Source organism: Chironomus tepperi, unplaced genomic scaffold (assembly GCF_022539635.2).
Source record: "Chironomus tepperi strain 1889 unplaced genomic scaffold, CSIRO-AGI_Ctep_v1 contig_382, whole genome shotgun sequence".
Taxonomy (NCBI): domain Eukaryota; kingdom Metazoa; phylum Arthropoda; class Insecta; order Diptera; family Chironomidae; genus Chironomus; species Chironomus tepperi.
The window spans coordinates 86,934-208,829 of record NW_027226504.1 but is presented as its reverse complement, the minus strand read 5'-3'; the positions used below and the strand labels follow the sequence as shown (position 1 = coordinate 208,829).

The 121,896-nt window shown below is 31.5% G+C and overlaps 14 protein-coding genes and 1 long non-coding RNA gene across 19 annotated transcripts; 4 read left to right on the top strand and 11 right to left on the bottom strand.

The window, feature by feature from the left end:
- Positions 1-547: 547 nt before the first annotated feature.
- Positions 548-1,683, top strand: LOC139096286 (synaptic plasticity regulator PANTS). Its single transcript, XM_070647982.1, has 2 exons — positions 548-733; positions 949-1,683. Exons 1-2 carry the CDS (start codon positions 652-654, stop codon positions 1,320-1,322), a joined length of 456 nt encoding a protein of 151 aa, XP_070504083.1. The 5' UTR covers positions 548-651; the 3' UTR covers positions 1,323-1,683.
- On the bottom strand, positions 1,359-4,879 carry LOC139096285 (E3 ubiquitin-protein ligase RNF10). The gene is made up of 4 exons (XM_070647980.1): positions 4,446-4,879; positions 2,555-4,105; positions 2,084-2,331; positions 1,359-2,009 (listed from the first exon to the last, which is right to left on the bottom strand). Exons 1-4 carry the CDS (start codon positions 4,516-4,518, stop codon positions 1,650-1,652), a joined length of 2,232 nt encoding a protein of 743 aa, XP_070504081.1. The 5' UTR covers positions 4,519-4,879; the 3' UTR covers positions 1,359-1,649.
- Positions 4,880-4,968: 89 nt separating this feature from the next.
- Positions 4,969-17,554, top strand: LOC139096287 (E3 ubiquitin-protein ligase TRIM37-like). 3 transcript variants are annotated; one of them, XM_070647984.1, is made up of 6 exons: positions 4,971-5,310; positions 11,540-12,626; positions 13,893-15,064; positions 15,245-15,925; positions 16,064-16,155; positions 17,144-17,554. In XM_070647984.1, exons 1-6 carry the CDS (start codon positions 5,233-5,235, stop codon positions 17,172-17,174), a joined length of 3,141 nt encoding a protein of 1,046 aa, XP_070504085.1. In that variant the 5' UTR covers positions 4,971-5,232; the 3' UTR covers positions 17,175-17,554. The 3 variants fall into 3 exon arrangements, with proteins under 3 accessions (XP_070504086.1, XP_070504085.1, XP_070504084.1); XM_070647983.1 differs by having other exon boundaries at positions 13,893-15,082; XM_070647985.1 differs by lacking the exon at positions 15,245-15,925 and having other exon boundaries at positions 4,969-5,310.
- Positions 17,544-19,303, bottom strand: LOC139096288 (trichoplein keratin filament-binding protein). Its single transcript, XM_070647986.1, has 3 exons — positions 19,139-19,303; positions 18,876-19,079; positions 17,544-18,818 (listed from the first exon to the last, which is right to left on the bottom strand). Exons 1-3 carry the CDS (start codon positions 19,212-19,214, stop codon positions 17,692-17,694), a joined length of 1,407 nt encoding a protein of 468 aa, XP_070504087.1. The 5' UTR covers positions 19,215-19,303; the 3' UTR covers positions 17,544-17,691.
- Positions 19,304-19,831: 528 nt separating this feature from the next.
- Positions 19,832-64,072, top strand: LOC139096280 (uncharacterized). The gene is made up of 11 exons (XM_070647975.1): positions 19,832-20,123; positions 20,204-20,295; positions 21,553-21,907; positions 21,983-22,583; positions 48,656-48,873; positions 49,806-50,640; positions 57,466-57,725; positions 58,072-60,251; positions 60,720-60,809; positions 60,896-61,127; positions 61,191-64,072. Exons 1-11 carry the CDS (start codon positions 20,055-20,057, stop codon positions 61,551-61,553), a joined length of 5,295 nt encoding a protein of 1,764 aa, XP_070504076.1. The 5' UTR covers positions 19,832-20,054; the 3' UTR covers positions 61,554-64,072.
- Positions 26,032-28,284, bottom strand: LOC139096282 (uncharacterized). The gene is made up of 3 exons (XR_011544962.1): positions 28,050-28,284; positions 27,705-27,852; positions 26,032-27,632 (listed from the first exon to the last, which is right to left on the bottom strand). It is a non-coding gene; the product is annotated as an uncharacterized lncRNA (long non-coding RNA).
- On the bottom strand, positions 51,133-52,509 carry LOC139096281 (uncharacterized). Of its 2 annotated transcripts, none has more exons than XM_070647976.1 (3): positions 52,390-52,509; positions 51,616-52,080; positions 51,133-51,553 (listed from the first exon to the last, which is right to left on the bottom strand). In XM_070647976.1, the coding sequence occupies exons 2-3, from the start codon at positions 52,054-52,056 to the stop codon at positions 51,308-51,310; spliced, it is 687 nt and encodes a 228-aa protein (XP_070504077.1). In that variant the 5' UTR covers positions 52,057-52,080; positions 52,390-52,509; the 3' UTR covers positions 51,133-51,307. The 2 variants fall into 2 exon arrangements, with proteins under 2 accessions (XP_070504077.1, XP_070504078.1); XM_070647977.1 differs by lacking the exon at positions 52,390-52,509 and adding an exon at positions 52,371-52,389.
- A 2,175-nt stretch (positions 64,073-66,247) lies between the features above and the next one.
- Positions 66,248-68,131, bottom strand: LOC139096296 (RWD domain-containing protein 2A). The gene has a single exon (XM_070647996.1). It carries the CDS (start codon positions 67,163-67,165, stop codon positions 66,284-66,286), a length of 882 nt encoding a protein of 293 aa, XP_070504097.1. The 5' UTR covers positions 67,166-68,131; the 3' UTR covers positions 66,248-66,283.
- clos (closca) lies at positions 67,199-73,461 on the top strand (the record flags this gene model as incomplete). Its single annotated transcript, XM_070648001.1, has 5 exons — positions 67,199-68,110; positions 68,168-68,345; positions 68,404-71,108; positions 71,166-71,320; positions 71,576-73,461. Coding segments are annotated over 5 exons (5,763 nt in total), but the record flags the coding sequence as incomplete, so codon positions are not given.
- Positions 73,462-73,516: 55 nt separating this feature from the next.
- On the bottom strand, positions 73,517-74,688 carry LOC139096295 (lactosylceramide 4-alpha-galactosyltransferase-like). 2 transcript variants are annotated; one of them, XM_070647995.1, is made up of 3 exons: positions 74,212-74,363; positions 73,973-74,138; positions 73,517-73,911 (listed from the first exon to the last, which is right to left on the bottom strand). In XM_070647995.1, exons 1-3 carry the CDS (start codon positions 74,228-74,230, stop codon positions 73,557-73,559), a joined length of 540 nt encoding a protein of 179 aa, XP_070504096.1. In that variant the 5' UTR covers positions 74,231-74,363; the 3' UTR covers positions 73,517-73,556. The 2 variants fall into 2 exon arrangements, with proteins under 2 accessions (XP_070504096.1, XP_070504095.1); XM_070647994.1 differs by having other exon boundaries at positions 73,973-74,688.
- Positions 74,689-75,020: 332 nt separating this feature from the next.
- On the bottom strand, positions 75,021-78,111 carry LOC139096300 (BBSome complex member BBS2-like). Its single transcript, XM_070648000.1, has 6 exons — positions 77,989-78,111; positions 76,731-77,937; positions 76,500-76,679; positions 76,010-76,469; positions 75,797-75,945; positions 75,021-75,118 (listed from the first exon to the last, which is right to left on the bottom strand). The coding sequence occupies exons 1-6, from the start codon at positions 78,106-78,108 to the stop codon at positions 75,021-75,023; spliced, it is 2,214 nt and encodes a 737-aa protein (XP_070504101.1). The 5' UTR covers positions 78,109-78,111.
- Positions 78,112-78,493: 382 nt separating this feature from the next.
- On the bottom strand, positions 78,494-88,481 carry LOC139096306 (thioester-containing protein 1 allele R1-like). Its single transcript, XM_070648005.1, is given in 12 exon segments — positions 78,494-78,883; positions 78,942-79,095; positions 79,151-79,585; positions 79,587-80,418; positions 80,478-81,140; positions 81,454-81,664; positions 83,267-83,549; positions 83,630-83,891; positions 83,964-84,058; positions 84,122-85,114; positions 85,551-85,743; positions 88,282-88,481. Coding segments are annotated over 12 exon segments (4,419 nt in total). The 5' UTR covers positions 88,347-88,481; the 3' UTR covers positions 78,494-78,650.
- A 370-nt stretch (positions 88,482-88,851) lies between these two features.
- Positions 88,852-90,597, bottom strand: LOC139096292 (lactosylceramide 4-alpha-galactosyltransferase-like). The gene is made up of 3 exons (XM_070647990.1): positions 90,307-90,597; positions 89,616-90,024; positions 88,852-89,557 (listed from the first exon to the last, which is right to left on the bottom strand). Exons 1-3 carry the CDS (start codon positions 90,551-90,553, stop codon positions 89,203-89,205), a joined length of 1,011 nt encoding a protein of 336 aa, XP_070504091.1. The 5' UTR covers positions 90,554-90,597; the 3' UTR covers positions 88,852-89,202.
- A 4,162-nt stretch (positions 90,598-94,759) lies between these two features.
- LOC139096299 (alpha-1,4-N-acetylglucosaminyltransferase-like) lies at positions 94,760-98,692 on the bottom strand. Its single transcript, XM_070647999.1, has 4 exons — positions 98,644-98,692; positions 95,147-95,546; positions 94,946-95,058; positions 94,760-94,800 (listed from the first exon to the last, which is right to left on the bottom strand). Exons 1-4 carry the CDS (start codon positions 98,690-98,692, stop codon positions 94,760-94,762), a joined length of 603 nt encoding a protein of 200 aa, XP_070504100.1.
- Positions 98,693-118,919: 20,227 nt separating this feature from the next.
- LOC139096298 (beta-1,3-glucan-binding protein-like) lies at positions 118,920-120,942 on the bottom strand. The gene is made up of 4 exons (XM_070647998.1): positions 120,712-120,942; positions 120,455-120,606; positions 119,416-119,869; positions 118,920-119,261 (listed from the first exon to the last, which is right to left on the bottom strand). Exons 1-4 carry the CDS (start codon positions 120,940-120,942, stop codon positions 118,920-118,922), a joined length of 1,179 nt encoding a protein of 392 aa, XP_070504099.1.
- Positions 120,943-121,896: the final 954 nt, after the last annotated feature.

Below are 121,896 nucleotides of genomic sequence, written 5' to 3'. Positions count from 1 at the left end.
CGATTATGAAGTATTTTCCGTAAGTTTTTGACAGGTTTCCAAACTTTTTTGATTAAATTGTCAACACTGATACGTTTCCAACTTCTGCAAATTTTTCAGGTTTCAGGCAGCCGTTCCAGCAACTCATTCTTGTGGATCGTTGATTCACACATAAAATGCATCAATTGAATTTTTAATTCAAAGCACAACTTTGCTTAGTTCCTTTGATATCTCGCAAATCTGGACGTCTTTATAATTATTCGAGTGCAGTTCCAGCAAGCCAAATCGATGACAGCAATCAATTAATTACTTTTTCAGTAATTTTTCACAATTTTTCATTCATTGTTTACTATTTTTGTTTGTTTGCATATTAAAGTTCAATTTTTGAACTTGCTTTTGAGTTTTGAATTTCAGTTAAATTTAACAGTAATTTTCTTAAAAATTCAATCAACCGTTAATAATCTTTCATTCGTTACTTAACCTCCTTTTTTCAAAATCTGGATATTTCTAGAGCTATCTTCACATCAATATGCCAATTCAGCACAAATTTATACAGCTGTATTCATCTTTTCTATTCAGCACCAAGTTTTTTTTTGCCCAGCCGTCCCGAAGAGTTTATTATAAGTTTTTTAAGGAAATATTTTGATAAATTTATTAAAGAAACATCCAAATATGAAGGAAGACAGCGAGCTAATTTTGGAGAGTGAAGTGAAGGCAAATTCATGGAAAATACGTCCATGTCATATCTATAAGGGTAAGTTAAATAAGTGCGTTGTTAAAAAATTAAGGAAAAGAAAAATTTGGTGAAAAAAAATTAAATTTTGATTTTTCCAATAAATCACTAAATGACATCTAATGACATTTAGTGACGAACAAGCAATCCTTTTGATTTATGTATTTGAATTAATGAATCTTAAAAACTAATAAAATTAAATTAACCAATTTTCTATTTTTCCAAAAAATGTCTAGAGGAATACAAGGATTGTAAAAGCTTAAAAGCAAGATTCCAGCAATATTTCGTTACTGGTGACATTCTCGATTGTTCAAGTTGGGCACATGACTTGAATGACTGTATCAATTTTGAGGATAAGGGTGATTACAATGCAGGAAAGCGTGTAATTGACAATGAGGATGATAGACGATCCGAAAGAATGAAAGGACATACAGACAACGATGTATGGAGAAAGAGAAAGCACCCGCCAGAAGATTGGAATAAACCATTGCCAGAATACATCTCGAAACGTTATGAGAACAGCTATTTAGAACTTAAAAATCGAGAGATGAAGGGAGAATCCCCGCCAGAAACATCAATCAAGGAACCAGTTTATTGCACAATCATGTAAGAAAAAATAAAATGAAGAATAAAAATGGCATTGAGATTGATTCTCGTCTACTTCATGCTATTTATTAACCAATATTCTTGATGTTCATATTACAATAATAAAAAATAATAATGTTAGAAGATTTTTTTCTGAATTTTGAACAATTTTACTTATTGATGTTTATAAGAGAATATTATCGAACCAAATTATAAGACATAAAGATGTTATGATAGTTTATAGTGAAATCATTAAGACATGTTAGTGAAAAAAAAATTAAAGGAATTTCAAAAAAGAATAAGCAATAAAAATTAGAAATATTCCACAAAAAAATAAGATATAAGGTATAATTCAATTAAAGTTCATGCCAGAAGAGAAAATGAGCGTTTTCTTAGACTTCTTCTTCTTTCCAGTATGTATCTTCACTTCATTTATCGATGCTGACTTAAGAGCATTAGCTAAAGCATCACTCAAATTGTTTTTATAAACAGGCGCTTTACATTCAACATCACTATCGTCATAATCATCATCATCATCCTTCTTAGCTGTATCGTTTGAAGTCACTGCCATTGTTTTACTTCCAGCAGCATGAATAAATTTTTTATCGCCAAAAAATGAATTACTTTGACTGCTGTTGGAGGTTGATGGTTTGCCTGATGCAAGCGATGGCCAAAGTTTTTGCGAATCACGTCCCGTTGGTGATGTGAGCATCTGTGGAATAAAGTCATAAAACATAAATATTTCATTTATCATCCTTTTTTTTAGTATGCGACAAAAATTATTACATTCGCGAATGAAGGAAGACTTTTTGACGATGACGATGGCATTTGCTGTTCATTTGATGGTAATGCTGGCATATCATCTAAAATTCCACATTCGGGGAACTGTGCTGTTGAGCAAATATCAATGTTTGCAGATGCACTTTTTAACATCTTTCCCATTTGTCGATCATTGATCTCATTAATGACCTTTTCACGTTTATTCTCTTGCTTTTCACGAAACTGGCGCTTCTTACGGCGAATGAACAATTCATCTGTGGAGTTATTAATGGATTATTGAATATGCAATAAGGAAACTGTTGGCAATGATTAATGGTATTGCGCATTTTTCACAAGGAAAATTGATCAATAAATTTTCTCTGTTTTAAGGATCCATCACAAATGACGTCAATCAACACAACATATGCCTATTGATGACCATCACTTGTGATCAATCCCAATCAATCAATACAGAATAGCTCAAAATAGTTTAAATACCTTTAAAAAGATTATGAACATCTTTCGATATGATGCCATGATTGAATTCAATTTCAACAACCTCAAAGACAGACGATACTGGAAGATGCTGCAAATATTTTAATCGCTTTCGTAAGTCTTCATTCATTGTGCAGCATTCAATTTGAACGATTTTTCCACGAATTTCTTGTGGACAATCCTGTAAGCTGCCATACATCAATTGAAGCATTTTACTGTTGACCGAGTGCAAAAAGACATTTTGAGAATTTGGCGATTGATAGTAATAGAAATGTTTAGATTGGACAGTTGATGGCTCAGACACAATATCTATGTCATTGACTGTTAAATCACAATCCTCGTCAATGACCGATTCAATGGAAAATTCAGTCATATCATCTGTTGATGCGTTAGACATTAAATCGAACATTGGCTCATTCGCTGCATTGTTTTCCAAGGACTTTGAACTTTCAAGTGACTGTTGCATCTGCTCTTTGATATTATTATGGAAATTTGCACATTGTTGTTGATTTTCCATTTCTCTTTCAATTTCTTTTTGCTTTAAATTCAATAAGTCAAGTGCTTGATGAACGAAAATTGATTCCGGACAGTCGATACCATCTTCAGCTAGTTGAAAATCTAATTCATATTTCTCCTGCTCAATAACTTTCAACATCTCACTCTTATTTGCCATAATCAGCTTTGAGAACGTGAATGAATCTTTAATGTCTGAAAAGCTTGGAAATTCAATGATGTTGTGAATCTCATTAGCTTTATTGACAAAAAGTGATCCCTTTTCGCGCTTCATTAGTTCCATAGTTATTATGTCACCGACCTTGTATGAAATATGATTATGCTTTGATGTTGTCGATTTTAAATCGCTTAAATATACACTTTCGTAGCATATTGGACATTTGCGCCATTCTTTATCCGATAATGATAGATAGTGAAGCATACATGAAAAGCAATAAATGTGTCCACATTTAGTCATTTTAGCTGCTTTAGGTGGATATAAGCATATTGGACACTGAATTTCCTCACAGCTGGAAATAAGGACTTTGACAACTTGATCCCATTCAACTAAGGTATCTGGCGAATTAGTAAATGGCTTATAATCGTATTTTACGTCTTCTTTAACAATAAATTGACAATTTGCTTGCAAATATTGTTCCTTACGATAGTTGTACTTTTTAGACGCAACACGATGTCTATAGCCATGCTTCGAGAATGCACCACGATAACGATGCAAATCATCAGATTCCTTTGTATATTTATGGAAGTTTAACAAGTGATTTAAGTTTTGCTTCTTACTTCCAGGATTAAACACCGAATTAATTTCAAAATCATCATCCATCAATCCGGTGGTCTCTCCAAATATAGCGCCACCATTTCTTTCATCTGGGACATTTCCGTTCTTCCTCGGTGGACGTTTATCATAATAGAAATTCCCATTATTATTACCATTGTTACGAGTTTTATTATTATTGTACGATTGTGGTTTGTTGTTGTTGTTATTACTGTATTCAGATTGAAATGTTTCTTTTCGTCGACGAAAATGTTGTTTGGTTGATACATCTGTGTAAATAAGAAGAAAGTTTATTTTAAAGATGATTACGACAAAGTATTATGAATCTAGTACAATCACTGGTGGATGACTTGGTCAAATTTTCGCTGACTCAATGAGTACATTAGGGCACAGACTATTGATAATAAAGATGTCGATTTGATCATTAATCATAATATTGACTCTAGTGGCTTTAATATGAATTTAGGTAAGATCCACAAGGTCAAAAGTCATATTAAAGATCCAGATGAGTTGTCAAACATCCAATAAATCAAAATAATTCAGAATCAGCTGTTACCAAATCAAATCCGCCAAGATCCAGTAATGTTATTGTTGTTGTAGAATGCTTACCTTGATTTTTCTTGCTGTAAAAATCAGATGCCATTTGCCCACTTCGGGCACTTTGATTTCGTTTCTTTTCCATTGATTTTAATAAAATTAAACTTAAAATAAGTAACTAAAGACGATGTTAAATTTGCTTCTCCGACGGAGGCACAATGTTGATAATTAATTATATTTAATTGAGACATTTTCTTAGAAAGCCATGTTTGATTCTTTATGAAAAAATTGAAAAATTTCGTCACTTCGAAATTTTCAATCAATTTATTGGATATTTTCGACGAGAATTCACTTAAAAATGGTTGGTTGATGTAGCCGAGGCTAAATTAATCCTGATTTTGTTTAATTAATAACCTTTAGAGGCGTTTTAGCCTTTAATTTTGTTTTATAAAATGCAGAAATTTCTGCACGATTTGGATGAAAATAAACGTTTGTGTTTGTGACACTAACACTAATACAATGCTTAATAGCTGAATAGTGCTGAATAAAAAAAATTTTTGTCGCATTGCCCATATCCCATTTGTGTAAGAATAAATATCATAGAACTAAAGACTGAATTTTTTATATTTTTCTGGTTATTCAAGATATATACTTCAAAACGCGAAGTTCTGCCTTGGAAAATAGCTAATAAATTGTGTGTAGTGAAGTTTTGATAAAGTTTGTACAATATTTGTGTAATAAAATGTAAATTAATTAAGAAAAATTTTGCAAAAATTCTTTTCTACTGAAAAAGAAAAAAAAGTCAAACAAAGTGAGTGAGAAGAAGCACAAAAGATATATTTCATACGATAATTAAAAGATGGCTCATCAGAAAAGGAGCAGTGGAAAAACATCAATGGGAAATACGAGCAGTGCTGATGATAAAGACAATCCGGAGGTAAGTTAGTTAAACACACATAATTTTCAATGTCATTTCTTTATATAGCACGAAAAGATTTCCGGAAATTGTATAATTGCGTTAATATTATTCGCTTGCATGCCTGCTTATTCTCTCACAATAAGTATGTATCATTCATGCCATTGATTTTTTGTTCATTTTCTCATCGTGACTTCTTGCATTGCAAGATTCTTTCTCTTTGTTACTTCTTTTCTCCTCCTTTATGTATCTTTGACCCACATATTTTCCTTGAATCTCATTAAACATTCTAAGCATGCTATTTTGCTGCATTTTATTCTCTATTGCAATTTTGCAATATTCTATTTTTGTAACTTCTGAATAAATAATAAGAATCACACATTCTTTTGGCTGATGGCAACATATCACGAGATGAATGATACTGTGCTGCATACACGAAAAAAAAATGCATTCAGGTCAATCAACCGAATTTTCTTTTCCTCCCTATTTTTTTCTACTACTCTCAATTCTCAAGCATTTCAAGTGTTTTTGCACTCACATCGTAATTCCGTTTCTGATGTTCTGTGCGTTTTTTGACAGAACGTAGTAGAGGGCAAAGCCTCAACATTCCGTAAACGATAGTTCATTAACATTAGCTTTTTTTTTGTTTAACTTTTTTCCATCCACCTTTGGAAAAGCTATTGCTGTTTAATAGTCAGATTCCAATAAGAAAGTCAACAGTAAGACTAATAAAATTTAATGCAAGTGGAATGGCAGTGATTATTGGATGTGAGTGATCAAAAGTGCAGTTTTCTAACTGATTGATTTTGTGGAGCAATTTATGTGTTCAGTGAATCGATGAGGAATTGCTAACGGGTTTATCACATTTTTTTGGACATGGAAATTGTTAAAAAATTATTGCTCAGTTCTATCTAAATTTATTAGCCAAAATGAAATCAGTGGTGACATTTCATCCATAAAATGACGAGAAAATTAGCAGTGACTGAATTTCTACTGACTATAAAAATATAAATCGTAATTTACTCAGTTACAAATTGAGCCATTAATAGAATTTTATTACTATTACTTTTATGAAAAGAATCAATTTCTGGTTTATATCATCACAATAGCAATCTCACTGATTCTCAAAAAGGAAAATTACATATCCTTGAGAACTAGCGTGTAATGGTCCTTTGTTTAATATTTTGTAAGTAGTAAGGATCGTTCATAAATGACGTCCATCATTCAATGGTTAAGGAGGTTCTGGCAAGGGTTGATTTATTCAGCGATGGTACGGCTTAGTATGAGTACATAACTGGGACGGTACAGTGACGCACTTGGTAAGACAAAGTTGAATGCTAGCCAGGATGCTTGCACCATACCAGAGTTTTACCTATACCGTGCCATTACCACTGATAAGATGCAAGCATAACATTTTGTCAGATCAGGTGCTCCACTATACTGTACAAGTGATGCACCTTATACCGAATTAATATTCCCTAGATAAAGATTTAAAAATTGTGTAGAAGACGATTGAGGTCAAGAACAAAGGTTCATAAATCAAATTCTATTAATAGACGTTCTTTAAGCACATTCCCTACCAGAACTAAAATAATAAGAACGAAAAACAAAAAATTGAACCGGAATAATTTATTTAATTCATTTACGTGTATATATTGTATAATGAGTATTAAGCTTCTGACTATCATTTATCGCTGTATAGCTTCACTCATTTTGATCTCTAATAGCAACGAAAAAAATTCATTACAAACTACACTGGTGGTCATGTTATTAATAATTCTATGAAAATATATTTTTTCACGTAAATTTAATACACACCCGCCATAGCCAAAAATGGATAAAAAATAATTACATTGACAGCACAAAAATATCGAATTATGAATTATTACGCTTCCTAGATGAATCTGCGAATTCTAATGAGCGAGAAGAATTTTTTTTTGTTGTGTAGACATACATGATCTGAAATATTTGTGGCTTAATCGACAAGTTGTGCAAACTTGGATGTATATCCTGATCAGCACATATTGAAATGGATTCTTGGTTCAGTTAGAACCAAGTGGCAGCCACTTGGCAAAAATAAGCAAATTTGCCAAGGAGCTAGGTTAGTTCTAAGTTTACTGCCAATTCAATATATGCCAATCGGATATCATTCAATAGTCGTAATGGTCAGATCCATAAACAACAGAAATACAGGTCAATTAAAGAACGAAAGGGTCGAAGGAATGAATTGACAAGCCCACCCTAATAAAATAAACAAGCGAAACGTTCGTGGATTTTACAGCACAGATAAAGTCAAGTTAAAAATATAGAACACTTAGTCGTGTAAATAGAACCAAGTCACAAATCAATGTGTACACCCATTATTTTACTTATGTGCTTACCACATGCTCTAATATTCACATCTATTGATTTTTGATTATTATTTTATAATAAGAAGTAGAAAATGTGAACAAGTGAAGCTCTTTTATGAAATTGCAAACAATCGACTTGAATACCGGCGTTTGTAACGTGATTAATTAATAAGGAAATAACAAGACACGGCTGAACACGAGAAAAATCTGTATTTTTATTTGATCATTTTTTTTTTGTTTTCTTCTCATTTATTCTTTAGTTTTTGCGGTCTCTTCTCATCTTCTCATTCTTTGTTATGATGATGACGATCGAGCATTACGATTTTGATCATGCTATAAGAATATTTTTTTTTTTCTTCTTCCTTTCAAAGCATCACATCACTTCTTTCCGACATATGTATTAATTTTCAATGCTGATCACGAAAAATTACTCAGAACGTCGAAATTGGCAAGTAAATCATACAAATTGAGGAAGCGCAGTATGGTGTATGAGTGATTGATTGGCGATTTAAATGGCTAATGATAGTTTTGAGTGGCTGTCATTCTTAACTAATATCGTTCCTTTATGACTGTATATAGACATGTGCAGTGGATTTAGTTAGGATTAATCAGATTAGGGACTGTGCAGTTGAAATTGAGAACCAGAGTGTCCACAGTGAACCGTCGTTGAAATCCGACTTCACGATGCAGCAAGGCAAGGGAAGCTTCGAGTATTATCGTCGATACCTAACAGACAACGACCATAGTAATCCAAATGAACGATCACATGAATATACTCAATATAATTGAGCATGCTCAATTTTAAGAGAATAGTCATGAGCATGCACCTCGTATGTTCGTGCAAGTGAACACGGCGAGCTATTCGTGGAATTGACATTCGATTCCTTCACGAAGCTCTATGTCATTTTAGCATCCAAAATTAAGGATGAGCTAACCAAGTGGTTCTTAAGCTATGACATCAAGTCAGACTCAGAACAGGTTCTAAAATTTATTGATATCCAATAATATCTGCACTGTTGTCTCAAAATTGAATAAACATTTGATTCGCCATTTTGTCTAGACAATTATCAGACAGTCAGACCCAATCACACAACATCGTCTCATCATCATTCATATTGGAATCACATTGAAAAATTAAAAGGAAGAAAAATATATTTTAAGCTTATATTGAAAGTCGTTTTTGTCCCTAAAAGGATTGTCGTTCCATTATTATCTCCACTTTACTAATCTTTCAACATTAGTCAGCTAATAAATATTAAAAGAATAAATAATTGTTGCTTAAACAGGCTGTAGAATTCACGATGATGCATGATTCTTATACGAGAGAAAGAGAAAGAAAAAAAAATCAAGTTTTTCACAATCGATTGTTTTGTCTTTTGTCGCTCACACACTGTCTGTTGCTGTAATACTCAATATATACTTTGTTGTTGCTATATCTCTCCGGTGATAGTAATAATAAAGCATATATTTGCCGGCACATATATCATTTACTTTGGAATTTTATTATGTGTATAATTTTGAATTGGAATCTGTTGTGGATGTGGAAGTAGTACAGGGAAAAGTGAAGATTTGAATGAATTGTTTGCATTCTTAAGGCTTGCAAAACATTGTTGGATTTGTAATGGGGTCTGGTACAATGATAAGATCAGTGCAATGAGCATTGGATAGAACAGAGCTCGAATTTGACATGAGTCAAGTCGACTCGACTCCATATAAAGTCCAAGTCGACTTCGAGCTCTGGAATAGAAAAAGAAGGTTTTTTGCTACATTCCTTAACAACCTTCTGTAGTTCAGTCTAAGGAGCAAGCCACCGGAAATCGTAGGACGTGGATTCAAGTCTCACTCGGACTATGTTGTCAGTAATGAGACCTGTGTGCTTCCATATTTTTTAAGAAATGTCATGAATTGTATGTCTTGGGCGGTTTTGATCGAGGCTTACTCTAGCAAGTAAAGAGCATACTTTCTTAGCACACTACGGTACCTAAAAGCGATCTCTTTGTCTATTAGGAGAACCACCAAGGTGTGCCACGAAAATATCACGTTGCGCACCACTTCTCTTGTAGTAAGGCTCCGAACAATATTATGGGATACCAGAAACTTTCTATCGTTCTGTTAACATTGTTGACCTTAAACTTCGAATTTCTTCTTGATTGTTTCACAACCAAACTGTAATGTCTGATATAAGAATCTTTGTGTGTAGCTAAATTTAACATCATCTTGTATTAACGAATAGTCAATTTACTTATGCAAATCAACCAAAAAAAGATCTCTGTCGAAGGTCAAACACATGAAAATGATACAGTTGAGTACCTCTTTAAATTCATTACACTTATTTCCTAAAGCTCTTAATATTTCATAATCATCAATACATTTTCGTCAATCATGCATAACGGAGTGAAATCATTCTAGTTTTTTTATAAATTAAATTGATTCCTCAGATTTGAGTTCTGGGCGCGTTACTAGTTATTTCGCATACAATTATTATATGACATGTTTGAATAGAGTATAATACAGTGAAAAAGAGAAGTTATGACAGCACGACTTGTTGTCTAAGCCTATTGACAGTTTAAATACGGTGTATGGGCGTATAACGTTGTAATAGAAGCAAAATCAAGCATGTCATAAATGATGAGAATCTCAAATTTCAGAATTTAACAAGTTATTGATGAAAAGTTCTGTTAATATGGGTCATAAACGTTTAGGTACGAAAAGTAGTAAGAAGAAGTTTTTATCGCAAAGTTTCAAATCACAAAGGAAGTGAAGATTTAACGGTTAATTGTCTACACGAAGAACATCATGTAAAGTAAGCACCTTGTGATATTTTTATTTAAAAAATGCGAGTCTTTATGTGCCAAAAAATAACAGCAATGTACAACACGAGTAAAAAAATGAGAATAATTATAGTTTCACTTCATGGTATTTTTGTTGAATTAATTCTGTCTTTTTTTGTTCATCGTAACTTGATGTTATTTTGATGAAGATGAAGATATTTCATTAATTTTTGACGATATTCGATTAAATTTAATTATTTTGATGACTATCAGCTATACACACACAAATTCCGTTATTGTCCATTACTTCCGCGACTTAATAAATCAATATATGCTTGTGCCTATACTATGCATGATTAAAGATTTTTTTTTTCTTCTTCGTCATGGTGGCAAAGTTCAATGCCGCACTATAAAATAAAAGCTCCTTGTTATAAACAAATTTCGGTGCCAATGACTGATTCTTCTACATCAAATTCTATTAAGGTTCATGACACAAACACGCTTAATCGGTTCATTTACTCGATCAAAAGACAAAAGAGAATCAATAGAAGGAACAACCACAAATTGGGGAAATGCTAATGAACTTTTGAGGAATATTCAAATTGTGTTGTCTATGATTATAAGATTAATATGTGGAAATTTATGATAAAATCTTCAGGGAAATCAAATTAAGCTTATAGCAGCATAATGATTCTTTGTTGAGTATGATGAGGTGCTGGGGATATAATGAGAGAAGTTTAATGTTTTTAGCAACTGCTGCGCATAGAAAATTGTTTTGTATTATTTCTCGCTATGCTGTTTATGTATCTTCTTTGTTTGGATAGGAGGCGATAAGTCTTGTGGTTTTGCAGTCTTTGAAAAATGATGAGTTGAGAATGCAAATACACTGGACGGATCTGATGCTGTTGTGAACGACTCTTGCCTCTACATTAAGTCCAATGATATCATTTAAGGCATGCAAAAGTGCTAAAATCCTATTTAATTATGAAATAAACCAAACAAACTTGATAATCCATAAACTGCGTGACATTTTACCATAAATATGATTTTATCTATCATAATAATAATCTCATTTGCATATTTTCCGCAAACTAATTAAATTTTTTTCTACCCTTGTTATCATTTCAGACATTAATTGATGTATTTCGGTGCTTTATATGTATGGAAAAGCTTCAGGATGCACATTTATGTCCATTTTGTAGTAAATTGTGCTGCTATGTTTGCATAAGTCGATGGTTAGTTGAACAACGAAAGCAATGTCCTCACTGTAGAGCTCCACTTCACGTACACGAATTAGTCAATTGCCGTTGGTTTGAAGAAGTCGCAAATCAAGTTGAAAATTTACAAATAATGGCAAATAAAACATCACATTTAACAAATTTAAATGATAAGGATTTATGTCCAACACATAATGAAGAGAAATTATCAGTCTATTGTTGGACATGTAAAACATGTATATGCCATAAATGTGCTCTATTTGGTGGAACACATACAAATCATACGTTTAAACAATTGGAACTTGTCTATGAGACGCATTTATCACAAGTAAAGGAGGAAGTTAGTCAGTTACGTTCGCGACTTGTCGAACTTGTAGGTTTTGTCTCAGATGTCGAGCAAAATGTTGAAGTCGTGAGAAGTGCTAAAGATGAAAAGGTTCGTGAAATACGTAATGCTGTAGAATTAATGATCAGTCGGACAGATGCTCAGTTGAAAGTCAAATTAATAAGTTTAATGCGACAAAAAAATGCTTTGACTTTAGAGACTGAACAATTGGAACATTTATTACAAGAAATTGAGCATCAATTGAATTCATGCTCGCGATCACAATTAATAAGCAAGTCGCCAGATTTATTAAAAATGATAAATCAAGTACGCTCGAAACCAATGTCGAGTTTCTCATGCACACCAATTCCTGCTGATTTTGTGAGTGAGATTGTACCAAATTATGATACAGGAACTTTCTTGATAAAGAATTTTACAAAATTGCAACAAAAAGGCGATGCTATATACTCAACTCCTTTACATGTTAACGGATTATGTTGGAGATTAAAAGTTTATCCAAATGGAAATGGAAGTGTTCGTAAAGAATATCTCAGTGTTTTCCTCGAATTGTCTTCAGGCTTTCCTGAAATATCGAAATATGAATATCGTGTCCAAATGATACATCAGAACTCAACGAAAATTATTCAACGGGAATTTGTAAGCGATTTCGAAGGTATGTGTGACTTGCTTTTGTTACTTTATGTACTGTAAAAATGTTTGTTTTAATCTTGTGGATGAGGAACAAATCGGAAAGTTGCACATGATTTTTAAGTTGAAAGTTAGTGCAGCGTTGATGCATAAAAGTCATGTAATACAAATGATTTTGATAAGATCTGCAGAACTTATGGACTTGGATGGACTCATACAAATATTCAGTCAATAGTCGTGCACTAAAGTCTGTCGTCAATACTGTTCTGGTCAATCGTAGATGGCTCGTCTAAGATAAGCAAGAACATTTAGGGATAATTGTTTTAATACGTCCAATACATACGTAGCAGCTTGTTAGATCCTTTAGAACACGTAATTTCCAATGCACACTCCCTAACAGGCAAATAGCATGCTTTCATGACAGAATGATCACTACGGTACCTAAAAGCGGTCTCCTTGACTGTTAGGGATTTTGTCATAAATAGTACAAAATGTCCTAAAACTTGAGCTTTTTTTAATGTCCATCATTTGCCAACGACCCCACGTCTAAAAATTCATTAATGACAATAAATAACAATAATCGTTTAAAGCATCAACTTACCCACTCTCATTAATAGATCTCTAAATGTTTTAAACGACTTGATGAGACATTTAAGATCCAAATATTTATTCAGATGTTAATAAAAGTTTATTAAAAAATTGTGACTTGATGCCAACAGCTAAAAAGCTGATAAGAGTTCAAGTTAATTGCTATTTTTATTCGCGATGAATCAATTTTGTATATTTTATTGATTCAACAATGACTTAATTTATGACTTTCGGTGATTGCGACTCGTTGACATAAATATTGCGGTGAATTTGCATGATTCTAATGGACTTTTAAATTAATTTATGAACACATTATAAACTTCACAGTTTCATTTTAAAATGTGTTAATTAACTTTCTATGGAGACATGACAATAATCTGATTTAAGTATTAAGAATACAGTAAATAGGGTGACAGACATATATAACGGTTGGTCAATTTGTGTTGGTTTCTTGTGACATTAAGTACGCGAGATTTTTATCAGAAGAAACGGAACTAGAGTTGCTAATTTAATATTTCCGAGCAGCACAATTCTTTGTCGTAAAAATGGGTTGAAATTCGCCGTCACGGTGCTGTTGATAACTTCTTGTCTTACCGTTAATAGGCGATGCAGTGGTATCCTAGGACATAGTGTGCTGTTCGGGATTCAATAATAAATTCCAAAATTCTAATGATAAGTTTTCTTTTACTTCCTGTATTTATAGTCGGCGAATGCTGGGGATACAATCGCTTCTTCAGATTAGATCTGTTAGCCGAAGAAGGTTATTTAAATACAACAAAAGATACTCTTGAACTGAGATTTAAAGTACGCGCAAGTACATTCTTTCAAAAGTGTAGAGACCAGCAATGGTATATTAATCAATTATTGCGACAACAGTCACAGAATCTCTCACAAATTCGCGAACTCAAAGATCGTCTTGAACGTGAACAAATGAAAAGTTTGACACTTGTTCAAACAGCCACAGCCACTACAAGCGATGGAATGGGAAAATTAGCAAAATATAAATTAATACCCGATTCTCATGTTGACGATTTATTGTTTGTACAGCAACAACAAGCTATTTTCAATGATGCAACATCGTTCAGCATAACTGATGATTTGAAAAAGTTGAGCAGTGATGCAAGTAGAAATAGAAATCGTTCGGGTAATCATGAGAATCATAGCAACGAATCAGCACGAAAAAGTGAAATATCTCAACAAAAATCAAGTCATGACAAGTCAAAAGATAAGTCTTTAGAGAAAGCAAAGCAAAGTTCAAGTGCAACAATGTCAAATGACACAAAGACAACGACATCTTTAGCCATATCCTTCTCATCGCCAAATCTCGCAACAAATACAAGTTTCAGTTCAAGTTCTGATTCTGATGGATTAGATAATGCCTGTGGTATAACGAATCGAATTGTTAAAATTCAAAACTTATTAGACGATGTCAGTTCTATTGACGATAACGAACATAATGACGAATCTCTTAATTTAGCCGGAGAGAATGATGTTGAATATGCTGAATTGACACAACGCATGATATTTCCGGCTGCCGTTGTGCAGAAAGCACAAAATCAATTAGACAATGTCGAAACATCCGAATCTGATTTAATGATAATGAATCTATTTGAAGCATCATCAAATTGCGAAAGCTCATCATCACACTCATCGAATTCATCCGCAACTGCCCTACGACCAATTACAAGTGTCTTAGATAGTATTGAGACTGTACCATCATCAACGATTATTGGTGCTTTAACAAGTAACATTAGTAAAAATAGTATTAGTAATAATTTGTCATCGGATTTGCATCAGGAGAGTGCATCTGGTCATTCACTGCCAACACCGATACATGAAAGTAACACTTGTGCTAGTCCAGTTTGGAAGACTCAAGTGAGTAGCCAGAGATTAGTGAGTTAATTATTATTTTTAATTATGTTTATTTTATGGCACCGTTTACTTTTTATGTCCAACATTTACAATGTTATTTGTGAACGGTTCCATAAACTTTTTTTTGTTAAAATTTTTGCATGTTCATTATTATTTTTATTTCCATGTCTATGATTTCTATAGAAGCATTTAAATGATTTGATTCACAATGTTAAGTTACTTAATAATGATGATAAAAATTATCAAATGCCATCAACTTCGATACAAAATGCTTATAAACGTAATCCGAGAACGATAAGGCACAAGAGATTCTCATTAAATGAGAACAGTATTGATGCTGATAACATTGATGTATCATTTCCATTTCCACATGATTTTGACAATATGAAAAAGTATACAGATGATATATGGCAAAAGACAGTATCATCAGACTGCGGTGATCAATCAATTCAAGTGTGGGAAAAGCAGCCAGAAGCAAGTAAGCCAACAATGGCATGGTCAACATCATCATCTTCACTTTATGTACCGCCGCCAAGAAATTCATTTTATGATGATGATATATGGTCAAATATGTCTGGTGGAAATATATTCTTTCCTGCATCAGGTTCATCAACAAGTACAAAACGCTTACCAACAACTGCCGATTCTAAGAATCGTACTAAGAAAACATTTGGATTAAAATCACAAAATGCACCAAGCACATCAACAGTTATTGACAGTGATGATGACTTGATAAAGAAGAGATTGTCACTGTCTTCACTAAGAAATTCTTTATGTAGACAAAAGGCACTTGAGAATTTAAATAATGGAAATGTAGCACAGTCAAGTACATTTCCATCCGATTCGAGTGATGATTTTCTTCAGGTTATTATTATTTTTCCTTATTTTTTTATTACCAATCTAGTCTATGCTTGATTTATTGCTATAATTACCTAATACTTTTTGCTTGATAATTAAATTATGTCAATTACCAATTAATATTCTTATCATTATTGTTCATAGGCGTTATCTAACATGAGCTTCGATATCGGTGCGATGACAAATTCACGTTCGGAAGATGACAACAAGACATCAAATACCAAGAAGAAGAATAAGTACGTAATTACTTCAACTATTATATTTTGCAGTCGATATTTCTATTTGTTCAAGTATTTATACTTCTGATTGACTCATACATTGTTAGAAAAATGTACACAAATTTGCAAGACAGATGTAATTTAAAGAGCCATATTTGGGGAGATAATTGAGATAATTTTTGAAAAGTAATTAGCAGCAAATTGGTTGAAATATTGTTTGAGTTTTTGATAACATTGTAATTGGAGTAATCTGTTGATACAGATTGAGTGTCGTTCATAAATGACGTCCTGTATTAACAGGATCAAGGTCATCTTGAACGACATAATGCGCCATATTGTATATTCGCCATAAAAATGGGTCATATTCAGCCATCAAGATCACCTCGCGTCATGTCGTTAATACTATGACTTATTGGTGATCTATTGAACATGTGTTACTCGGACAGGGTTGTTACCACAGTTGTTTGTGTATTTATGATGGCATGCAACTGTGTCTCTGTATCTGTGACCATGTGGTAAATCAGTGGTGCCCTTTTATTCTTCGCGGCAAATATTGATGATAAGTATGGACCGAAACCGTACACGGCACATGGTTCATAGCATTTCTAAGAATTTGCTTCGCACACTAGTGCGCCACGGCGCACAGGTTGTCCACCACTGGCACTGTGGTAAATACATCACAGACACTTGTGTTCAGGCGATAAAAATTCGTCTGTTGCTTTCTGTTAAAGTTGATTCTATTGACTAAAAATTTTGTACCGTCTACAAAGTCAATAAAGTCTAGCAGTCATACATCAATGCCTACGTTATGTTTTGAGGGGGAAATGTTTATTAATACTTTTAATACTGTTTGAACTGCCGATTTTAATTGAAACTTTTGTTTTTATCGTTCATGAATTGTTTATTAATCCCTTAAAAAACAATACAGTATAAATCCATGAACAAATAATAAGCATAACCATAGAAACAAATAGTTAACTAATTCCATATTCTCTTTTCATTACAGATCCGAACAACAACGTCCGAATTCAAGTTAAAATCAATAATAACACGATTAATATAGTAACAATTTAACTATTTATCGTCATTATCGCCGTAATTGTTAAATTTCATCAAAACTGTGTTTATAGACTTTTTTCAATCTGAAAACTGTAAAGTGATTTTTATCAAAAAATAAGTCGAATTTTTAACGAAAATTTTTAAAAAATTTTATCAATGTCGTTAGACACATTTGCAAAATTTTTAGGACATAAACCGTGGATCTTTACGCAAAATTGAATCAATTTAGAACTTTTATCGATATTGTGATTGTGATATTTTTCTCTCATTTTTTCGACACTAGCAACGTAGAACTTTGAATAAATGGAAACCAAGTCAAAAGTAATGAATAAAGATGTAAATTTTTTTTGATGACGTATATCATGTCTTTTTATTTTGGGTAAAAAAATTGTTTTTGCATACAAAAATAACACATTTGCGTCTAGTCTAATTAGGTAGGCAGTATAAAAAGTAAATCTAAATTATATTCTATTTTTATATGAATCATCAAGCGTCTTAGTTCCACAAAATTTTTTTCCTTCCGTACTTAGGAGCTGTCAATTCATAGTGATGTCCATTAATCATTAGATTATCAGTCTTTCGGACGATTCCATTTAAGTTATTGTCATTTTTCATCAATGGATCTGTTTGGATAATAGTTTTTCGTGCCATGTCATTCAATCCGCTTGTTAGCGATTCACTCATCAATTCCTTTAATCTAAGATTGCAATCTTCAATTGTCTTTAAATGAGTTTCACGAATATTTTTCAAATCATTTTGCTTCCGAATGCATTCATTGATTCTATCATTTAGTGTCTGAATTCGATCATCCATTAAAATCTTTAATTGTTGTTCTCGTAATAATGCTTCCTCATCCCATTTATCTTCCGTCTTTCTTAAAGCTTCCTTTGCTTCTGATTCATACATGACTTCGATGCTTTTAATATTTTCAGACTCATTATCAAGTTGTCCTTGAAACTTTTGCCTTAAATATTTTATTTCTTCATCATTGTCAAAGTCACGGTCAAAACTTATACGATCTAGTAAGCTAATGTCATGCAATAAATCCCTTTTTACTGCTTCAGACCGTTCTCTCATTAGCATTTTTATTTTACGAAAATTGTGCAGCGCTGCTACTCTGTCGCGTCGTTTGACATTTGTTGATGAAATTGTTTCCTTTTCCTTTATAACTTCACCTAGTTTCTTCCTTAATACACTCTCTTTCAACTTAGATTCATGCAATTCTTGTTCTCTTAATTTTAGTTCCACAATTCCATTGCCGTGGATTTCTTTAATTTTAGATATTTCAGAATCTCTCATTTGCTGACAATTTTGAAGATAGATTTCATGTTTCCTCTTCTCATGTTCCAATTCGAGCTCTAATTTATGGCTTTCCTGTTTCTGTTGTTCATTTAACATTTGATTTTCAATTTGTCGATCAATCCAGCTCAATTTTGCCATTGCTTGGTGAGTATTCTTTGAATCTTTTAATATCTTTTCATGATCCAGTCCAAGTCTCCATCTTGAGTATAATTTTGATTCCAGATCGGCTCTTGCTTTGCATTCTTCGGCATTTGCAAGAGTTTGTCGTACAGATTCAAGTACACTATTTGGTGTCTGCCTTGATCTTGGTTTCTTTTGTTCTGTAATATTATGGAATTTTCAGGTGATTTATAATTGATTAATTATATAAGACATACCTTTTAGTTCCAGCTCAAATTGCCTTTTTTCTTCAGCAAGCTGTGCACGGAATCTCTCCTTTCGAGCTTCCAATTCCTTGCGTTTCTCTTCGACAAGTTTTTCAGCTCTCCTCTTTTCCTCTACCTCCTCATAAAATTCAGGTGAACTCCAATGTTGATGCAATGAAGTAATTCTTCCCCATTTGTCATAATATTGCCGAACATCTGTAAATAAACAGGTTCAAAATTTCCCATAAACAACAATTTTCATGTTTTGTACTCACTTTGAGTTTCTTGTACTCTACGTTGCTCAATCTCACGTTTTCTGATAAACTCAGCTTGTATTCTTTGTGATTTCATTAAATATTATTAAGTTCTGGTGTTAAAAGCACGATAAAATAATTAAAATTGATTTGCGATAAAAATAAACAAAACAACTTGCAACCCAAACAAATAATAATGTGTGTATGCGGCTGAACATAGGGTCAGTGAACATGTTTGAAATCGTCTTAATCTTGATCGTTAACTAGTTAATTAGATTATTTAAATGCAATTTTGACATGATTTTTGTTGAAATTATTTAATTAAATTAAAGGAAAATCGTTAAATTTCGTTAAAATTTGAAAATTCTAAAATCAAAAATACTGACACGGATTAAGCAATGTGCTGAGTAAAACGGCGAATTATTACGCAATGAGCTGAATATTATAGTCGAATTATTTGAATATTTTGTCAATTACGTTCTTAATTAACTATCCTTAAAGTAGCAAGAAATAAACTGTATACATTATTAATCAGAGTAACCATTGAAAATAGCAAATTATTCAAAAATGATCCATCAGCTCATATAGGAATGAGTCACCATTGTACCTTCCACACACGCAAAACAAAATCAAATCGAGCAAATTTTTTTATAGAGATAAACTTGTATTGTAAATTAAATTAAATTACTCGACGAAACGACAGAATTTTATATTATAGTATAATTAAACTTCGAGAATTTATCGTGTACTAGACGTAAATTGTTAAGTGCTAAAGACATTGTGTATTTAAGATAAGAAATTAAGCATTTAGTGAATAAATTGTTTTAAAAAAGATCGCAACTAGCAAAAAAATTATCTGGAAGTAAAAATTGTTAATGAAAGTTGATTAATTATTTTATCAGTATTATTTGTTTGTGTAACTTTTAAACTTATCAAAATGAATCTGGATGCTGAGTATGCAGAATATCGAGAATATATAGAGGAATTTGCAAAAACAATTGATCCCGTAAGTTCAAGATTAAACTGTTATATCCAAAATAATATCAACATTTCTTCTTTCTATCCAATATTATTTTTTTGTTGTAGCATGATCAATTGCCTCTTCGAGTCTCCGGCTATTGTCTTCGGGATTATGAGATACATGGTGAAATTATCGAATGGCTGTTGATCTATTTAGGGTAAATATTCATGTCCAAAAATTGAAATTATTCATTAAACATGGAAGAAAAATGGCACAAAACAACAGAAATTAACATTAACAGTTCAATGTGCGCCTGGCCTTATGTGTTAGTACTTTTTCTAACTTTCAAGCAATTTTTTTGCTCATTCATGATAAAATATATATAGAGAAGAGTTTAATTATATTTAATTAATCGTTTAAAATAACCGCACGAAGAGTTTATTTCCTCCGACCGAAAAACAGCATTACTTCTTTATTGTATATGTACATAGGAAAAATCAGCATAACAAAAGAGAAATATAGTGAATGCAATTGTTATTTTACAACATAACTGCTTTAACACTATACACAATTTCTATGCTGCTCTATTCTCATCATTTTTTTTTCATCTCATTTAGAATCGAACTAACAATTTCTCTGTTCTTTCTTCACTTCTCGATGGATTTTGATATAGTAATACATTTTTTCCTCCATATATATATAAATCTACGTGTTTTATGGTAAGGGCGTGTGTGTGATTGCAAGAAAATGATGATCAAATATTGTTCAAACTTTGAGATCATCATCACTCAGTATATTTTATTTCCGATGTGGCGATGATGATTATTTCCATTTGTTAAACATTCATCATGAAATTTCATTGTAATATTTTTTTTTTACCGTATGATGCAATGCGGTGTGACCTTTTTAGCATTATGACTAGAACTATGATTGGAATTAGAAGCATTTTGGATGTTCTGGGTTGTTAAACTCATGTAAATTTTAATGATTTACTGACAATTTGTTGTAATTGCTCAAATCATAAATCAAAAGCTAATTCATGCAAATTTATATGCGCATTAGTCATTGAAAATGCTCAAAATTATATTTCGTTACTCAGTTCCATATAATTTTAATTTAATGATTCATATCGTGGGCTTAGAAAATTATAGCAACAAAAAAACAACTTTTTATCATCGAACACATATTCCAGAGTCACAAAAAAACACACGACAATGATAAGGAAAGAAGAAAATTATTTGCTTGTTATGAGTGCGGCTCATGTGCTTGCTTGCCTTTTAAATAAACACCAAGCCTCCTCAATTAGCACCGTAAACTCATAAAACAATAAAAACAAGACTAGTTCAGCCATCAATCATGAATTCTAATTAAATTATAATATATTTATGTGCCATTTTTCCTCGTAATTCCTAGTAGGTCTATAAATATCTGCGATAATATTTCACTTTATTTCTTCTTTTTATTATATTTGTAGAAGATCGTGTCCAACAACATTACGAATATATTTGATACAAACAGCCTTGAAGAAAATCCTTGAAAAAGTACACGATGCACCCGAAGATTGTGGATATGATAGTAACCGAGACATATATCAGCCCCTTAAACTCGTTAGAGTTGTTGTTGCCGTAGTTAATAGTCTTATATTTGATTTACAAGATAATGCCAAGTTATATGATGTTCCTTTGCCGCCCTCATCCCCAAATGCCTCTGAATTAACGAAATTGAAGCAACCTCCGAAAGTGTCTGTTGACGCTATTAAAAATGCACGCAGAACAATGGAGGATAAGCATGTTATTATTGAAGATTTTAATGGATATTTCAACACTCAGGTAATGGCTTAGAAACAATATTTATGACTCATTCAGCTCTATAGTTACAATGTCATCTAAAATCTTACTTTTTAGGATACTGAACCCACATTTTACTATGGAATTTTTGATGGACATTCAGGCAGTGATGCCGCGACTTATGCAAATTCGCATTTAAACTATAATATTTCTGTTCATCCGAGCTATCCATCAGATATTAAAAAAGCAATGAGTGCCGCTTTTTTAGTCACAGATATAGAGTTTCTAAAAAAGGCTAATGCCGAGAATTTAAATTCTGGTACGACCGCATTGTGTGCAATTTATAGAAAAACACAAAAGAAACTTTACATCGGATGGTGTGGCGATTCGCAGGCCTTAATTGCTAGATTAGGCAATGTTCATCAGATCGTTAGAAAGCATTCACCAGAAGATGCACAAGAAAGAAAACGTATTGAGGATTTGGGTGGTGTTGTTCTTTATTGGAGCAATTCATATCGTGTTAATGGCTCACTGGCTGTCTCGAGAGCAATTGGTGATGCTATGCATAAACCGTTTGTTAGTGCTGAGCCGGAAATTGCTGTCCTTGATTTGGATGGCGAGGAAGACTTCTTTGTTATGGGATGTGACGGTTTATGGGATTCATTGACTGAAGATGACATTGCACTGACTGTTTATAAGCGTCTGAAGGAAAATCCAAGTAAGTTAACTATTAATTACTCCTGCAATTCTTCATATTATTCTCATTTATTTCAACATTTAATTAATCTTTAAAAAAATATATTTTTTTTTGATGGTTCAATGATCAAATTGTAAAATCGAACGATTCATAAAAGTTTATTGCACAATACCGAATCAATTGGAAAGTTTTGATCATGAATTTTATTGCTCAATATTGCGAAAAAAATACCTTTTTCTTTTTTTTGTACACGAAAAATTAGAAAAGTATTTGCTTTATTATCGTGCATTATCGTTCCCAAATTGTTGGCTTCATTGCTTACCTTGAACGAAAACATAACTGGATGACTTGCTTGTATTTTCGGTCAGCTGAGTGGTTCGATTGAGTTCACTCAACTTTACTTTGTAACAGCATGATAATTTCACTATGCTTATTGCTGTTACTGCAAATGCAAATTAATCTATGTAATCCGATGTATATAATATCTAATTCTACCTGTTCATACAGAGCTGATGTCAAATCTTAATTAAAAACAACTTGTCATTGAATAGAATAAAATAGGGATTAATGCTGAAATTTACATATTCATTGGTATGAGACGCGATAGTGATCAGAATCTAGTGGCGATGTCTCAAAAGCTTTATGAATTTTGACTCTGATTTTTGCTATGTTGAGCAATAGGGGAGTGAATGTTCATTTAGAGAAAGTCTTTCATCCCCAATTCGCTCTTTGTTGTGCACCTTTAATTTTCCATAATCATGCACATAACTGACGTTGTCAGTCACAAGTCAGTCTAATTAAAGCTTTAAACGTTCATAATTATTAATCAAACAATTTATTGAAAGGAAGGAAAATGAGAAACAGTCTTGAGAAGCATGAAACCTTATTCAACACAGTGCATTTAATTATAATTAAAATTTATTATTATTCTAATCTCAAATCAACGGAATATAAAAATAAATTGGAAACAAATTAATAAAACTGTAAAAATTAGACCAATTAATAAGCAAGTTTGCAAATGCACTGCTCAATGATTCGATACGAAATTGCATTAAAATGAGTGTAACATAATCATAAACGTTAATGATTAAGCGGCGACGAATGGTATTCAATAATTTTTCATGGGCAGGTGATTTCTCAATTTTAAAAGCGTTATAATAAAGCCACACTTTATACGGTGTATTTTTGCCTCAATCGTTCTGAAATTCTAATTATTCATGTTTTACGTTTATAAAATGATTTCATTTCGTTATTAATACGATTGAGTGACTTATCAAGTGCTCTGCTGCATTTTTTTGTAGCCTTTGATCGTGTTTTAATTTAAATTACCCGGAATAAGGAATTAACTAAATGCAATTGAATATTGTCCTATAAGTACGTGACATATCCTTACACTCAACCATAAAAATAAAACAAATCTCCCTTTTAGTTAGTCATAAAAAGTTTTTCGTTGCTATATACTGTTTTTTTCCCTATTTTTGGTATATAAAATATAAAATGTACAACGAGAAAAACTAACAAGTAATTGTATATATATATGTACACGCAAACGAATGCCTCGTTCGTGGCCGATGACTCATAAGAAATAAAACAACAAAAACAATAAGCAACACAGTTACACACGATATACAGAGACTTTAACGTTCAGCCGGCTTTTTTCGTCGTTGAATAAAAAAATTTTTTTTCTTCTTTTCTTCTTTCTCATATTTTGTCTCGTTCTTGCATGCGCTGTGATACTATGTATTGAGCTAGTCGTCGGTTGCACCGATGATAAATGCACCGGCAATAATATAATATAAAAAAGATTTTCCTCCATTATTCTCTTAAAGTAATTGTAGTTCTGCTCTTATTTTTTTTCACATTGTCATCTTCATTATTATCGATTTTTATCATATAAGAATTTCAACCTGGAGTTCCTTTGCATCTGGGGACTTTTGCATTCAATTACATAGTTTATATTGTTTTTATACAAAGAGAAAAATATGAATTTTAAATTGTCAAGCTACCCGAGTGATATAGATGTGCATTATCGCTCGTTAATGAGGTAATTGAGCGTGATCGTTCGATTATTTGTGCTATAAGGACTTTGCAGTCACCTCTTTTTCTATAAATACTTTCAATGCTTGTTGATAAATTAAAGTGCTTATCATTAAATTCATTATTATGACTGATTCTGCTGCATGTCAATGTATTTAAATTCCCAAAAATTATTCAAATTTAAATGTTAATAAATCTCAATTTTTGACAATTTTGGGAGGAATCCCATTTGAAGGATTAAGTCCTTCCTTACGTTCAACGACCCACATTAATAGAGCTTTATAGAAGCATATTTGTTGGCAAAATATAAAGCATTAAAAAAATATTCCAATTGTTGAAAAAACAGAGAAAAAAACACATGAAAAAAATGAAGTAATAAGAAGAGTACGAACAACAAGAGTAATAATATAGCAGCACAATCCAATTTTTTTTTTCTGTACTCGGATGGAGAAAAATACCACAGTCTAGCTGAAAACGTCGTGCTGTGTAGATCCTCTTTCAGAGAGCTTGTGAAATTAAATAAAATTTTTTGTGTGAAAAATTTAAATTTTTTTCAACCAAAAAAAAAAAGTTTTGAAAATTTAAAAAAAAAAAAATTTTGTGCAATAAAAAAATTTAAATTCGAAACTATTTTGATGATTGTTCCTCATTGTGTGGTACAAGAACAGACATTGCAAATAAAACCAAGCCGATAAGAAGAATAAGAAAAAAAAATTGAATAAAATAAGAAAGGAAACCTTGAAACAAAAGGGAAAAAGAAGTATTAAAATAATATAACGAAAGGTGATTTTTATTCGTAGACGAAGGAGTGTGTGTTGGAAGTAAGCAAGCAAAAAAAAGAGTTATACATAAATCTGGTGTGAAAATTGCTTTTCATTCTTTTCTTCAATAAAATATAAATCAAGAGAATATCAAGAAAAATCCACTTACAATTGAACCTTTTTTTTCTTCTGCCTGAACAAGAGCAATAAGAACGATTTAATAAGTTTTTTTGTTACGGCGATCGAAATAAGGTGTGAGGAGGATTAAGATCCAATCAAGCTTAAGTTAAAAAAATAAGAAAAAAGTCAAAGTTATTGTGAGAAACGAGGCATAGATTGAAGGTAAATTGCTCTTTATTTACTTATTTTTCACTCCTCTACGTCTGGGGGCATTCAAGTCCAATTAACAATTTTTTCGCTATATCATAAAAAATGAGAAAATTTTAATAGTTAATTAAGATGTGAAATGGTTGAAGTAAAAAAGGCCTCAAAATTTTTAATTTCAACTATTAAAAAAATTACTGGAAATAGAATTAAAATTTCTTGGGCTATAAAAATAAAAGATGGTGGAGAAGAAAAAGAATTTTTCCAATTTTATATTTCGACATTTAATTGAAAGTTTCACATTATTCCAGCTGAATGATTTCGCTTATCTTTTCTATAAAAAATAATTTTGCGGTTTTCCATTTTTTCATGTTTGCAAAAATTAGTCTTAATGCCTTTCGTCAGGTTGAACTGTTTGAATGAAAAAATTTCTATTTTTTCTTCTTTTATGCATTTTTTTTTATTTTACAATGAACCCTCACAAGTAAACTAATTGTCGGCTGTTTTAAATCATCATCATCATGATCATCAGTTCGCTTAATGATTTGAAAACAACTCAATGGGTTGATTGTCGTTATGAGGAATTTTTCTAGTTTTTCATTCTCTTTTTTTCTGCGTTTCTTTTTTCTCCTATGAAAAAAAAGTAATGAAGAATTGTAAGATTAAAACTAATTTTGGCAAATTTCCGTTCACTTGATCACAGTACTTTTTCTTTGTATGAGAAGCTCACATTCTTACAATTGTTGATTAATTTTTGCTTTTTTCGAGAGATTTAGCGGGAGAGATTTCTGTATTTTTTCAAAAAATTCTTTCAAACAAAATCTGAGAGATGAGAGATGAAATGTATGAAAAAATCATAAAGTCATGAATCTTTTGCGTCAAGCTTCCGGTGCTCTATTGTTCTCATTACATACAAAGATTCATCTTTGAGAAATTCATTATTTGGTGTGGAATAATAGCACGCTGGGCTCAAAGGTTTCACTTAGTCAATCTTCTTCATTTTTCAATCATCATTTAAAAGCAAATATTAAGCATGTTTAATTTATGTTGTGCGATTTGCTCAAAGCGTGATTTCAATTAAATCTGTTTAAAATTATTCATTCTTTCCCTCTTTTCTTATGCTTGCTTAAGAAAGGTTTGAAACTTCTTCTTTTTTTGTTACTATCACTCTGACTTCATTGCAAAATATGTGCAGTTCGGTGACCTCGATTTAATGGTAAAATGTGAAAATCAATAATGCTCCTTTCCTCCTCGGATTTTATATTCGTGTGTTCATGCGTCTGTATGTTCAATAGAAATTTTTCCACAATTTTAAACAATTTTTTTTGGCCAATAAAATAATTTAATTGGATATCGTTTTTAAGTTGATTAAGGTGGAAAAAGCAAGCCCGAATAATCCGAAAAACCGTAAATCATAAGCCCACCTTGAAACATTGGGTGAAATGACTTTGTTGCATGTCTGTTTACCCATTTGCGATAATTTAATTTGAACTTGATTTTCATTTTGATTATTGATGTCTATTATGGCATAAATGGTATTCATATGGTATTAAATTAGAGAGCAAAAATAAGTGACACGAGGGAAGAGAATGTAGCTTTTTTGAAACTCAGACTGATAAAAAATGATGCAATATTTTATTTAAACGACTGTACATTATCATACATGAGCTCATCTATTTACTCATTCTTATTTTTATTTATACGTGTGTTTTTATTCGTTTCTGAATTGGCGATTCTGTGCGAAATTTTTGTGGTGCGCAAATGATTACAGATGAGAAAGCATTTGATGACTTACATATTATGAAATTTGTAATGTCGAATATCAGTATTACACGTTAATCTTAATCATACTTGACTATCAGCATATTCATAGTACTACGAAAATGATTTCATATTATATGCAGCTGCACTGATGATAAATATTCAAAATCATACATCTGGGATATGACTAAAAATGGATAAAAAGCTTTTTGAATAAACTAAAATGCGTTAATTCGTCCATCAACAGTAATTTCCGTACCTGCTTCAATATACAATTTATAACATTTTTTTCTACTCTCCATTCACCTCTATTAAGTATGTATCTCTTACTGTGTGTGTACTTTTTGCGATCGTTCAAACTCAATTAAAATAAACGAAATGGAACAATAATTTTTCCTCCATCTGTGCTGAAAAAATATATATTTATTTGGAAACTAAGTATTGTATTAAGTATAAAAAGAGGCTTATTTTGCACTTTTTTATAAGTTTGTTAAATTTAAACAAAAAAATTCTTCTATGAAACTGAAAAAATATTTTCTTTCTTGTCATTCCAATGGTTTTTCTCGTCATGGTATGATTCAAATTGGTGATTAATCTAAATTACCTTCCATAATGTCTATTTTTGTGTGATGAATTACAGCGATGATGATGATGATGATCGTAAGCGATCGCGAAAGATTCATAAGTATAATGAAGTTGAAGAACAAAATAATTTACATAGCTTGAAATTTTCGAAATTCTTGCAATGTTTAATGAAGTTAATTAAACTTGGAACTTCTTCTTATTTTATTCATAAAGTAGAAATGAAAGAAATTCTTCGAGAGGAAATTGGGATTAAATTTTTGTTCTTCTCGCTCGTTCTTGTTAAATTATGAAAAAAAAAAGGTTTTGAGCATGTGCATCGTGAAAGAAAATTGAAAATCGCATCAGCAATGATGGTAGGAAGTCGCATGAAAAGAAAAACTCTACAGATTGTACATTAAAGAAACTTCAGCATTTTGAATGCAATATGATGACGACGATGTTGGTGATGACATTGCAGGAGATGGGAAAATAGCAAGTTGGAAAATTGGGAGGGTTGAATGGATTTTTGGAGCGCAGAGGGAAATTTAGCATGGTTGAGTCAGTTTGCAGCAATCCTCTGGAGTCGAGTGGGCCATACAAAATCCAAATCGATATCGTACCTTAATTTGCAGTTAATTTGGGGTTAGTTGGATTCGTGAAGCACCTAAAGATTAAGGACGTTCAAAATTTTATGAAGAATTGAGGATCAGAAAAGCTTGAATATTGATCAAACACTTAGGCACTCTACTAAGTACTTTAAGCTTTGTGTGGTCGATTAATGGCTTGAAGTTTCTAGAATATCGATAATTTGCATGAATCTCAACAACTTAAATCTCATTAAATACGAAATTTATGATGACTCATTCAGACACAAGGACAGATTATTCACAATCCAATATAGTCACTGACTAATAATGTGAAAGAGTTTTACAGAGTTTTATTTTAATTTAAGAAGAAAGCGATACTTTTTTTTCATAAGAAGATTTCTGTTTCTGTTTCCATTTTTGCATTCAGCTTACTTTATACTTTTTTTTTGTCCTTGTATGGATAATGGTACAATAAAATTTTATGAAATTTCACTTGGAAATATTTTTACTTTATGCAATCATTCGAAAATAAGCTTTATGTGCATTATTCATGCAAGACATTTATTAATTTTTATTTTTGAAAAACCCACTTTTTTGCTGTCTTCTCGACAGTTCTTTCACTCTTATTACTTCAAAAATAAATATTATATTTAAGTTTTTTTTTACTCCTTCATTTTATGAATATTTAATATTGAGGAAGAAAAAGAAATAACTGCTGACACATGTGAATTTATACATTCAAATCACACAAATGTGATGAATATTATTATTGTTTTTATAGAAAACATTTTGAGCCATTTATAAAAGTGTGCGTGTTTTTGAACGGATACCATTTGATGAGATTATGACTCACCGAATGGGGCTTGTCGACATTTCTCCAAAAAACAGTAAAGTCATGACAAAGAATTTCTCAAACTAATAAAATGAAAATCATGCAAATGTCGTATGATGTTCAAATCAAATAAAGAAATAAAAATGTATATAGAATTGAAAAGTTATGTATCTGCCGTGGGGTGAAATCTGTCTGGAATGGAATGAATGTGATGCTATTAAAAAACTGCATTTATGGGTGGGAGAATGAAGATGAAATTGCAATGGAATTCTACAAGATTTAAAAATATCCAAAAAAATTATTCCTTTTTTCTTCATTTTCGTATGTAAATCGCTTTATTTATTATTATTGAGCACAGTCGTATTTACACATGAGAATTTTATCTCACATTCTCGATCAACTGGCTTGATAAAATTGCATGAAAATGAAGTAAAAATGTAGGGAAAAAAATTCAGAAAACGTAAGAACTAAAAATTATAGGGGTTGCTGTTGTAATCCATGAATATAAAATTTTGTGTCATCAGGATGTTTTTAACCTTCTTTTATGGCTTCACGTATTCGTCATTTTGCCTTCCTGCTTTCGCTTTAATATGAATTTCGTCTAACCCTGAACACTTGCATTTTTATTATATAACTCTTCTTATCTTTTTCCTTCCTCAATACCTCTTCGTCTTCCTTTCTAGATTGTTTTGTCGCTTTTATGTGTATGTGTGTTGTTGCTTATTCAATTTGTACAGTGGATTTTAATTTTAGAAAATGACAATTTCTGTGAATCATGAGAGAATTGAGTCTTACTTTATGTAATTCCGAGAATCTAAACATGCACATCATCATAATCATCAAAATTTGAATCATGGGTTATTAAAAGTCACTGACTCTCAAACTTCTTTTTCACATCATTAAACATTCTAGAAATTAACGCCTGAAAGCTTCTTAAAATGATTTGCATAACAAGCACAGACAAAATTCCAACAGAATCCGATCAACGCTCTACTCATCCACCTACAATAACTTCTTAACTTATCTTTTCTTCTATTTCAGTAGCAAGAATCCCCCCATTCACAGTAATTCCTTCTACTTCACTTCCACTGTCTCTATGTGATCGATCGATGGAATGACAATGTGTGTGCATGTGTCTTCGTCTCAACTCAATTATCATTTTTAAAACCTTCTTGTACAGTTTATTTATTTTGTGTTTTTTTTGTTGTTCTGCTGAAGAATGACTGGAGTTGAATAACGATGAGACAAACGAAGAAGGTTTATTGAATGAATGTCGATATAGACTTGCCATATTTAAAAAATAAAACTTTTTATTTCTTATTGCTTCATGTGTAGATTTTTTTTATCGGTATTTCGCCATATATAGAATATTATTTAAACGCATACTGTTGAGTTTTTGTCAACCGGCCGGTAAAAAAGACGATGATAAAAAAGAAATAATTTGAATTTAAATTGAAAATGAACTACGCTTGCCATATTTTATAGAATAGTAAGAAGTACTTTTAGTTTTGTTAAAAATAAAGAATGATGTGCTGTGTGCTTTACTGATGACAAAAAAGATTGTGATGAAAATGAATGAATAATGTGTTATGGTGATATATATAGCACGTATTCATACATTCATATTATCTATTTTCCAGACGATTTCTTTTTGATTAATTGCACTCGTGCAAAGAGAATTGACTATTTTTAGTAGCAAAAAAGGAGATTTTTTTAGCCTTGCCTGCCCCACTCTCACTTAACTCAATGCAGATACTTTTATTGCAGAGTGACTATTAATCACTTGCTTGCAATCTTTTCTTCTCAAAAATATCTTTACTTAATTTCTTTAATTCTGCTACTGAATCCGATTGTTTAATTGAATCTGAAATAGCACACACAAGCTTTTCATAAAAAACGTTTATGTCTGTATGTTAAAACCCATAAAATTTCGCTGTTAATTGAACTCATTTTCCATTTTTAAATCATAAAATTGTCTGAACTGGAGAAGAAAAATAAGAAAAGAATTAAAACAATCATATCTCAGAAATAGAAATATATTGCTTAATGGATTTAACAGCTATCTCGACAAACTCTCGCTTTTTCTACCCCCGCCATATTCATTTATGTACAATAATTCATTTTATTTAATTGATTGTAAATAAAATAAGTGAAATATAAATATTATATCGTCAAAAAAAGAAGAGACTATTACTACACAATAGACATAAATCAAATATCAAATTATCATCGATGGAGAAAAAAAAATGAATTAAATCAGAAGAAGAAATATAACATAAATTGATCACTTTGGAAATAGACAAACTATTACTTAATCTTAATTCTACAAAGTGATTGATTTACAGTCAATCTCCATTTTGAGACATTTGAGAATATTCAAATTCATCTATTCGATTAAGTCATTCTTTCGGTATTGATTTTGCAAGAGGTGCTATATTTACCTCGGCAGTTGCTTTATGAACTCTCTTATTTTGCAAAACGCGTGATCATAAAGAAAAAGAAGCTAAAGTATCATGAAATATTAACTTGATAATCACTTATCGATGACTCAATACACGATGTTGTATTTTTAAACCGAGACGAGAATATATTTCGAGAACTTTTAATCTAAAATTCAAATTTTTAGTGGTATATTTATGTATTCGCTTATGTGACTTGACTAAACAATCAGGAAATTTATTATTGATGACAAAATTTAGATTGTGGACAGTTTTATTGTCCTCAGTGACCAAAAATGTTGCATACGGAAAATAAATTTAGAAATCAGATAATAATTGAATTTTAAATTGCTGCAATAAAGATTGATAAGGCATCAATGTAATGAATATTAGAAATCAAAACGTTTATTAGGAATGACTAATCACATATTGTGATTTATTACCTCTAAGACAATTTACAATTTTATTAGCTTTTCCTCGTTTGTCGCGGTTAATTAAGTTATAGAGTTACATACAATACGATTTTTCAATTAATGGTTAATTGCTTAATTCTTCCTGTTTAGATAAATAAATCATTTAATTTTTAAAAAAGGCTTGGAAATATGTTGTTCTATTAATGGCGCCCTTATGAAAGTTATAATGATGACTAAAGTATGTTCTATGTAATTTTAAAGACGACAACAATAGTACGACAGTAAATTAAATATTGCGAATGAGAAGGAAGGAACATTTGATTTAAACAATTGATCATTAAAAATTTGAAAATTAATATGCGTATAGTTTAATTATCGCACTATTCATAGATAAACGTCAAGTCGCTATTTTTTAAATTATTCATTCGCCTTTTTGATTCAAGTCAATTTCATACAAATATGGAAGTAGACAATCATCATCATCATCATGCCTATTCTGTGACGAAAACAGCATTGTAAATTACTTGATTTCCATGTACAAGCAAACAATTTCTGCTCACATTTAAATTGGTGCTTAATGATTCAAATGCAATTTTCATTTTTTTTAATACAAAATGTATCTAGCGACTGGCATGAGGAGATCATCGTACGAAAATAACTGCACACAAAATAAAAAATCTCCCAACATTCCATTCAATCCGAATTCGATTTGCACGAACGATAAAAAATAGAAATAAAAAAAAGAGGAGAAATAAAAAACACAAATTGGAGAGAAAGTTCTCATCTTCAATGTTTCACGAATATAAGTACAGGAAAAATGATTCATGTAAATCCATCCTATGCAAAGCGTGAATTTCTAGCCTCTATTCGAATGGAAATTTGTAATTGCAAAAATTTTTCAAAAAAATCTTTTTCTTCAATTCTTCTCTATTGCAAAATATATTTCACACTACAAATGAGTAAAGGTATTGTTTTGTGAAGCATACAAAAAAAGTTTCAAAAAAAAAATCACGTACATTGACCGCTACATTAACACAAAAAATTATTGTATAAATGCGAGCTTATTTTATATACAATAAGATAGCTAGTGACTAACAATTACGGTACATCATGACAAAAAAATTTCATTTTAATATTCTCTCTTGCTTCAACTTCAATTTCGTGCTAATACAAAGTCACATAAAGGAGTGTACTATGCATTGTAAAAAATTTGATGGAATCAAAATTTTGATTTAAAAAGTCCAAAAGTTGGTTCTTGATGAGGATTCAGAAATTGGGTTGATATTGGATTTTGGTTGCAAATCGTTAAATTGTAGCTGAGAGTTTACTTACTTTGCTGGCCGTTCAAACCAGTTGTGATCCATTACCTCCCTCAGATGTTGCCTGGATACCGTTTGCCAATTTCCAATTCCAAATCGAATACTGTCTCTATCAACAACTTCCCTCCATATGATCTCAGAGATCAAAAACCAAAATGATCACGGACATAATGACAAAGCTAACGTATCCAACCAATTTCCGTACCATAAGATCCCACAAGATGATGATGCCGTAATAATAATTCGAATTGAATAAATTATAATGAGTATAATTGCCTGGAAAATTGAGCACTATCTCACTATCATATTAGGTAGATGTGGTGTATAACATTTGGCATCTTGTGGTTATTTCCTTCAGCAATTCATTGCTCTTCTCAACATGTTTCGTATGCAAGCCATTTTGCAATAAGCCACAGATAATATTTCACTAGACGTTTAAATAATTTTATAATAAATTCTTAATATCTCGTAATTTATTATTTTCATACTTAATAAAGTTACCACGATATAAAAAAAGGCAGGTACGGTGTGCAGTGAAATAAGTAAAACTTATTATGAAAATTCTTCTAGTTTCATGGGAGAATATTTTTTTATATACAAATACTAATTAGACAACAAAATACCTTGTTTGACTCTTCGTTTAAAATAAGTGCTGGAACCGTTATCAGAAATTTTTGGATTAAAAGCCGTCTCAGAATTGACTGTATTGTTGTTGTTGGCTCTACGAGTCTTAAGAATAAGTATGCGAATTATAAAAATAGAGCGATAAAAATTTTCTACTTCCCTGACTTCATCGTCAGTTTATTCAACAGTACGGAATAAGATAGGCAATTGTCTACTTCCAGCATTGCCTAACACTTCATCTTATTTACTTCATTCTGATGTTAAGTCATCAAAGATATTTTTTGATGTTTTTGTATTTGGCTACTCAAAAAGTCTAAATAATGAAATAAGAGGAAGGAAATACAGACTTCAGATTTTTTTGATTGTATGTACTTATTCATTATTTGCATAAAGCACCACCATTGTTCTGTCATCATTTGTTGTTATGATACATTTTCGTGAATAAAATGAATCATTGCATGGTTTGGTGCATCAAAATAGAGTTTAAGTGGTGCCATAATAATAATCACACCAGATACCTTTTGTATTCTCGCGCTTTATATGTACACTTTCAAAAAGCGTTGAACAGGGTAATGAGTGGAATTAATGATGCGTTTTTATTTTGCTATTTTATCTTCAACATCCATATATACATTCTGTTGCTATTATATTTTAGCTATGTGTGTGCTGATGTAATTGTGGGGATTAAAATTTTGTTTTTAAACAATTCAATCAGACATGCATGAAGACAAATTTTCTATTCAAGGAAACTTCATTGTTGCTTGTTTAAATTCAGTCTGCTCAAGGATATGTTGGAGGAAGAAAAAGGGGAGATAACGAAATTGAATACTTAACATTCATGACAACAATATATGATAAGTGAAATTTTCTTCTAGGGTTTACATAAATAGAATTATGCTTATCGTTTTGTTCTCGGCTCATGATGGCGGTTTGGGGGTCTTAAAATACAGTAATGTAAAGATTTCTATCTTGAAGGACTATCCTCGAGGTTTTTGCCTTAACAGAAAGCAGTACTCATATTTCAAGGCTGAGGATTAAATCTTCTTCGTCCTCGTAATTAAAATAAATCATTCCCAACCACGCATTAAAGAAAGGTTGGTTTCATAATGAAAAATTTGAGTATATAACCCTCTAAAAATCAGCCTTACTTCATCTTATTCTATCGTGCTATGAGATTAACATGTTTAATTTGATTATGATTCGTGTCATGTATACATTTTTAAAGTAACTAAAAGGCAGTGCTTGCTTAAAGGTAGTATAATAGCAAAATAGTGATGAGAATAAGAAGTAGTAAAATTAATAAATTCTGTTATAATCTACATATAAGATGTTTTGAATGTTTCGTGGCAATTTTTCTTTTTTTCGCCGCTCTTCTTTTTCCTTCTCTTAATTTCCAAATAAAGCTACTTTCGTGGATCTTGTTAACTAGTTGGAAAAAAATTGTTATTCAAACATGCATCACATGCATGTGGGTTTTTCTTTCTTTCTTTCTTTGTACTTTTCATCATGTTTTTTTAATTTAACTAAGAGCGGACTAGGAGAGAAAAGACTTGCGTGATTCAAATCTTTCAATCCAAAAAAGCGAACAACAAAGGAGAAATAATATTAAAATGCTAATGTTTATTGAAGGTCTGCACCACTTTTCATTTAATCTAATTTATATATTCACTATTATTAAAACAAAATGTTAAGCAGAAAATTGAAAAATAATAATAATAATTGAAAGATTTATACATTGAAATAATGAACAATTATTCGTGATACGGCTTTCTTTCATCATGATCATCACTGCCATTTCCTGCAAATATTTAAACTTCTAAAATGTCAATGTAAAAGAACTGTCGACAATTACGGTGGATTTCTTACGATTCTACTTTCATTGTTGATTTAATGAAAAATATGGGCGTGTAGTTGTCTGATTTCTTTACGAGCTGCTATATTAACAACAAAGTAATAAAACGAAGCAACATTTAATTTAGAAGAGAATTCAACGAAAAGAGTTGAGCTACAAAAATATTTCCACTGAGTTAGTACTTTTTAAACTTTTTATTTTGTTTAATTAAATTAATTGTTAATGACGACGTCGTATGACGTTAAAAAAGTAATAAATTTTGATGCATTTTAAGTGTCTTTCGACAAGGTGACCGCTTTATCACGAAAAGCATACATTAACCGAATTATTTTTAATTAGTTTCAACAGAAATCGCGTTCTGTGTTTGCTTCATGTGTGAATGGTTGAGAATTGCTAATGTCCCAGAAGGTCACAAGCTGATTTCTGTTTCGTTTTTGTTCCTAAAAGGGAAAGTTATTGTTCATATTTTGTCTGACTATACTTCTGCTGAAAAATCTCACGGTAATTCAGTTTCCTATATTATTAGTTTTTAAAGATGGTTCATTCGTGTATTGTCTATGTCAAATCATGAAGCTATAAGCAACATTGTATGGATTTATATTTCTAATGATTTTCATCCAATTAAGTAATTTTCTCGAAAAAAAATTGAATGCGTTCAACCTAATTCACTTTTGATGATGCTTTGAACTTATATTTCTCGTTCATTTATTATTATTTTATTTTGATAGCAACAAGCAAACTTTCACAAAAAATAAAATAAAAGAGCACCAGTCGAGATATGAAATATGAAGTAAGGCGCGGATCATTCAAATTATTTAATGCTCTCTTGCTTTAATTTAAGCATTTATCAAATGAAATGAAATGGCTCCAGACACTCAATGTTAATTAAAATTCCACTCGTTCGTGAAAAAAAAAATAGCTGAATAATTTAAAGAAGAAACTTCATAATATGTGTTCTACATAAAACGGTATCATGCAGATACTAATAAAACAATAGAAGCAGAAAAATGGTTGGATGTAAGAGGAAAAATAAAGTAAAAAAAAATCAATGAACTTAAAAATACCGTCTGCTTAATAATAATGTAAAGACACAGCAAAAAAATAATGCTAAAATAAATTGAGGCGACACAATGAGTCATTTAATAGCTTCAATGTTTTATCTATCAACCTGTGTGTTTTTTGCAATAAATATTCCTTAGTTTCCCATTGGCTTTTAATAAGGAAATATGGTTTTTTGACTGGAAATGAATAGAAATTTTGTTAGTCACCATGTCAGAAAATAATAAGAAGGGTCGATATAGTGGAATAATAAGTTAATGTAACCAAGAGGGTGATGAACAAGTTGTTGTTTCCCTCCTCGGTCGAAACCCAAATTTGTAGAATATTTTTGGGGTTTCATAGAAAGGAAATTCTATACTGCAGCACATTTTTATGCTTTAAGAAAATGGAAAAAGTTGTTAAATAGAAACCACGTGAGTTGAAAGCAAATACATGCACGCACATTCTAGTCTGTTCAAGAAAAAAACAAACATCGAATGTAGCAAAATTGCACATGATGACGCCATAAATATGTATGTACATCTCAATTTTTATCTTCATCTCGGCTGCAATTGTTCCACTGGGATTTCAAAAAGATGAAGCAATTTTGAGGGAAAGAAAAGAAAAAATAACCGAAAATAATCATTGGATGTAAAAGAAAACCGCCGCTACCAAACATTCATTAAGCCAAAATCCCATCAAAAAAAATGTATATCCAGTTGTAATTTAAGGAAATAAAATTTACGATCAACTTTAATTATAACCATAGAGAATCGTATAAAAAATTTAAATTTTTTGAGAGTTTCTTGCTCATTGTTAAAATATTTTTTAGTTCTGTGGATCTAATTGCAAAAAAATAAATTTAACAAAAAGTTGTTGTCGTGCAGCAAAACTCTGTACTTTGTACTGTAAAATAACACAACAAAATTGCAAGTGGCAATGAGAGAATTTAGAGCTTGAAAAACAAATAAGAAAAAATTATATGTTCTGGTTGAGGAAGTTTAACTGAACATGCTTCTTGCCATATTTTCTTTTACACTAATTCTTTTTTTTTTTTGCTACTGAATTTTTACATTATGTGACAAAATGTAGGTAAAATGTTGAAAGAAAAGAAATCATTGAAGCGATTCGAGTCACATGCAGTGAGCATTCTCATGTCTGATTGTGCAAAACCAATTTTTAATAGCTTTCAATGTTCTTTCTGACTGATCCATGATGAAATCTGCTTATGGATTTTTCACATCGAATCGTTTTATGGCTGTAAGTCAGAGAAGGCTATTTAAAGCTGTCTAGGGATTATAACTTGATACTTGTTTAAATTTAAATTGCTGAAAAACCCACAAAATTCAACCCTGTTTAACATTTATTGTATAAGACATAAAACTTATTGCTTAAAATAATTCACCATAATAATTTTTTATTCATTTTTCCAAAGCGATTTATTTTTATGTTAATTGATATATATTTTTTTTTCCATGTTAAACCATAAAAATTAATTATTTTACGACTACCAATGTTCAATTGAATTACTTGCAATTTGTATTGTCCCAAATACAGTAAAATAAACATGAAAATCCTCAAATTTACAGTTATAAGTGGCTCTAACCATATCATGGTGATGATCATGTGTTTGACATTAAACACATGGAAATGAGGCACAATAACAATGAAATGAAATATTGAATACAGCTTATGTTTTTCAATAAAAAATACATAAGAATTACTTCGATGAATTCATAATATTCAGTAGAAGTCAGTAGTAAATTTTGCTTTCGAGATCATTCACCTCTTGATGGATTATGAGTTTCTTTTGTTTCTTTCTTGAGTTCTTCATCAACATTTTTATATATTTTCGTTTTTTTTAACTGCAACTTTAAAAGTAAAAAGAAGTCACTTAATACTGAAATAAGAAGAAATTTTTTTCAATTTCCTTTGAATTATTTTATTTCTTCAGTTCTGTAAAATGAAAAATGAAAGAGTGTTTGCATGAAGTAACAATTTTTAAAAGTGCTAAAATGTCTCATATTTATATTCATACATATGTGACACTATAACAACTTCTAAAAATGATGTTGTGAATTACTCTCCACGAAGAATGATGCGAAAAGAGCATAAGGCAACAGGAAAAAGTTATTGAAGTGTAGTGAGGAGAGTCATTAATTATTTTCGCTTATAAGAAATTCTTTGAGAGCAAAATAACAAGTTGAGAAGCTTGAGATGAATGTCTGAGGAGCGACTTTGATAATTGGATGGCTAAAAAGGTCGAAATATCCCTCAGAGCTTTCAAATGACACTGATTGTGAGATTTTGGAATCATCCCAAATTCTCAATGATTTCACAAATGATTCACATTTTGGATTACATCCAATCTAAAGGATGACTCAATATTAAAGACAAAGTCAATGAAACATGCACACTTGCTTTAATACAATTTGTGCTAAAAAAGACATAATTGTTTACGACAGATGACATCATCATACATGCTGGTTGCAAGCTATTACCCTCGGGTTGGTGACTTAAAAAATTATTTATTGTGTATAATAACACCAAAGAGAATTTTTTTAAAAATATAGTAAAATATGGAAAAAATAAGTAAAAAAAATTTTAATATTTCCTCTAATAATTACGCGAAAATGAAATGTAAAATGAATGGAATATTTTATTTCTTCTATCGTATGTAAGGCTTGACAAATCACGAGTGTTCACAGAGTGGAAATTTGTTAGTCAACATCAAAGGGGTCAATATGCTGATATGAATGACTGACTATATCTACCCTAAATCCATCTCACATAAGCAAGACATGAAACACATTTTTCAATAGTTTTTATTTTGTTTATTTTTTTGAGTCATTTAATGACACGAGCGAGAATGATTATTTAAAAAATTCAAGCACATATGTGTTAGTCGTCTTTTTCGGCAAATGGATAAGACTGTTCTTCCAACTCTTAAATACAAGATACATACATTAAAAAAATTTTGCTTCTATTTTTAGATTATTCCACTTTTTTTTCACACACAAAATAAATGAATTTCATTACTTTATGGAGTCGTTTATTTTCATACATATTTGAAATTTTTATATGTCTGAGAGGCAAAATGCGAGGCAAGAGGATGAAATATAAAATTTAAAGTAAATTCACCTTGTAGAGTGTTTATATGATGTGCAGCTGTTAATGTATCTGCAAACAATACACATTTACTCATGCATTTTGCGAACAATTCTCAACATTTATAAAAAAATATTTTTTATCTCATCTCCAAAAATGTATCATTGCACTGTTAGTCACTTGAAAGTTGAAAGGAGGAAAAAGCAAAACTTTTCTTTTATGCATGTTTAATATTCCATGTATATACAGCTTGGCACCGACATATGCTGCATTTTTTATCATAGAAAGATAAAGTTTTTAGGAGAAAAAAGCTACACGACTGTTGTACTTCTAATAATATTATAGCCATCATAATTCTTCAGTATGTGTACTTATTTTCTAATTGAAATATTCATAAAAATGAAGAAGAAAGTCAAAATGGAACGTGTGGTAATATCCTTACCCTCTAAATTTCTAAATGTATACTTTTAAGGCACGAAACAAGATAAAATAACATATTATTATAATTTATATTTTCTCTACTTCAAATGTACCAAGTTTCTTTTAACCTACATCAAAATTATCATTTCTTTGAAAGACCTTAAAAAAATACAAATTTTGGGGCACGTGCTGATAAAATTACTTGTTACCTTCTTGTGTTTCTCGTTCTTATTACACACAAAACTATTTGCATAAAGCATACTACATTATACGACCAAAAAAAGAAATGTAACACACGAGACATGGGCGTTATGATATTCGTGAAATATATTAGAGGAGTATAAAGAAGGATTTGATGATTACATGATGTATGGTCGTAACTAATTTAATAAAAAACCACGGTCTGTGAACGCCCATATTATTAGAACAGCGAATAATTCATTTCGGCAATTTCTACTGTTACTGGGTTATATGTATTGCCGAGTAACTGATTCATCTATTAATATTGTAATTGTTTATTTTAAGATATCTAATTAATGATCGAAACATATAATTAATGGCTTTTTATAAACAATTACAATCCTACTGGAAAGAGAATATGAATGTGATGAGCTAGTGATGAGTTTTTTAGCATACATAATCTGACTCAATTTTTTTTTGGAGTTATTGTAATACAATAATATGTTTCTGACACTAAAAAAAAAATAATACAAAATTCTACTTAATTAAAGCAGTCAGCGATGTTACATGATTTAAGCAAGTATGATGTTAGTCATAAACAATATAAAATTCATGAGCATACAATCTTCTCTTCATTCATCTAGTTTTCAACTTTTACAATGGAAGAATAAATCATTTAATCTAACGCCTTTTCGTTTCAAAACATTTCAGAACCTCTAATTGAACGAATTTAAAAATGAAAAAGGAAAAAACGTTTAAGACTAAATTAACCACAAACAAAAGGCCAAACACTTAAGAATGAATGGCTTATTTTATTGTACAATGCAAGCACTTGAAAGAAATGAGAGAAAGACAGTGCTAAGTTTAAGTTTCCGGTGTAGTTTCGCTCTAATTAAAAAGAAGAAAACAAGAATGAGAGTAAAGGAAGGAGAAAGAGGCAAAAAACGATAATATGACATACACGATCGATATATAATTAAATTAAAAGATACTAATGAGAGATACATACTTGCCATTTTTAGAGAAAAAACTAAAAAATCCCACACATAAGTCTGTCATAAACAATTAATTGTTTTTTTTTAGTCTGTTGTGTATCGTCTTTCCCGTCGTGATACACTTAATGTATATTTGAAATGATATTACACACCTTAGAATGCCACACGTGAATTATATTCACTGTTAATTACAGCATGAAATATGAAAGCACTTACTTTATAATCCACTTTATAATATACGATCGTACATATATAAGTTATGGTCAGGGTCAGCAAAAATGATGAGATGATTAACAGAAACAAATTGAGAATTACTCGTAGTATAATTCCGATGCGAAATGAAAATATCTGAAGCATTTACATTTCTTACTCATAAAATATTTTTCATTTTAATGAAAATTGAAACCACGACATTTTCCATTTCCTCAGCTTTCACTTGAATCAATGCCAAAGACGAATTCTTCTTACATTTCTTTCGAAAATAATATGTATCAGATGATGACTTGTGTATACCATACACTTGTGATGAAATATTGTTTTTTTCAATGGCTGAATGAGTGGCTGTGAAAAATTGCATTTGCCTTTAAATTTAGAATAATTTTTTTTTGAAAACGATGAGTTAATGGGCATTTTGTATATCTATGACGTTAGTGATGATATAAACAAATTACTCTTACATGCGTCAGAAGATTAATGTGTTCTATCCATTTAAATGATAGTAAGAATCCCTTAGATATTCAAATTTAATAGAACTAGATGGCTTCAGGCTGTCCCAGTTTAGATTTGTTTGATTTGTAAAAACAAAAAATCAAATTAGCAGACAACTACTTAATTATCAGCTTGGTATTTCAAATACTGACATCATTCATTGATAATTATAGCCAAGAGACTTTCATGGTAGCCATTGGCGACTGTGTGGCTAAAAACCTCATACTTGTTAAGATAATGAAGAGAACAAACAGACCGTGATGGACTTTTGGCAATAGATTGAACATGTACAAAAAATATCTCAGAGGTTAATGACAATACAGAGATTTTCCCCAATATGAATAATACCTTTTTGAACGTCATCAGAACTTGCGCGTGTGACCTATAAATTTTTAAATATTATTCAAAATGGATAAACCCGTGAAAAATTTAATTATGCATAAAATTTATGGCTGTAAATCAGCGGGCAAAACATGAAATATAATAAAATTTAAAATATTTATGTTAGCTACTGGATATTGTTTAGATATAAATATCGAATGACAATCGGGTGTTAATCATGTGTATTTTAAATATTTATATCATTCAAATTTTATTCGCAGTAAATTAATTGACGCTAAAATTTGCTTTTTGCGTCGATTTTATTTTTTGCATATATTGTCTAGTTAATACACAGATAGTAGAATTACTATGACAGTATCATATCCGAAACATTTGTTTTATTAATATATTATCACCAAACAAACAAGCAAAAAATTTCGCTATCTATGTGGTTGATCCTGCATACTAAGCCATGATATAAAAATTGTAATAAAATCCATGGATTAACATCGACAAAAAACTGTATAAAATGCAAAATTAACACGTGCGATGATGATGAGACGTGCGAAAATTGGAGTTCTTTTTTTGTGCCGGCTGAAAATAAGTACTCTGGTTTATCTGTCTGTGAATCAAAAAATCCAATGCGATTAATTAAGATTTTTAATTGAATCCATCAACTCATGCTCTAAATTTCTACTTTTCCATCTCTGTCTATCTCACAATTAATTGTTGCTGATGACTTACATACATGAATTTATATGAGCGAAACAAATTTCATTTAATAGGATTTTCTATAAATGCTGATTAAATGAAATGATTGCCACGCATAAAAATTATTATTATTCATTTCTTTCATACATACATGCAGAACATTGATGATTCAGAAAGGATTTATTAAGAATTTTACTTTTCTTCTGATGCCATTTTTCACAGCACGAAATTCAATTTAAATCCATCTATTCATAAATTTCTTTTTATAAATTTTCATGAACAGCCGAACCCAATAAATCATTACGTCAGCTTGCTCTCTTTCTTCGCAGAGGAGAGCAGCAAAAAGTGATGCACCAACCCATTTCATGTAGCAACAATGGAATATAAAATTATTAAAGGCACTTTACATACATAATTGTTATAAATAATAACATTTTTTTATTCGTCTCCTCATTTCTCGTTTTGTAGTCTCTCTAGATTAAATATCACGATATGAATGACTGAAAAACAAAAAAACTCAATTTTTTTTCTACATTTCCCTTTAAACTTTGTTAAAAACTCGTAAATCTTAATTGTTGTCATGTACGTATTTAAAAGTGTTTAATTCAAACATATGCTTTTAAGAAATTAAAAGTAATTCAAATCTTTTATTAAACCTACTCAACATGTCGTGGATTTTTTTTCAGTTTGCAACAATATATTTTCTATTTTCTATTAATATTCGAGAATAAATTTGGATTTCGATACACTTTAAGTTTCGTTCTATTCTAATAATGTATATGCCACTAAAACTAATTAGTTATTACTGAAATAATATGCATAAAAATTCCTAAAATGGCATTATTGGTTGGAAATCTCGGGGTAAGATTGGTTGAGACTTGATTGGTAAGATTGGCTGTCTCTGTAATGGCATTATTGGTTGGAATTGTTGTGGTAAAATTGGTTGTGATTTGAATGGCAATATTGGCTGTGAGTTAATTGGCAAAATTGGCTGTGATTGATGAGGTAAGATGGGTTGTGACTTGATTGGCATTATCGGCTGTCTTTGTAATGGAAGAATTGGTTGGAAATTTCGTGGTCTTCGAGAACGATGTGGATAATCTTCTATATTTCTTGTTTTGGTTTCTTCATCATCATCATCATCTACATGTTCAAAAGTGAATGCACTATCCTTTTCTGCTGGAATAATTGGAATAGGTCCAATTGGTCGAATTGGTAATCCTTCTGGAAATAATTCACGAATAACTTGAAGTCTTTCCTCATCGGTCATGTCATCAAATAAAGTTGAATAATCAGTTGATGATTTACGAATTGGAAGTGGCTTAATTGGCTGAGGCATACGGTCACGGGCAACTGGGTCAACTGGTCTTGTTCTTCCATTATCACTTGCTGGTTGAATCATTGCATTTTCCAATTCTTGTAAAGGCTTGATTGGTTGGAAGTTACCGTCAATTGGATAGAGAATTCTATCAACTTCTGGTAATGGAGCTGGCTGAGCAACTGCACTTTCCAATTCTCTTATAGGCTTGATTGGCTGGAAATTACCGTCAATTGGATAAAGAATTCTGTCAACTTCTGGTAATGGAGCTGGTTGAGCAACCCATTCAATAGGTCTTGTCATTCTAGGTTTTTCTGGTTTTGGGAAAGGACGAGAATTCCAGTTATTATGAATACTTCCGATATTATCTCTTGGTGCACTAGGGTCCCCTGGTCTTGGGAATGGCATATTAATTGGACGGGTATTTGGAATATCATTTAAGTTGATAAATTCAGGTAGTGGTCTTATTGCTTGAAATGATCGACCAGAATGATGTCTAGTCTCTCCATCTTTTCTGATACTTCTTCTAAATTCTTCACGTTCTTCTGGTGTCATTGCTTCCATTTTTTCGTGTAATTCTTTCATTTTTTGTTCATCAAAATGATGTTTCATATGTTGATGCTCAGGCATTTCTCTTGGGAATCTGTGGACATAATCTGGTTTTGTGTGTTCAAAGTCTTTGCGTTTATTATTGCGTACTTCTTCGCGTTCTTCTGGTGTCATTGAGTTCCACTTTTCATGAATTTCCTTTAACTTTTCATCATCAAATGGATGAACATTTTCTACATGACCGGCTGGAACTGGTCGTGGAAAACTATTATGCTCAGGCGTATCTCTTCTGAATCTATGGACATAATCAGGTTTTGTGTGTTCAAAATCTTTGCGTTTATTGTTGCGAACTTCTTCACGTTCTTCTGGTGTCATTGAGTTCCACTTTTCATGAATTTCCTTTAACTTTTCATCATCAAATGGATGAACATTTTCTACATGACCTGCTGGAACTGGTCGTGGAAATCGTACACCAAAAAGATAATTTATCATTGAATTTCTTTCCTCTTGCGAAAGTGCATGGAATTTCTCAACTGCACTCATTAATTCAGACATTTTTATCGGTTCAAGTGGAATTCTCATATCTCCATGCATAATGTATTTATGAGGACTGGAAAATATTCTTTCCATTTCCTGATAAAAATCCTGTTTAGCTTGGTCACCAAGGAAAAATCCATTTATGGCTGCAATAGCCATAAAAAATATAATCAACGGTTTCATAATTCACTTATTGTTTACTTCTTTTTTTTTTATTTTTGTCAAAGTTATTATTTCTGTATTTCTTGTCTGATTCACTCTTCTCTTTTCAATTGTTCTTGATTACTAATGATTTCTGTATGGTAGCTGTCTTATTTTATACTCAATTTAAACTTTGTGACAATAAACACAACAGAAATGAGTAATTGTATCATCAAAAGTAATATGACAGCGACTGTAATGAATTGACGCAAACTGATAACATTGGACATTATGAGCATTGAGATAAAAAATGAAGCTCGAAAAAGTAATAAGAGAACATTCATGAAGAAAATATCGCGAAGGTTGTTTATTGTTTTCGATTTAAAGTCTGGGTTCTGGTAAGAAAAGAAAAAAAAACTATATTTTAAGTAGAATTAGTAAGCACTTAAAATGCCGGCAGATACCGGTTGTTATTATTTTCAAGAAATGTGTGTATCATGTATGTTGGGCGTTCAAGTATGTGTTTATTACTTCTTCATAACGAATGTCTCATGATCATTTTTATTAAATCAACATAACGAGAATCGATTGAAGTTGAATCCCACGCATTAATTTCTTTTTTTTTATTATTAATGCATATTTTCGCTTTCAATATTGTACTAATGAAGTCGGCTTGGAGAGAAAATAATAAAAAATCAGCCATGACATCCTACGGGGCATGATTAAGACTATTTATTAAAGTTGCGCAACTCTTATTTTTTGGGGCATTGAATTAACAAGTTCTCTTCAATCGGCAATATCTAGAGTGAGGCTTGTTTTTCGTCAATTGCTGTTAATTATGCTTATTAATTCCAGATCTTTTGCTCGGATAAACTAGTCTGGGGAGGATAAATTTAAACTTTCTATAAATTCTCAGTGGTGATTGATGACACGAGAAAAATAATTAATTTTGAAAAAAGAAGTAAAATTCCTTGATTAAATATGTACACCCGTTAATCTTGGTTTAATAGCAGACTATTAATCCGACTACTGTTTAAACAATTATTCTTTCTGTTTTTCTCATGAATGGAAGGCAATGACTAAGTATAAATATATGCTTAAGGGCTTCGAGGCGTGCAAGTTCATTAAAATTCAATTTTCGAATATTCATTAAATAGACTTCATGTGACGCCTTCTTAAAATAAGATCGCAGAGTGGGTATTCTTCTAGAAATAATAAAATAAACAATTTATCCCTAAAATAGATTGTGGATCTTAATTGACAACTGATTGTATTATCTTCAATAAATCACCTTGTCAGGAAGAGAATCACCTTGATGAATTGTTGTTGAGACATTCTTTGAATTTGGCAAAATCTCAAAAAAATCATCGGAACTCGTTGTTTTTTAAGTCTCGCGTAAGATAAACAAACAGGTCAACAATATTTATTTCAAAGTGATTCCCAATAACACTCGTCATTCAATGTTATTCATGAAAATATTATTGTACAAATTCGCCATTCTTATCACAATCGAACAACCATTATGTTTCATTGTTATGTTATCATAAAAGTCTTGTTGTCTGACTGAACGTGATAAGAAATAACCAAAGCTGTTGCTCAATATTCGAAAGCTTCACAATTAAATTTTTAAAAATTGTTTCAGTCTATTTTTCATGACTTTTCATTAATTCATTGAGAGAAATTTTATTTTTTCTTTCTAACAATTGTAAAAATTTAGATCATAGAAATAAGAAGAGATTATTGCTACTACGCGAGCAAAAAAAATTGGAATGAAAGAAAAGTTTAATGAACTTAAAAAATGTACAATTTTGCAAAAAATAAATTTTTAACAGATTTTTTCTCTTCGGTTCCGCGAGAGAGACGCAAATATTTAGTGAAAAAATTATTATTTATATTTTTGCACATTGTCAAAACATGAAATCAAGCAAATAATGAATGCAAAAAAAAAGAAGAATGAATAGGTTGAATATCCGAAAGCATTTAGGTATCAACAAAACGCTTATAATGAAGTGAAAAGAATTCTTTATTACCAGCATCCAACAGTTATATTCTCCCATTTCACCCATCGGCAGTATTAGCCAAGCATTCAAATCAAACTGTTGTTTTTTTACCATTGAATATAATTTCGGTATTTTTGTGTTGTTGTTCAAAGTCAATCCCTCGTTTTCTTTTCATTTCAAATCCATCCATCCATCTATTTATCTATACATTTCTCTAAGTTGCTTAAAAAACTCCACCCGTTTTATTTTTCAATTGTTCAATAACTGTTTTACGTAAATTTTTACATGAAGCAGACCATTCATGCTTTTTAAAACATTACATGCTTCTTTGAATGTTGAAAGTAAGAAACCAAAAATTCTACTTGTGCATTTTACCATCAAATCAATTTTTATATTTTTTTTTGTGTTTTCGTTATTGCTGAGAGAAGTGAAAATAGAAGAAGTAGTTAAAAAATTTATAATCCATAAAAAATTACAATTCTTTTCATTCATAGAATGTCTAGTGAAAGAAGAAATTGATAATATTATATATTATTTTTTTGTATATAATTGCAGATAATTACCGTACAATTGCATCGGAATTGTGTTCACTTGCCAAATCACAGGGATCACGAGACAATATATCAGTTATTGTTGTCTACTTGAAAGAACCCGAACTTATAGCAACTCAAAGCTGGCCATCAGAAATAACACAAAATAAAGACATAATGGCAGATATATTCAACCCAGAACTACAAACTATTGGAGAAAAAGTTGACACTCGTGGAAATTCGGTAAGTAAAAACATAAAAATTCTCATACCATGTCGATTAAAACTGTAACAAATTTGACCTTCTCTCGCGTTAAATCTATAACATGGAAGAAGTTGATTGTATCATGGATTTAATGCTGTTTTCATTCTTTTTGTTCTGTGAAATAAAAAAAATGAATTTTTAATAATGAGCACCGACAATAATAATGAATAACTGTTAGAAACTCATAGATATATCCGGTAGTCATAAACATAAGTAGCCGTGCCGACACTTTTATTCAGGCTAAGAAGAAAGACTTTATTGCAAAAGTATGAAGAAGAAACTCTCGACTTGTCGGATGCGTCTGATATTAATTTTTCTATATGAACGAATCAGCATAACTTTTTAACATAATCTCTTCATTCTTCATCTTTCTTTTACTTCATGCTATTTAAACGTAATTCTTACAGAAACAGTGTGCTGATCATTTACGTTTTGCATGTCCATTTATTGTTTTTTGAGACAATTAGTAAAATTTTTGATGGATTTTAACTTTAAAACAAGATTATTTGTTGACAAATTGACCTTAATAAGGCATCAAAAAGCTCTTAATATTTCAAAAGGTATTAAACATTAAAAGCTTATTCTTTCCAGAAATATCAAATATGTACATAATTTAAATCGGAACAGCATTAAATTTCTTACTGGATCTTAAATCTGAACATGCTTTCGTGATGAAGCAACTTATATCTTTGTTTTAGTTAATTTATTTCGTTAAATTTACAAATTAATGAATGTAAATTATTAAATATGTATGCTAATGATGCATGTTGATTTATATGCGAAAATCTGTACTCTTCTATATTCATGTGCAAATTATTATAATTTTGCATCATTATTTATTTTTATTAAAGCTTTTATGAAATGTATTGTGTTAACTAATTAAGACATTTCTTTATCTCTTTGAATTATAGGATATCATGAATAATCCATTTGGTGAAAACACTTACACGGGCAAAAGCACAGATTTTGCTGATCTAGTTACGAGTTCATTTGAAAACATATTGACAAATGATCTCAACACCTTAAACAATAACTCGATCAACAATGGAACACATAATGATGACTTTTTAATGCAAGTCGTCGAAAATACACAAAATTTCCAACCGCAAACAGATGAAAGCCGTTTTACATTGAATGACGATAACAATAACAGTAATAATAATTCAGACTTGGGTCCAGAAACGAATGTTGATCCTCGAGATGACTATTCTCAAAATGAAGAACTAAATGAAGCCGCTGGCGGTGAAAAAGAAAAGATTCAAACAGAACCTAAGGAAACTGATGATCTTAGTGGACAAGTGCCAGATATCTGCTCTGATTATAATGATTTTACTGGTGCTTATGAAGATGATCCAATTGAAGAAAAAGAGAATGATGATGATTCTAAGGAGAATATTGAAAAAAGTGATCTTCAAGACGCAATTGATGCAGGAGAAATAGCTTCAAATGATAATCTTATTACTGGATTCGAACGTGGCATTGATCAAGTATTAAACGATATCCGTAATGATTCCATAAGTTGCGAGAATGATGAAGACAATTTCGTTTGTGAAGAACATCTTGAGCAACATCAACAACAGTTTATTTCATCTCCACTTGAAAATATCAGTGAAAATGTCCATCTTGAATCAGAAGAAGTTGATCATGATGAATTAATGAAATCGCCTATTGAAGAAGAATCGATTTGTGCCAATGAAGTAAACGAGGAAGTTGCCATTCAACAAGAAGAACAACCATTAATGACAGGTGAGCCTAAATTCTACATTTTTCATTTTCCTGTGATCATGGTTCTGTAAAATCAAAATGGGAAAGTTGATTTATCAAAATTTATTACTTTTTTATGTCCGGGATTTTTTTTTTTTTGGCAAACTCTGTTCGACGAGAATTGACATGTCATGACCAGTAACCTTGTCGGTCGACAACAAAGAAATTAAATTAAGATGTAAAAATCCAATTACCAAGCGATAACGCTGTAAATGGCAAAATCGAATATCTTTAATTGAGTCTAACTTTGCCGACAAAGAGCTAGAACAATTTTCGAAAAAAAAAGTATCTGTAAACAACGTCGTTCCTGATTGTACTAAATATTGTATGACGAATATTTCGAGTGGTGAAAATTTTAAAATCTTTATTTGTTTTTATGTCCATAAGCTGTAAAAATATTATTTTAATTCCTCATTTACTGACTGTGGACAATAAGATTGATATTTTTCAATAATTTAAGTAAAATCCCAATAATTTGCATTATCAACAGGCAATTTAAAAAGGTTCTTAGATTTTATTAGTTATAATAATGTCACAAATACTACAAATATGTTAAAAATACAAGAAATGATTTCATTGGGTTTTTGATCGATGCTCGCAATTTCATTTTTCACTTCATTTGATCACACTTCAAGATTATCTGGAAAATTTATTCCTCATCCTTTTCCTCAGCCTTATTCATTTTGGCTTTGATGTATTTTTCGAAAGCTTCGCGTTTTTCTTCTGGTAAATTCTCCCATCGTCGTCTCCAGTCTTCGCGCTTAAGTAAGAATGCATCAACTTGGGTACGAACTTCTTCTTCGACATTGTCTTCACTGTATGGAGTTCCATCTCCTTGTGTTGGAATTTCAATTAATTCAGGAATTTCGGGGAAGTCGATAAAGTCAGCATCATCCTTGTAAAAAAAAATTTCTTAATTAATATAACATGATGTTGATAATTAAATAAGTGCCTTACGACATTCTCGTATGCGGTAGCAGGTGCAAAACGAATTGCGATAAAGTCGCTAATTTTTTCGCGGAGAACTTGTGGAAGATTTTCAATGATGGCATCAATTTCATCAACATCATTTTCTTGGGATGTAACGAGAACTTTAAGTTCTGGGAATCGTTGATAAAGATAGTCACGCAACTTAATACGATCTCCTTCGTCCATGCTTGCAATACGGCTATGAATTCTAAGTTTAACACTGTCAGGGATGTGTGAAAGGCGATCATAAATGACTCTTTCAAAGGTTTCGCGTTCTTCTTGGTTCATTGACAACCATTTTTGCTTCCATGTTTCTTGTAATTGAACATACTTGTCGAGACGTTCCCTCATGAATTCTGGAATGTCATCTACATCGTAGGCGCTAGCAGAGGCAACGAGTGCCAATGCAATGATCAGTACGGCTTTCATTTCCAAGTGGCTTTATGAGTTGATCTAAAAATAAAGTAGTTATAGTTTTGGTTCTGTATGGCATTGAATTTTATAGGGATTATTATGTTCTTTGGTTTTAGGTATTATTGTCTATTTTATTCACTGTTAGGATTGGGGTTCTGAAGCTAAGTTCACTGAGTATATATTGCACTTTTTTGAGAATTAATTAAACTTTCAAGTTCAACAATAATTGATAAGAAAATTTCAAATAAATTCCAAGAATCCAGTCCAAAAATATTTTCTCTTCCAAATAAATTCCAAGAAAAAATCACAAAAAATAAATAAATTCTTACACAATATCAAGGCACTTACTTTGAACGAAAATTGTCAAAAAACTAAGTCCACATCAACCAGAATACTTCAATTTATAGTAACACAAAGAGACAAACAGTGTTTTAATGTCAAACTTTTGGTGATATGATAAAAGAACAAGCATATACGAATATATGATAAGTAAAACTGTTCAATATGAGACAAATGTCTGATAGGAATCTTAATTTAATTTGATTTCAATTTTCATTATGGCTAAAAATATATGAAAGACTTATTCCATGTATTTGATGGTATTTACATCATACAGGAAATTTGTCATTGTGCTTTTTCTAATTAGGAACTTTGTATTGCAAAAAAAGAACATTGTTGGGAAAGTATGTAAGATATTTGATAGCGTTAAATTTCATAGACAGATTTTTGACGCCACACAGTCAGAAGCGAATTTTTTTGTTCCTTATTTTAACCAAATTTGGATAAAAAGGAAAACTCGCAGACTGCTCAATGATTTTATATCTTTTCATCCCAAAATATATGCAATTAAATAAATTAAATGAGATATAAAATATTTTTGACAACTGTGGGAAGCGGCTTTAATTTTTGACGCCTAGTAAAATGATCCATTTTGAATTGATTCCATAATAATTTATATTTTCATTATTAATGAAAAAAGAAATTGGATATAATTTAAATATCACTTCGTGGGTGCATGAATTCGCAGCACACGACCTTTTATGTTCATATCTTGAAATTCAATTAAGCTGAGGGGAACTCCTTTCATTTCGATAATATTTGACTTTGCAAGTTTAATCATTAATTTTTTTGAGGGTTATATGTAAATGACGTAGATTAAAACTGAGATCCGTTTACTTTCTATAACTGTTGTGGCAACTTGTGTGTCGCGACACATTGATGTGTCATTAAAGATTTCAAATTTTAAGACTAGAGGAAATTTTTAAGCTCAATATCCAATATAATGATGAAATGATTTAGTAAATTGCACGAACAGCACAAGGAGTTTGCTAGGGTGCCACTATGTCATTGTATTAACGGTAAGACTAGAAATTATCCTGACGACGACGTGACAGCTAATTTCGTCATTGTGACGACCGAGCTGATGTGCCTCAAAAGAATCCTATGATCAAACTGTGTCGTGACACAAAAAAGGTTGCACACCACTGTAGTCTGTACAATATGACATGGACTGGGTCTGCATTGGATATTGCTAATAAAAGAAAATTTTCGGATCTTAATTCAAGAGTCAATTCATGCTGACTTATTCATTATCCATACTGCTTGTTTGCTCACTAGTGAATCGCAGACCATAGTTTAATGAAAGGAACTGTTGGATATGCAATAATGTGCGTAAATTGCAGAAAAATGCGAATTTATTTTAGTTTTTGTTAAGTTTTTCCTGTAAACTCTTATTTGCTGGGTGACGGACGGAACAACATAGTGTTTTGAAAGTTGACAGACATTCTATATCGAGAACTTTTATCTAAACACGACAGTACTTGACAGCACTAAAATTAAATTGAAATTCGATTGCATTAAATTAATTAAATCATCCACGAGCAACACGTTTTAAAAATATCAAAAAAATAAAATTATTAGATCATATTTCCTCTATTGTGTTTACAAACTGATACAGTAAAATTATGAGAAAATATAGCCACAGCATGAAACTATTAAACGAATCGATTTGTTGCCGTAAAAAATCTCAATTTTTTTCGTGGCTCCATGATACAAAAAACAGCCAATTGTGAACAAACTTGTGTAGAATATTTATTGATTATTATTCTCTACATTTTTCTTATTTTTCACCTACATATGTACATGATTCTTTATTGTTACTATTATTGATGCACGGCAGTTGTTATAAATTAAACCTTAACAAAAACATGAACATAATAATGTGTTGAAAACGTGCTATATATGCTTTATACCTATTAAGACGATCAAAATTGGGATTTGAAAATGAGTGTTCAATAGCACCTGATTTAAGCGCTTTATTGATGGAATCCAATGAATTTAAATTGACTGGTCATTTTCCTAAGATGACGAATATCTATCGGGGGATTAAGGTTTGACCATTTGTGACATATTTCTCGCTCTGAAAATATTACGAAAGTGGAAAGAGACCCATAAAATGCCATACATTTCGTAAGTCAGGTCAGTTGACATTTTTAAGTCTTAATATTCTTCTAGCTTATTATTGTCCAAACTGTGTGCCGCAATTTTTTAGAAATGCCATGAAACGAATGCCGTGTGCGGTTTTGGTTGTGGCTAATTTTTTGAGTTTTTTTTCCTAATCCATGCAGAAAAATACCAAATGAAAATTTCAGAAATCTTCAATTTTTCGTCTTAATTTAGCATTTTAATGTCACGGAACCTATAATTTTGAGAGAATCAATGTTAAAAGACTACCAAGGTGTACTGTTAAGCAAACACATTTGGACAAAATTGCTCTAGCTTAATTAATTTATATCCGCACAGACAAGGAGCATGCTCTATAGAATACTCACATAATTGAGCATGCTCAACTAAATTGATTGAGTTTATTCAGGAGCATGCTCAATTAAGTGAGTATGATCATTGGATATATCATAGGGATATCCGTCAAAAAATCGAACCAATTTTCCAAAAATCATTCCAAAATCGGACATATGGACAGAAATAAATTAATATAAATTCCAGTTGAAGTCCGTTAATGAAAAAACATGGAAACAAATGTTTTGAAACAATCAAAAAAATATCAAACGATATGCATGTTAGAAAAGGAATTTACAGGCATCAAATAAAAAAATTTATCTTGTGTAAAACATTCCAAAAAACAAAACTGATTGGATGTGACATAATACTATAAATATAGACATTGATAATCCAGTTTGTCTCTCACATGAGAATCAAGACAGCATCATACGTGTTTATGTCGACCGACTGACCATATGATTTTACGGATTAAAAAAAATAATGTCTGATAAATTGGCATAAATTTCTTATAGAATGGAAATGATGTCATGAATACAATTTTCTCTATAAATGTCAGCCATGAATGGAAACTTTCTATGTGTTAATCTCTACAGAGAAAATAAATAAGAATTTTACAATTGAGATCTGATTAAATCGATAATTTATTTATTCCAATTTATTTCCTTTGAACTCAATGCAATCTCGAAAAGTAATTTCCATGTCAAAAGTCATTGTGAAGAAAAAAATGAAAATAATTGAAAAGATACAGCAGAGAAAGATACAGAGGGATTTCTTGTTGCTTTTTTTTCTCTCATTCTATTTCACTTGTCATATGAAACTTAATTTATTGCACAATGAATCTCATGAAATAGTCAGAATCTCTTCATAAAAGCGGACGGAAAGAAACCATTTTATAGTATGCCAATGAAATATAATCTGTGCATTATTCTATTTTAAAAATTAAATTATTAAGCTCTCGTAGGAATTGAAACAAAAAATAACGTTCATGAAAAATTCAAAAAAAGAAATTAACGGTCATAAAAAAATCAAAAATATTTGAACCGGTTCAAAAAATTCAAATTCCATCAAAGAAATCAGAGAATGCCTTGACAATTAATTAATTTAATTAACCAAAACATTATAATAGGTAAGGTACAAAGTCGTAATATGAATTAAGTTAGAAAATAACAAAAAAGTTGAAAGTAAACAAAAAGCTTTCATTAAAACCTCTCTAAAATGAACATGTGAAATACAGAGGTTCTAATTGTAGTTAAATGAAAATTTCTTTTAAGTTCTTGTACAATTAAAAAAATAATTTTCCTAAGTTCTTATTATTTTACATGTTTGAAACATAATACAATTAATAAATAGTGTAGTGGTGCATCAGTGGATCATAAAGATTAATTGATAAAAGGTGAAATAAGTTGTGAAAAATGCTAAGAAAATATTCCGGTCATAAAAAAGGGAAGAAAAAATCTGAAATTGTTAAAGAAAAGAAAGAAAAAAAATTGTAGTAAAATAAAACGTGAATCAATAAGCAGGCTGTTCACAGATTTACGCGTTTGACATTCGTTTATTTTATTCAGATTATAGGATCGAATTTATATTCAAGAAAAAAAAACGGCTTCTTTTCTGTTGTGTATAAGGTTATGAAATTATGAAATATACATAAGCGAATTGTATACATATATTTAACACAGTTATCCTAAACTCGATTTCTTATTTGCATTATGAAAAAAAAGAGAAGCAATAGTGTAGTAAAGAAAATAGAGAGAAGAAGAAAATATATCCCACACTTTTCGAAATAATAACATACACATTATACATAAACAGCAACTAGACTAAAAAAATATGTTAAATGCAAATTAATTTGATTAACTTTCGCGAAGGAGGAGGCATCATTTCATTTCATTTCATTTTTTTGTATGAGAAATTTTAGTCACAGTAGAGCGAGTAGTCGGGTATATATACGCATGCAAGATTCATGCAGAGAAATAAAAGACCGAATAAAGATGAAAAATTTATACATAAAAAAGAGAAGTTAAATGATGTTGTGTAAAGGAAAATAAGGTGCTAAATTTAGAATAATTCTCGATGATTCTATTTCTGTGTTCTACTTGCTTCTTATTTTTTTGTCACTCTTAATGCTGAGAGCATTTACTGTTCTTATGTATGTTGAAATTTTTACATCATGGATATAGTCACGTTATTATTATATTCAAAGGAATAAAAGTTTGGTGAAGTGTTAAGTAGGTTTAATTAAATTTACATGAATGGACACATACTTCAAACATTAGAATTTTAATGTTCATGATTACATTCACATTATCCCAAATACATCTCAGATGATTGCACAATTCGGTTCCCATTTATTTTAAGACAAATCGTAAAATAAATCAGCGAAAGTAATTTTGTATAAAGTGAGATAAGGTTTAGTCCATATACGTGCATTCATTAGACTTGGCAATTTTTTATTGTTGAACAGAAGATTAGTTGAATTCCATTAATTTGAATAAATTATAATTTCCCATTAATAAAAAATTATATATGCGATATAAAAATTAAGACAAATCTGTGCTACAACTCGTGCACGCTGGTATTTTAAGACAAAAATGTTAATGATGCTGATGTTATTGCTACTTTTAGACCTTGAAACAATTGAAACTGCGCAAGAAGTAGTAGAAAGTGACAGCTCAGACGACGAGTGGAATTACCGAAAAGTGGAGGATAACAAAGAGGTTGATTCTATACAAACCGAAGAAGCGCATACTGAATTTTCACAACAAGAAGAACAAGACGAAATCGTTGAGTCATCGATTGTTGAAGAAGAAGAGAAATTAGTCGAGGAGGAAGAAAAAACTGCTCCGATAGAAGTTGCCGACCATATCGAACAGCTAGAAGAAAATGTAAGTTTATTTAAATTCATGAAACATATCTACAAAAGCATATACTTTTTGCTTTGAGTAAATAGCAGCAATTTCTCAATTTTCGCAAAACTCATGCGTTTATCTAAGATTATTTTCGTGCGCCTGGAAGATTATCTTCCTTGCGTGCATATCTTGTCAAAATTAAGATATAGTATATTATTTGTCTTGCAAAATACGCTTAAATTTATTTTAAGCCTGTTTTGTTATCTGTGAGTGACATTCTCTCTTTAGTCATCTTCGTAAAATATTTTGTTTAGTTTTATCATTATTCTCATTTGTCTTCTTTTCCTTTCTCTCTCTTGTATTTCTATATACAAATTTTTAGCTGGCTGAAAGTGATAATAAATATATTGAGGAACAACTACAGGAAGAAGAACATCAAGAGCAGTATCAACAAGAAATTGTAGAAGAAATTATTAAGCAAGAAATTGTTCAAGATCAAGAAACAGTTCCAGATCAAGAAACTGTTCCAGATCAAGAAATTGTTCAAGAACAAGAAATCGTTCAAGATCAAGAAATTGTTCAAGAACAAGAAACTGTTCCAGATCAAGAAATCGTTCAAGATCAAGAAATTGTTCAAGATCAAGAGGTGTTGATTGAGCCATCGATTGAAATTGAGACTGATAAGGATATTTTACAAGAGAAGATTGAGCCAGTCGAAGAAGAGAGACACGTTTTAGACGACATTGAGAAAGATTTGGAACTTGAAGTGGATAGTGAGGATACTAATGATATGGATTCTCAATTAAATCCAGAAGCAAAAGAATTCGTTCCCTTGTCACCAGTAAGGAATGAATTTTCTTCACCGCCTCCTGAAAGTGTTCGAAGTCCATTCATTAATCAAATTTTGAGTGGGCTTGGAGATGCGGTCGTTTCTCAATCTCCAAGAAAAGGCGATATTCCAGTCATGGAAGATGTTCAAGTCCCCGAAGAAAATATCTTTGAAAAAGAAGCTGACGAACGTGCGCATGAAATTAATTTATCTGATGATAATTTCCAACGTATTGAATCGCCACAAGAAGAATTGAATTTGAAAGAGGCAATGCAAACTGATGATAAGCTTGAACAAGGCTACAAAGATGATTCACAAGGTTTCTTTGAAGAAGAAAAAATTCCAACTGGCGACGAATATAAAGAACTTGAATCCTCTTTCGAACAATATAGTAATGGCTTCCAAAGTAAAATTGATGATCCAATGAATCGTTCATTTTACGAAGGTCGTGACAATGACATTCTTGCTGATCCCGCAAAGAGTATTTTAAATACAACACAACCGCTTTCCGAGGATGAAGATTCTCATGTCAAAGAGCAACAAGTACAGGAAGATATTGTTTTAGAAAATAACGTAGAGGAAGAACCAAAACCAGTAGAAGAAGAAGAAATTGATTTCTTAGGAAGCAGTCTTGAACCAGTGAATGAACAAATTAATTTAGTCAATGAATTCGAGACATTAGTATTGGAGAAAGAACCAATTTCACAAATGGAATCTTCCGATAACTTTGAAGCTGAAAAGTTTGTTGAAGAGATTAAAGGCATTAATGAGAATTTCAATAAATACGTTGATACAGAACTTTCGCCAACAATTCCAGAAGCTGTTTCTAATGTGATTCAAACTGTTGAAGAGACAATCTTTGCAACACATACAACAATGAAGCCAATTGAAGACACAATTCTCGATACATTTATTACCGAAACATCACAAGTTTCGAACTTAGATGTTGTAACAGAACAGAAACAATTTTTCGAAGAGGAATCAGAGATTATTCAACAGGAAATTCAACAAGAAGTCGAGCCAGAATTTGAGATCAAAGAAAACATTCCTGAAGTGTTCGAGCAAGTCCAACAAGAAGAATTAATTCCTACAATGGAAGCACCAGCACATGAAGTCACTCCATCACCAGAAGAGAAGTTGCTTGTTGAAGAGCCTGTTGTCGAAGAGAAGTTGCCTGTTGAAGAGCCTATTGTCGAAGAGAAGCTTCCTGAAATTGTTCCAGAAGTCCAAGAAGAAGAAAAAGTCGTTGAACAAGAAGATGCCAAAATTGAATCGAACGTTGAAGAGATTGTTGCTGCTGCTTCTGTCGGAATTGTTGCCGCTGCTCTCGGAACCGCAGCTGCTGTTTCTAAGAAACCATCCACAACTTCCACAAAGAAACCAGAAGCAAAGAAAGCAACAGACGTTAAAGCTAAAGCTCCTTCAAAACCGGCTGAAGTCAAGAAAACAGATCTTAAACCAAAAACTGCTCCCACAAAACCAAGTCCAACAAGTGCAAAACCACCATTAAGCAAACCAGCCCCAGCAAGACCAGCATCTACGTCTACTACTGCCGCAGCTCGACCAAAATCAGCATCAACACTTCCTCCAGTTACTAAAAAGGCAACGCCTCTCTCTACATCTACTCCAAAACCAACGGAATCTAAACCAAAAGCAGATCCTCCAAAACCAGCATCTAGACCAGCATCTACAATAACAAAACGACCAATGACTGCGAGTGCACCGGCTACAAAGTAAGTATTTTTTTCTTCTTTGTTTGTGGTTTTAAATTTTATCTTAACAAAATTTATCATTATTGTAGTAGACATTCTTTCAAGTAGATCTGCAAGTTTTCTATATATACAAATATCATAACCAACCCATACATAACCACAAGATTATTATATTTTCACCAATTTTCTAATTATTTTTTGATCATCATCTACTATTTAACAAGATTTTTTATTTTGGTTCAATTATGTTGTGGATCGCATAACTATTTTCTAAAAGTAGAACAGAAATGCACTTAATCACACCATTCAAAAATAATTGATTCTCTGGCACAAAGAAATGCAATATACTTAATTTGAAATTCATCTCATTCATCATACAAATATTTGAATTATTAGCAATTATGACTCATTGTATTAAGTAGCAATTTGTGACTCGTAATAACATTTAATGAAGCAATATTAATTTTTGATACAATTATTATTTTAAAGGCCAGCACCACCAAAACCAACAACAGAAGTTAAACCAAAAGTAAATGGAACAACTGAGCGAAAGCCTTTATCGTCGGCTCCAATAACAAGGTAATTATACTTAATATATATTTTTTTACAGCTTCATCTTTATGGTTTTCCTAATTAAATTATTTGTTTTTTTGTGCTTTATATAGAGCCCCAGCAAAACCAACAAGTTTAACAGTGAAATCAGCTTCCGCTTCAACCACAAAATCGCCGTCCGCTACAAGACCAGCGGCTAGACTTTCTTTATCGTCTGCTGAAAAAACAGCTAGTTCTCCATTAAAGGAAAAATCATTAAACAAGTCATTATCGGCAACAACAACCGCAAAATCTCCAAGAACGATTACAAGTACTTCCACTACAAAGACAACATTAAAGACAGATGTAAGATTTATTAAATAATATCTGAATTTTGATGAAATAATAATTTTTTATATTTTATTGTAGCTTAAATCTCCATCGGCTCCAAGACCAGCAGTTGGTGTAGTAGGAACAAAGAAACCATTGACAGCAGTCAAAAAAGTATCTCCTACAACAGAAAAGACATCAGCAACATCGACTGTGACAAAAAAGCCTGCGACAAAAACGTCAGCAGCATCAACTGTTAAGAAGACCACAACAACAACTACAACAGTTATAAAGAAGAAGGTCGTTAATGGAGATATTGTAGAGGAGACAAAGAATACAACAACAACAGAATCAGCCGAAGATGTTCCAGCTCTTAATGGACATCATATGAATGGAAATGCAGAAAATGGCGTTAGTCATGAGAATGAGCAACAGGCATTGATTGAGCCGACAGCAAATTAAGCACCTCAAGAATTTCGAATATATTTAATATATGCACGCACATAAACACACATACACACACGCGCGTTTTTGAATGAGAAAGAATATAATAGGAACTGAATCCTTGAAATGAATTGCTAAAAGTTTATTTTTATTTTATTATTTATATATTTCATCATCGAGGATAAGGAAAAAAAAAGCACACAAACGAATGCGCTAGTGCGCATGCATAAAGTCACGACAAATCTCGTTTGATTTAAAATTTATTGAAATTAAGATGTAGATTTGATGAAAATTGAGAAATTAGGAAAGGAAATTCTCAATTTGAATCGACATTCCGTAAACGGAATGAAAAAAAAAATAACAATAATTTTCCTTTAAAAACTTGTCTGTAAAGCAATTCATTTCCTTAATATTCCAATAACGAGATAAATCTAAAAGGATTCAGTTCAACGAAAACGAATCAAAATCAACTCTTTTTAAAGAATAATAATTTTAGTACTTTTTTAAAGCAAAAAAAAATCTCGTTTTTTGATAAAATCTTTTTTTATTTTGTTAGATGACATGAGTGATACAAAGTTTCTTATCGTTGCGTGACAATCACACATGTTGCGCCACATAATGATCGAATACTTTTTACATGCAATTAAAAAAACTACAAGGACTAATTACTAGTGACTTTTTGTGATTGAATTAGTGACCAAGAAGCTTTGTATTGCTCATGTATTAAACGATAAACTTACTTTTTTTAATAATTTCGTTTTTAAAATGTCTGTAAAGAAGCAAAACATTATGTTTAAAATTTAATTCAGTTTATAATTATACAAAAACACAAAAAAATAAGCTCGTTTTATTCTTTTCCTCAAAAAAAAATATCAATAATATTTCTTATTCTCTATATTCTGATTCATCAATGTTTTCTTGTCTGTTGCATGAAATCCCCCATTAAGCTATAATATCACTTATTAATTACATGAACCATAACTTATCACATGTTTACATTGCTAGCTCGAGAAAAGGATGATAATAATAAAAAAAATATTTGTGAAGAATTTTACTTCAATTCCTATGCAATGGAACAGGACTTTTTGAAGTGACTGATTGCTTTTTATATTGATAGTTGTGAATCATTTCTGTGGTCAGAAATTTTACAGTTTTGATCAACTTCAAATGGTCTTGTGTCCGTGCATAAACAGATATAAAGAATGAATAAAGAAATGATTTATGCTGACAATAGCTTGTTATTTTAGATTCAGTCTGTTGTCAACACAAATCATCACCATCACTCATTTATTTACATTTTCATCTCAGCATTCAAATTGAAAATTGAATGTTGGCGATGAGGAAATAACATTTAAAATATACACAGAATAAACACACGCATGATTTAGAAATTATTAAATATAGTAAAATAGAGAGTAAGAATGTCGCCTTTTTATACTTTTTACTTTTTTTTTGAAGAAGGAAATGTGAAGATGATAAAATTATTAATAATATTAACCGTGATTTAAAAAATTGTTTAGTTTTTTAAAAGTGGATAAAAATTTATTTCAATTCTATTACTATAAGAATGAGACGAAAAAAAGAAAAATACATTTTGATAGTTATGGAGCATTGGAAAGCTTGTTTTCCAGTTATGACGGAAAAAATTCGCATTTTTTTATTGCTTTTTTAAATAATTTTAAGGTGAATGAGAAAGGAAATATTGAGAAATGATAATCAATAAAAGTACTTTGTTAACCCAATAATTTCTTCAAATGAGTAGTAAAGGAACTTGAAGGTGAATTGAAGTTATGATCCATAATTGGATCAATCTTAGACCATCAAATCACTTCCATTCACCTCCAAGTCCTAAACTAATTGTAAAGAAAGGATCATAGACATTAAATCGGAAAGTGCGAAAAGTCAGTCATTTGAAACTGATGATGACTGGATTTATTATATATTATTGAAATATTAGGATACATTTTTTTACATTGAAGCAAGGTTCTCTTATATGAGAAGCATTAGCTTGATAAGTCATAATTGCTATTTTAAATTATTTAATAACACGATGAAGGAAATAACATTATTATATATGAGCTTAGGAAACAAAAAAAAAAATTATGGAAAGAGCTACTTCAAGTTTATTTAGGCATGCTGCTTTATGGATAAAATTTCAATCATTTCACTTCCATTAAAAAATTGGAAGTTGATAGAATTTGATAAAGGGCATGAATGAGAACGGAAATTATTAATTATACATTTTCTTACACATGATACATCATAAACACTTTATTTCTTATTTACTACATTATAGTAATTATCATTATCATTATGATTATCAATTAAACTTTTTTGAAAAAAATTTATGGTATTCTTTCCAACAACAGAATTATAATAGATGAAGATGGACGTAGATTCACGTTCAATCGAGATACAGAATAAAATATTTACCTAACTTTATCTATTAAGTATCATCCCTCTAAAATCCTCCATCCTATTTGTATTCAATATGAAAAAAAATGATGAAAAATCAAATAAAAATCTGGTAAAGTTAATCATATGTAGTCATTATTATTTTATTTTCAGTTATTATCGTTTTTGATTTTTTATTTGCATGCACTTTTTATGTTGAGCTATTTCTAGTGAGGATTGTGAATTCAGGTTTTGAATTGAAACTTAATATTTTGAAACTGATCTTTACAATTGATCCTACTTAAATAGAATGCCTTTAATGGATTTAAAAGCAATTCAAACTATTTTTCGAGTAGGACATTTATCAAATTTAATGCCATAGACCTGCATAGGACACCTAAATTAAGATAATATGATATTTAAAACCTTTGTTGTTCAATGTGTTGCGAAACAGTTGTGAGACACAAATAAGATTGTGTTGCATCGATCTAATGTTGAACGGCGTTTAAGGTCTCGAATTCTAAGACGACTAATATTTTTGTAAGACATCGACTTGCCTTAGCTGTTTCATACTTGACCCCAGTAGTAACATCAGACCAAATTCAATGCAGAACCTGAAATCACATTCCAAAAACTTTAATTACTTTTACACTGCCAACTCTTAACCAAGCATTTGTCTTTTTGATATACAAAGATGTTTAACAAAAAACTAAATAATTATTAGAAAAATTTTTTATGCACGCTTAAATCATGATAATGAAAAAAAAAATCAAAGCTTTTTACTTACAAAAGGAAAATTTTTGTGAAAAATTAATCAAATTTAAAAAAAATCCCACTGAATAAAATATGACCAAAAAATTGCTGTGCTTTATAATGCAGACATAACTTTAGCTTACAGATTTCTCTATAGATGTGACTATGATCATCCGAACAGCAAATACCAGAAGTAGCCCTTTAATGTAGCGAGCCACATTTCACGCCACAAAATTAGTTCAAAATCGACTGTCACGGTGACGTCACAGCAACATTGCGTCTCATCGTTAATGTGGCGACGTAGCGTTATCCTAGAACACGTTGTGTTATTCATGTTGCAAGCTACGATGAAATTTTAATGATGTGCCTTATCAAGTCATGCAATAATTTCCATTTAAAACAGGTATACAGAAGCTTATATGCACAAATTTAATTCATTTTTGTGACATAATGAGACTAAAACTCCCTTCGCAATTTTGCTTCTGCTGTACATTAGAAATTGGTGGATACATTATTGGATGGTTCAATGTCATTTCTGGAATATTTTCAGTTCTTTTGGTTTCAATTTTATTGACTGTAATCTTAACAATTTCTGAAGAAAAACGTGAAGAGTATTTTAGCAAGTTCTTCAAGGATTTAAAAAATCAAACTAATCGACAGGGGACAAATGTGAAGCCTTCAATGGGTATAATTTAACTTTTGAAATAAAGTTCTTATTTCCTAAATTTTCTTATTACAGTTGGAATTTACTTAAACTTAATTACCGGTATTGTGTTCGGAATAATGAATGTTGGGGCAGGAGTGTTGCTGATTTTAGGAGTCCAATCTGTAAATCCATTGTGCCTAAATTTATTCGTGATTATTTCAACAATTTAATTTATTTTTAGAAAAATTGCCAAAAGATGATCCTAATGCTCGTCCTTATGCTTGTATCGATTTTATGGACACTAATAGAAATCATCATTAAACCATTTACTGTATATTTATTAGTAGCGACTGTCATATCCGTTTGTGTTCAGCTGTATTTTGTCCTTTGTATCTATAGCTTATATTTGAAAGTGAAGAATAATAGGGTACAAATAGAATATCCTGTAATTTATATTGCTTAAATTAACGATTTAAACACGTAAAGGAATAAACTGCGGATTGATGTAACGGTAAAAACAATTTAAATTTTAACGACTTTTTGAAATTCAAATTTTGATGTAAAATTTAGTAAATGAGCTCGAATTGAAATATTTTGGCTTGAAGGAAGTAATTCGCATTTTAATCATGTATTTATCTAAGTTAATAGTGGTATTATTTGTGGTTTTAAATTGTTATTATGTTAGATCAAAAAGTAGTGATATTATATATCTTCGTGATCATTTTATAACCAATTTATTGGAAGAAAATCGTGAAAAATTTTCTATGCAACTTACTGATGACATTGAAAAGTCAATAGATCTGAAAATTAATGCATTCCTAAACGAAATCAATAGACCAAAAGAGCGTAAAAGACGTGAAGCTCCAAATGATTTGCTGTTGAATGAAAAACGTAAGTAAAGTTTGTTTAGTATAAAAAATTTATTAAAGATCAGAAATGCATAATTCACGTGGTTTCATTCAAATCCAAATAGTTCCTTCTTCATATAACCTGATTTGTGGCTTTCTAAATACTTAAAGAATGCACTATTATCCATCCTACCAACTTCCTTCTCGTTCTTCTCATTTTCATCAAGCATTATTTCTTGAAAGCCTTTAAATCGGAAAAACTCGTCTGGATCTTCATTAGCTGTTTCTGTTTTGACTATTTTCAGCTTTTGCCAGGCCCATGTTTTTATGTGCTTAACTACATCCTCAACATTCTCACTAATTCCTTCAAAACAAATTACTCCTGGTTTTCCAGACCACATAAAACCGTTCAAGTCATAGTCTTTTGTAAGCTTAATTATATCCTGACGTTTAGTTTTACTGTAAATATGATGTGACCATAGCCATGCTCTTTCCATTAATAGTTTACTATCATCAGCATTATAAGTTTCATCGTGAGCATTGGTATTGCCAGGGATTTGTACTAATTCATTAATATTGTCTTGTAGCCACGAGATAACTTGAAACATGTACGGTTCTGTCTTATCCACTTCCGTTTCAATGTAATTTTCTATTGCACTTTTTAAGATCTTTTCTTGATGCTTTGATAAAATGTCTGTCCTTAATATCAGCATTGGCTGCTCTAAAATTGGATAATTTTTACTAAGAATAACACTCAGTTCTACTTTGATTGTATCCATTTGTAATTTTATCCGATAATCTAACTTTTCTTCTATAATGGAACGTTCGCCTGCTAAGTATGCCTCAATATCATTAATTAAGTATGGATTGTCAGTTTGAAATTCTCCTGGATTTGAATACATTGATTTTAACAGTTCATATTCCTCTAATTGCTTTCTAAGACATTCTCTGGTCATTACCAACTGTATAGCTTCCATTTCTGATGTCATCTGTAATTAAATGAATATTTTTATTTTATAGCTACTGATGTCAACATTTTAAAGGGATTTGAGCGTCGCGGAATCGTTCCAGTAAATTTTCCACAAGACATTTGCATGTTCAAAATTCGTGGAAAAAGCTTTGCTGCTGGTTTGAATCATGGAAAGACTTTGAAGGAAGGAACGGTAGCTGATAACTTTTTGACAATTTTTGAGCGAACCAATGGAACCTTTCACAAAATTCATGAATATAAATCAAAATATTTGTCAAAAATTAAGTGTGAATCTGTCAATGAAGTTGGATATGTTGCTGTATTGAATTCCGTTACTGTACCAATGAAATCTGATGAATTATTAAAAAGTGGATCGTTCGTCTATAAAATTTATTTTGATAAGAACGATGATGATTTTAAAATCACCAAATTACAAACATTTGCGGAATCTAATCAAATTGGTGTTAGTTTATGGTCACGCGATCAGGATTTATATTTAGTTTATTCCTTTAATACAGGAACAAATAGTACTTTAGAGAAATGTACAGTCTTTAAATTATCAGCAAATAACTTCAATCCAATCGATACTTTGCCTTGTCAAAATGCTCGTGTCATTGAATTTTTCACAGTAAATCATCATTTTATGGTCCTTGTCGGAAATTATCGTGAAAATAATGGAACAACAAATGCATTTTCGTCTATAATGAGGTACGATTTGACACAAAGAAGGTTTATTGAGCATCAAAAAATTTATACGAATGCAATAACTGTTGGAAAATATTTCTATCTTGATCATCAAAATCAGCGACAGCACTTCCTGTTTATCGGAAATTCATTTGAAATTGATGCGTATGGAACAATTAACTATGATGTTCTCTCAATAATTTACAAGTGGGTCGATGGATATTTCATTCCACTACAAACAATCAATGTTAAGCAAGTTCAAGCTGTATCAGCTATTTTGGTAAGCTTTAACTGTTTTCTTTAATTCGTCAGTATAAAATTGATTATTGGATTTTAGGGAAAGAACAATGAATTCAATTTGCTCATAACAAGTGAAGATAGTGAAGTTCAAATTTATTATTATGATGGATGGAAATTTCAAGAATCATCGCTAGATTTTACAGGAAGTGCTTTTGGAGCTGGAGTTGTGTCTATTCAAGCTTATGATAATATCATTGAAAATACATCGACAATAGGTAAGAATTAATTATATTTGCCAATGACTGATGAATGTTAACCTTTTATACTTTACAGTCATATCCAATACAAATTCCTACGGAAATCAATGGAATATTTATTCGCCTGTTTATATTAAACGAACTGATGCAACACAGTTAAAGGAAAATATCTTGGGCTGGTGTTTTGATACGCTAGCAAAATTAGATGAATTCAATGTTGAAGAAGCTGATCAACTTTTGAAAAATGCCATCAATATGACCGATCCATCAAATGAAAAAGCTACTTTTACCGGCAATTTGTTCATTAAAAATTCAAAAATTGATGAAATTAATGCAAATCAATTTAAAAGACGAAATTCAGTATTTAACAAAGCAAGCGTTGAAAAAATTAGTGAATTATCGAAACGAGTTGATAAGCTTGGAAAGGACACGAATAAGTTGAAGGAGAAAATTAATTTCACAAAAGCAACAACCAGAATGCGTCGACAAGCTCCAACAGATGATGAACCATTAGTTAACAAACTGATTGTAGATAAATTCATAGACGTAAAAACAATTAATGGGAAGCATATTAGTGACATTGTTTATCAAGATAATCGTCGAAATATCAAAATGAAAAATATCAAGGCTAATGAAATTGGAATTAAGGAAGATTTGTTTGTTAATGGAAAGGTCGACGGAGTTGAAATGTCACCAGATAATGTTTTAATGAATATTCCTGACCAGAGTCTTCGTCCAATGTTTGTTGAAAAATTAAATGTTAGGTCGTTGGATACTTTGAAAGTTAATGATCAATATTTTGATGACTTCTTCAAGCTGTTGAGACGAAAAGTTGACGAAAAGATTCCAAACATGATTCATCAATTGAATGTTGATGCATTGAATGTCAAAGAATTATTTAATGGAGAAAATATCACGGATATATTCATAAACTCTTTGAAGACGGTTGGTCCGCAGTTTATTAATAGTAATGTAAACATACAGAATTTGTACACGAATGGAATAATTTTCGAAAGAACATTAGAAGCCATTTCTAAGATTCCAATCTCACATTTGATTAACATTAAGGATAATAAACCAGTGCAAATTCTTCAAGACGTGCAATTTGAGCAGGATGTTGACGTGAATGATCTTTTGGTGGAGGAGAGGATAAACAATATTAATGTTAGGAATGGAGAACTTCAAGTCATGAGGAAACGTGGTTTAACTGAACAAACAGTAACTGGTGAAAAGCATTTTAACATTGTAAGCTTAAAGGAACCAATCATGCTGAATGGAAAAATCGAAAGTAAAACTTTAGAGAAAATGAATCCAATAGCAACAATTGATAATAATCTTGTGCTGCAAGGTGATTACGTAATAAATGGACCAGTGCTGATAAGGAGATATGTCAATGCTACTGAGAATATTCTAACAAGCGACAATCAATACAGTTTTAGAAAATTAGCAGAAAGTGGATTGAATTTATTCACTACAACATCATCAAATGACAGACTCAATTTCAAGAATGTGTTGGAAGTCCGGAATAATTTTAATGCAAATTCAATTAATGGAAAAGTGACTGAAACATTTGTCAAAACAAATTATGAGGCAGAACAAGTCATAAGTGGAACAAAAACTTTTAAAAATTCACTGTTTGTGAGTCGAGGAACTGTTCAAGCTGATATCATTAATGATGTTGATTTGAGGAGACTAAATCAGACAACATTGAAAAGGAACAATCCAGTTTCTCAATTTATTGATGGAAATATTGAATTTGAACAGATAAGTGTCGATCAAGTCATATCACAAAGGATTAATATGGGCGAAAGAGATGCTAATTTGATATTAAATACGAAAAGGCCGCAAAATATTCAAGAACTTTCGGCTAATTTCTTAAAAGTTAAGGATATAAAAACAACTGTTATGGAACATAAAATTAATGCCAAGATTTTTGGAAGTGATTTGAATTTCCTCATCGATGACTCAATTGCACATGATTCGTTCTTTGAATCATTAATTGCTGCTAAAAGCTTTGGACATCTTAAAGTTGATCATTTAGAATTTGTAGACGGAAATGAATGGAAGTCAATAATTTCAAACTTTAATAACATGATTGTTGAGGAATTGAATGTCACAGACAGTTATGTATTTGATAATATTGTGAGGATTGGAAATCTTCAGGTTCAAGGAACAATTAATGGAGTAAAGTATGAGGATATGCTAAATAATTGGCTTAAACTTGAGGGCGAACAAGTCTTTGTTGTGCCTCAAACATTTAAGAATCTGAAGATCTCTAACGATGTTGCATCCAAGAACGGATTAATTAATAATTTCAATATCGACAAATTAATTAAAGAGTCCATCTGGATTGACGAGCCGATTTCATTAAATACACTTGAAATGACTGGAAAATTAGGAGTCAGAGAAGGAGTTTTCACGCCTTTAATTAATGGTGCAACTTTTGAAGAAAGACTCATCCTTAACAACACAATTCAGCCACAAAAGATGCAGAAAATAAAAATCAACAGTAACGCTCATATTTATGATTTGAAATTTAAGAGGCTTAATGACATTGATCTGGAGGAATTTAGGAACTTCTTTAATGGAGATTTTGAAGGTGCAAATTTGATAATTAGTGGAATTGCTGATTTAAATCATGCAAATATTTCATCTCTTAATAACGTTGTTCTTGAGGAACTTTATCTGACAGCTTGGCTAAGAAATCGAAGGGTTAAATTATTAAGCGATGATATAAGATTCTTTGGAGATGTTGAAATCAGTAACTTTTTGTACATCGATGTAAGTACAGTTTTCATTGAAATTTTCACGTCTATTTAATTAATTGTTTAATCATAGGAATTAAATAAGAAGAAGCTTGATGATACACAGGCTAATTATCTTAGCAAAACACTGGATCAGTATATTACTGGAAATTTAAATATCCTTGGAACTTTAGTTGCGGAAAAGAGTCTTCATACTACGAAAGTCATCGTACCAAAATACATAAAAGTGTAAGTTTGTTTTACCTTTAATATTTCTCATTTACTTAATGGAGCCGACACTGATTTTAAGCAGAAACTATCCAGTTATTGATTAAGAATACTTCTCAACACAAGTTATGCTCAATCAATTTGTTTCTAGATGGAAATTGATAAATTACTGAAAAATTTGTTTTCCTTGATTTTTCAATTCTGAGAAGGAACTGGCACTTTTCAAAATAAACATTTTTCTCAATTCAAATCAAATAATTCCGTTATTTCTTACAGAGACGACCATACGCTGTTGAATATTTCACATTTTGAGAATAATGTTTTGCGGCATAATATTGACCAAGATATTGCTGGAAATTGGAAAATCGGCAGACTGGTTCTCTATGGTGACTTCAATGGACTAATTAATGGAATGAATGTTCAAACAGACTTATTGCATGCTGCTAATTATCATACAGCTGTTGTGACTGGTCATAAGAAATTCAGATCCATGGAAGTACATAATGTTAATACAAGATTTATTAACGATATTGATGTGACTGATTGGATTGAAAATTCTGTAAAAACAAATACAACAGAGCAACAGATAATTAATGGACATGTTACATTCAAGAATACTGTTTATGTCACAAATAATTTACAAGTTCATGGAACTGTCAATGGAATTGACATTAAACCTGAAAATATTTTAACAAAATCTGGAGAACGACAAGTTATTAATGGTGATGTAACAATTAATAATATGCCAAATGGAATAACTGGATTTAAGCAAGTATTTATTGAAAATTTGTCACTCAAAAACGGCATCAATGGAAGAGATTGGAATGAGTTTTATAACAATGCATTTACTAGAGATTCACCATTCATCGATTCAAAGCTGATAACTTTTGAAAATGAATTAAAAATGGAATCAGTTTTGACAGACAACAGCATTTATGGAACTAATATGAAAGAATTCCTTAAAGGATCATCAACCAACAATAAATTGATGAAATTTAAGGATAATATGGAATATTTGACACAAGTTGGAGATGATCTTATGAGAAGTTTAGTTGACAATGTTGTCGAATTGAGTCATTTTGAACATCATCAAACTATTGACAGTAAATATGTGCAGAACACTGTATTATTCTCATTCAGAGATGGACGAGTGACAGAATATGTTCTTGGAATTCGCGGTGGAAGTGAAAGAGAAGTAATAACATTCTACAGATGGAATCCGCAAGATAGACTATTCCATGAAGATAAACAAATAACGCCACAGGGATATAATCCTGATTTATTCCAAACAACTCAATTCCATAAGATTGTTTATGGAGGAAATGATTGCTTGTTCTTGGAAGTTTATGATAAACGAGGTATCGGTTCCTTTGTCCAAGTCTTGCTTCAATATGATCCAGCAATTAAATCATTTAAACCTGTTGCAAATATGAATGGAAAGGAATCAATGACTGCATTTACATGGAGAGATGGATCTACGCCGTGTTATGGCTCAATTCGACGATCATTTGAGAATATATTAATTAATTGTGAGGACAAGCCACAAACAGTAATCAAAACAAGACCAATTAAGCACATTTGGTCTGAGAATAATATTATTGTCATATCCAATGATGAAGATAAAATTCAAGTCTGGTACGAGGATAAATTCTATACACTCCCAACAGTCATGAATCCAGCAAGCTTTGCTAGTGCCATTTACAAGAATAAAATCTATTTGGTTGTGAGATCAGACAAAGCAGACCAGACAGTTTATCGTGGCGATATTAACATCTATGTCAGTCCATTAAATGATATGAAATTCGAGCACTTGCAGAAATTGACTTTGAATATTCCAACAACAGTGAAATTTTCTAAAGCTCCTTCTGGTGACTTATTGCTTTATATCCTTACAAGAGATCCAACAAAAGCTTTAAATATATACACGTATTCTGGAAGTAGCAATTTTGTTGAGATTATTGACGATACAACGATGATACCCGATGCATATGATATGTCAAACATTCAAATCAACAATAAAGTTGAGGTTCTCGCTGTGGCATCAAATGATCATGTCTATGTTCTTCAAGCCGCTCTTGTTCAATATTAATTAAGGTAATTAATTTATGAATTTGTAATGTATAGAGTACAAGATTTTGTACAGTAATTTTGTAGATTTTGCATGCGTTTAATAAAGTTGTTTTATTATTGTTAGTGAATTTAAGTAAGAAGTACGAATTTTGAAGTTTATCACAGCCAGAATTTATTTTCATGTTAATTAAAGTTCAGTATTACTTTCATATACTAACGGACAATACTTTGATGCCAAAACATTAAATGCCACATTTTTTGATTTTGAAATTTTTTTCTTGCTGCTCTGATAATTCCATAAATGTACGTAATATGAGTCTTTTGTTGACTTTAGTACTAAGTCTGTATCAGATTCTCTATAGAACTTATACCATTGATATCCTTCAATAGCATAGCACCTTTCTATTGGAAGAATATCAAAGTTTTCGCATTTTGTGGAATTAAACAAGCTTTCTATCTCACAATATTCTCGTAATACTTTTGTTACAAGTCTAGGTCCAATATCCCAATGTTTTCGGCTGTCGTAAATTTTGATGACTCCACTAAAATTTTAATAAATAATTTTGAGAAATTTTAAAGCAAAAAGAAGGAAGTAAAACTCACTCTATTAGCATATGAATTAATTCTCGTCCCTTTTCGTCACTGACTCTAAGAACTGCACCATTTATACTTTGAAATCTTTTTCGATTCTCTTCCAAGCATGCGAAATTCTTATGCTCGATATTTTTAAGTGGCTCAATTGTGATAACATCCAAGTCTAAATATAAGCCTGAATATTTATATAAAACAGCATAACGAAGAATGTCAGAAAGGTGTGAAACTTGATATGCAGAATTTCTTACATATCCAATATCCATCCATTCTTCTAATGGTGTGTCTCTTGTTAAGTCATTAATATTAAAATATCTTAAATGAATATTTTTGTACTTTAATATTTGCTTAAAGTGTGGCCAATGACGAAGTCGAATATAATTTTCAATTGTTAGAAATAAAACTATAACTTCCTTGTCTGGATTCATATAAGCTGCTGACTCAATTGCACAAGCTTGACGTGCCGTCAATTGATGATCAGTTGAGTTTGTTGTCTCAATAAAGAATATTGCATCATTTATTACTTTTTCTCGAGGAAGTTCACTAAAACTGTCTTCAATTATTATTGCACTATTTTCCTGACATCGTTCCCATTCTGATTTATATTTCGTAAATACTTTGTGAATCCCGTAAAAAAGTAGCAATTTAATTCCGATTAGTATAAGAATTTTTCTATTTAAAAATCTCATGTCTACAGTTCCGTGAAATTAAAGCACGTGTTTATCCACAAAAAGTTTGACTCTAAATGAGTCAGGCAAACGAAAAAAAAAAAATGATAACAAGCTTATCATAACCAATCATTTTTTTATGGCTGATAGTCTATCAAAGGTCTTAAGTGGAAAAAAATGGTTATAAATTTATTATCAATTGCAGTTTCTTATCGACATCAATTATTCATGCCACAAAAATGTAAAATATTTTTCTATGCCTCTGACTAAAATGAATATCAACAAAAGATAAAAAATTTTGTAGCTATTGATAGCAAAGTTTAATGTTCCTGGAATTGACTAATTTTATTGACACAATTATTTTTAGGCAGTAATGTTTAATAGACATTTATTTATCCACTTATTTCCATAATTTGAACCAACTTTTCAATATTCTTTTGTTCCAATGCTTCTTTGTAGCTTGACATCATTTTTGCAGCAGCGGATCCAACTGAAAGATAGAGATATATTGAGATATATAAGGGATTGTTCATGAATTGCGTCTAGCATCATGACCAATCGGTGAAATGGCATCAGTGGTCTAAGTGCAGGGAACATCAGGTCTTATGACGTACTCGTGTCTTTGCAATGTGCATAGCTTGCAAGTGGTTTGGATCCCACTATGAACTGTAGGTCTAAAGGGTGTGGTACAACAAATTAATAATTCTTTTTTAGTGCCTCATAATATTTTTTGAATATTTTCAATTTTACTTTTCATATTTTCTCCTGATTTTCTTATTAAAACGAAGCGTATTGAGGGGAACGCAACCCATCCTCACAATTTTGGGCAAAAACCTTTAATTTGTTATGGTTTTTCGAGAAAAATCCCCCAAAACTTTTGTGAAGCATGCATGGTTCTGACAAAAATAGTCTATAAACACCGACTTCGACCTCTGGTAAATATTAATCCCAGAAGCGCCACCCTACCTAAAAATATTTAATTTGTTATGGTTTTTCTCCCCTGCCTACACCCTGATTGTTACTAACCGACCGTTATGATTTACTACTAATCTTACAACCGTTTCACATAATCATTTCATATTACCTACACTCATGTGCAATCATAAATATTTCAAGGTGACAAAAATCGAAATTCTTATGAATTTTGTAGCACTTAAGCTTATATTACCTCTTAATCTTTGAGCATGATAAAGCGTTTGATTAATTTCAGTCAATAATCTTTGAACCTCATTGTAATTTTCACTTCTAATTTTAAATGACGTCATTAGTTCCTCATTTGTCATCATTAATTCATTGTAATAACTTGATAACTTTTCCCTAATAAAAAAAAGTATTAAATGTCATATATTTTGATATTAAATTAATTTCACCATATTCTTACATGTGTGTGACTTTTGCATCCTCAGCACGTAGAACTAAAATCTTTGCCAAATTGATTTTCAATGCTGTATCAGTTTTTAAAACATTAGATGACTCTTGAAGTCCTTGCAATTTATCAAATAATTCTCGAAACTTTGTTACAACAGATGGAAATGCAGCTACAGATTCTAAATTTGTTACATTCATGAATTGTGCGATTGCCTGTATAATATTGCCAGCCAATTCAATATTTTCTGTTTGAATTAAAATATTAGAATCATTGTAGAATGTAATAATCAGCGGTGAACCGTCACGTAAACATATTAATGAAACTTTTAAGAAATCAAACGTTTCTGTTTCGGTTGGGTTTGGCTCTATATCAGCTGGTAATAGAAAGTTTTGATTTATGAACATGCAGAAACGATTGACACGTTCAGTTACTTTAAATTTTACATAACTCTCAGGTGCTGTTGATAAATGATCTTCGCCAAGCCTGTTGATCTCAGTTAGACATTTTGGTGAACCGGTGATTCTTTCAGGCAATGAATACATAGAAAATCTTGGCAATAGACGATTTAATTCAAATACATGATATTGATTACCATCAGCACTTCCAACAAAAGCTCTGATATGAACATCAATGGGTTCATCTTTTGGGATTTTTATAGGAATAATAATGCTAGAAACTCCACCTGTACGATTATTTAAAGCATTCATAGATGAATAAGAGCCTGAATTGGCACGTTTTGTTGGTGGATGAACAATCAATGTTTCATTTCCATTGGGAAATAGTCCATCAGCAAATATTATGACAGCTTTAATTATCGTCGAGTTGTTCGTGCTGACGCCAATTTCTACACTCGATTGCTTTGAACCATCAGTTGATATTACAATTTGTAATCGAGTATTGGCTGGTATGACAGCAAAATCATCTGATATACTTTTAAGTGCATTCATAGCAGCAACAGAATCCTCAGCAGCTCCAGTTCCTATCAATTCATTCACTTTTGAATTATTTTCATAATGTGTCAATTCAAGCATAAGATTTTGCTTTATTGTTAATAAGTCCTTGATTTGATTGCTTTCTGTTGCTGTAAGAGGAGCTAAATTGACATTTGATGATGTATATCCTTGAACTTCTCCTTGTTCTGTGACACAAATCAAATCATCCTTTTCCGTACCACGATAGTTTGTAACAATCAATCCAACCACTTTATTTGGTGATATAAGTTTCATGAGCACCTCCCCCGAACGTGGATCTCGAATATCCATTTTTCCACCTTCCCATCCAAGAATGATTTGTTGTGTACCTGTTCCAAGTAAATCATACGATGCCAAACATGTCGCACAACTTTTTGACTTAAAACGCCATAGACGTACGTGTTCTTCGTAAACACCAACTGTTCCATTTTTGAGTATGAAGGCAAGCAATTGTGATCCCAAAGGAGAAACCTGTGTTACTGGCGCATTCTCGTTGAGTTCCTTTATGAACTTATCTTGTTTATATATTCTTATTTTGTCATTACAACCGAGTATTATTTCTTGATCATTGTCACGATTGAAGTCAAATAATGTGATGGAATTTACGACACCCGATACAACAATCCACAAAATCTCATCTCCCTTTACGTTATATCCTTTTACGGTTGTATTGCTGCCTACGAGCAATAATGGCGGAAAGGAGATGTCTATATTACCAATTGTCATGCATCTCACACTTTCTGACACATCCTTAAAGAACACTTCAATATTATCATCAACTTGATAAACCAAAATATTTGTCTCCGTGCCAATGGCTAGATATTCTTTATCTGAATCTGAAAGTTTTCCTGTAGCTATTGATGTTATTGTGTAATTTACTGAAAGCATTCCTATATCCTTTTTGATCTCAGACCATGCCTTTTGTGTATTAAACATATTATATCGAGTATTTGGGCTGTGGATTATAATCTAAAGAACAATTTTTAGAGTATTTACCGGTGAATTAAATTTTACACTTACTTTATTCGATTGGGTGATTGCTGTAAGGCTAGGATTAACTGCATCATATTTGCCAACAACTACTCCTTTATCTGACAATTTCATGTCAATTGAAAATGAAAATATTGGCTTGCAATTCATTTTAATTAACTTTATTTTATGCTGTCTGAAATTTTGGAACTTGATATTTTTGTTTGTATTTTATGGCGTTACTATGGAAACGCTTGCATTTAAGTGGACGTTGAATGTGCGTGCATTGGTATTAAAGGCGCTTTTCTCTTTGTGTTTACTATTTTAGTGAAAATCATGTGGATTATTTGCATGAATTAATGCATATCTGTTGGGTAGAATGATGCGAATGTACCTGAAATTAGACACAGGTCTAGATACAGGATTACGTCAGGGCACCTATTAGTCTTGCCGTCAAAACGACGACATGGTGCTCTAACGAACTATATTGTACTGCTCGGTGCCGATCTGAAATGACTGAAAAATTTCCTTCAAATATTAATTTCTAAAACAAAACTTCCGTTAGAAAATTTTGATTAACTTTATTAAAATCTTTTAATATTATAAAAATAAAATCGAAGCGCAATAGAATTTTAATTCGAAAAATTTGTTACTTTTCTGCATTCACAACCTAGCTAACTATTAATTAATTAACATTCAGACAAAGTTTTTTCTTAAATTCTCAAAAAATATTTTGTTATGGCTATAATAAACAAAATGATAAATGGACTAGACATTTGATTTGCATGACCTTTCGAATCCTTTACTCTGTTAAATTCACTGGACTCTGTATCATTTGATATTCTTCTTGATGCTCGAATTTTGCATACTTCTGTACAGTCTTCTTGTTCGCAAATATCACAAAGGCTTGATTGCCTTGCTGAATAGAACTGTGTTGCTCTTCGTGCTGTAAATAAATATCACATATTAGAGTCGCAAAATGTAAAACGGAATTAAGTACTTACAACTATCATAATAGTCATAAATTACAACAGGTGCAGGTCTTTGCTTAGCAACTTTATGTGTACGATATGCTTTAAATACAGGACATAATTCAGTTCTTTCAATTTCATCAAAATACACAACAACGACTGTATCTGCCTCCCTCGTCTCAACTTTCTGTAATTCATTAACATTAATTAAATGCAATGATTAATTAAATCATCAACTTTACCTTCACTTTTTGTGTATCCCTTAAGAATGGTATCGTGTCAACATCAAATGTAAATCCACTTGGGAATGAAACTTCCATAACAGCCATATTCGATTTTTCTGTGTAGTTGTCAGGCACGAAATTTGTGCACACTGTTAAATGAAGGAAATCTTTGTTGGAAAGTCTATTCACTTGGGGATCTAATACAAATCGTGGCCAAGCGCCTGTCACATTTAGATTATACTGATAAGAAATTTGAAGAATAGCAAAGCCACGTCCAGTTGCGGTTACATTCACTTCCTTTGTGTCGGCTGGTAAATCATACTTTTGAAGAATCAATGTGTTGCCAGGATTAACACTCATTTGTGCTGCAGTTCCTTCAGAATATTCAAGGTTCATGTAGACATTGTTATTTGGTACATAAATTTTTGTGGCAAGCTTTGACAATGCCTGTAAGACCAACAACAGTGTCTTGTGTTGATTGAAATCCTCCATTCTCATTTCTTTGTGTAATAAGCCATTTCATGACTGGGATTGCGTCAGTATCTAATCCAGCAGCAAGTAAAGCTTGTAAGCCATAAGCAGTCATTTCGATATTTATGGCATTTGGTTGTGAATTCCAAGGACTTTTGGCGTCAGATTCTGCAACTATTTTTTCCCAATGCTTCATACCATCCTTGTTTGTAGCTTTGCTGTCAAATTTAGCGAGGAAAGCATCCTTTGAACCATGTGCGGCAAGTTCAAGTGCATAAGTTGCAATAGCTAATGAATAATTATCCTCAAGTTGATTGAAGTTCCTTACTATGTAGTCTAAAGCCTTATTAATAGTGTTTCTGTATTCTTCTTTGAAGTTTTCATTTTCCAAGAATGTAATCAATGTGTAGGCAGTCAATGCAATTCCTTTCGAAGATCCACCTTGCATATCCTTATGAGAAACTTGTCCAACTTCTGGAAAACTTCCATTTGCACTTTGTACATTCTTTAAAAATTCAAGTGCTTGTTTTACAACAGCTTTGTCAACAAGAATGTATTTTGAGGCTTGATTGAAAGATTTGGCAACGAATGCTGTAAGCCATGTTGATCCCGATTTGTCGTTCTTTCCAAATGCACTGTAAGAACCATCATTATGCTTGTATCCCAATTCTCTTTGATATCCTTTCTCCATGTACTTCTTAGCTTTTGATTCAATGTCAGGATTAAGCTTGTTCAAGTTTGTAAGGTAATCGAGGACAACAATGTTAGGAACGAAATTTAACATGTTCTGTTCTCCACATCCGTATGGCAACTTTCTGGAATGGAAATAATATTTAAATATTAAAGCTTTAAAGTAATTTGAATCATGACTTACATTAATTTATCAATGTTTTCAATTGAAGGTCCCAAAACATCTCCAATAGCTGATGCCTCAACATGAACTGAGTCAGGAATAACATTTTTAGGAATTTCAACACTAAGATTTGTTTTGACTTCATTTCCGTTCCTCAAATCTACAAAAACAGCTTTGTTCTTATAGTAAGTCACACCTTCTGGCACAACAATCAATTGCCTTTCTAATCCATCGCCTGCATATTGAGATGTAGCAGTGACCTTGATTTTGATTTGACCGACCTTCAATGGACGAATCATGAATGAGACTGATGAGCCACTATTTGATTTGACGATAACATTTTTCCTTCTTTGTGTCTCAATTGCTCTCTTTTCTCTGTTCAAATTATTTTCATCGTCGCTGACTTCAACAAATTCAAATTCTTTCTCATCATTGAATAATTTGACCTCTGCACGTTGATCAGTTTCCATGTAATTGAATACAACAATGGGAATTGCCACTGCTTCTCCACGCTTAATGGAATATGGTAAATTTGTTGATACAAAGAATGGCTGGAAAACATTGAATTTTGATGGTTGTCGTGTCAATCCGAGTCCGGTCAGTGGATCAACAGAAAAGCCAGTGATTATCCATGATGTGATTGTGTCTGGGACTTTCTTTGATATTGTTGTTTTTCCATCGTATCTAAATTGGTATTTTGAGATTAGATTTGATTCTGGTAAAATAATTTGAGGAACTTCTTTAAAGGTTCCTTTGATTATCAATTTCCATAAACAATTTTAATAATAATTCATGCTTAGTACCAACCATAACCATCTCCATTGTGTTAAACCTTGAGAATTAGTTCATTTAATCCATAAACCATCACCAGTAAAAAGATAAAAACATAGAAAAGTTGAAAGTAGAAAATAAAGTATCAAAGGCTAAGTTGTCATTCTTGTTAACCGAAAAATATTTCATTAGTAAACATGTAACAGACTATAATCATTCTACCTACCCAGCAGAAAATGAATTCATGAATAACCACGTATTTTCAATATCATGCTTTAAATGAATTCTTGGATGTTCCCAACGCGGTTTGGGTATACGGGAAAATGCATATGGACCTGCCAATGGAGGTCTCGTCTCAGTTCTTATTGTTGAAAATTCAATTTGCTTAACTTTTGATATTTCATTTTGGAATGGATTATATCCTACTTTTACATTATCTGAAAATTTACATAGTATTTTTTATGAATGAATAATGAAAATTCCCAAAAAAATAGGCAGTAATGAATGATGTTAGCACACAAGTAGATTGTTATGAAAAGTACAAAAGCACCACCAGTTATAGAAATCTCAAAACATCTTAAAGAGACAAACTATAAATATTTTGCTTTCATATACCCGTGACTGTTCTTTTTCCCAGTGGAATTGAATGACTCAAAAATCCATGATTCAGGAAATGCTTTGCGAATCGTTGGCGTTTTTATATCACGTGAATTATTTTCTCTTTCTGTGGATGTTTCTTTTTGTATCTCATCTATGGGTTTCACTACTGACTCAAAATTAAGCTCAAATAGAGAAAATCTATCTTCAATTCCTTCACTTTCTTCATAATCAGGATAATCAGTAATTCCTAATGTAGATTAAATGTTTAAGTTTATCAGAGAGCTAACCAGATTAAGGTTAAATTTAGAAATTTGTCGAAAAGTATCAATTCCCTATCAGGTCGAGCTAATCTCACGTACGCGAATAATCAAATTGGAAATATGATTTCGTGCATAATCACAATTATAGAAAAAGAAGTAGTGTGAAATCACATTCAACAGAATAAGAATAGAAGTAACATTCAATAAAGATATTAAATATCGAAAACTTTACGTACTCTTCGGTGTCATTTTCATGAAATGAAAAGTTCTCAAAAAGCCATGTTTCGGGAAAATCTTTACGAATTTTAGGTTCATTAACTTGAATGTTTTCATCTATTCCATTTGGAGTGTTAGATTTCCGCAATATTGCCATTTTTGGCACTGGACCACCTTTCAAGTGTGGAAGACGTCCATGATGACTGTAAATTCTCATATTTCCTGATATGGATGAAATTAATGAATGAGAAAATATTGAATTGCTATGTGCATAATGAGCTAAAGATCACAAGTGCTTGTACATTGTGAGACAAACTGAAAATCCACTCTCAAATATTTCTTTGTAAAACTAACCCGATGTCATCAAAGTATTCGTAAATCCATGATTCAGGAAAGTCTTTACGTATTTTTGGCTGATCTATATCTGGAAGTTCTGAACTACCAAATGCAGCCTGAGGTAGTGCAGTTTCACCATCGGCTGCCATTGCCATTCTATCGTAAAGGACTAAAGGTTCTCCTAAGAGAAAATTCAATTTTACTCAATTTGAAATCAATTCTGCTGTGATGCTTTAAAGGACTTAGAAAATAGGACTAAAGACAGACATGAATTTAATATAGTCAGAGTTTGGATAGTGTTAATTTTCACATTGATAACATTCCAGCCAATATAATTTTAGAAGGTTTGAAGCTAATCGAAACGAAACGTACTCGATCGTATCCCAAATGAAAGTTTCTGGGAAATTTTTACGAATATTTGGACCTTTTTGTTCATTAGATTCATTAGGTTCATGTAATTCGTTATCAACACGATCAATTGATTCCTCAAACTCTTCTGGCATATCATATTGTACATCTTCAGCTATAGAATAATATACTCCATAATCTAATTCTTTAAAAATGGGAATTTTTGTGTGCTCATTAAAATACAGGAAGGTGCAATAAGTTGGAATAAAAAAATCTTACGAATTTCTTCCTTTGCATTGGTCACAATTACTGCTCCAGATATGTCAAAGTCGCTATAACTTCCATAAAAGTCACCATAATATCTTCTATGGAATCGAGTCTTTTCGTTGTATTTTCCAAGCTCTTCGAAAACTGCAGATTTTTCTAAATCGTTGCCTTTCTTTAATAGAAGGACGCTTTGATCGACACCCAAAAGTCCGACATATGAATTTGGTTTTGTGCTGACTGTGATGGTTAAATCATCGCCTGGTTTTGCTTGGTCTTCTGACAGTTCAAGGTCGATCTGTGGATGGGAAATAAATTAAGCATTGATGGTAATACATTTAAATTCGGGGTCAGTCTTAGTTAGGCATTAATACTTACAAAATTATTTAATTCATCACCCAACTCAATCTTCACGTGATCTGAAATAATTTCTCCATCTTCTCTAATGTAGTACACAACTAAAGTTGCTTTTGGAACCATTGCGAATGAACCAAGGAAACGGAAATTGTACTTGTTGCTACCATAAACTGGAAGAGATTTCGATACTATGACATCACCACGTCCTAGCACTTGATATGTAACTTGAGACATTCCTTCTGTGGCAATTACGTCAACTGAGATTTCTTGGTTTAATTTTGGTCTAATTTATTATTGAGGGAAATAAGAAGTAATTATCATTTAGGAATTAAATGGAAAAATAAAAAGCACTTACTTCTCAGTGACAATTCTTGCTTGAATAAATTGATTGCTGTGCGACTTAGCTTGAGTTATGTATCCCAAAAGGAAATCTGAGTCCAAATATTTTGCCTATAAATCGAATCAAGTTCAATAAGTTTGTACACCTTGAAATGTTAGAGATCAAATATTTACCTTTACACTGAGATGTGTAGCATTTGCAGGAACATCAATCTCCACTTTTGCCATGCCATGATCATCTAAATAGTAATCAGTTGACGTAGCATTTTCATCATTCCATGAATAGGAAACAATAACGGAAACAGGGTTTGATTTGTCAGTCAATGGAGATCCATCATGATAACTAGCTCTAATATGTAAATTATATGGAAGTCCTGGCTTATAATTATCAGATTCCTTTATCAACTCAACATTGTATTTGTATTTATGAACTGTGATTTGGGTTGATCCATTTTGTCTACGTCCTGTCAATTCTTCTTCAAATATAGCTTCGATGTTGACATAACGTTCATAATCGCTCTCAATTTTCAATTCATTACGGATATCGAATTCTGTCGATCCTTTTCCATCAACTTGAATGACTTTACGTACAATACTGTCTTGGATGAAAGGTTGAACGGCACCCAACCATAAAACTGGATATGCAGACACTGTGGCTTGTCCTTTAACTGGTTTTCCGTATGTATATTTTGCACGAACTGTTGCTCGAATTTTTCCATCTTTGAATGTCACATGAGGATTTGAGTCAACAATTACTTCATATTTTGGCAAGACATATTCAGCTACTTCAAATGATTTTGAAGATTCTTCACCGTTATCGACTTTTACATTAATCAACCATGTTCCCATAACCGGTAAATCCGACAGCTGTAATTCTTCTTGATAAACTCCTTTGACTAGCCGTACATTATCGAATTGCTTAATACGATTTTTTCCACCGTCTGTTATATAAACTTGTACATTTGATGACAGGTATGGTCGTGTACTGGAATCTAGAACAAGTACTCTAAACTGAACTTTATCGCCTGGTTTGTAAATACTTTTGTCTGTTTGCACTAATACAGAATATTTTTTTGTGTTTAAGTCTAAATCAACACTTTTATGAAAATCAGCTCCATTGACGCTCATGACATCTAATTTATAATCGCCTTGACGGAGATTTTTGAGCTGTATTGTGGGAAAAAAAGAGATAAAAAATTTATTTTGAGTATTTTTTTGCATATTTTTAGCAGCAAATTATTGAGTCATAGATTAATTAATGCCTAGAAATTCTTCAAATTCGTAGCTAATTTGTTAAACAATTTCCATACGCAATGCTGAATAAAACAAAAAAATAATCAAGCTTGAAACTGTGTCAAATGTAAATTAATCCAAAGTGGATTGTACGCAGATATAAACAAAACATAACATAGAAGAAGAAAATCATCAGCCGGTGTATTTAAATTAACATGAATATTTTTTCAAGTTCATGATTTTTTTTTCATCTCATCCACTTCAGCTTGTCAATGTATAAGCACGACAACAAGTGAGAAAAGAGAGGCTTTTTTCGAGAGAAAAATCACTTTTGAGATTATGTCATCAATGAATACATATATCCACTTACATCAAAAATCAGTGTCTGTGTACCATCATTTGTTATTGTAATGTCTTTTGACTGCAGATAATTTCCTCCATCGTCATCAGTTCCATTGATGCTCACTTTATAAGTTGTGGGTTCTTTATATCCTTGACTCGTTATTGCTAAATGATAATCAGTGTCTGGACGTATGACTTTTGATCCTACAATTGTGAAGTACCTAGAAATGATACAGTTAATTAATTTCAAAAATAGTAAATTAGGAAATCCCCGTAGCGATAAAAGAAGAGCTTTAAATTCGTATTTACGTGACAAAACGCAATTCAAGTCAATTTCACGGTCAATTTTCATGTAAATATTTCAGTTTTTTGTATGCTTGTGATATTTTATCATCAATGTGTTTTTCCCATCGCAAATGATGGCAAAAAGTAAATCGTAATTATGGGATGTTTTTATGCGATATTATCATTAAATCGCTTAAATTTCATACGTTTTGATGAAGCTACTGCAACAGATGTTATGCAAGCTTTTGATGGAACTCATGAAGGAAGTAGAAAGTATGATCATCTAATGCAGTTGTGGGCAAACTTTTTTTTTCGCGGCATACTTCGGTTGTAAGCCTTGTTTAAAACCGCACATGACATACAGCTCATGGTGTTTCCAAAAAATGTTGACCGCCAACTATTGTGCCGCGGCACACAGGTTTCCCACCACTGGTCTAATGTATGAATTACAGGCACGTGTATTGCGATGTTCAAATGCTTTAATAATTGTCACAGTGATGAAATTTATAAAAATTTTGGATATTTACTTTGTTTTCCATGGTCTATAAATTTTGTCATTAATTCTCAGATATGTTTATAGCAACTTTTGTTATCAATATTTTTTAAGGGTTATTTTGCCGTAAATTCAGGTTATTCGTTTTGCAGGTCTGCAGTTTTTGGTGCACTTAAAGTTTTGAAAAACTGCAGGTCTGGGCATATAGATTGCAGGAAATGCAGGAATGTGGATTTTGGGTAGAACTCTAATATATTGCACCGTGTTGACCCAAACAGGCAACGAGCATGCTTTCATGGTACAGAAAAACAATTACGGCACCTAAAAGCGGTCTCTTACTATGTTAGGATGAGCCCTTTTATGCATTGAAATTGTCCATGACTACGTCATGAATTTTGAGACATATTTATCATAAAGCGCAAGAAACCAAAAGAATTACTTTATATTAATAACGGGTTTGTAATGCACATATTAAATTTTATATACACAGTTTAAAGTACAAAGACCACCTAACAGACATGATGTCTTAAGCTTTTTTAAAAATCAATCGTAGGATACTTAATATTTTGTGATCATCACCAAAGCTCTTGTTTAATAGCCATAGCTGAAATGTGAATGTAGTATAGGTGTGGGTGTTGTTCGCTCACTTTATTATGTAGACTCAGTCATAAAAACCTTAATTGTGTAAATTAGCCATGACAAATAATTTTCGCATTATCAAAATCCTTCGAATAATTTCTAGAAAATTCTTATGATTCATATCTCGAATTATATTCTGTCAACAATATTCCTGACTACCTCTTATTCTCTTATTCTCTGTGTTGTTGACTTCCATTCAGTTTGCCACTTTCCTTATGCAGAATATTCTCTTTATTTCCACTGAATGATCAACAGTGTCGATTAAGATTATTTAAATTAATTTTATACTAATGACTTGAGGCTGTCTCCATTCAAGAATGACAATAACTCTTGGTTAATAATAAGTATTATTCACACATTTCCAAAATATAAATCTTCAGTATTTTTGTGAGAGGCAACAATAAAATTGAAGCATCTGATTGGACACCATTCGATATTTAACATCTATGATGCAATCACTTAAAATTACTCAATGAAAATTCAAATTAAATTATATTTATTAAGTGTCATTATAATCTTCAAATTAGGAAATAAAATTCAATTCATGAACTTTTGTGTGGAATTAAATCTTATTTGATTATCACAAATTGTTAATTTTCATATTTGTTGACTTCTTTTTGTTGGAAATATTGATTGTCGAGTGACGATCACTTGAATATTTAAATAGAAATAGCACACTTAAGACTCTTTCTGTCATGAAATGTAGGTAATTTCAAGAAATACAAAAAAGAAAGATCAATACATTCTGTATAGTTCGTATAAGTATTGAAATAAGGTAATAAACTTGAATAAATTCCATTCAATGCTGTTCTGGTTTATCCATGTTTGGATTGACAAATACAAAAACGAGAAGCAATTATAAGCACAGAAAATAATAATTTATTCGTACCAAAAAAGAATTATTCAATTGAATTTATCTAACCCAAACGTCAATCTAAAGGAATAAAATCTAGTAGGAATCATGGATGAAAAAATTTCTTTCATTTCCATTAATATCTCGTCATTCTCAATTTGATCTTTTTAGTGTGGAACACAGAATTTCACGCGAATAAGTATTAATCATACTAGAAGTAATAGTAAATGCAAAAAATTTAACACACAACAACACTAAAACAGAAGGAAGGTGACAACGTTTCATTGGAATCACCGCCAACACACAGAGAATAGTTTAGTTCACTTTATGGTAAATCTACGCGAATTCTGTCTGTTTGTGTATCTTTTTTAACTTCTTTTTATTCACTGTGATGACCATTTACGGAGATCACTACCATTAAATCACTTAATTCATTCTTAGTCATGATTTTAATCTATCCAGGAAGTCATTTTCATTCATTGAACTTACCCATCGCAGGTTATATGTTGAAAGAAAGTTGAAAAAGTCAAAAAAATGATGAGAAATTGCGACATATTGCGTCGCTTATGATCAATTGCACAATAATAACAATAACCAATACTATGAGACCGTCTAAAATAAAATCACTGTCTGTACGAAATGAGAAAAATAAAGACCAGCGCTACTATAACTTGTTTTGCACGCGAAGAAATGATCACGAATGGAAACAAAACAGCAGAGATGGAGAATATATATAAACTATAATAAAAATGTTGAAAAAAGTTAAAAAATCTCGCTGCCGCTCTCTTAATATCTCTCGGCCGATACTTTTCTCTCAAACATTTTGTGTATTTTTTTTTGCATTTACCTCAACTAATGCTGTTTACATGTCAAATATTATTGTGTAAATTATGCTTGAATATTCGTATTTTTTTGTTTGAAGTTGTTCGTAATTTGAGAGCGGTTTTCTTCTTTGTTGGGCATTTGAATTTAATGCATACATTTAAATTAGTTTGTTATTGTTATGATGGAAGTGCTCCTTATAAGTCTGAATTAGACCAGCATATTGACCACATGATAAATGAGAAAATTAATTTATTGTTCCTTTATTCTCTCGAAATGTTCACAAAAAATGTTACAAACTATAATTTTGGCACAAAAGGAGAAGAGAGACTTAAAATTTCCTATATAGGGCATCATTTGTGAATGTCCACTATCCCGAGTGGAACAGACTGCGATTAGTCGATCTTATGTCTAGTAATAAACTTGACATTTGTGGAACTTGCCATAAAATGTCAAGTTTGTTACTAGACATATGGTCGATGAATCGCACCTTGTTCCACTCGGGTATTATAAATATGTGATCAACTCAAAATGCATTTTACAGCATTAAAATCACTAACAAATTCAATTATGCTCAACTCATCAAAATCATATAATCGAATTATGCTCATGCACGCGTGGACAATGTTTTGCAGCTATTTGATTAAAACTTGCTCTACTTGTTGTTTTCAGTTTTGTTCCTTTACTTTTTGCATTCCATAGATGAACAAAAAAGGAGTCCTTAACAATTTCCATAGTCTCGTCTGCGTAATATTCGTAAAATAATTTGTGCCAGTGCTGCCACTTAACAGCATAACACTTATTTTTAGAGAGAATATCAAATTCTTTACATTTTTCGATGCCTGAAAGATTTTCAGTTTTGCAAAACTTGTTAAGGCATTTTGTGATCAGTAATGGTCCATTTTGCTCCCAATTTCTGCCATTAAAGTTGTCAATAACTTCTCTAAAATATTAAGACATACAAAATTAGTGATTCTTAAAGTACATAAAGTCAAACTTACTCTAAAAGTAAACGACCAACTTCCTTCCCATCTGATCCACTTAATTTTATAATCGCATTATTAACAATTTCATCATCTTGATGACAAGCATAGCTGGATGATCCAATTTCATCTAAAGGACGTGTAACTATCACATCAAGATCAAGATAGGTTCCTGAATATTTGTACAGCAATGTATATCTAAGAATATCAGATGTGTGGACCACAGGATAAGATGATCGACTCAATAAGCCTTTTTTCATCCATTCTTCTATTGGAGTATCCTTAATGATATCATCAATATGGAAGTATCTTAAATGGATATTGTGATAATTTAATATTGGCTGGAACTGTGACCAATTTTTCAGTCTTATGTGATTTGATAATGTCAAAAACAGCACAACTATATTTGTGTTTGGATTCATGTAAGCTACAAATAAAAAATGAGTCATTAGTAATTGTTGTTGTAGTAATCATTTATTTAATTTTGACGTCAAATTTTAAAGGTTGAATGGTGTCTAAAATTCTGATGTGATCAGTTATCTTGAATAGCACAAATCAGCTTATCGATCAAAATTCGATCTCTGACTTGGATATACACCAAATCCAGGGTCTTGCCAGTGTCATGCCGGCTTGGTTCCGGATTTCGGACCGATTAACCGATTTGTGCTGTGCAATTTTATGAGAATGACTTAACTGCATATATAATTACCTGCAGATTCTATTGCACATGCTTCACGTGCACCTATTTGATGATCAGTTGAATTACTCGTCTCAAGAAAAAATATTGTATGTTCATTTAACAATTCTGGATCGATATCTGCAAAACTTTTGTCAATTACAATAGCTGGATCGCAGTCATAGTCGAAGAAATCTCTGATTGAAAATATAATAAACACAATTCCTATAACACCTAATGAAATGTACAATTTCTTCCTATTTAATCTCTTTAAAAACATATTTTTTAATTTTTTCTTAATTTGGAAAAATTTCACCCTATTCATTCAGCTATTTAGACTCTACTGAGTTCTTATCATTTCTAAAAGTTTACCGTGAGAGTGATAGTGCTGATAAGATAATTTATTGACAGGTAAACACTGTTAAAAATTAAAAATTTGTTGAACTCAGTTTTGAGTTTTCAATTGTTGACTTGTAGATGTCGCTTCTTACCGACTTGACATTTTCGATGCATTCACTTGATTTGTTTTGTATTTTAAAGCTTATTTTTTAATTGAGTTGAATATTGGAAATTAAACTTACTTGAGAATATTGAAAAATACACTAAATAAGTAAATGCAGCTGTGGAAATTTCCAAAAAATACATAACTTATGTAACATATCTGAATCTTCATGCCTGAAAGAATGACGAGCTTTGGGATTAGAATGTGCGTGATATGCTACATTATTAAAAGCTTCTTCAGCATCGTTATTTTTCGTATTATGTGATGAAAACTCACTTACATAAGAAGAAAGTAGCAATAAGATCAGAATAAACACGTCAAGAGATAGAGTTTCTATCATAATCCCTCTGGTAATACACAATCATTTCGTTTTATCGTTTACGAATATTTTTTGAAACATTGTCTGTTCTTTGATTACTTTTACAAGAAGAGTTTGATGCCTTCAGTTCCAAAAATGCTTTTAATCTAAACGAATATGACAATGTAGGTAGAGAAAGTGGGAGCACATGAGTATTTAACAATCAAACTTTCAAGTTCGATTACATTCAAATTTATTATAAGCTGTTCAAAAAAGAGTTCTTCTTAACATCTGTAAGTGCCTTCATCATTCTTAAAGCATTTTAATTTTTAATTTTAAATCAAAGACTAAGATTTGATGCTTAATTCCCATTACAATCAAAGATGAATATTTTCAATTTCCCAATCGATTTGTAATATGTGTGCATAGCAATGCACATCTAATCTAGATAACATCCCCACATTTAATTAAATTCATGTACACACATCTTTGCACACTATCCGATGGTATGTGCTGGAGACAAAGAAGAACAGAAAATTTCAATGCAATTATTGTATTTGCTCACAACACATTCTGCATGCTTTACTCTTCCTTCTGGCTAAATGGATATAAATATAGATAAAGGCTTTTCTATAAGGCACTCGAGAAAATGATTGTGGTTTTCTTTACAATTACATGCTAATGGAAATTGTCATAGAACAATATTGATTTATTTTTAAGGTACACAATCTGGAAAATCATATTCAATCAATAGACAAGATGATTCATTGTTGATTGAATTTAAGCTTTCATTATGAATTCTCTTGAATTTATAAATTATTTAGTTCACTTTTTTTGGAATGTTCATTTACTGATGAAGAATGTGGTTTAATTATGTGCTCATTGGGGACATGATATGTGAATATCAATTGACGAGATTGCACTGAGAGATTGTAAAAAATTTTTTAAGGTAATTTGCATTTTAATTAAAAGTAATGTGCTATAAAATGATGACGATAATGAGTTCTCACTTCATTAAATCTCAGTTTAAAGATGGCATGCATGTGATTTTATTAGTTTTTACTTCATTATGATTTCGCGTTTGGATTTTTGTCATATTCAGATTTTAAAACTTGAATAGTCTCATATCCTATCGATTGGAGTATACCCGAGCGACACAAATGGAAGTTATCCATTTTTGGCAGTCATTTAGACACAAAACGGAGGCGGCTTCTATTTGGCATTTGCAAAAGATTTAATCGGAGTCCTGAAAGCTCCATAGCGGAGCCTTCTCCATTTGTGTCGCTCGGAATAATAAATATACAGCCATTTTGATAGATTTGACGATATTCTTCTATAAATATTGAAGCAAAAACCCCAAAATTTAGTTTTTAAGCCAGATTTATCACTATGAACTGTTCATGATGTATCGAGGATTAGCTACAAGCTTTTGAGAAGGGTTTTCATTTTTTATGGACGAAAATTTGAGTCTGCTCTTGGCAAAGCTTCTGTGTATGATAAGTGTTGTTCCATTATTGATTTTAACAGCAGTGCTTTATGAAAATAAATTTTACTTCGACTTCATAAATAATAAACCAGCACTTTGTATCGAACTTTATTAATTTACCAATTTAAAATTTTCTCCTTAAACCAATAATCAGAAACATAACTTAAAGTGCAACAACTTGTTGCTTTTAAAAATCAACGATAACGAAAAAGTAGGTATGAACTCCAAGAAGAGTGTAAAGAGGGCATCGGAAACTTTAATTTCCTCTCCATTACGATTTTCCTACTTCCGTCGATGAAAAAAATTCCTTTTATGCCATTTTCATTTATATTATTTTGCATGCAGATATTTTCGAAATTGCAATTTTGCAGAAATAAAGGTACGGAAAAAGTTGAAAATAGAAAAGGGAAAAAAATCAAAACTGAATATAAAATTGATTGTTAATTGAATTGAATTTGCGCTACAAATCAAATAAAGGAATGGAAAAATTGCACTGTCAGTACCAAATTACAGGGTAATAATGGAAAAAAGCTATAATGATTTAATATTCAAATTTATACCTCATGGCTTAATCGATTATGAGATGTTATTGCCAGAAGTTATTTATTTTGATTTAAAATTTAATGAAAATTTGTTTAAATATTAGTGATATTCATAAGTTGTTAGAGGAATTGCAAGTTGATGCTTAAAGTTGTAAATCACTTAATTTCTTGAATGACACCTGATGAACAGTCACGGTACCCGTCAAAATCAGCTATTACGGTTCGTAAGGGGAACATTATCGTGTGTATGGGGCGCAATGCTGCCCTACCGAACACGTCGTGCTGCTCGAGACGTCATTTTTGTCCGACCCCAAAGACATCTTCTGGAATTTAAATAATTTTTGTAGAATATGTAAAATCTGGTAAAATCAACCAATTATTATGAGCTTTATTATCTCTCGACCAAGCTACCACAATCTTTTTGGCACAGAGTATCGTGAAATATACTGCGTACATGATGAATATTCCCCATAAAAAAATTAAAAAGCAACAGTTTTTATGTGAAATGAAAAAGTTGAAAATTTATTCATGAAATTTTTTTCCCATTCGCTTTTTTAAGTTAAACTTTTGATATTCAAATTTTTGGTCAACGTTGCCTTTTTTTCTCCTCCATTGTGCCATATATTTTATGCTCTCTGATCTATAAAGCTTATGTAAAGTGGCAATATTTTTTCCATTCTCATAAAAAAAAGTTCCATTCGTTCTTTTGCATTTTCTTCTCGGGTGGATGAAAAATTTATTTGTAAAAAAATGTTTTTTCATGCTATTTTTATGGTTTTATCAACCTTATGTTTTACGAAAAATGAGAGATTTGATAAATTGTAAATTATTGTTTCTATTTTTTGGGAAAGTGAATTTATGGGAATTTAGCTAGAGACAAAAATCACTCGGTTGACAAATTTCGATTTCTAAATTACGATTCTCACTTGTTAATTTATTGTAATGACAAAAAATGTACATACCTTTATTTTTGAATGTGATCTTATAGCAACATACTCAATTAGCATCTCCATGCTATATGATTTTGAGTAAGTGTTTTAATTTTTGGTTATGGCTTTTAAATGCACCATTAGTATATGTTTAAAATGGTAATATTTAATGAAATGACTAGACTTAAATGTTGACTTGTTGCTGTGCATGTGGAGTATTTCTTGAAAAGCACACAGCGCGAGAATTATCGGAAATCCGGTCTTACTTCAGCATGACTCAAGTATAATTCCAGGTTTTTCGAAATCTGGCCTCAGGTAAAAATTAAGTATACCTTAGTCCAAATTTTAGGCTATTTCAATACCATGCGCCTTCAGGGTTATTACAATCTGCCAATATATACTTTCATCCATTTCTACACATTCAACCCAGATGCAATATCAGGCCGTTCAAAATTAAACAATAAATGTATAAAGTCTTAAAATCTCGTTTATTGATTCATATTATTTGCAAACGTTCCCTAGAGTAAGACCTTGGATATTTTTAATTTTTGTCTTTAAAATAATTCACGAAAAATTTTGCAAAAACATGCATACCAAACAAAACATTTAACTTTGCCTTAAATTACGAATAAATTCAGATTCATATCTGCTAGACATCTTTAAAATCAATTTAAAAGTAAATGTCTAGAGAGCCATAAACTTTAGGACAAAATTCTTTCGCAATTTCGTTTAACGCATTTTGGGAATTTTTGTACGATTTACGATTAACGCTGAAATGATTCCACAAATGTATAAAGTATGAATTCTTTACACGATTCTTTACGTTTTTAGATTGTCTCGGTTGAAAAAACAGCCACCATTCTTGTCAGCTTATGGCATAGCATTTGTCTCTCTCGAGAATCGTAAAGCTCTTACATTGTTTTGTAGAGGAAAAATTCGAGACATCACATAACTTTTTAATAGTTCGTGTCAACAATTCAGGACCATTTTTACCCCAAAGGTTTCCATCAAAATTTTTCTTAACCTCACTTAATTATGTATGCATATAAAGAAGCTAGAAGAAATTTATTCATAAATTTCATAATGATGATGTAGATGATGAATATTTTCACTTACATCATGTGATTTTTACGTCCACTTTTGCCTGTAAGTTTTATTACAGCACCATTTAACCATTTATAACTCTCAGCACATGCAAAATTTGTTAAATTTATATGAGCAGATGGATATGTTGTGATGACATTTATGTCAAGATATAAGCCCGAATATTTATATAGCAATAAGTAACGTAGAACATCCGATGTGTGTGCAACAATATACTTGGAATTACTCAATTCATCAGTTTTAATCCAATCCTCCATTGGAGTATCTTTGGAGATATTCTTTATGTTTTGATACACAAAATAAACATTCTTAATTTGCAGTAAAATTTCTGTTAAATTTGTCTGGTCTAATTCTACATGATCCTTTGGTGTTGGAAATGTTACAAATATTGTCGCATTTGGATTCATTAAAGCTGTTGAAGGGTCAGTAATTTAAATTGAGATTTTAAAATGTTGGTTTACACTGAAAGAAAAAGAAACTTTACATACATAAAATATGTCGTTAAATTTGGTTAGACTACACCCGACTACACAATTGTGCTGCACATAATCACACAAATATCTTGTAACAAAGTTGGTAAATGACCAAAGATAAAATAAATTTTTCTTTCAGTGTATGAAATGATAGTAAAATTGATGAGTACCAGCAGATTTTATGCTACATGCTTGTCGACCACTTAGTTCATGCTACACTGAATTTTGTGATTCCACAAAAAATATTTTATCTTCATTTGTGTGAATTTCTTTATGGTCCTCAATATTTCTAATCACTGATTTGTTTTCTTTAACTGGAACTAGACTTAAACTCTCACTAAATTCTATGTAATTGGTTTTAGTGTATATTAATAGGCTGTAGCCTATAACCTTTCATTTTAAGTCATTAACAAATTTTGCGTCAACAAATACTGTAATATGAATTATCACAAAATGAGTCAATTATTCTTCAAACTAAAGAACAATTTAAAACAGACTAAATATTTTGGGAGACGAAAAGTATGCAGAATACTAATGAACTATTGTTTGCGTTTAATAAGAATTCACTCATTCAGTTTATGTTCGTCACGATAAAAAGTAATTTTTCTACGAAGTATTATCTTCTTTCTGCCTGACTGTAACTAATATTTGCTTAAAAATATTAAATTAATATTTCTTCAAAATGTTTCCTTGTAAATATAATTAGCTAATATTTTCTTCAAATGAACTTGATTCTAGACTAAACTAATGTCTTAGAAGTTTGTTGAACAAGCTTTATCCCGAGTGGCAACGGCAGTTAGTACCAACTATATGATTGGATTACCACGATACCAACGTATATGGCAGTCATGTGACAATTTTCATGGCATTCATATGGCTGTCATTGTAGCGACCGGGTTCCTCTATCTCTGAGTGGGCGTTACAACGTATGACAGTGAAGTGCCGCTTGAGTAAAGTCGATTTTCGTGGTCAATATCTGTAATTTAGCTAATCCCTAAACATGATCAAAATTAATAAAATATTTGCATTATACAAGCAACAATTATAAAATAAATCAAGGAAAAGTCACCAAAAATTGCTTAAATTACGTGTAAAACACATTTTTCCCACCCTTCTATCCACACTCCTGACAATTGTTCCTAGTCAATTTTTCGATAAACATTGATTGATTCCTAAAAATATTTGCGAAATATTTGTCAATTTAATTCGTGTCACCACAGAGAGATAAAATCACAATGTAGATTCATTATATTTGACTGCTCATTAACGTGACAACTTACAGGCTTCAAAATTCATTGTTCAATGACAAAATCCGATACATTGTGTGGTTACGCTAGAGTCAATATGTTACACGCAACTACTTCAGCTTTGAATGCATGCAAAATTTCATTCGGAAAATATTAATTGACAGTCAATTCTGTGTAATTTAGATTTATACAGAATTTCTGCTGTATTGCTAGATTTTGAGTATTTGCACACTAATTTAGTTCCGATTAAAGTATGTATTGTAGCTGTATTTTTGCACTTAATTTACTTCTTGTTAGTCTCATATTAATTGTGTAATATAAATGAATGGGCGATTGTATTTACTCATCATAAGTAGTTAGAGCTTCTGATTGAATTAAATTGTAAGTCGATTTTTAACAGCTTTTAGCTATGCCGTTTTCTTTTGAATTCTTAGTTAGCATTCCTAGCCCGACTGACACAAATGAAATGCGCATTGCCAAAATTTTGTTGTGATTACATTTTGAGCTCGAAGTCGATTCCAAATTTACATGGAATCGAGTCTATATTTTCATGCAATACCCGAGTCGCCTTCAAGCTCTGGTTACATTTGTTATCACTATAGTGCACAAAACGGAAGCCGCATCCGCGTGAAAGCCTTATGGCGTTTTTTTTTTTGTATTTATAAATGTAATCATAATGGAACCGTGAGAATTTATTTGTGTTGCTCGGGGATATTTAAAAACAAAATATTTGATGTGCTTTTAAGCTCATTTCCACTTATTGGACGTCATAATTGAGCGATTCCTAAAACATCCCTCACTTAATATTCTCATCAACTTTCATACATTCCATATCTGTTTACTTTGACAACAGCTCTTGTGAGTTCTAAGAACCTACTTAACAATAACGCGACAAAAATAGCTAAATAAAAGTACAAGGAAATGTATATTCGTAATACGGAAGAGAAATAATGGATTGAGACTCTTAAAAATCTAATTAAATTGTTAATTTGAGAATAAAAATGTTTTGAAATTTCTTCGACAAGAACACAATCAGAGAGCGTGAAAAAAGAGAATTTAATTTAATGTGAGAAGTTCTCATCTTCACATGTGTTTGAGATTTAATTAAAATCGACTTATAATGGCATTAACGACTCTACTTAGTTTTGTGTGATGAGTTTCTGGGAGATGTGTGGCAGGGTCGAGCTAATATTGGGAGATATTCAATGCGATATTCTAGGAGAATAGCATAAATATGCTCTCGATACAAAATCCATTTGTATGAGAACTATTCAATGCGATGTTTTAGGACCTATGCGAGAAAGAACATCCTCAAGAGAATAAATCACCTTAATATAGGAGATGCTCATGCTAGTGAGCGTTGCTCTAAGCTCACTCTAATCTTTAGAACACGCTTTTTTCCTGATAGGGCAGATCATTTGTCCTGTTCGAGTATCCTTGATTTTAGTCTTATGTCTATTTCTAACTCTAACAGACAATGAGAATACTCACCAAAATGAGCATGCTCATGAGTATACCCAATCAATTTAACAGAACATGTTCAATTTTGTGACCATTTTCATGAGCATAATCCTTGCCTGTTCAGATAACTCCTCAAAATTCCCAATAAAGGCAAAGAACAAAAGTTCAGACTCCCTTTCCAAACATGTTAAGTCAATTATCAACACAAAGCTTATTGTAAGTACAATTTTCCTTCTTATAATCACAAACATTAAATTAAATGAAACTACATTATGTATATAAATATTATGATCATCTATAAACAGATTAATTGAATTAATTTCTCTACCTTCATATTTCAAATTAGATGGAATACATTTAGTTATTAATTCAGTCATTATTATAACATCCTTATTCGCACGCTCAACCTCACACTTTTAATAATGGTGGATAAAATTAAATTTGCCGAAAAAAATATAATTAATTTTTTTTTCTTTCTCTCCAGTACGCAGCTCTCTTGTTTTAAGCACTCGCACTCATTCAATCTGCGAATTAATGCGGCAACGGTTGCTCATTTAACGCCATAAAATGGTATGAAAATGATTATTAATTAAAATCACGATTATGACTTGACATAAATCTAAAACCATGTAGCCCGTGCTCATACAATATTCTATATGCTTTTTTTTCATATCGGCTACATTAAACCCATTCCTATCCGTGCTATATTCCTTCTCATTCTCATTTTATTTTTAGTATGAAAGTAATCAGAAATCCACTGAATATGTATATTAATGTTATATGAATAAATATAATACTGAAGTGGACATAAATGACTGATTATCCTTATGAATGCCCCATGAAAATGCAAAAATAGTAGAATTGTCACAATTCATGATGGGTGTGGTGCTTGTAAATTTGTGGCAAAAAGTCAGTTTTTGTAGGACATTATGATATCTTATGGCAATGTTAAGTTATCGCAACAAGCATAAAAAACCATTGTTTTTTTCGGCTTCTGGAAAATCGTAAAATTTGTCGTAACTGATTATTTTTATTATTCATTCGTGGTTTTCGGTGTGCTTCTTAGGTAATTTTAATGAACGAATGGGCAAATTGTTGTCTTAATAGTGTGTTGTTGCTGGAATGCTTGCTTACTTTACTTCGCTGTGATCAGCTGTGATCCATAGCTTCATCGGGGGGTTAGTTCAATGCATATACCTTAACAGACAAAGAAACCGCTTTTAGGTCCAGTATTTCTGTATCATGAAAGCATAGCTTTTGTTTCTTAGGGATAACTTAATGTTGACTGGCATTTTTGTGATGTTTATCCCGAACAGATAATGAGAATGTTCATGAGTGTGCTCATTAATTTGAGCATGTACAATTATATTGATTGAGTATTCTCATAAGCATTCTCATTTGGGTGAATGTGTTCATTGTCTGGGTATATGGAAAAGCATCGATTTCACTATCAAAGTTGAAGGTCATCGCCTTGACAATTCACATTGCAATGTCCGTAGCAACCCTTCTAACCTCCTCCGTCTTAAAATGTCTACGCAATAAAGAGTTCTTTGAACACAGCTTCAGATTCTCCATCCTTATTAGCCTTGAACTTTATTTGTAAGTAAAAAGAAAATTCCTTCCAATTTTTGCCGACTTTTCTCAGATTTCCCCTATGAAACACAGCCACAAATTGCACTGAATATAGTCGCGCAATGGTGAATGACTGCATGTATGCATGGAGAGATTGTCATTAGTTAAAGTGAGTGAGATAGGGATAAAAGAGAACAAGAACGAACAGAGTGGAGTGGAGTGGACAGTAATAGGAGTGAGTAAGTTGATAATATGGAAGTAGGAAATGAATATAAATATTTTATTCGCTTGGTCATAATATTTTTGTGTGCAGTGTATAAATGAGAATGAGAGTTCAAGCGCACGCAATTATTACCCCCTGATAGAGTGAATAAAAAAGTTGAATTTTGATGTTTACTCTCATTATTATATGAAAAGGCATGTCGGATCGTTTATCGGTCGGCATTTACGCTTAATATATATTTTATAATGCACGAATATATGAAATATTATACAGTAATACTTTTTTTTACTAGGTGTTCTTGTTCTGTTATTGATTTTTTTGTGCTGCTACTTCTTCTTTTTTTATTCCACATGCTTCAACTTGTAGCACATTAACAGAAAAAAAATGATTTTAATTGTTGAAAATTGCCCGACTATTAGCATGTCGCAGGTAGCGTATGAACATTTATATTATATAAACTGACTATAATCTATATTGTCTGCATCGTATGTTCAGTATCGATTGTTATTTTCATTCTCATTCAGTACGTTTTATGTGAAGGATTTCCAGTTCTTCTGTTTTTTAGATTCTGTGTATCGAAATTGTAGATGAATTTGGGGTTTTTCCTAGGTTTTGGTGATGATGTCATTAAGGGATATCCAATATTTAGGGAATTACTGAAGGGATTAGAGGGTTTAATGGTCAACCCCTTCTGTATACGGCTTTGCTAATATTTAAGTAGTCATCAAATGCAGTCTCGGAGACTTCAAGGGTGTTTAACCTCATTTATAGCTGACCATGTGTACTTACTTACTTCGCTGGACTTATAGATCAACTATGATCCATGGACTCTCTATGTTTACGTATGAGACTGGCTCTTTTGCTAGCAATCGCTTGTCAATTGCCGATGTCAAGTGCATTATCATCCTATCGACAGAATCTTTCCACGATGACTATGTGTATGTATGTTTTAATAACATGACCTGAGCCACCTATCTTCGTCAATACCTACTTGCTACAATACTAAATGCCAAGGAAATAATCATCAAAAATTGAATTTTCAGAACTCCACTCTTTATAAAAACTTGGACATAATTCATGAACAATTCCATATAAAATTAAAATTATCAACTGATGTGAAATATTCACAACATCTAATATCTGTACAGATATCTCTGTACCAATAGAAAATTTTTTAATTTAATTTCATGTTCATCCATAAAGATAGGCACTACACAATATTACTCCACCTAAATAATTTACAAAAGCATTTTCTTATTTTAAAATTATGAGTCTTCATGTCTAGTATTGGAAAGTGCTGTAGAATAATTTCAATGATGATGTTCTATCACATATTGAAGAGCTTACTTATTGTTAAACCATATGCATAAACATGAAATTTACTAGTTAAATGATCCTATATACAAAATATGCAATTTTATACAGAGAGGATAGATAATGTAGATTATTGCCACTTTTTGTGTGTTTTTGCAATAGTGACAGAATAATAGAGGATAACATTAACATGAAAAGACCATCATGACTTTAATGTTAAGCTTTAATTTGTCACTATTTTTGCAATCTTTTGTTCATTAAAGTTGCTTTTCTACAATATCCTTTCGAAATTGTCAGCCATAATAAATTAACGCATGGCTGATTATTGTCATAAATCTTTAGATAGGCTCGCTCATTCACTTATCAACATTTTAAGATTTATAATTAATTACTGAATATTGTGAATGGAGAAGGGTAATTTAAACAGAATATGTTTTAATGTGCATGAACGAAGTTGAGTATGTGATGCAAAAGTTTAATGAATTCAATGCTAGACTTGAATGTGATAGAGTTTAAGTTGATACGCATTTTAATATGATAGAGACGCCTCAAGCCTACTTAGCTTGGCTTCTGCTGTCAAAGTCGACTTTTCTGCATAAGATCAGAGTTACCAACGGGCTCTTTACAGTTAGTCGTCTCAAGCTCATCTAGCACGGCTTCTGCTGTCGAAGTCGACTTTTCCGTGTTAAATCAGAGTCGATAACGAACTCTTTACAGCGAGTCGTCTCAAGAATACCAAGCTTGGCTTCTTCTGTCGAAGTTGACTTTTCCGTACAAAATCAAAGTCGACTTCGAGCCCTTTACAGCAGAAGGTAAGCCTAGGGTTCCCTGAGATGGCTTTCGTATATGAAAATATGCAGCAATTCTAACTCTTGTATTCAATTCATTAAACTCTGATTTTGTATGGAAAAGTCGACTACCACCTCAGGTAAAAATAATAAATGTAAAGCCGATTTTCAAAATTTTAAATGATATTCGTAGACTCATTTTCCTGATTTTCATTCCCATTCAACAATTCGTCGACAGTAAAGAAGCATATATTTTATTTGTTGGAAGAATAAAAGAGAATCATAAAGTAAAGTAGCTACATTGTCAACATATGGTTTTTGCATGATAACATTCAAGTGCAGCCTCATCTCATCATGTAAAATTCTTCCTCATTTCTGCTCATTTCAATTTAATATTAAAAATTAGATTTTTTACTAATGAGTGACTCGAATATAAAAAACATCCTTCTGCAATGTCATCATTAATGTATAGGGACCGCAAGTGAGACGATATTAAAGGCAAGAAGTAGCATTTGTGAATATGCAAAAAGAATAGCTCCAGTCTGGATGGAATGAGAGACGAAGAACTGCACAAGACGGAAAATCTTTTCCTCATACAGATGTGCATCTCGTGAAGAACATTTTCCGGTTCGGTTGAGACGAATAAAAGCGTCTTTTTAATTTGAATTCAGCAACTAGTCATGAATTTTTTTTCCCACCACACAATATGCTTATTTCAACTGTCGTCGTCTCTTATTCTGGAAAGATGTACACACTACTCATTCATGTCATGAAAATAACTTTTTCATCATGACGATGAAACTTTACTGATTTTTTCCAGCATTTACGTTCTTTAAATGCAGAATTTTGTATTCCTTATCATTGTTATTACATTAAAAGATTTTTAACTTTTCGTTCTTATCACTGCAACGTAAGATGGGAAGCTATAATTGTTATTTTGGTATTAAATGAGACATTTATAGAAAGTTGAACCTAGTATTGATGCTAATTAAATCAGCATAATAATATTGGGAAAGACCCAATAATAAAATCATCATATTTAGAGATAAGAAAGACAAGCCTCAGCGAAATCATTGGAATTTCATTTCCTCGTATTCGTTTGTCAATATCAGTGGCGGGCAACCTCTTAAAAATATTTATGACATTCCTCAGCTACATAAATTAAGAAGGTTCCCCTAAATAGAAGCCACTTGTGCTTAGTGTCCATATGGCTGTCAAAAATAGGCGCATTCCATTTAGTGTTAATAAAGAAGGTTTAGAGGAGCCTTAAAAGCTCCATTCCTTCCTGAGTAGATAAAAATACGGTAGAACTAGTCATCAACTGGACATTAACTTGCCATCAACTAGTCATAACGTATTTTTGTCCACTCAGGCGTCAATTGTGTAGCTCGGGATTATATTATGGCTTTTGTATTTTGATGCTCTGATTGACATTTTCAGCTAAAAATAGAAACTTTCTAAGATTTCTAAAATTAAAATAAACTTCGTTTCAAATATCTTGCATACTGCTTTATGCCCTTTGCATCAATCCAGTTTCAGTGGTGTATCCAAAAAAATTTAAATAAAGAGTTGAATTTCGTTGCAGTCGCTTTAGGTGACATCTGCCCACAGGCTAGCTACGCACTTTGTTATTGCTCTTAGCCAATGATCTATGCCAAGCATGCCTAAATTGTTCTGTAATTCATAAAAATCCTGATATTTTCCCCTCAAGATGTACAATTCTGCATTAACCTTTACAGCAGAGAATGATGAATAAAAACCAAACTGGATATTTCGAGTTCTACAAAAATTGTTGCTTCTTTATTGTTTCAAATCAACATTTAATTGCCATAGCACTAAAGAACAGAATGTTTAATTTTAAAAGCTACTAGATATTATGCATGGCCATTAGCTTCGTATAAAACTTAAGTACTAAATTTTAACAATAATATTAACATTATAAAATACTAGGGTTTGGTCAAGAACTGCATGGCTGCATTTCCTAAGTTTCAGATGCACAGGACTGCATTTTTCAGCTTTGCCTTATAATTCGTCCAAGTATCACAAGAATTAAGTAATTTAAAATATTTTTAACGTCTTCTTCTTCCCATGAATGATCCTCGATGTGCAGTTACAGATCCACCAATATTTTGCTGATTACCTTGAGGTCCATTAAGATGCTCATTGATGTAATCACGGTTAGCAAACCAGAAAGGTTGATCATATACTGGACGTCTATTTACTTGATCAATGTGATACATATTGTGTGGTACATAGACTGGAAAGTATGTTGGCAATGGAATCACATTTTGATTTGGGATCGCATTTTGATTTGTGTTTACTGAATCACTGCTGAATCTATTTGATAATTCATTATTTTCCTCTGGAAATGGTCCCTTAAGTCCATTAGTAATTGGTCGACTCCCGGCATATGATCCACGTTGTGCGTAATTTAATCCAACGAGTGTTGTAAATACACAGATGACAGCAATGACTTTCATTTTTAATTAAAATTATTATTCTACAATACAATTTGACTTGTTAATTCACTTGGCTTTTGTTTTACACTGAACCTGAACATAGACGATCATCAACTTTTATACTCATTTTGTGTTTCTTCATTGCTTTACTCTCATCCTCTCTTGGTGTCGTTACTATGCATGGAATATTATTAAAAAAAGAAGTTTACGATTTCTTCGTAAAAACAAAATTTGCTTCAGATATGGAAAATGTTGCTCATCAATATACGAACGAGTATAAACAAGTTGGAGATGATAAGAGAGAATTCTCTCACATGAATCATAAGATTTAATAAACAAACTTGACCTCGCGATTACTCTAGAAACAATGGTGAGCAGACTGAATGAATGAGAATATGTACTTAGATGGGTTTTCCCCATTTTTATTATGAATCAAGTTTCTCTCTTGTATTTATTTGAACTTGGTAGACTCCAATGTTTTTACGTCACATCTGGAGAATGCATCATATTATATATGGCAAAAACCCAACAATTTTTCTTTTTGTAAATACAAAATAAAGTAAAAACATGTTTGGTGACTGCAGCGAATTTTTGTGACGTTTTAACAGTAACATTGATAACGGGCATTGACGTCCAAAACTTGTAATTAAAGCAGAATATTAATGACCTCTGGCGCAATCGATTTTTCCAAAATTTGGACTATGATAACATTTTTTGATGACTCTGCTTGATTTAGCTGTTTATTTAGATCAAGATTGCAGTACCTGCGGCTCGTTGCTACGTGTAGTTACACATCACGCCGCTGGAACCCTTCTTCATTGCTATTAGGTATGACTGGTTTATTTGGATATTTATAGACAGACACTTCCTAGTAACAGAATCTTCTAGTCTCCGCCAAAAGACACTTGACTTACATGATATCATGGTATTACGTAGGACATGTATGGAATTTAGTACTATGACATTTAAGGTTCTAAACGCGGGGTATTCCAAAAGAATTTAATACTTTGTTTGTCGCAAGTTTGTCGTCATTCCACAATGATTTTTGAAAAATGTGTTACTGATTAGGATTGAGGCTAAATGTAATAAAAACGCGGAAAAACCATCAAGCCCAAACCTCTAAATATAGCTTGGGAATTTTCGTAATTTTTTTTATTTTGTGGTCAAAATGCGTAAACAAAGACTCAAATTTATATTTTCATTTGGCAGCATTGGAATGAATTTATGAATAAGGTAAAGTTGAGGTAAAGTGATGATTCAATATTCTCTGTTACTCTTTTCGTACTTGAAAATTATTTTCATCTCGTCATCAACATTGAATTTATGTAAATTATACTTAGTTAAGAAGAAATAGATAAGAAGAACAGTTTTATTGTTCAACCGTAAAAATGTTAATGATGAAGCATTTGACAAATTATTTAAAATTGAATGATTAACTAAGGTACTAAGTTCTTAGTTAATGGTTTTATGGCTGTGATTATCTTGATGACTAAAATGTGGAATTGAATAAAATAATTAGAATTTTAAAAGATTTAGGGATTATTTGAAACTTTAATCATTTGGGGATAGAATCTAGTCACTTTCTAGATGTGTCTATGTTCTCGAACAACACAATATGGCCATTATCACAGCATTATCTTATCTGATTTAAGGTAAGAATCAAATAGAAATTAATTCATGTCAAAGTATGGCTGGACAGGGCACACGCTTGGGAATCGAAACAATAAAAAAGTGTCGTAAGTCCGATTTTTGTTTCATTGACTCTGGTTGAAATTCACATGGAATACCTGGAAAAGTGCCTTGTTACTCATTTGTTACTCACTTACTCAAATGATATCATTATCTTAGTTGGATCCTGGGTTGCTCCACTAGGATTCTAGTCAGTAGCAAACAGTAACTATTTACGATAGATAAAATGCCGTTCGTCACATTGAGCTGTTTTATGTTCTCTTTCAGAATATGGATTATAATTTATGAACCATGGCTTAAGAGATTCTTATCAGCAATTTAAACTTAAACACCGTATAAACTATGAATAGCCATAAACTTAGAAGAAAGTGTAAAAAATGCAAATAAAACAGTTAAAACCAACAAAAATTTTTTTGATGTTTTCGAGCTCAATTTTATGATCCAGAACACTCATCCATCCAGAAAACTATCATACCATCAACCATTGGAACAAAGGGAATAAATTAGCACTTTTATTCTTATGAAACTTCATTAAAGCATTAATCGAGGAAGAGGAATCGCGAGGGGAACTGAAATATAATTATTTTTACAGCTTTATTTTCATCCTCATTGTCACTTAATTAAATAGAGAACAATGCTAGTAAAAAAAAGAATTTCGCTAGCTATTCATTAAATATTTTTTCATGCGGCTTTCAATGGACTTTTCGTGATTAAAAAGTTTTCCATAAATATTTATTCACCCAAACTTTTAGTTTGTTCTGTACATATTTAACCACAGTCGTAGAAACATTTTCATAAATAGGAAATGTCGTGGTGTCTTGTGAATTATTATGTAAAGCTTGTCTAATACACTGTTTAGCATAGATATTAGCATGTACACCCAGCAGTAATTTAGATGGCAAAAAAATGCGTTCTCGTCATCAACTTTTTTAATTACTTTTGACTTCTTCTCATTTCTCCTTATTCGGAATTAAAACTTCACCGTTCAAGCTGTAAAATACAAAATTAATATGTATGTGAATGTGAATGAGTGTCACGACAGAGAACAAAACAGGAATATATTTAAAAAAAATAATAATAATACTCAACAACATGATAGGAAAACTTCTAGCCGTGAAGAGCTCATTTCCATGTTAATTACTTTTTAAGTCATTATTCTCTACATAAATTCAAGTGATTATCTCTGTGCAAACAAGGCAGCAGTAGAAGAATATTTTTGTTAAGGAGACGTGTATAGATACATACAAATGGAGACGACGAAAAAAAAAGTAGGGAAGGACAGAATAAAAAAAAGTACCAGCATCAGAGCACTTACATGCATACATAAATAAAATTTGAAAATTTACCACTTGTGGATGAAGAAGCAGTAACAGAAATAGAAAATAATGTAAGAAGCAATAACGAGTGAAAAAATGGCATTAATGATTCTGACTACGAAGCACGACTGAACAAAAATATTTGTGTTGTTTGTTGGCACTCGAATTTATTTCCTCTCTTTTTTTCATGCTCTTCTGCTATTTTTCGCATAATTTTTATTTTTATTTCAATTTCATTCATTTTCGACTCTGTAAATATACGTACGTACATGAGATGAGGAATAAGTATGAGAAGCATTAAGTACATCACAACCACCAAACAGAATTTTCCATTCATTCAAACTTTTTGTTTTCATTTTCATTTTTCCTCTATGGATGAAATTAATTGGCTTGTGAACAGAATGTTTTTTCATCTCCTACTTCTTCTATCCTTTTTCCAAAGTTTGTAATAAAAGACATGGACTTGTTACATGCATATTGTACGACGATATGTAGAAATTGTAATTTAATCAAAATTGTAATGTCTTGTACTGCAAAATTGCAAAGTTATTTAAAATTTAAGAACTAGTTTTAAGAAAGTCCAAAAGTAAGTCTGATAAGCCTCTCAGTGAGATATGCTGGAGAATTTTAAGCTGTAGAAATGGGTCAAAATCGGTCGTCACGGTCTTGTCAGAGCAACTTCGCATTTTACAGATCCATAGTTGACAAAAATACGTTAGAACAGGTTAGAACTAGTCATCAACTGGACATTAGCTTGCCATAAACTAATTATAACGTATTTTTGGCCATTCAGTGACTTAGCGGAATCCGTTGTGTTGTTCAGGAAGTATACTTAAAGTCTATCGCTAACAGCACAGCGTGTTCGTTAGGGTATCGTTGAGTCGCCATATGAACGAAGTAAGACAATAAGTTCCCTCGACAAAACTGTAGTTCACCCCATTGTGCAATTCGGATATTTAGTCTGATCAGTAATATTGTATATTTCATCAATTTTGGACATTACAATATCTCGTGGATGACCAAAAAACTCTTAGAGAGAAGCTGTTGATAGAGATACTGTTGCATTAGGTATTGGAAATTGGCAAATGGAAGGCAGCATTAGGTGACATCTATGGGAGGTCATGGATCACAATTGATCTGTAAAACCAGCGAAAAAAATGAAGATGAACATAAATGCAAGTAGTGATGCCCAAATCGAACCCTTTTAAATGCAAGCATTTTGATAGAATCAAATTCAAACATTCCTGCAATGTCAATTGCTGCTTGTTTGTTAAGGATCTAAAAAATAACAAAAACAAATTAACATGCAAGAATAAATGCGTTCAATGTCCTCATATTCAGCATATATTGAATAATTTCTCATGTACACACTTTTACAATTTTCCAACAAACAATGAAAACAACATCAGAAGTAGAGAATGAAAGAGACGGAAAATGCTCAAATAATATTGAGTATGAGGAGGATTGTTATGACGATGGAAGGAAGTGAAAATAAAGGAAATTCTGTAAATATGGCAAAAAAGAGAAATGAGAAGAAGAACAAACATCCAAGACTGCTTAATTGAAGATGCTTTAATCACTTTAATTCGCATTCCATCTAATGTAATTGACTTTTTCGAATGTATTTTTTCTGACTGGCGAAGGAAATAGTTGTTGTCTGGTATTGTTGCTCATGCCTTTTAGTTTCAACTTTATGTTCTGTTGTTTTATTGTGTTTCGTGCTCAATATAAGAAACTTAATTACGACTTTTAATTTATTGTGAAACAAAAGGCATAATTTATTTGGAATTAAGTTTTTTTCTACTTCTCTCCATTTTATATTGAAACGAGTAGTTGTTCGAGACTTCTAGTTCGGTCATGTTATTTCTTCTTTTTTTCTCAATCATTAATTATTATTGCCTGTTAGAGCTAGTTGCAGTCCTGTGTAAATAACAAAATTTTTAATTTAAACTTCTGAATACAGTTTTTGAAAGGATTTGCAATATTTATTTTAAGGGTGGGACTTGTAATGGGATTTTTTAGTCTAGTAGATTAAAAGTTGATGAATTGACGCTTGACTGAAAGTTTTGTTTAAGGAAGAAGCAGTAACAATGTAATTAATTATTGGGAATTTCCCAAATAAATACACAAGTGCATATTCTAAGTGATTTATTAATCTGACTTTAAAGCTGATTACTAAAAATGGAAGTAAACAGTAAACAAGGAATTCACGATGCAAAAGCGATTTTCCTTATTATAATGATTTTGTATTGCTACTTACTTTCCTATTTACTTTGCTGACTGTCCAGATCTGACTATCGCTTGTTAATTCCCGATTCCAACTGCAATACTGTCTCTATAGACAGCTTCCTTCCATGAGTTATTTGAACGCCCACGTGATATTTTGGCATCCACAAAATCAAAATTAAAGACCTTTCTTAAAGAAGCTTCTACAAATCTTTTAATAACATGTTCTGTCCATTGATGTCTGTTCACTTTTACACGTTTTACAACGAGAGCTTCTCTAAAGGTCTCCACGTGGCTCCTACACTTTTAGAGGTCTCATCCTTCTAAAGGCCTTCAAAAAGCCATGGAAATTGAATAATTTTGACCAAATATGGAGACTTCAAGCCACTTTCCAAATGAATATGTCAAATAGATTCAATACAGATTCATTTTTTTTTTTTTTGCTTTGAGTTACTTAGGCTAGTGCTGTGATTCAATCTAATTTTTGGAAAAATTTGTCATAAAATACAAATTTTTATGAATTTGACTTTTCAAATCTGATTTTGAGTAACAAGATTTAACTTTAAAAAAATATGTAATTAGCTTAGTTTTGTGTCGGCCTTTGAACAGCAATCATGAATAAATAAATTTGTGAAGTGTTTTAATTAAAAATTGGTGAAAATATCTAAAAATTGATAAGATTGCAATGGGTACAAAACAGTCAAAAGTGAATAAAAGATCCGCAAAAAATGAAAATGTCAGATTTAAGTTTCAGTCTGAAAGTTCAAAAGGTAAATCTACTTGTGTTAATTTTTAAAATTTTATTTCGTGACCAAAATTCCATTTTTTTATGATAATTTCAAAGAATAAAAATGAACAATTGATTCTAAAGTGATCGAATACTGACAAAAATATGAATTAATTTAATTAGTTAACTAAGCTAACAATTAGTCGATTTCGAGGTTATGATATAACACTTATGATCATGACTATTTTTGATAAATTTTAGTCCAGTTGATGATAAGTCATCTGATCTACCTTAATGATAAGAAACGACCGGAACCATATACGGCATACGGTCATGGCATTCCCAAAAAATCTTGACGGTAAACTAGTGTGCTACGGTTGTCCATCACTATTTTAGTCACTGACATATTTTGACACATAATTATTCATAGCATTAATCATTAGGGAATTTTTTTAATTGCGGTTATTAATCATAGAACTCAAATTTTTTTCAAATTTTTCTTTGAAAACTGATTCTAAAATCATCAGTTTAATCACACTGTATGTTGTATATAAGTCATCTTTTCCAGTAAATTCTGACTAAGTACTCTAACAAACAATGAGCATACTGATCTAAATGAACGTGCTCCTGAGTATACTCAAAAGCTGGCTTACCAGCGATAGTTCGAAGAGTAGGATATCAGTGGATTCTTATAATAGATGATGGAAAAGAAATTGTACTAATTACTGTACAGGTTCTAATCCGTGTACCTATTGAAAAAGAATTTTGCATAGCAAAATAAAAGTTAGAAGATGGATTTCCTTATACTCAATCAGCGGAGAATTGTCATCAGTGGCCAAAATTTTAGATCATTGGCCTTTTGTGCCAATGATCCTAGGTTCAATCCCAGGTCATGTTTAATTTTAGAAGTTCTTTTTCTATTTCATCGTTCTAATTATGTAGCTTGGTTTATACGTTGGGTGCAGTTTTGAGGTATTTGACACATGTCTCCACTACTAGGTATACAAGGATATACTACGATTCTAGAAGATTTCCTTTACGTAATCTTGAGCAATGAAATTGTAGCTGGGTATATTGCAGGATACATCAGATATAATGACGTACTTGTGTCCTTGCAATGGGTAGAGCTCACAAGTTCTATTATAGTGGTTCGGATTTCAAGGCTTATAAGGCTCTCCTATTCATATGTAAAATTGTCTGACTTCAAGAATTTACTATTTTTTTTTATTTATTTTCAGTTCATAATGATGACGAAGTTAATGAGACACAGTCAAAAGAATTCTCGTCAGAACATGAGCTGATTGAAATAGATCAAATCAATAAGAAGTCACTTAATTTAACTGATAAAATTGATCCTGTAATAATACCGTGCATCACCAATGATGATTTCTTACAATTCATTGAATCCAGCAACGGAACTGTCCAGTCCGACTATTTGCTCATCAAATTTCTTTTCACTGATGCTCTACCTGGACTGGAAAAAGAAGATCTTCAGAAAATTAACATAAAATATGGCGAACAATCTCCGGTTCTTATGTTAATGTCGGAAAATCAAGGAAAATGGACAATTTTGTGGAAATCACAAGAAAATGAAAAGTTCTTCGAAGTTAAGCATCCTCATAAGTTGAACTGGGAAGAAAATTTAATATTTTGTGATTTTGTGGCTAACTTCTTGGCAAAATCTCTGAAGAATAATATCACAGGTAAATAGATATTGATTAGTATCTAGAAATCCTCATTGATCCGAAGATAGTGATTCTGACAAGCTTCTTAATAATTCCCAAGTGACTTAACAAAGACAAAAGGTATTAATTATTTCTCCTTACATTTAGGCATCATCAGTGAATTATCATGTCAATCTGGTATAAATTTAATAGAACTGGATTTATTAGCTGATTCACGTGACTTCAATTTATTGCTCCTCGCTGCAGAGCACGGAAATACAGAAATTGTCAAAATTCTTCTCAAAATAAATATGAAGTCATCATCAATGAACATCAAAGACAACGCTCAGTCTGTGGCATTTGATAATAAACAATTTGATGTCCTGTACATTTTACTGCAGAATAATTTGACATTTCCGCAATCTTTTGAACCTAGCGAGTGTACCGGAAAATTAAAGGAATTTTGTGATATGACTGAGGAAGTTCACAAAATGATTAGTTCCAATAAGAAGGATAAACTTGCAGAAATTTTGGATCAAAATCAAAATTTGCGTCATTTTTTCAATTTCTCGAATAAATCAGCATTAATGTCTTCATTAGAAAGCAAGTCAAGAAAAAAACTTGATGTTTTCGTTCTACTGTTGAGTAAAAAGCTTCGATTTGGTTCCAATGAAGATCCGGCTGATTATTATGAACAAATTGATAATGTTAAGACAAAAAGTCGGATCCGAGATATTCAAAACAAATATTCACAGCCATTTCTAGAGAAGCATATCCACACACTTGTTGCTAATTCTACAGCATGTTTTGAGGAAACAGAAGTCAAGGACAAACATGATACAGTTAAGAAAGCATTTGAACTATTGAGTCAGAATATTTTCATCAAAATTATACTTCAAATTGTTGCTGCATCTAAAAATTTTAACATTGTCTTCGACTTTAACCGTGAAGCTGTCAATGTTCTTGATCCAACGACTACTGAGTCAACTCAAGGAATTTGTTACTTGAAATCTGGTAAAATGTTCATTGGAGCGAAGCAACTACTTGATCCTGCTACAGAGCATGAGACGTTGGCTGTATTAATACGAATTATGTCATTTCGTTATGATTCTGGTCTACGAAAATAAGGCAAATCCATACACAAAAGATGACAGGAAGACTATGATGGAATTTGAGGAAATATCAACAATATGTGAGGAAAATTATGATGATGAAGAGATCGTCGGTTCCGTTTTCGAATGTTATCCTGAGAAAGATATTCATTCTGAGCTGATTGTACGTGTTGTTCATTTACTTGCCTTTTACCATAACATACCCGAGAAACTAGCCGAAATACGAACAAAATTTATTAAACTCTTTGAATTTTACGAGAAAAAAGTCTTTCCAAAATTGGAAAAGACATTGCCAGAAATTGAAAATCGTGACGAAAAGGTTCTTAAAATTAAGGATGCGAAAATTACTAACAAAATAATATCAATAGTTGGGGTGATTTTGGGTGTTCTTGGGATTATTGGTGTTATTCTTGTTTCTTACTTTCTTTATACACCGACTTATAAGTTTAATGAATTGTCTCAAAATGTCTGTCTTTAAAGCTCCAGTAATTCATAAAGCATATCTTGAATTTAGAGATAATTTCATCTATTTATGATATTTGACATCCGATCACATTCATTGCGTAATAAGAAAGCATTAGACTTGACTGATCCAACTTGCGTTATGTACAAGAAAGCATTTCACATTCATGGGAAAATATGACAGAAAAGTTGAAACATAAAGTTTTAAATTCAAATTTCACTTTTCAAAATGAAAGTTTAAAATTGGTAAAATTAGACGAAATTAATTCTAATCTTCTTAACTATTTGACATCTGATCAGATTATTAATGTCTTAAATGGAAATAAATTAGTCGTACATGAAATGATTAAAAATGAAACTAAATTTTATGTTGAACGCAAATTTGAGAATCAATTAATTCACCAAATTTGTGTTGGTTTTTGGATGAATATGGATTTTTTATGTTCAGTAGATGATTTGTATATATATACAAATAAAAATTTGAAACTTATTATCCAGAATTTATTGTAATATCTTATAAATGAACAAAATCAATAGTTCGAAAAACTATCAATATATTCTATCTAGTTACAATTGTTGTGAAGAACTAATTGAAACTTTTAATTTAGACTTTGAAAAAGTCATAAGAAATTGCATTTAATTCCACTGTTCATTTTATCTGATGAATTCGCAGGAAAAGGAAAAACATTCACATTTGAACAGTCAATGAAATTTAAGAAAATTTTTCCAACTCGATGGGTTTCGTACATTGTTGAAAGATTATTTCTGACCAGGGCATGATGTTCAGAAATGCTTGAAATTAGGTCTTAGTTCCAAAAATGAATCAATGGAAATTTGATTGTGGATTTGATGAAATTTCACCGGATCATAGTGAGCATGTTTTGAGTATTCATACTTAAGAATTTTACCATGTTTCAGTGTTGTTATATGATGATCTGTTGTCTATCGTTTTTCTGCTCAAATCTACAGCTTAATTCCTTTTAAAAAAGCCGAACAAGAAAATTATATTAGAAAATTTTTAATATCCGAAAATATTGACGAATAAAATTCCAAATATATCGTGTCCATAAAATTGTAAAATCAACAATCAAAAAAAAGTTTTGACACACCTTTAATTTAGGAATTTACAGAGTTAATTGCAAATGTGAAGTTATTTATGAGTCAGAAAATATTTCGAAATTTATCATTTTGAAAAAGAAAATATTGGAAAATAAGAGTGATTTTGCTTTAAAATTTTATAGTTCACTGATCACAGAACTTTTGATATCATAAAACATTATCAGTTGCATGCACTTAGGATGTTATCATCCATATTAGATAGGATTTTGATCAAAACTAAAGATAATTGATCTGTACCAACGACGAAATCTCTCGGATGGGAATTTTGACATTAATGACAAAAACAATATTATTTTGCCACACAACTTTTGTTGAATTTTTTGAGCACAATATTTTATAGAAAATATTTATATTGCAGACGATGAGCCTTTGGAAGGTGTTAAGAATTTTTATGTTTAAATATTTAAATCGTACTAACATTCAAATTTTATAAATTCCTACATTCAAAAAAAAAATTCTGAAAATTCAAAACCATTTAAAAGACGAATTTCAAAGTTATTTACAATATCAGAATTTTTTAACGTCACTGACTTATGAAACTGAAAGTTTCTCATTTTTTTGAACTTCTTTAAACGCGATCCAAAAGTTTTAAAGAAAATACTTCAAATAGATGAGGATGAAACCTTTTACACGGAAAATTTAAATACTCTAAACAGAAATTGAGAAATTGAATGTGATTTGTTTAAAAGTAAAGTAAGACCATTGAAGTGAAGATGAATATGAAAGATTTATTCGTGGTAAAAATCAAAAAGGAGTTCTTTTATTGAGCGAATAAGATACAAAAGTCAAACTAAGCGATGTTGTTCATGATTTAATTGTTGACGATTTAAAGCAAAATGATGACGTAAATTATGTTTTTAATTCCATTGCTAATAATTTGACTAAGGAAATGAGTTAAAGGAACTCATAAAATCAGCAGTAAAATCTATTGATGAAAAAAACTCACCAAAAATTAATTTGTCCGAATTATTTTTGAATTTTACTACTCATAAATATAACATTCAGAACAAAAGGAAATATACATGAATATTTCACTGTATTAAGTTCATAGAAAATGACATTAGGAGCTTTATTCAAATTTTAAACAAAACTGTTCAAATTTATTCGGAAAATGAAATTATAAAATTTTTGACTCATTTCGTGAAGTTTCTCGATTTGGTATGGATAACATTAAATTATTATGGCATACATTTGTCACTTACGCATCGCGAGACATGTCAAAAAATGCTTTTAAGAAAAACAAATTTGTCAATTTGAATTGGGATGCTTTCCAATAGCTTTCTTTTAATTCCATGTAGTGAAAATTATGCAAAATCATTTCCGGATGCTTTAGAAATTTACAAATACTTACTTCAGTATGACAGGAAATTATTGTATCACATCCGATGATTTTTTTAAATATTTTTATTTATGTGGAGATATTTCAGAATTGATGATAAATATTTTTAAGGGAAATGATAAAATGTTTCTCGAATTTTTTTATAGAAGTTGAGCCAACAGATTTAACAATTTCGGAATTAACGCGTTATTTTTAACAACTTTTTATGCAGAGCCCGATCTCATCCAATAATTAGAATTCGAGGCAAAATCGGCTTTCTCGAGAGTTTTTTATCTTAAAATAAGAAAATTAGACTTTCTGAGATTATAAAGTAGTTAAATATTGAAGTAATATTATGAGATTTGAAATTTTTATGAGGCCGTTCACTTGTTACTTTCGCTTTTTAGGGGGGAGCAGGGGTCTACGATTTTGTAACCCTCATCCAAAAATGTTACGACATTTTGTAACGAGGGGGGGGGGAGGGTTGGGTCTACTTCGTTTTTTTGCGTAACGTTGTGAATGGCCCCTAGATCTCATATAATTCACAAGTGTTAATTACATTTTTGTCGATTTTAGTCGCTGCTTTAGTCAACTATAGTCGACTTTAAAAAAATTCTGAAATATTCGACAAACAAACTTCCGACTATAGTTGACCACCGACTTCGACCTCTGTATTTTTGATTTTGTCATAAAAAATTACAAAAGTACTTGATTTTTATCGAGTTTCTTCATCCAGGTCACTTCCAAACCCACAAGGCGATCCAGTAGGATCCAAGTCACTTCCAAATTTCAAAACGAGATCCAGGAGGATCCAGGTCACTTCCGAACCCGCAAAACAAGATCCAGTAGAAACCAAGACACTTCCAGGTCCACAAAACCAAAATCCAGTAGGATCCAGATCACTTCCATTAGACGAATTAGGGCTTTAGAAATTGCCACTTTAGCTATTCTTGTGATTTTCGTTGACGCTAGAATATGCTTAATCACAAATTATGCACGTTGTGCTGCCTGGACTTGCTATTAATGAAAACATTTGCTTGTGCATTAAAAAAAAACCACAAAACTAAAAACTAATTTTCCAAGCTTTTGATTAAATTTGAAATAGCCCAAAATGACCCTCCATAATCATCAATCTTTAGGCTACAATACAATTTAATTAATTTTCAATCAAATTGGTGGTTTTGTCATCCACAAACATTTTCATCAAATTTGTCGTGATATTTGCTACAAAAATTCCAGTATGACTACAAATGTAATTCATTTAAACCACAAAAATCATGCATTTATTGAATTATTTGATTGATTAAATTAATTTACAAAATAATTAATGGATATAGGCATCATGGATTATAATTAAAGTTATTATTGAATCGGAAATTTTGTTAAATGTGTTAATTTATGACTGGGATGAAATAAGTAATAGATTTGATCTTTTAAGCAGATATTGTAATTTGCTTGGTGCACGATTTTTTAATTTTTAATTCAGGGTTTCCCGGAGTTTCTGTTTCGACGAATGTTTGAGGCCGAGATTGAGACACAGAAGATTTAGATTCAGGAATAAAACCGAGACTATATTCCGAATAGCATATTGATGCGAAATGTGTTTTCGCCGTAAAAATATATCGAAATCAACGGTTACGATGTCTAGGCTAGAATAATTTCATGATTTCCCATTAATACGGTGACAAATCGTTGCTTTCGTAAAAACTCTGTGTTGTATGGGAAACAGAATTTCTTCGAAGTCTCAATATCCACAAATCCCAGGAACTCAGTATCGGAATGTTTAGTCTCGGTCTCGAGATTAAAATGCTAATTTAATGAGTCATACTAAATGAATGATTTTTATCTGCTTTAATAGTTTAAGTGTGAATAATTAGATAGAACTGATTATCTTCGTTTACTACAAGGCTTCTTACAAGTAGTCATGCAGTATCGTGTGCTTCTAGTATCTCCCTTTCTCTTTAGTTTCAAAGTTCTTTAAAATTGATGCATGCTTGTTAGTCAAGTTCTAAGTTGGCTTAACGTACAATCAGCATGCTCATTTCAATGAGAATGTTCATGAAGATAATGACCCTTCATAGTTGGGGATGCTCAATTTTCATGAGTATGTTCCTTATATGTTCGGAATAATGTTTAACATTACCCTATAAATCAATTCTATTTCAACCTATCAAGCCATGTCAAGAAGTAAGCAGATCATCATTATTATATCTAATCATTTCCGACAAAGAACATCAACCAGTTATAGACCACTAAATATTTATAAAGAAATATTAATCAGCAAAAAAGTATAAACAAACGATTTAATAAAGAATGCTTAGTTAAAAGCTAACAGGTTATCCATTGAGAAGGTCATGAAATTGATCAGCACATCGAAAACACAAAAAATCAATATATATTAATAATACGCGGAGAGAAGAAACAATAATAAGAAGAAGCATAAAAAGTTCTATTCTATCTCACACTTTTGCCCCGTCATTAAGTGAAGTGTAACAATAACGATTACTGTGCTTGTATATTCTCAGTATGAGAAGTTATAATTATAATTATGTGCGTGGCTGTAAATATTTTGATTCGATAATTTGCCCGAGTAGTTATCATGCTTAAGTATCAATTTACAATGCCCATACACGTATATAATCGATCAATAATGAAGCTTCCTTTGTACGATTTTCATTAATTTTCCATGTTGGCAGCCAATTGTTACGTGCATGCCAAAAGTCTCGTGCAGCTGTCGACGAATCATTTCTCCATGGCTTATCACCTCCATTATTGATAATATCATCTGTGAAGAAGTGTGAACCACCAACTGCGAGTTGTATAGATATATAGAATTCCTCATCGAATGGTGCCATCGACTTTGATTTTCCCGTCCAAGGATTGTTTGAATTTGGATACTTTGTATCAAAATCTCCTTTCTCCCAGAATCCACTTTTTGCTTTTATAGTTCCGGTCTCCTGCAGACAAAGAATTAAAATTTTAAGTGAGTTTCTGCGATGGACATAAAATTTTTTGGGGTCAATCATAAATGACGTCTAATCTTCAGATGTTTGACAATATCGATATCAAATCGGCAGACGTCATCTACGTACAATCCCCCATCATACTTACAATGTCGTCAACGCTAAATGTGATTTTTTCACTCGTCCATTCCATTTGATATCGATGAAAACCAGATGCAAAACTCTTAGCCTTATCATTAGAATTACGTGTAAACGACGTCAATTGCCATGCATCAGCCTCAGCATACGGACCAAAATGTAAAGACGATGTAATTTGATCAATTCCAATATTGACGCCGCTCTTGATTAAATCACGATTACCACGAGCTTCAAATAAGTCAATTTCACCGCTTGCAGGCCATCCACCATATGAATTTCGTAATGGAAGGAACTTGATAGATGGTAAAAGCCAATCGCCTGCCGGTAATTTTGCTGCTATTTCAACCTTACCGTATTTAAATGCAAACGAGTTCAAAGTTCGTAATCTTGCGCTTTTCACCGGATTTAAAATGTTCTCATGGTTTCCATTACGTCTGCATCCTGAATTGGCTGCATTTGTACATCTTCGATGTGTTCGATTTGTTTGTAAATTGAGAAGAAAGAAAAAAAAAGTTTTGGAAACGAGAGAAGAAAATAGAAGAGTAAAAATGGGATTTTCGTGCATTTACACTGTGTTTTGACTTGATTCTACATGCACAGATGTAAATGTTCTATTGAACAGATATTGGAGTAAAGTTGGATGATATCTAGGCATTTTGGTATTTGAGTGTTCTTAGGAGCAACTTCATTGGTACTTATAAAATATGATATCGATAAAATTGACCGAAAATTTAGATTTGGACAGTGGCTATGATGTAAATAATCTTGAAGATGACTTAATCTAAATGTTAAATCCATCTGGTCGACGTATCGATCACATTTAAAGGCAGAGCTCGAATTCAACTCGAATTTTATACGGAATCAAGTCGACTTTTTTCATGCAAAATCCGAAACGACTTCGAGCTCTGCTTAAAACTACATCTAAACTTAATATTCCTGCATATCGAATCAACTTTGTGTCCAGAAAGTCAAATAGAATATTCTGATTATTCTGAATATTTTAAAACTTTAAAATGATTTCCTTTTTCCACTTCTATCCTCATGCTTACCGTTCATGTAATGGTCCATCGATATCAAGAGATCCTGTATATAGAAAATATTCACCAAAATCATCTGCAGTTAATGTCGGTCGAATATTTAAATTTCCATCGTCAACGAATGAATTTGAACGGTTATTTGTGTACCATTGGAACTCGTGACTCTGTAAGGAAAACAAGAAAAATGAGAAAAGGTTGCAAATATTTGCAGAATTTCCTTTATTTTTTTTCAATCTTCTTCCTCCCGTCTCACTACAAAGTACACGTACCGAATCACCCGTAAATGTAATATCATGCTGCCATATATCCATATCAAGTGTCCCATCAAAGCTCTCTTCAAATATTAAATCGCCCGAGCACACTTTTTTCTCATTTACCGCTTTTGTACCACTTGTGGTTGTGACACTCTTTTCACATTTTGTTATTGCACCATGAACTCTTGACTGGTTAAAGCTTGTCACAAGCATCAAAAGAAGAAGATTAAAAAATTTTAATGACATATTTGTTTACTACTGTACAAATCGATATGATATCTATATAAGTGTTGAATGAATAGTGTTTGATGATCATAAAAATGCAACTGCTTTTTATACACAAAAATTCAGCATAGAACACTCAAAATGATGAGAAGTAAAACACTTCATTATGGCTTTGTCGGGGAACAAAAAAATTATTATGTTTCAATGATAATAAATTTTAGCTTTTAATGGCAATAAAGCATCGAGTTTGTTTTATGTGCGGAGGAAAAAAAATACGAAGAGGGAGTTTTGTATGCAGCACACAATGCGGATGTAATTGATTTTTCGCACTATACATGAGCGAATTGTATGGTGGAAGTTTGGAAAACTTTTTTTTAGAGTTATTGTGATGTTGATGTACAATGACAATGCTGTTGGCGCATTTTGTTGAGTTGAATAGTGTCTAGGGAATGAAGATCTGAGCATGCTTAAATACATCATTGTTCCATCAATATTCATGTCCCCTAAGGGTAAGGACTGATGAAAAATATTCAAAAATTGCCAAATGGATATTGATCAGACAGACCTTAGATTCATACCCTTATGTAGCTTTTGGAAATGCTCGGTTGTAGACTATGTCATCCCTAGTCTGATTGAAGCTGCCACCCATCAGACGAGGTCCTTTAGATAGTCTTTTACTTTATCTATTAATGTACTTAGCCCAGCACAAAACTCGAAAGCCAGCAGTGTATTTAGCGGTATCAAGGGATACTTAAAGAAGTACACTTGACATTTGGTCAGCTTAGGAGTCAGACATCGGTTTCTCCAATCACTCTATTAATTACTACCAGAATCTTAAATCCTTAAAAAATGACTTAACTCTCAAATTTTGTTGAAATTTGAAAAAATCGATGCATATTCAAATGTGGCCAACAGGGTGTCGAGATGGCAGTAGACTTAGAGGCAAGTGTCGGCTACTTGACAAATTTTGTTGTT

What these genes read in the sequence shown, in the direction of transcription:
- LOC139096286 (XM_070647982.1), top strand. Translation starts at nt 652, where the DNA reads ATGAAGGAAGACAGCGAGCTAATTTTGGAGAGTGAAGTGAAGGCAAAT. An exon ending in TCCATGTCATATCTATAAGG is followed by an intron (nt 734 to 948) that starts GTAAGTTAAATA and finishes AAAAATGTCTAG; the next exon opens with AGGAATACAAGGATTGTAAA.
- LOC139096285 (XM_070647980.1), bottom strand. Translation starts at nt 4,518, where the DNA reads ATGGAAAAGAAACGAAATCAAAGTGCCCGAAGTGGGCAAATGGCATCT. An exon ending in TTACAGCAAGAAAAATCAAG is followed by an intron (nt 4,106 to 4,445) that starts GTAAGCATTCTA and finishes TTATTTACACAG; the next exon opens with ATGTATCAACCAAACAACAT. An exon ending in GTCTTCCTTCATTCGCGAAT is followed by an intron (nt 2,010 to 2,083) that starts GTAATAATTTTT and finishes TTTATTCCACAG; the next exon opens with ATGCTCACATCACCAACGGG.
- LOC139096287 (XM_070647983.1), top strand. Translation starts at nt 5,233, where the DNA reads ATGGCTCATCAGAAAAGGAGCAGTGGAAAAACATCAATGGGAAATACG. An exon ending in ATGATAAAGACAATCCGGAG is followed by an intron (nt 5,311 to 11,539) that starts GTAAGTTAGTTA and finishes TTATCATTTCAG; the next exon opens with ACATTAATTGATGTATTTCG. An exon ending in AATACCAAGAAGAAGAATAA is followed by an intron (nt 16,156 to 17,143) that starts GTACGTAATTAC and finishes TTTTCATTACAG; the next exon opens with ATCCGAACAACAACGTCCGA.
- LOC139096288 (XM_070647986.1), bottom strand. Translation starts at nt 19,214, where the DNA reads ATGAAATCACAAAGAATACAAGCTGAGTTTATCAGAAAACGTGAGATT. An exon ending in TAGAGTACAAGAAACTCAAA is followed by an intron (nt 19,080 to 19,138) that starts GTGAGTACAAAA and finishes GTTTATTTACAG; the next exon opens with ATGTTCGGCAATATTATGAC. An exon ending in ATTTGAGCTGGAACTAAAAG is followed by an intron (nt 18,819 to 18,875) that starts GTATGTCTTATA and finishes ATAATATTACAG; the next exon opens with AACAAAAGAAACCAAGATCA.
- LOC139096280 (XM_070647975.1), top strand. Translation starts at nt 20,055, where the DNA reads ATGAATCTGGATGCTGAGTATGCAGAATATCGAGAATATATAGAGGAA. An exon ending in ATGGATATTTCAACACTCAG is followed by an intron (nt 21,908 to 21,982) that starts GTAATGGCTTAG and finishes CTTACTTTTTAG; the next exon opens with GATACTGAACCCACATTTTA. An exon ending in GCGTCTGAAGGAAAATCCAA is followed by an intron (nt 22,584 to 48,655) that starts GTAAGTTAACTA and finishes ATATAATTGCAG; the next exon opens with ATAATTACCGTACAATTGCA.
- LOC139096281 (XM_070647976.1), bottom strand. Translation starts at nt 52,056, where the DNA reads ATGAAAGCCGTACTGATCATTGCATTGGCACTCGTTGCCTCTGCTAGC. An exon ending in CTACCGCATACGAGAATGTC is followed by an intron (nt 51,554 to 51,615) that starts GTAAGGCACTTA and finishes TTTTTTTACAAG; the next exon opens with GATGATGCTGACTTTATCGA.
- LOC139096296 (XM_070647996.1), bottom strand. Translation starts at nt 67,165, where the DNA reads ATGACATCAGAAATGGAAGCTATACAGTTGGTAATGACCAGAGAATGT.
- LOC139096295 (XM_070647994.1), bottom strand. Translation starts at nt 74,649, where the DNA reads ATGAGATTTTTAAATAGAAAAATTCTTATACTAATCGGAATTAAATTG. An exon ending in TTAATTCATATGCTAATAGA is followed by an intron (nt 73,912 to 73,972) that starts GTGAGTTTTACT and finishes TTAAAATTTTAG; the next exon opens with TGGAGTCATCAAAATTTACG.
- LOC139096300 (XM_070648000.1), bottom strand. Translation starts at nt 78,108, where the DNA reads ATGAATTGCAAGCCAATATTTTCATTTTCAATTGACATGAAATTGTCA. An exon ending in CAATCACCCAATCGAATAAA is followed by an intron (nt 77,938 to 77,988) that starts GTAAGTGTAAAA and finishes ATTGTTCTTTAG; the next exon opens with ATTATAATCCACAGCCCAAA. An exon ending in GATGCAAAAGTCACACACAT is followed by an intron (nt 75,946 to 76,009) that starts GTAAGAATATGG and finishes TTTTTTTATTAG; the next exon opens with GGAAAAGTTATCAAGTTATT.
- LOC139096292 (XM_070647990.1), bottom strand. Translation starts at nt 90,553, where the DNA reads ATGTTTTTAAAGAGATTAAATAGGAAGAAATTGTACATTTCATTAGGT. An exon ending in ATGTGCAATAGAATCTGCAG is followed by an intron (nt 90,025 to 90,306) that starts GTAATTATATAT and finishes TTTTATTTGTAG; the next exon opens with CTTACATGAATCCAAACACA. An exon ending in GTTGGTCGTTTACTTTTAGA is followed by an intron (nt 89,558 to 89,615) that starts GTAAGTTTGACT and finishes TTAATATTTTAG; the next exon opens with AGAAGTTATTGACAACTTTA.
- LOC139096299 (XM_070647999.1), bottom strand. Translation starts at nt 98,692, where the DNA reads ATGACTGAATTAATAACTAAATGTATTCCATCTAATTTGAAATATGAA. An exon ending in ATCTAATTTGAAATATGAAG is followed by an intron (nt 95,547 to 98,643) that starts GTAGAGAAATTA and finishes ACCCTTCAACAG; the next exon opens with CTTTAATGAATCCAAATGCG. An exon ending in GGACGTAAAAATCACATGAT is followed by an intron (nt 95,059 to 95,146) that starts GTAAGTGAAAAT and finishes TACATAATTAAG; the next exon opens with TGAGGTTAAGAAAAATTTTG.
- LOC139096298 (XM_070647998.1), bottom strand. Translation starts at nt 120,942, where the DNA reads ATGTCATTAAAATTTTTTAATCTTCTTCTTTTGATGCTTGTGACAAGC. An exon ending in TTACATTTACGGGTGATTCG is followed by an intron (nt 120,607 to 120,711) that starts GTACGTGTACTT and finishes TTTTCCTTACAG; the next exon opens with AGTCACGAGTTCCAATGGTA. An exon ending in GATGGACCATTACATGAACG is followed by an intron (nt 119,870 to 120,454) that starts GTAAGCATGAGG and finishes AACACATCGAAG; the next exon opens with ATGTACAAATGCAGCCAATT.